We start from the raw sequence: 144,179 nt of genomic DNA, 5'->3' as shown, positions 1-144,179 counted from the left end.
CCCCCTTGATGAGGAGGCCTTGTGGAAAGGCATTATCCATGCCTTGCTCCATGTGATATATTACGTGCCTTGGTCCATGTTAACCATTTGTTTGACGTAATTTTGTGAAGCAAATCTACATCAACCTAAGCGGTCTGGAGTTGAGGGATCCAAGAAACCTATAGGCCATGGCAAGAAAGGTGTAACCAGGGCAGGCAGTGGTGGGGAAGCATTGCCTACAAATCTCGCAAAAGATGCAAGTGGGCGAGGCAAAGGTGCAACTAATCGTGGCACCAAAAAAATGGGTGGCAAGTCAAATGTGGAGAGAGTTGGTCCCCAAAAAGGAAAAAAGTCACAAAGAAAAGAAAGGTTGTAAGCGAAGATGAGGAGGATGATGATGATTCACAGGAGGACGATCACATGGAAGATGAGGCGCTCGAGGAGGATGAAGAAAATGACACTAGTAGTTTAGATAGTCTTGCAAGTAGTAATGGTCACTGACCTTCTTTTTCAAACTGCTCTAATCGTTTCCTCTTTAAAGCATGTGTTTAATTGTGCAACCATGTTTTGTTTTTTTATACACAAGTGTTTTGAAATATATCACCAAGGCACATGGCTATTTTGGGAACCATCACTGATATCGCCGATAATATAATTTGGAGAAACATCTCACAGTAAGTGCATGAAAACCCCAACTTGTATTTTAAACATAACTATTTCTAGTTCCAATAGGGTTCTAATATTAACTTGGCTCCTAGGCGCATTACAATAGGCTAGCAAAGTTTGTTGGGGGATTGCACAAGTCCGAAAATATAGGAAGCTAGCCCTAATATTTGGGAGGATGTTCAATGGTTTGGGTAGATTTTCCAATAGGGTTGCCTATAGATAAGGACACTCTATTAGTCCCTCTACTACAACATTTGGAAGAAAGAGCTTGTTGAGGATGCATGTGTTCTCATGAGTTCTTAAGGGAGTATGGAACCTTTGTAACCACTTGCATCGGTATGATCGTTTTGGTGAAGTAGTGGAGATAGCCAGAGTGCATGATCTGTGTCTACAATGCACTTTATATCTTAAGTTGCAAGAGAGCTACCATTGAGATAGATTTTGAAGAGTTATGAACCACCACTTTACACTCTTCTAGTATTGGGAAATTAAAAGAAAAATATGAATCATTATTCAAACAAACGAGGTGTATGTCATGAGTTTGTAGGTAATAATGTTGATTGTTGGGGTGTTTGTTTGACACCCACCAAGCGCCTAACCTCCAACATATATGAGATTGAACAGTAAGGATGCATCTGATCTATATGACCTCTAGGTTTCCACACTACACTGACCTTCTGAGTGAGTCACTTTGCCTAAAAGGAAGGCATGCCACTCATATTAGGGAGATAGATAATCAACCACTATGGGGTGCAGCTGAGCGAACCATTGAGGATGTAAGGTATAGAATAAACACTAGCTGCGCTTTTTAATTGTAGTGATTCGATATAATGCAAGACATTGAAAAAGTGTTATGCAAGACATTCGATATAATGCAAGACATTGAAAAAGTGTTATGCAAAGGCACTATAAAAGTTGTACATTATGAGATACTGGCCACCCAAGGCCTTAGTTTTAGTATGTTTTGGGTGCCCAAGTATGAATAAGGGCCAGTTGTATATAAGGTAATTTCTCATAATGGAAAGACACAATCCCCCTTTGTGCTATGAGAGCTCTTGTACTTTGTAGAGAGAGAGAGAGAGTGCTCTAGTACGTGTGCCTCTTTCATGCATGCATTTGTATGAGGGAGTGAGAGGTTGGTTGCCTTGCTTACATGGTTTGAGCGACTTTGCGGTGATAGTGTGGAGGTGGTGTTCGGAAGAGTGGAACTTCCAAAGCACGCTTGGGGAGCCTCAAGGGACATGAGTTCAAAGCATTGGTAATTACCCAACGATTGTTGTGTCTATTGCTTCTCCCATTGATGATTGTGTGGAGTTCCTTATTGAGAGGTGTGGTATCCCATAGCACCTTCCACTTGGGATGGATTGCCTTGATCCTAAGCATCATGATGAGAGAGGATTATGTGTGTGTGTATGTGTAGCTCTCTTTAATATCTCACTAAAAATAAACTCTAAATAAAAGGTAGAATAGAGTTTAATCTCAAGAATAGAAAACTTTATGTAGTTACAATTAATAATTTACCAATGAAAACATAGCATAATGGTTTTGATGTTTGAGTCTATTGTGAAGTGTGTGGAGCTCTATGCTTATTACATCTAAGAAGCATCATCTTTTTTTAAAAAAAGATTTTTGATAATGGTTAACATCAATGGTTAGTGCATTTCATTCGATACACAAACTAGCTAACTATAGCCAGCTTTTAAAAAAACCGTGATATGGTTATTTTAGAGAGAGATAAGAAGCTTGGTTAAGGAAAAAAGTAAAAAAGTGTGAGAGACAAATAACTTGAATAAAACACACATCTTATCATATTTGGCAAAATCATCAATTCCACTGCCACACAACCTAATGTTGTAACTACAAGCATAAATTAATTGCTAAAATTAAAATCTCTAGTAGATTTAGTGGACAAAACATATCAACAATATTAATAGTCATAAATAGGGAATATATCACTGGCAAAAAACACTCAGATCGTATTTTTAGAAGTCAAATGAATAAAACCTAGAAAAAGCTAAGTGACTCAGGTTCCTATGAAGATAGTGAAAACATCATCATCAAGACCAATACTTCCACCCAAGAGAGAGACACAAGCCTAGAGCACAGAGTTGGGCATCAAGTGAACCCTGCTTCTCTCACAACCATGAAAAGTTGAATCTTTCGTAAAAAAGTTTCACCTGAGGACTAGATCACATGGATTTTCGATAAGATTTGGACCTCTTACACACTTAAAGCACACACAACACCTACCAAAAAGTAGAGTAAGAGAAAACATGATAGAAGAGATAATGTTATATTAATCAAGGAGCTCAAAAATTAAAAGGGAAATACTGGAGCTTGAAGTGTGTACCCAAAAAAAAGGAAAGCTACTATAGAGAAGAGCTTGATAGAGTGATAGAAGAAGCATAGCTTCTCTAGTTGAGATTAGTTAAACTAACCTACAAAGAGATTATAATCTTATATATAAGAACCTAACTAAGGTATTTGTCCACACCTAGATGGCCAAAAGGAATGGGAAGTCCTTGCACCATAGAAAGAGTGCAGGAACTAATCAAGGTCGTGGGGCTTTGCCCAACTACACTTGAGAGCATAAAACAACTCAATTGAGAAGATAATATTTCATAAACTATCTCTAAATTGCATGGGTAAGGTGTGTTACTCACCTCATAAATGCTTGTGATAGTATTCCTATAGGAGACAATGTTACCACCACGCAGCCACACTCCAAAGCTCCAGTCCACCAGCACTGTTGTCGCCACACTCTAAAGGAAGCTTGACCCTTCTCTCACTCAATCTCCCTCTCTCATATGCACTCACACATACAAAATGATCATATAATAGCTCTAATTGAATTAGGTAAGCAAGCAAGACACAAAAGAGAGCAAGAGAGTAGAGAAGAAGAGCACTCTATTAGTTGCATAAGAGTGAATGGTGAGAATACAAATTGACCGTTATCTTAGCTCCCTAGCCTTCACACCTTGGCTAGACATACTTAAAATATAGGTCTATGGCTTTCCAAGGCCGCCTAGGCTTGTGGAAACACTTAATCTAAGCATGCAATCTCCATAATTAATCCCATGGCACGCCTTTCATAGACAAGGCACGGTGATCGAAAAACACTGTTATGGACAAAATAGGTAATATTTCCTAAAAACGAGAAACATTTGGCATCTTTCAAAGACTCCATAAAAAATGTTTTTTCACCTCTTTTTAAAAAGTGGTCTATGCATGCATAAAACAGTGCCAAAAATGATAATATTTTGGGCACTTTACACATTTCTTACAAAAATTGACATGAAAAAAAAGACTTTGTTTTGTTTACTTTTTGAGATTATAATTGAAAATCTAACAATAAGTTTTCAAAAAACATGCCAAAATAGAGACAATGTTTATTATTTCCATCTTCAATCTAGGAAAAAATGATACAACTCTAAAAAGAAGCTATTTTCTAAACATATAGCTTATGGCATAGTTATGGTTCCTCATAATCATTACTATCTATACCAAAACCATCACTAGTTGATGTGCCTTTCCCTGAGAAGATAGACGAGGCATCCTCTTCTTCACGATCCATAAATACTATTTTTTCTTCTATGTGTACACTCGAAGCTTAAGCTTAGACTCCGCAGGTCATCTCCCATGTTAGCATGATTGAGGATGTGTTACAAAGTGCAACTATAAAAAACTATTTATATGAGTATATTACAAAAGTGTTATCTTGATACAGTTATTATCTTAATTTTATAAAACCCAATTTTGGCTCTTGACGAGAGTAGTATTAAAATCCATTTTAAAGCTCTTGAGTATCGCAATTTCTTAATTGATAATATATAATTTTTTTTAAAGAGTTTGTTACGTACATATAAATTTTAAAATATCATGAATAAGCTATTTAAAAGTTATCTAATTTTGAAAAATAATTACACACTCATTTTTAAATAAGATGTATCCTTGATGTGACAAAAAGGGTTAAAATGATAATTCTAGTTATTAAATGAGTTTAGAAAGCATGGAAAAGCTCACTTTAAGAAAGAAACAAAAGTTTATACTTTTCAAAATATTTTTTTGTAAAATACTAGGCTGGGACTTGGGTTCGAATCCTACTGGTTACTACACATGGTAAAGATGTTTTAGCTACAACATTTGCGGCCAGCGTAATGGTGAGTAAGAACTTCTCAGCTAAGAGCTGACATTTTTCATCAACTTGATAACAAAACATCAATTATGAAAATTTGATATTTTGCATCAAGTTGACGTAAAACATCAACTTTATATGCAAAACATCAACTTTTTACGTAAAAGATCTGTTGCCATATATATAGGTAGTGATGTGTGTGAACACACTTAGGACCGCCGGGGCATTTTTTCCCTCTTTAGGAGGTTTTTTCCCCCAGCTTGTATATACGCCTATCATTCTAGGGCTAACTTATCTTTTGTACATTGACACAATCTAATACATTGTGTGTTGTGTGCATTCTTGCTTCTTCTTCTCCAAGTTTTGTGTGCTTTTCTACAACCCTAATTCCAACAAGATCAATGTTTTTACAAAACTTGATGTTTTGCATCAACGTTATACAAAACATCAACTTTCTCACAAAACTTGATATTTACTTTGATGCAAAACATTAAGTTTTGTGGAAAAGTTGATGTTTTGCATCAACTCGATGTAAAACATCAACTTTTTCATAAAACTTGATGTTTTGCATCAGCTTTGATGCAAAACATCAAGTTTTTTGGAAAAGTTGATGTTTTGCATCAACTCGATGCAAAACATCAACTTTTAGGCTTAAAGTTGATGTTTTGCACAAGTTGATGCAAAACGTCAACTTTTCCACACAACTTGATGTTTTACATCAAAGTTGATACAAAACATTAATTCTACCACAAAACTTGATGTTTTGCATCAAATTTTAGATGCTCCAGAAAAGAAAGTTAGAGGATCGGAAGTCGATTTTCACAAACGGCCTGTTTTAGCAATTTTGTTCAAGTGAGCATGCTCAAACAACCTATTCCACAAATTGTGAGTACCAACACAACTATGTTTTGATGTGATATGAAGATGTCATAGAGTTTGTTCTTACCAAGCATTTCTTAGGGTAGTTTGTTTTTGTGCTATATCCAAGCATTTCTACATCATTCATTTCTCCTTGTTTTTCAATATCCCCTAGAAATGCTATAGATTGGACACCACAATCATCAGTACTAGACTTTCCAAAATCCTCAATTCCTACTTGTGCATGCAGATAGAAAAGGAAGGACACATGATGTTGAAGGATCTTGCATTTTTTATAATGTAGCTTGCACTGCTCCTCCACAGTGATTTTCACAACCTCAAGAAGTATATCATACTTCTTTTGCAACATTCCCTTTTCTAATAATGTCTTTGTCAAACTACTAAGATGGTCAAACTTGATACCTTCCAACACCATCATCTACCAAGGCAAGGAAATCTTGCATTTCTTCTTCGTAGTATTTCTTCAAATGATTAATGACTTCCCTTAAGTCAAAACTTACATTAAAGCATTCCCTCTAGGACTTAAACATTTCCTATGCACCTGCCAACTACAAGAAGTCAAATAGCTTTTCAGCAGGTGTTTCCTCTATCACAGAAACACCTTCATCACTTAAACCCATCTCAGTTCATCAAGCTCTAGATACAACCCATAACACCTTCTGTAAATCAGAAACAAAGATACTTTGTAGGCACTGGAAGGACCACACGATAATGTGATTCCAAGAAGGTCTACTGGCTAAATTTGTGTCGTTATTCCACCCAAATGATAACTATTGTAACTGCTTTAAATCCTAGAATACAATAAATTCCTATGCTAATACCATTAATACGATTATTTGACATAGACTAGCAATACAATGTGAATATGAGTCCTCAAGGTCCTACGATAACTTTTTCTCGCGTTGTTTTTCTATTAAAGCCTATAATCACGGCATCTTTCTATGATAGGAGTAGCTTAGGAGGAAGCTCTGAGGTGGCAAAAACCAAAAACATGCTCGACCTATTTATAGGGCCATGATACCACGTGGCATCCTGCGAACAACACGTGGCTATGACACGTGTACTAACACATGTGACACACGTGGAACATGACGCTTGCATGTGTGAAAGGACGGCCATCGTGACACATGTACTAACACATGTGAGATTCACACGTCATGTACGCTCACATGTGTGAATCCACGTGTCATGTACGTGTGCCTCGTGCTTACCACGTGTGGTTGTATGGATATCGTTATCCGTACTGCCAGGTGTCCTGAGCCACGCTCCCTATAAATAAGTGGGGTGTTTTTTTTCATTTTTTGCCATACATGGAAAGATGAGGGGATATCATTTTCAGCTTTCTCTTTGGAACTCTCACCTACACAAGTAGTCTTTGCATTTTTTTACCTACACCAGCTCTTGTTCCTCCTTCAAATTTAGTTTTTTATCATACAACCAGTAGATATACGGTGCTATATCTATTAATCTTGCCTATCGGAACGTCCTTACTACGTCATCCTTCGATCAATCAGGTACTCTTTCCATGTCAATGGTTATTCGGGATATTTAACTCTTGCCATGTTCTCTCTAAATTATCAAAAGTGTGTACTAAATAATCTAATACTATTGTTCAAAAGTGTGTTCTTTAAAATGCTCAAAAGTTCCATCTCATACTACTAATATGAATCTAATATAAGCATTAGAAAGACGGTGCGATAGAAATGATGGAGGCTCATTAGATCATCCTATTCACACCGTCTTTCCATAAGGCAACATAATGTCCACACGTGTGCTCTTTTTCTCTTTGTTGTATGTATATTGATTTCACACTCGTGAATAATCCAATAGAGATAGGCCATTCTCCACTATTTCAAATCATTTTGAAGTAGCTAAATAGGCATTTGGAGAACAAGAATTGGGCACAGTGCAAAGGGAGAAATTGTAAGCCATTTTTTAACCTTTGGGGAAAGAGTAACAAGATTATTGCATTTTCCATGTTTTTCAACAACATGAGTTATATTAGACCATAATTGCAAGGGAGATATGTGTAAATTCACACACAAAAGCTATGGAAAGATGACACGACAGAAATGATTGGCAGCTATTGGATTGTCATAATTGCACCATCTTTCCATTAGTCAAGAAAAATGTGCACAGACGTGTCTAGTATATGTTGGTTCTCTTACTCTTTTTTTGTGGTGTGCATGTGCATGTCTTGAAAAATTTATCAGCTTTCTTGGATTTTTGGTTATGTAGTTTGAGTTTTTTAGTTCTTTTTATGTTTGATTCAATGGTTAGAACAAAGAAAACAGCAAGGATGGTTGGCCTAAGTCCAGGTTTAGCATACAAATAAGCAAAGCAAAACAATCTAGTAAAGGAGAAGTTGAAAAAAAGGATCAACCAGAACATGAATGCCCTGAGAGAGAGATAAGGAGGGCACAAAAACATGTTGAGTTACTCATACCCAAGCTTACATTCATGAGAATTGTGAGACAGATTTGTGGAGTGGAAGCTTGGGGATGGGATGGGTTGGCAATGTAGAATGTGCCCTTCAAGAGGCTGTAAAAGATTTCATTATAGATTTTTTATTGATAGTTACATTTGTTCTACCCACATTGCGCATAGGTTCACTCTTATGGACAAGGACATGCACACTTGCAAGCTTATAAGATATAGATTTGAAAAGCTATTGCATCCTATACCATTGAGTGACTCTAGGGAATTTAATATCCTAAATATGCCACCAGCTAGAAAACCCAAAAACGTAGGTATCAAGATTAAAGACATTACGCATGATAGGGACACTAGGATTGCAGATCAACCAAAGACTGAGAAGGGCAAAGAACAGATGTCTTCTAAGGAAGAAAGGAGAATTGATGAAGAAATAATAATGGGAGATGAGCCGATTGACCTTGAGGAAAAGAATCTTCAAGATTTAAAGAAGGTACCTAGAAAACTTGTTGTTTAGGTGAAAGATTTTGCTAATGGTTCAAAGTATCCTAATATAGCACCTTTAGATACATATATGCTGATAAAGAGAAATTGAGAACTAAATGATGTTATGATCTTAATATCTCTCAAGTATGTAAGCTATCTTTTTTAAAAATTTATCCTTTAATTTATTTTTTATCCTTTGATAAATGCCTAAATTATACTCGGATTTATTTTTGTAGGCTTCTTTTGGCCACCCTACCCCTAGAGGCCTACTATCCTCTTTTTGTTAGACCCTATAGTCTCTCTTTATGTAAGGGAAACAAGCACCAATTTTAGTAGGCTACAAGAATGGTTAAGGAGATGCAAATTTGAAAAGGTACAATATGTAGTTGTGCCTTATAATGAGAAGTAAGTATTTTATTTTAAATATGTTTTATTTTGTTTTATGTCTTTTTATACATCTCTACAATGTTTTTTTTCTATTCTGTAGGAGTCATTGGAGTGTATTTATAACTGATATCAAGAAAAGAAAGACATGTTTCTTGAATTCCATGCTTGGTATGCATGGATCGAGAAGCCAAATTGTAAGTTTTTAATTTTAATAGAGATTGTGTTTAAGATTCAATTTATATTACATTGAATAATTTATGTGGTTTGTTATTTTTCAGCCACAACAGTTTTTCATTTGGCTCGTATATTATCATAATATCAATGATAACTTTAAAGTTTGTAATAAAGCTTTAGTTAAAATTCTGAACATGAAGTATCATTGCTATAGGTTCCATTACAAACTAATGGGAGCTCATGTGGATCGGAGAGTGGTCGCAAACACATGGAGATACATGCAATCAAAATTTATAGTACACATATTATCAAAAAGAGTAGATGTGAGTACATATCTTGTGAAAATTTTATACATTTTCCTTTAACTTTCATATCCTACTAATATATACTAAGGTTTTTGTCATAATATATAGTAATATCTCGGGGGGGTCACTCTATGTAGAATATCCCTATCGCGTGCGTTCAAGGCCTATATTTTAAATCCCTTATCTGTGAATTTTTTAATCCATATAATATCCCCTTTTCTTTATGAATCTGTAAATTTTTTTGAAAAAATTTTAAATCATACCCTTATGTAAATATATTTCTATAAGTTTCATAAATTAAAAATATGCTTCTGTTGAACTCACGTGATATTCACATTTTTTTGTGAGCGACCCCCCCGAGAGTAATATATACTAAGGTTTCCTTAAACTTTCACAACTTCATGTTATACACACACATATATTTGGCGGGTGGTGATAGCAAAGGGAATTAGATTAATGCTTGATATCAACGGCTGTGCCTCTTGATGGGGAAAAAAGCATTGATCCCAATGATCCAAGTGCAAGTTTCTTCCTTGATATGACCGAGTATCTTTATAGGTGCAGTCGGATCAGTTTGATCACTAATGGTCTTGACTACGTTAGAGTAAAAAGTTATCCTGGAGGAATCGCCCGTGCTTTCCGGATAAGGGAAGTTTTTCCGGGTTTGGTTTGGAAAAACCGACGGAGTAGAGGGACTTGGATGCAATTAGATTTAGAGGAAAAATTTATGTAGTATGACCTAACAATCAAATTGAGTGATGATGACAGTAGAGTCATCCCTATAAATGCAAAATGGACATTGAGGGATGTGGGCACATACTTGGAATTTCTATTAGATGCCATACCATCAGACTAAAAATTCAAGGTAGATGGTATTACGGTGGGAAAAAGATTCGAAAATGCTTCCCTATAAATGCAAAATGGACATTGAGGGATGTGGGCACATACTTGGAATTTCTATTAGATGCCATACCATCAGACTAAAAATTCAAGGTAGATGGTATTACGGTGGGAAAAAGATTCGAAAATGCTTTTACTTGTACGAAATTTTTGTCCTCTATAATCTTGACGTTTTCGTAATACAATATAATTTTGCACCCATCTATCTTGTCTTGTGGATTCATTTTGTAAAATAGTTATTCAAGATTATTAAGACAAGATTACCAGTGTTAAATGATGAGAAACTAAACTCAGTATTAATTTCATATATATATATTTATTACAATGGTATCTATACAAGTTGGTTGGTTACAATGTATGAAAATAAAACAACTATCTACTTTGGCTAGTTGGTGTCCATAGAAGCTTTGGCCTCTTTGCCTTCCTTGGTTGGCTTAGACTCCAATTTCTTGGATGTTTCCTTTGACTTGGGGTCTTTTTCCTTAGACTATTTCCATTTTTGAGAAGCCTTTTCCTTCTCCGTGTCTTTTGTTCTCTTCTTTGAAGATGACCCAAAATTTAATGGAGACACTGTGGGAAGTCCTTTCTTTTTCAATGGCTGCTTTGCCATCATATGTGGGATTGATGGTGGTGGTGAATCTGGATCTACGAGAAGATCCACATGATCCTATCCATAGAACAATTACTATCCGGGATTTACTTTATCTATCGTAGTAACAGAAATTGAGTCTCGATTTGCGGATCCATCAGTCCAGCCTAACCCCATCCGATCCCATGGGTTAGCCAACCGCCCAACCACTGTAGTGATGGGATCCAATTTGGAATTTGGTTAGGTTTTGTCCCGGGTACCAAGGAAAAGAGTTCCAAGGCCCCCTAGCCGGAAGTTCATGCAAACATAAAACTAGCCACACCACTTACACACCCAATATGAAATTGCCTTTTTCTTAGCATCAGCTAACTTTAAAACAATCCTTTAATGAAACCATAGTACCACTGATCACAATCTTCCAATTTATCCAGTTGATTCATAATTTCCCATCATTCCTTCATCAGAGTATCTATGGCATCATTGGCAACTAGAACGCTCAACACCTGTCCACACAGGGGCCTTTTCAATAGTTCCTAGCCCATAATACTCGGTAATATAATCACTTATAAAAATCAAGATGGACTCTCGTTGAAGATCAGCAAGATCAACCAACAGATCCATATAAAGAGCCGTGGACTCATCCATTGAAGACCAGCAAGGTCAATCAACCAAATCCATGCCCGGTTTCACAAAACAACTCTTACTCCTTGTTCCAATATCTTCCTCGATGCACGCCTGGGTATCCTGGGCGACCCAGAGCCCGAGCACCGTATGGTCAGCACCCTCGAGGATCCTTCGCACACAGGTGACCTAGCGCTTCACTCATAGGCCGCTTTCTTGGTCCCTCATCCACCGTACCGGAAGCTCACCATTTTAATCGAACCGAGGCTGGTCAAGACCTCGGCCGACCTTGCTACGCGAGACGTCCTCCATTGACTCTTCGTCTCAGCAGTTGCAACTTTATCAGTTAGGTCTCCACGACCTTAATCACAAGATGGTCAAAATGCTTTCCCATCATTCTTGACATAAAACAGCCATTTACAAACAACATTTACAAACAGTTTACAAATACAATTTCTATATTAACTCGCATCTTTCCACATTATCCCTCATTAATCCACATTACTTATTCCACATTCCATTTATATGTGTACTCATCCAATCACATCATTTTCCATCTCTTCACTTCAGATTCCTTCACATCACATATCATATATTCACATCCATATCCACATCCATACATCCACATCCACATCCACATTCACATCCATACATCCACATCTACATGCTTACCTCCATTTTCACATCCTCATTTATACATCCACATCCCATATCCACATTCATACATACACATCCACATTCATACATACACATCCATATCCACATCCATACATCCACATCCACTATCACGTCCTCATTCATACATCCACATCCACATACATACATACATCCACATCTACATCCACATTCACATACATCCACATCCACATTCCCATTCATCTCTATACATCCACATCTACATCCACATACATACATACATCCACATCCACATTCCACATTCACATCTATACAGCCACATCTACATCCACATTCACATCTATGCATATACATCTTCATGCATACATCCATTTTCACATTCATACATCCACACTCCCATCTCCACATCCACACATCCACAAACATACATCCATTTTCACATTCCCATTCATATAACCCCATATGCCTTCACATCTAATCTTTTACATCACATCCATTCTCGCCCTATCACAACCCATATACAGCTTATCCTATCACATACACTTCTTACCTCATCCCATACACATCTTATCACATCTTAATTCATCTTATCACCTCCTAACTTATTTCATAAGCATCTTATCACCTCTTATCACATCTTATACACCTCTTATCACATCCTATCACATCTCATATCTATTTATAGAATACAAGAGAATTCTTATATTTGATATAAGATTTCTTTACACATTATTTATGCATAAATTCTATTTAAGGAGATTAATACTTTCGAAGTAAAATCAATCTTTTATGCATCTTCCTATGCATAAATTCATTTTAAATATAAATGACACTTTTGAATTAAATTTCAATCTTTTATGCATTTTCCTATGCATAAATTCAATTTAGATGAGAATGACACTTTTGAATTAGAAATCAATCTTTATGCATCTTCTTATGCATAAATTCAATTTGGTAGGAATTACACTTTTAGAATAAACGAATTTCTCTTATGCATCTAAGTTATGCATAAAATCCATTTATGATGAAAAATCACACTTTTAGTATAAAAAGAATATCTTTTATGCATACCTCTATGCATGAAATCCAATATGATAAAAGTAACACTTTTACAATAAAATAATCAACTTTTATGCTTACCTCTATGCATGAAATCCAAATATGATAAAAGTAACATTTTTATAATAAAATAATCATCTTTTATGCATACCTCTATGCATGAAATTCAATTATGATAAAAGTAACACTTTTATAATAAAATAATAATCTTTTATGCATACCTCTATGCATGAAATCTAATTATGATAATCTAAAAATCAATTTCTCTAGGATTACAATGAATATCTTTTAATTAATCTAGGATGATAATTCCTAGAATATGGTAGGAAGTCCTCTTTTCATGCTTTGAATGAAATTATTTTATGCGTAATTTTTATAAAAATTTTGCCATATCTCTGCTGCTATGGACTGATAAATCTCAATTTGTCTAAGGGATAAAGCTTATCATTAAGGAAATAATTAGAATGATCCCTAATTGGATCATTAATCCATAATGGATTGAATCATCAATATACATAAACTAAAAGTATAGAGAAAAGCCATTAATTTTGCCTCAAGCATAGATTAATCTTGGATTAAGGAAAAGCTTTATGAAAAGCTTCATTTGGATTGAGAATGGGTCATGAGTATGACCATTTCTTGAGTGAGAGAGATAATTTACATAAAAACCATTTGAATTAAGCATAAATAAAAATTTATGTAATTCTTAACTATCATTATTAATAAACTTCAATAGCATTCATCAAATTATGTAACTCTTCACTACCATTCATCAATTAACTTCAATAGCATTCAAAAACCATTCCAATTAAGCTTCTCAAGCTTGAGAGGGGTTGAGAAGAGAGAAGCATTGAGAAATTATAGAAAAGATCAAAATTCACCATTTACCTTACAATTTGCTTGATTCTTTGTTCACGGTAGAGGCCCCCAACCAATCAATTGATTAAGTATGTTGATGGAGCCACCAATGGGGATTGAAGAAAGAGGGAAGCTCCAATTTCTTCAATTTGGAGAGAATTTTAGAGAATAGTAGAAATTAGCATTATTTCAGCATAACTCTAGTATATTAAAATTCTTCTATATTTTTTTCAAAGGACTCATGTTCTATTTATAGGAGAGGGAAGCTCTAACCAAAGCTAACTGAATTCTAGAATTTTCCAAATTCAGTTTGGTTGAATTTGGACTAGATTTGGACCTAGTTTGGTTACTTTTTGATTCGGTTTGGTTCCATTTTGATTTGGTTTGGTTCAAGAGAGAGGAGAGATAAAAATATCACATTATTTTTGAGTTTAAAACTCATTCAAGCATGTGAAATATGCACCTCCTTTAAAGAACTCCCCTTCTTTACATATGTGTCAAAATGGAATCATTATACCCAAAATATCTCATATTTTTAATATTGCTCATAGTTTTTTTACTAATAAACCTTGTACATTTTCAACTCTTCATCTTGTGTGAGAATTTACTCATTTTTGGATACCCAGAATATCTCATATTTTTAATATTGCTCATAGTTTTTTACTAATAAACCTTGTACATTTTCAACTCTTCATCTTATGTGAGCATTTACTCCTTTTTGGATATCCAAAATATCTCATATTTTTAATATTGCTCATAGTTTTTTACTAATAAACCTTGTACATTTTCAACTCTTCATCTTATGTGAGCATTTACTCATTTTTGGATACCCAAAATATCTCATATTTTTAATATTGCTCATAGTTTTTTACTAATAAACCTTGTACATTTTCAACTCTTCATCTTATGTGAGCATTTACTCATTTTTGGGTATCTTCTTTTACAAATTGGATTTATCTCCTCCCTACACATAGATTGATGCTATTGGCCCATAGGAACCTTAATTGGACCATAATCCAAAAATTTCTGAAAATCTAGACCCTTAGGCTAAGGTCCTTTATACCCATTTCCAATTAATTCCACTTGCACATTGGAAAGTTCTTTTTTAAGGTACAAAGTGCGAATCTCATATGAGTTTATATGTAAAAGATATTAGCATTTTATGGAATCACTTCAAATTTGGGACAGGGTGTATACATTGACTTTGTACCTAAGAAAATGAGGACTTTTGACTATCTAATGCTTAATCAAATTATGCAACTATATTTCCAACTTTGAATATGATGTTCCAACAAAAGAACTTGAAACAAAATTCCTTCATTTACTAGGAGAGATTAGCCACTAAAGGTAAACAAATGCCTGTTTTTTTACTGTTTACAGGGTGCTTGAGTGGACAAAACTGGGCACCCTGATCTTGCAACCACCCTGTTACCCTAGTTATGTCTTGATAGGTCTGCCATTTGGTCTGAGCTACAGAAGTTCCCAAGTGAGGGAAAAGTGAGCGCTCATACAGTTCTATAAAATACTTCTTCATAGACTCGCTTGCATCTTGAAGGTGAGAAATCAGCATGGATAAAACTAATTCCTGTTGCCAAGCCATGAAGGAGATTAAGAAAGAAAGGCGATTGATGGAAGTAAGATTACTGTGAGCGACAAGTAAAAGTTACGACTTATATAAAGAAAGGAGCTAGAGTAACTTAGAAGCCAACAGTATCTTGTCACTGAAGTTTTACCGTCTTTCCATGATTTGGGTTTGGCACATATTTCTATAGAAGGTTCATATGAAATACATTATGAACTTTGAGATGATGAGGTAAAAAAAAGCTCGTAGGCTAAGTCACCTACTTTCATTGAAATCCGATATGGCCCACAATATCTGGGGGATAAATTCTTATACTTCCTAAGAGATAAAGAACTTCTTTTGGGCCGTACTCGAATGAAGACCATATCTGCTTCTTTGAATTCTCTGACTGCCCTCTTTTTATCTGCATACTGCTTCTGTCGATCCTGGGCAGTCTTTTAATTGATGACCAAAACCTTGGCATCCAAAACACCGATTCTCACTTCTGAACTCATCGTTCATAATCCTTAAAACAGGTGGGACTTTTGAGAAGAATTCTGGGGAAAGGGTCTTCCTTTTTTAAACAGAATCTTTCTTTTATTTAGAGAGGGAATAATTATAAGATCAGAAAGGGAGGTTCTTACTCCTGCATACCTCGAAGGCTGGGGAGGAATCTTACATTCTACCCCACTTAAAAAGTGCGAGATGTCCTCATCTCGTAAAGTAGAGGACAACTCTTTTTCTTAAGATCCAATTTATTCTGGGTTCCTTATATTCTGGTCAACCCAACAGAATATGAGAATAAATATCCCTCATATAGAACTCATCATTAAATAACAATTCATTCAGATCATATCATTCATATCTTTAACATGATAATGGTCCATTAGACCGAAAAATTCTCTTTTGAACATTCCTCCACGGGAATTTCAGTCAAGCAAGTTCTCAATTTGTCATCCCTTAATTTGATCTACCATGACAAGTGTTAACAGTAGCAATTTGACAGCACAATCCACTAATCTCATAGTGATTTGCTGAAATCATTATCATCATTCTAGTTATGAGTATCATCACAAGACTCGTCCCATTCATCCTCATTGAGGTTTCACTCAGCTTATTACATTTCAACCAAATTTCAGGGATCATCATTTTTCAATCAGAATCAATTCATCAATTCTCAAACAGAATTAAAAATCATATCAACCATATTCGAAATCATCCTCTGGATAGCATTAACGCTTATAATTTCAAGTCTTAGATTTACTCGTATATACTGTCAGTAAAGAGCTGCAGTATACTCTCGGTATATACGGGTAGTCATGGCCCTTGGAATTATAAGGTAAATACCATCATGTCTAGGCCTCAAGCAAGTCAGGGATTCTATATAATTGCGGTACTTCCATCTGAAGACCCAATTACCAAATTACGAATTTCAATTTGAATATCAAATTGTATGAATTATATCACACAATTACAACCTTTTTGTGCTTCTTGATAAATTTTTGACATATTTGGCTTCTCAGTTGATCTTTATTAACCAACCTGGCTCTGATAACAACTGTGAGATCCCTGTTCCCACTGCGCAATGGATTTGGGGTACTAGCAGCAGAAGTAGCACTTCATGCGCGAGGCAGGGTCCCACACTCGTCGGGGCCTCGTCCACGGATATCTGGACAAAAGACTAATCCGTCGGTTTTTTCAAACCAAACCTAGAAAAACTTCCCTTATCCGGAAAGCACGGGCGATTCCTCCAGGATAGCTTTTTACTCTAACGTAGTCAAGACCATTAGTGATCAAACTGATCCGACTGCACCTATAAAGATACTCGGTCAGATCAAGGAAGAAACTTGCACTTGGATCATTGGGATCAATGCTTTTTTCCCCATCAAGAGGCACAGCCGTTGATTCCTATCCATAGAACAATTACTATCCGGGATTTACTTTATCTATCGTAGTAACAGAAATTGAGTCTCGATTTGCAGATCCATCAGTCCAGCCTAACCCCATCCGATCCCATGGGTTAGCCAACCGCCCAACCACTGTAGTGATGGGATCCAATTTGGAATTTGGTTAGGTTTTGTCCCGGGTACCAAGGAAAAGAGTTCCAAGGCCCCCTAGCCGGAAGTTCATGCAAACATAAAACTAGCCACACCACTTACACACCCAATATGAAATTGCCTTTTTCTTAGCATCAGCTAACTTTAAAACAATCCTTTAATGAAACCATAGTACCACTGATCACAATCTTCCAATTTATCCGGTTGATTCAAAATTTTCCATCATTCCTTCATCAGAGTATCTATGGCATCATTGGCAACTAGAACGCTCACCACCTGTCCACACAGGGGCCTTTTCAATAGTTCCTAGCCCATAATACTCGGCAATATAATCACTTATAAAAATCAAGATGGACTCTCGTTGAAGATCAGCAAGATCAACCAACAGATCCATATAAAGAGCCATGGACTCATCCATTGAAGACCAGCAAGGTCAATCAACCAGATCCATGCCCGAATTCACAAAACAACTCTTACTCCTTGTTCCAATATCTTCCTCGATGCACGCCTGGGTATCCTGGGCGACGCAGAGCCCGAGCACCATATGGTCAGCACCCTTTAGGATCCTTCGCACAGGTGACCTAGCGCTTCACTCATAGGCCGCTTCCTTGGTCCCTCATCCACCGTACTGGAAGCTCACCATTTTAATCGAACCGAGGCTGGTCAAGACCTCGGCCGACCTTGCTACACGAGACGTCCTCCATTGACTCTCCGTCTCAGCAGTTGCAACTTTATCAGTTAGGTCTCCACGACCTTAATCACAAGACGGTCAAAATGCTTTCCCATCATTCTTGACATAAAACAGCCATTTACAAACAGCTTACCTCTATGCATGAAATCCAAATATGATAAAAGTAACATTTTTATAATAAAATAATCATCTTTTATGCATACCTCTATGCATGAAATTCAATTATGATAAAAGTAACACTTTTATAATAAAATAATAATCTTTTATGCATACCTCTATGCATGAAATCTAATTATGATAATATAAAAATCAATTTCTCTAGGATTACAATGAATATCTTTCAATTAATCTAGGATGATAATTCCTAGAATATGGTAGGAAGTCCTCTTTTCATGCTTTGAATGAAATTATTTTATGCGTAATTTTTATAAAAATTTTGCCATATCTCCGCTGCTATGACTGATAAATCTCAATTTGTCTAAGGGATAAAGCTTATCATTAAGGAAATAATTAGAATGATCCCTAATTGGATCATTAATCCATAATGGATTGAATCATCAATATACATAAACTAAAAGTATAGAGAAAAGCCATTAATTTTGCCTCAAGCATAGATTAATCTTGGATTAAGGAAAAGCTTTATGAAAAGCTTCATTTGGATTGAGAATGGGTAATGAGTATGACCATTTCTTGAGTGAGAGAGATAATTTACATAAAAACCATTTGAATTAAGCATAAATTAAAATTTATGTAATTCTTAACTATCATTAATCAATTAACTTCAATAGCATTCATCAAATTATGTAACTCTTCACTACCATTCATCAATTAACTTCAATAGCATTCAAAAACCATTCCAATTAAGCTTCTCAAGCTTGAGAGGGGTTGAGAAGAGAGAAGCATTGAGAAATTATAGAAAAGATCAAAATTCACCATTTACCTTACAATTTGCTTGATTCTTTGTTCACGGTAGAGGCCCCCAACCAATCAATTGATTAAGTATGTTGATGGAGCCACCAATGGGGATTGAAGAAAGAGGGAAGCTCCAATTTCTTCAATTTGGAGAGAATTTTAGAGAATAGTAGAAATTAGCATTATTTCAGCATAACTCTAGTATATTAAAATTCTTCTATATTTTTTTCAAAGGACTCATGTTCTATTTATAGGAGAGGGAAGCTCTAACCAAAGCTAACTGAATTCTAGAATTTTCTAAATTCAGTTTGGTTGAATTTGGACTAGATTTGGACCTAGTTTGGTTACTTTTTGATTCGGTTTGGTTCTATTTTGATTTGGTTTGGTTCAAGAGAGAGGAGAGATAAAAATATCACATTATTTTTGAGTTTAAAACTCATTCAAGCATGTGAAATATGCACCTCCTTTAAAGAACTCCCCTTCTTTACATATGTGTCAAAATGGAATCATTATACCCAAAATATCTCATATTTTTAATATTGCTCATAGTTTTTTTACTAATAAACCTTGTACATTTTCAACTCTTCATCTTGTGTGAGAATTTACTCATTTTTGGATACCCAAAATATCTCATATTTTTAATATTGCTCATAGTTTTTTACTAATAAACCTTGTACATTTTCAACTCTTCATCTTATGTGAGCATTTACTCCTTTTTGGATATCCAAAATATCTCATATTTTTAATATTGCTCATAGTTTTTTACTAATAAACCTTGTACATTTTCAACTCTTCATCTTATGTGAGCATTTACTCATTTTTGGATACCCAAAATATCTCATATTTTTAATATTGCTCATAGTTTTTTACTAATAAACCTTGTACATTTTCAACTCTTCATCTTATGTGAGCATTTACTCATTTTTGGGTATCTTCTTTTACAAATTGGATTTATCTCCTCCCTACACATAGATTGATGCTATTGGCCCATAGGAACCTTAATTGGACCATAATCCAAAAATTTCTGAAAATCTAGACCCTTAGGCTAAGGTCCTTTATACCCATTTCCAATTAATTCCAATTGCACATTGGAAAGTTCTTTTTGAATTTCTGTTTCAGGGGAACTTATTTTAATAAGATGAGATAATTTTCTATCCAAAAATATTAAAAATCTGAATATTCTCTCTCTAGAATATTTTCTCTCTCTAGGTTAAAACAGTTAGAAACAAGGTCTTTTATATTTGTGAAGAGGGATTGATTACAGGGGAAGATGCTGGATATTTTGAGAGGCTAGGGAGGAATCTTACATTCTCTCCCACTTGAAAAACGCGAGATGCCCTCATCTCACAAATTGGGGGTAATTTCGCAAGGTGCACAATTATGAGACTGAGAGAAAATTTTTAATTAAGATTAACCACCAAGAAAAGTCTCAAAGAGAGCAAGACTCAAGACAAGAAGAAAGATTTCAACTTTATTCATTCTCGGAACATATACAGTAAGATAGAAGAACTTTTTACACTTCCATAAGCCCGTCCATCATATGGTCACAAAAGCAGCACTCACAAGCTGCGCACGTATAAGGTAACTCATCTATGGGAACAATTCGGCTGGTTATTGCCGCACCTACCTCAGTGGTATGAGGTGATCTAACAAAAGGACCTCTGAGAGGCAAGCCAAAAACGGGGTAAAGGCATATCTTCTGATGAGGAAGAAAACACGCCAGTAAGAAGACCCGCTCAGAAAACCCAATATGCCTTGATCTCATCACGCAATAGTATCGGGGACCCAAACCCAAAGCTTCAATAACCATAGCCAAGCGGACATTGTTGCGAAAGTGCTACTGACCCCATGGTGTTACCCTAGTTATGTCTTGATAGGTCTGCCATTTGGTCTGAGCTACAGAAGTTCCCAAGTGAGGGAAAAGTGAGCGCTCATACAGTTCTATAAAATCCTTCTTCATAGACTCGCTTGCGTCTTGAAGGTGAGAAATCATCATGGATAAAACTAATTCCTGTTGCCAAGCCATGAAGGAGATTAAGAAAGAAAGGCGATTGATGGAAGTAAGATTACTGTGAGCGACAAGTAAAAGTTACGACTTATATAAAGGAAGGAGCTAGCGTAACTTAGAAGCCAACGGTATCTTGTCACTGAAGTTTTACCATCTTTCCATGATTTGGGTTTGGCACATATTTCTATTGAAGGTTCATATGAAATACATTATGAACTTTGAGATGATGAGGTAAAAAAAAGCTCGTAGGCTAAGTCACCTACTTTCATTGAAATCCGATATGGCCCACAATATCTGGGGGATAAATTCTTATACTTCCTAAGAGATAAAGAACTTCTTTTGGGCCGTACTCGAATGAAGACCATATCTGCTTCTTTGAATTCTCTGACTACCCTCTTTTTATCTGCATACTGCTTCTGTCGATCCTGGGCAGTCTTTTAATTGATGACCAAAACCTTGGCATCCAAAACACCGATTCTCACTTCTGAACTCATCGTTCATAATCCTTAAAACAGGTGGGACTTTTGAGAAGAATTCTGGGGAAAGGGTCTTCCTTTTTTAAACAGAATCTTTCTTTTATTTAGAGAGGGAATAATTATAAGATCAGAAAGGGAGGTTCTTACTCCTGCATACCTCGAAGGCTGGGGAGGAATCTTACATTCTACCCCACTTAAAAAGTGCGAGATGTCCTCATCTCGTAAAGTAGAGGACAACTCTTTTTCTTAAGATCCAATTTATTCTGGGTTCCTTATATTCTGGTCAACCCAACAGAATACACGAATAAATATCCCTCATATAGAACTCATCATTAAATAACAATTCATTCAGATCATATCATTCATATCTTTAACATGATAATGGTCCATTAGACCGAAAAATTCTCTTTTGAACATTCCTCCACGGGAATTTCAGTCAAGCAAGTTCTCAATTTGTCATCCCTTAATTTGATCTACCTTGACAAGTGTTAACAGTAGCAATTTGACAGCACAATCCACTAATCTCATAGTGATTTGCTGAAATCATTATCATCATTCTAGTTATGAGTATCATCACAAGACTCATCCCATTCATCCTCATTGAGGTTTCACTCAGCTTATTACATTTCAACCAAATTTCAGGGATCATCATTTTTCAATCAGAATCCAAATCAATTCATCAATTCTCAAACAGAATTGAAAATCATATCAACCACATTCAAAATCATCCTCTGGATAGCATTAATGCTTATAATTTCAAGTCTTAGATTTACTCGTATATACTGTCAGTAAAGAGCTGCAGTATACTCTCGGTATATACGGGTAGTCATGGCCCTTGGAATTATAAGGTAAGTACCATCATGTCTAGGCCTCAAGCAAGTCAGGGATTCTATATAATTGCGGTACTTCCATCTGAAGACCCAATTACTAAATTACGAATTTCAGTTTGAATATCAAATTGTATGAATTATATCACACAATTACAACCTTTTTGTGCTTCTTGATAAATTTTTGACATATTTGGCTTCTCAGTTGATCTTTATTAACCAACCTGGCTCTGATACCAACTGTGAGATCCCTGTTCCCACCGCGCAATGGATTTGGGGTACTAGCAGCTGAAGTAGCACTTCATGCGCGAGGCAGGGTCCCACACTCGGGGCCTCGTCCACGGATATCCGGACAAAAGACTAATTCGTCGGTTTTTCCAAACCAAACCCGAAAAAACTTCCCTTATCCGGAAAGCATGGGCGATTCCTCCAGGATAACTTTTTAATCTAACGTAGTCAAGACCATTAGTGATCAAACTGATCCGACTGCACCTATAAAGATACTCGGTCAGATCAAGGAAGAAACTTGCACTTGGATCATTGGGATCAACGCTTTTTTCCCCATCAAGAGGCACAGCCGTTGATTCCTATCCATAGAACAATTACTATCCGAGATTTACTTTATCTATCGTAGTAACAGAAATTGAGTCTCGATTTGCGGATCCATCAGTCCAGCCTAACCCCATCCGATCCCATGGGTTAGCCAACCGCCCAACCACTGTAGTGATGGGATCCAATTTGGAATTTGGTTAGGTGTTGTCCTGGGTACCAAGGAAAAGAGTTCCAAGGCCCCCTAGCCGGAAGTTCATGCAAACATAAAACTAGCCACACCACTTACACACCCAATATGAAATTGCCTTTTTCTTAGCATCAGCTAACTTTAAAACAATCCTTTAATGAAACCATAGTACCACTGATCACAATCTTCCAATTTATCTGGTTGATTCATAATTTCCCATCATTCCTTCATCAGAGTATCTATGGCATCATTGGCAACTAGAACGCTCACCACTTGTCCACACAAGGGCCTTTTCAATAGTTCCTAGCCCATAATACTCGGCAATATAATCACTTATAAAAATCAAGATGGACTCTCGTTGAAGATCAGCAAGATCAACCAACAGATCCATATAAAGAGCCATGGACTCATCCATTGAAGACCAGCAAGGTCAATCAACCAGATCCATGCCCGGTTTCACAAAACAACTCTTACTCCTTGTTCCAATATCTTCCTCGATGCACGCCTGGGTATCCTGGGCGACCCAGAGCCCGAGCACCGTATGGTCAGCACCCTCTAGGATCCTTCGCAGGTGACCTAGCGCTTCACTCATAGGCCGCTTCCTTGATCCCTCATCCACCGTACCGGAAGCTCACCATTTTAATGGAACCGAGGCTGGTCAAGACCTCGGCCGACCTTGCTACGCGAGACGTCCTCCATTGACTCTCCGTCTCAGCAGTTGCAACTTTATCAGTTAGGTCTCCACCACGACCTTAATCACAAGACGGTCAAAATGCTTTCCCAGCATTCTTGACATAAAACAGCCATTTACAAACAGCATTTACAAACAGTTTACAAATACAATTTCTATATTAACTCTCATCTTTCCACATTATCCCTCATTAATCCACATTACTTATTCCACATTCCATTTATATGTGTACTCATCCAATCACATCATTTTCCATCTCTTCACTTCAGATTCCTTCACATCACATATCATATATTCACATCCATATCCATATCCACATCCATACATCCACATCCACATCCACATTCACATCCATACATCCACATCTACATGCTTACCTCCATTTTCACATCCTCATTTATACATCCACATCCCATATCCACATTCATACATACACATCCATATCCACATCCACATCCATACATCCACATCCACATGCATACATCCACTATCACGTCCTCATTCATACATCCACATCCACATACATACATACATCCACATCTACATCCACATTCACATACATCCACATCCACATTCCCATTCATCTCTATACATCCACATCTACATCCACATACATACATACATCCACATCCACATTCCACATTCACATCTATACAGCCACATCTACATCCACATTCACATCTATGCATATACATCTTCACGCATACATCCATTTTCACATTCATACATCCACACTCCCATCCACATCCACACATCCACCACAAACATACATCCATTTCCACATTCCCATTCATATAACCCCATATGCCTTCACATCTAATCTTTTACATCACATCCATTCTCGCCCTATCACAACCCATATACATCTTATCCTATCACATACACTTCTTACCTCATCCCACACACATCTTATCACATCTTAATTCATCTTATCACCTCTTAACTTATTTCATAAGCATCTTATCACCTCTTATCACATCTTATACACCTCTTATCACATCCTATCACATCTCATATCTATTTATAGAATACAAGAGAATTCGTATATTTGATATAAGATTTCTTTACACATTATTTATGCATAAATTCTATTTAAGGAGATTAATACTTTCGAAGTAAAATCAATCTTTTATGCATCTTCCTATGCATAAATTCATTTTAAATGAAAATGATACTTTTGAATTAAATTTCAATCTTTTATGCATTTTCCTATGCATAAATTCAATTTAGATGAGAATGACACTTTTGAATTAGAAATCAATCTTTATGCATCTTCTTATGCATAGATTCAATTTGGTAGGAATTACACTTTTAGAATAAAAGAATTTCTCTTATGCATCTAAGTTATGCATAAACTAGATTAACAACTAGGAGTTGACATGTATCCTCAATATATGGACCGGATGTTTCCACTTGCTCAAGTGCATCCTAACTCACTCTCAACTTTGAAACTATTCTTGCATATCATTACATGCATTCATACAACTAAAAGACCTTATGATTGGGTAAAATTTTCTTTCTCAGTGCCACTTACAGAAACTTTAAGGCCACGTTCTTTCTTAGATTTAGTAATGTTCCTACTTACCCATGACTAACCTTAAATTATGCCGATGGAGTATGTGAAGTACTCCCAATCAAATTTTAGTGACCTTTAGCTCAGTTGTAGGTGAAGAAAATAAACACAAAAAGAAGAAGAAGAAACCAATTTTTAAAAAACACATAAAAAGACCAAGAAGATAACTATCGCTTTAGGATCTTGATAGGACTTTAGGCTAAGTTAGTGATGCTACCTTAAGACCAATGCCTTGATTCTTATGAGGTAGGACCTTGTGTTGTAAAAAACTAATAAAAGAGAGGCTAACCATTGCCGTCTGAGGAGATTCTTGGTGGTCCTATGATACCCTTGGTCAAGGTCTTTTGACCATTGCCTTGGTCTCCATGGGTTGGTGCCTTATCCCTTATAATATAATTACTACACCAAAAAAAAAACCTTTAGACTTAGCATTGTTCACTAAAGTCTGTGTCACTTGAGAGGAGCGAACCATAATCTTAGGCATATGACTAAGACTAGTTTAGGTATAGATAGTATTATTGCTAACCTCAAGTTAAATTGGCCTTACCTTCTCTCTTCGTCGCAGCACAACTTGAAGTTTACCCAGTCATTAAAAAGAAAAAACAAACAACATGCATGCATAACCATGTTTCATCTTTTTATTTTTCAAACAACATCACTTTAGTGGGTTCCAACTTCAAGAGGTATACAATACACCGAGCGAACAAAACCGAGAAAGCCCCAAACTCGAGTGACGTAAAAACCCTATTATGCTCCAGTTCATTTAAGTCTTCTCATTTTAGTCTTCGTAATATATTTTAAAATCATTTTAGTCTTCTCAAGTCAACATGCAGCCGTAAATGGCAAATCACGCAACATACTCAGAGCACAAAAATAGAGTCAATGCAAGACGAAGCAATCAATGCTTTCTCACCCTACAAGCATGTGTTTTTCAAGCGCAAACTCATATTGACAATCTACCAATACATATGAGAACCATGAGCCAAATAAAAACCAAATGGAAATCAAAGTGTATATGTCATAACATCAAAGACAACAAACACATCATTCGAGAGGATGGTTGTTAGCACACTATCTAACCCTCCTCACACTCATCACAGCTATGAACCAGATAAAAAACAAATGGAAATCAATGTGTACATGTCATGACATCAAAGACAGCAAATGTATCATTCAAGAGGATGGCTGTTAGCACACTATCTGACCCTCCTCACACTAATCACAACTATGACCCAAATAAAAAACAAATCTAAATCAAAGTGTACATGTCATGACATCAAAGACAGCAAATGCATCATTCGAGAGGATGATTGTTAGCACACTATCTAACCCTCCTCACAATCATCATAGCCATGAACCAAATAAAAACCAAATGGAATTCAAATTGTAAATGTCATGGCATCAAAGAAATCAAATACATCATTTGAGAGAGGATGGTTGTTAGCACACTATCTAACAACCCTCACACTCATCATTTCCATGAACCAAATAAAAACTAAATGGAATTCAAAGTTTACATGTCATGACCTCAAAGACAACAAACACATCATTAGAGAGGATGGAGAGGATTTTTGCTAGCACACTATCTAACCCTTCTCACACTCATCATCCACATAAACGCGCGATGCTTGATGACATGCTCATAATATCGTTTCATACTTCTTTCTTTGGCTGCAGCCTCCGCATAAGAGGGCAATGCACTACAATGACAAAAAAAGCACACATGTCAATAATAGCCTGCATTGAATCCCAAAAGATTAAGGATATATTTGTTAATTCCATTTCAACTCATCAACCAAAAAGAGCGTGATAGAAAGGACATGGTGAATTCAAATATGAAATTAAGTGCCGGTGGCCAAACTGCTTGTGCCAAGGACAAGTCAAATACCCAAAACATCAAGATAAAAATAGTTATCCATTGCTTTATATAGTGAATAAGGAACACTCCATACAATAGAGATAAAGGCACAAAGAGGAACAATGGATGTCAGTGTAGTAGAAAAGCTCCACACCAAATGTAGCAAAAAGGAGAAAAAGAAGTCAAAAAAGGACTATCAAAGCTCACTAGTCATCATAGGGGTTAAACCCCACACAAGCATCAATATCATCCTCTAAGTCCTCATCCTTAAAGAAGAGCCTGCACTAGTATAGCTACGCAAGTACATGTCCATGTAGCTAGAGATGATGGCATCATCTACGTCCAATGAAACACATGATCTCTCTGAACAAAGGCATGCCTTTAGAGAGGGTGATGTGCCACACCCTAACTCCAAGACAATACCTCGTGGATGACAAAGAAGCTCCAGGAAGCATGACAAAAATGTATGGCTCGCCACCTTGAAGCTCCAATTCTCCACTACTGATAGTGCGCTCACTCACTGTGGTAGGTAATGCATAACACATGAGTCCATGGCTCCCATTCACAAAGCCTCAAACAATGGTATGCTCACTGTGGATGCAAACATCCCTCTTTTGCAAACCAAGTATATCATGGAAGTCCAAAACTGCGTTTTCATTCAAGAAACACGTATAAACGCAACCATGCAATATAATCCAGTTACATAACACCATAGAAATGATGACGCAACTGATATAGGGCATCAAAGAGAAAGTCACATTACCTCTATCATGTTGCCCTCTTGTTCAATGTAACTGTATGCCGAGTGATGGAAGACCACAATCCGTTGCCAAATCTCCAAGTCATATACTCATGAGGAGCGTGCTCAATCCATCCCATGCTATCTCCTTCACAAAACTCTTGACTAAGTTGGATCCTACAAACAAATAATTGGCGAACAGAAATTTGATTTCAAAGAAACCTCTAGCTTGCCATGTAGGACACCACCACCAACCAACCACTATCAGAAAGATTAGTAGCCCCAAAGATAGACTGTATGGACATGGTCCTCTATAAACATCCCATGGAGGCCTCTGTGCACTGCCATGGAGACTCCCTCCAAATGGGAGGTCCAACAAAACAAAGTCTGCTGCCCATGGGACCTTCTTACCTTTCCTAGTGTGCACACAACTCATGGGGTTCTTCTTCAATGTGAAGAACTCATGGATGCAAGTGTACACGGGATCTCTCTCACCACTAGTAAAAGCCTTGCTAATCACAATATAGTCCCCACGAACAGCCATGCACGGAGAGACACGATCAAAACGTGTAGTGTGCTCCCTCAAAAAATCAAACAAAATGGGAAGATTCAAAGTAGATGTAGATGACGACAAAGGGTCTGCACTAGAGCACAAAACAAAGAAAAACCATCACACAAACACCAGGATGCAATGTTCACTAGATTTACTAAAGGAGGAAGCCACCCACTCACCAGTACAAGCCAACTCATCCTCTTTGGCAAGTAAGTCATCATCAATATGGTCCAAATGCATCTCAACAACACTGGCTCCCCGCTTTCTTTTTATTTCACCTACAAGCCCACAAACAAGCTTAGGAAGAACAAATAACATACTTCATATTAAGTTTTCACAAATTTCCCAACTTACCTTGTGCTGACAATGGGGGATCATCCAATGTATTCTTTCTCTTCATAGAATGCGTCTTCTTGAATGCCTCTTTCTCTCGTTCGAGGATGCGGCCTTTATCCATGTCCAACCACCGTGGACAATTCCAACTTCCAACGGTTGAGGAAATGGAAATTTTTGGGGGTACATGGTGGTTTCCACATTAGCCACATAGAGATCCACTAACTTCGCTAGATATGCAAACCACCTAAAAGCTGGCTCTCCTTCAAATAGAGTAAATATCTATTGAAAAACAATGCACATTCATGTTGCTTGCAAAACTCAACCAAATCACAACCAATATACAAATCCATGGAAAGCGGGTTTCAAAGTGAAGAGGCTAGGTTGTATGTACATGAACACTAGACGCTATGCAACCATCTGCACCATATCCACTTTCTTCAGAGCTTGCACCTCTTTGTCTCTTGAATGGACCTTAGTCTTTCTCACCAACGGAAACATGTATCTCCTTTCTTATATCTTCATTTCCTCATAGTAATCTTGGAGTGTATAATTGGATGGCAACACAATGCCCTCCGAGATGGACACATAGCGCATGTTTCTGGATTTTGTCCAGAACAAGTTCCCTTGGGAGCCACTTGAGGACACCACACCAAAACACATGAAACCAATATGTAACAACAAATCATAAAAAGAAACCATCCATAGAGCCATTGAAGTTGGAAGATCACATTCTATACTCATGGTTGCCTTTGAGAAGAGCAAACATAGCTTTTGTAGTCTTGTTTGCTTCAAAAAGTGAAAGCCATCGCAACCTCACATCCATGCTCACATCACACAAAGCAAGTAAATTAAGGTTCTCCAACGAAACAAAACTATCTTCACTCCATTTCAAAGAGAACACTGCCTTCTTCCATTCATCACCCAACTTTGGATCCAAAATATTCAGGATCTGTGAAAGCCAAAACAATCTTCAACTCTAGGGTGGTAATGACACATTGCAAGGTTGAAGACAATGAATACACCAATGAGATCCCTTGCGTGTTTTGTCTAAATACTTTCGAGTAAAGTTTTAAATTTCTTTCTTCTCTAACTTAGAAAACTCCTCATTGGACACTTAACCTTGGAGAGGACCAAGCCTCTTCTCTAGTGCATTTTGAAATTGCACCTACATAGACCACATTATATACACTTAAAAAAAGGCACAACACTACATTAGCTATCCAACATGTGCATGGAAACCTATATTACAAACAAGCTTTCCAAGGTATCCCCATGTCAAGGGGAACCATGGCTTGACTCCCTTGGTGTTTCTCCGACGGATGGCATCTATCATCTTCACATCCGAATCAAGAAGATCTCTCAAAAACTCTTGAGAGTTAGGCGAGCAAATATTTGTAGTGTTGACAATGTCATCTCTGAGTGAGGGCACCACAAGGGCATGCATCACGAGACTACATATAAAAACAAGAAAGGAAGGTAAAATTTTGACAAGCATCCCGAAATAGATCACACTCTAAAAATATTTCAAAACAAAAAACATATTACGTCGAGAGACACACCACACTCAAAATATTATATAACAAAAAAATATTACATCGACAAACTTACATATTAATTCTTTGAAGTCCCATCAATAAAGCACTCTCACATGTCGACTCTTTATGTGAGAGAACTTATCTGTTATGATTGATGACCATGCCGCTATCCTATGATTTCCCTCCCATACACAAAACATTTTTCTGAATAAGACTTTCAGCTCGTCACTATTCATGATGTCATTTTCAAACTCTATATTGACAGCCCTCCAGTGCTCATCCCAACTCTACTCGATGTCATTAGTGATGCTCTCCTCCCCAAGTGATGTACACAAGGACACTATAAAAACCCCCTTCTCCTCCATGTAACCCTCATGTTGAAAAGCTTCCTTTAGAGAAGAAACATCATCTCGCAATCTACGGACTTTGGCATGTGGATTGAAGCGACATAAAGGAATAGGTGGACAGACTGCAAAGCTCATAATCTTTGTCCTCCTTGTGATGTCCTCACCACAAATCATTGTCATGTCACCTTCCTCACTGGCCCCTAGCTCATTCTCAGAGGTGGATACATATGGCACAATTTGAAGGGAAGCCTCCACATTTCAATTTGAGTCTCATCAACTTTCTCTTCCTCCACCCCCCCCCCCCCCGCCGGTGGCTTCATCCATCCCACTGCCATCTCTAGAAGCCACTTTCAACTCATCAATAGTCGAAGGACTAACTTTCTCCATTATTTTTTTTGTTGGATTTCATTGAGCAACACTCAATTGCTCTTTCTTCTTGCTGTTTGTTTTTGTTTCCTACCAGTTTTGTTCTCCATCGTGTGAACACAAAACAAAAACACCACTCAATCACGCATGGAGAATATGTATCTTAACTTCTAAATCCAAACAACTACAACATAAGAACTTCAAAATGACTCCATACATAAAAACAAGTCATGACAAAAAAATTCACACTATTGGCCATCACTTGACCATGGCTTGGTCATAGAAGTGAACGTAAGCATATTAAAGATTAACATCATATACTCGTAGAAGTGATTAACATTCAAAGAAGTGATTGTGACTCGGCCTTGGCATTCACCTTGGTGGACCTAAAAAAATCATATGAGCAAGCAACATTAGAAAACCACATATGAGCAATTAACACAATGCCCTCCTCCAACTCATTGTGCAACCAACTCTATGTGCTCACCATACATGAGCAAGCTTTACAATTACCTCCAAGCAATGCCAATAGTGCTGGGAAGAAGAAGCCCGCGTATACTTGTGCTTGTAAAGTTAGGAATACTTTGTTGGAGGGAAAAAGCTCCTTCTATAATACTTGTGCTTGGAGGTAATAGTTTGGACAACATGAAAACTAAAGAATAGAAAAAAATTGAACTCTTTCTGCATCATTGTCCCTGCCCAATAGCCACATACATATAGGATAAAATGAAATAAGCTTCAAAACAATCTGGATACATTTTTAAAACATTATTCGTAGCACGTTTCCCTTGTTTTAATTCGAACTGGCTACTATAAACACCAAGTAACATCAACATCCCAATCGTAGTGGCCATGGCTATGGTCACTACCATTGGGAAGTAGCCCGTGTCGATGTGGGATGCTTCCCAACAATAGTGGCCTTGGCCAACACATGTCTTGGTTACCCACATATATACATGCACTAATGCTACGTGTTTGTTTTACTCTTGTATTAGCAGTGGCAAGGTCCATGACTTGTCACATCATCATTGCCAGAAATCATTGGTACTGGTTAGTTTGTTTTATTGTTGTCTCTCAGCCAAGTCCCCACGACTACTACCACATCATCATTGCTACATGATAGTGTCTTATGGCACTTGTGTCTACTCACAAGCCTCTACATGCTTTCTTCTATGAACCACATGCTAATAATATCACACTTCTCAATGATTACTAGAGAGAGGGATGATGATGAGTATGAGAAGATTATAATTCATGATTTAGTGGCTAGATGCTATGAGGTGCACTATCAACGGAGGCCAAGTGTTGAAGTAATTATTCTCTTCATACATGGACAACATATGTCTTGGCCATGGACACTACCGTTGGGAAGTAGCCCACATTGACACGGGCTTCTTCCCAATGGTGGTGGCCATGGCCAAGCCCAATATGCCATGCTTGTCATCATCTGGCCCAAAAGGAAAACTTCCTTGATTGCTTGCAATGGTGAGTTTATGGGAGCTTTAGACATACTTCAAGCAAAGCTTAGCTAGGGAGTTAATGTTGAAGCTCAAAATCTGTTCAAGGGCTTGTTAGATTTTTTGCATGCAAATCTCCAGAAACTTCATGATTTACCATGATTTGCAGACATATGGCACCATACTATTGACATAACCTCACAACCATAACAAAAAAAAGGGGGCTCGAAGCACCCCGCGCCAATGTGGGCCGCTTCTAGCCCCCTTTTAAATTTTTTTTTGAAGTCCAACAAAGCTATTTAGCCATGGCAAAGAAGTAAAGCCAAACATTCAATTCAGCCATGGCAAAGTAGTAAGGTGTCAAGGGGAGCAATAGGCAATTGTAAATGAAAAAGAATTTGTAGGAAATACCTTTTTTGAGAGATTGAATGTCTTCTTTGGAGGAGAGAGTGCCAAGCCGCTTCAATATTTGGAGGAGAGAGTTGCCTAAGAAGGGAATACAATAATACTAAGAGGAAGATGAAGTGAGAAAGAGATAGGAAATGTAGGGTCATCTCATAACTCTTGGGTGACCAGGTAGGGTCATCTCATAACTCTTGGGTCGGTAGTGTCAACATAATGTTTCGGTGGCGTAGGAAGCCATCACACTCATTCTTGGGATTTTAGAGCGTTATTGCTTGCCAGATTATATATATTGGGGCCATGTTCTCTTTATAGTAATTGAATCATTCTCAAGATACTACAAAAAAAAAATGCCAGCTTGATAAAGTTATTTAAAAATTTTAAATTTGAATATGATTATATTTAAGATTTGAATATTTTTCCATTGTGTTTTTATAATTTAATTATACATAAATAATATAAAAGCATAAATGTATAAATATAATTACACATATATATTGAGTATATTAATTTAATTTAATTATGTAAATACATATTTATAAGGTTTATATATTGAAAAAACTTAATACCTATTAATTGAATATATAAATAAATAATACATTGATATTATATTTTTAAATATCTAATAGAAATTGTTATCTAATATATAATATTATCTTTATTGATGACAATTGTCATAATAAATACTTTATTGTCACATGCGTTAAAAATCAAGAATTGATTACACTAAAATAGTGTATCTTGTGAGCTTAGGTATACACATTGTATATTGGTTTACATGAATTTTCTTGCTCACATATACACATCATTTGGCCATTTTCTTTCCTATTCTTGGTTTCGCCCCTGCTCTTTTGACATCTGCAATGGCTAGGTGTGTGACCATCTATTGTCCAAAGGTGGGAACAAAGCTTGTTATACATTCAAGCCAAAGATATAATGTGATATCTTTAGAAATATAAGAACACTTTGCGCTCTCTAGCAAGAGGTTTAGACTCTGCACCCAATAACTTTGGCTGCAAAAAGTATTAAGATCAAAGATCAAACAGTTGTTGATGGGACCAAGGGATATGTGTTGGATGCAGATGTTCAAGAATTTTATAAGTTTAGGTTACATACTGTCAACTTGGTAGTGCTTGATGAAGAGGAAACTGTGAAGAAAGATAACGTGGTGGATCAGTCATCCTCTTTGCATTGCTTGAGTGTTTTTTATGTTATTAGTGTTTAGCCTAGAGGGAGCAGTATACATGCTGCCTTTGAAAGTGTGCATCAAATAGTATGTATTGTGATGAACTTCCTATGTCCTACATTATGTTGGATATATTGTTCTTGAGATCCCTCTTTTTGGGTAGAATTCTTCAATGCTGGGAATGGAGCATAAACATGATGAGGGTCATGTATGGGCAGACTATGTATATTGTAGTAGTGATTGCTGTACAGGTCCTATGCAATTGAGTAGGTGTGATGGTCACCTATGTTGCTACAATCTAGAGTGCCCGCACATTGTGGCTGCTTTAGTTGTGAATGAGACTCACTGGATTGGGAGAGTGCAGAAGGTGCCTCAAGTTGGGAGATTGGGAGAAGAGATTGGAACTCTTGTATGTAGTCATTGTAGACTTCCAACCTAAGTGTGTGAAGCAGTGTCCCACCATCATATATTATTACAGTGTTCCAAAATATTAGGAGAATTATACTAGATGTGAAATGAATTTGGGTTACCAACCATGACCATCCACGTGCAGAGGGTATTAGTAGGTTTAAAAAGAGAATAATTGAAGATAAATTATACTCGCATGCAAAGGGGAATCCGCATGCAGCACCTAAGCAAGTCTAAGTGCGTGTGGTCCAAGAGATGATCCTTGACATTTTGATTAAAGAACGTGAGGGGAAAGAAGGAGATTTTGGTGATGACAAGGAGCTGAATGATCTACTTAAGGTTGTCACTCCGTTGTCAGATAAGAAGAGAATTCAAAGTAATATTCAAGAAGCTAAAGGGAGCAATGTGTGTGGCCAAAAAGAACTCAAAGCCATTTTGGATTTGAAAGGCAAGATTGGTTACCTGTTTTTGCATAGTGCTCTTTTCCCAAGGCAGTTAGGTTTGAACATCCAACCACATGTTTTTAAAATGTCAACTGTCGGTCCTGGGAGTGGAGTAGATTTGGTAAACAAAATGAGACTAGGTGGTAACTTGCAGGAGATGTTATTGAGAATACACATTGCTGGCATGTGGACACCAAGTGGATGATTGCACCACCTAGAACCGCTCCAAGTGTTTGGCTAGTTCTAGAAGGTACAAACCTTACAGTAAAGGAGGTGGCCAATCTCGAGATACCAAGGTTTCTATTGGAGACAAGTAGCACCATCCCACACAATCCAACATCGATACTAGGGTCAGGCCTACCACCAATAGTTGCAAGCTCATGCAGGTCTAAGTACCAGGCTAGTAAGGTTGTCCGTTGGTGAAAGAGGCTCACTAAAGAACTCCAAGTGAATGTACAGAAAGGTCATTTGATTTTAGCTTACATTGTTTGAGAAGACATTGTTGTCTGTAATGAATTGCACATGTTTTATGTGAGCACAGAGGGGTCGCATGTTGTTGGAGTGAATTGTGTGGTGAATGTGTCTGAGTACCCAAGCTGCTCTTGTTCAGATTTCCAAAAGAGAGAAGCAAAGCATGAGATATATACCTCCCATGCAAACATATGTATTATGTTTTTTTGCAAGTGCTGAATCTTGATGCGCTTGTGCATGAGTTTTGCACTAGCAAGCTTTGAAAAAAGTGGAGTTGTTTCAAGCATTGTCTGGTCGTTCGCTACCATGCAAATGTTGTAGAGCCATAGGGCATTGTTGGATGTCCGAATATGCATTGACAAATTTTGGGATGCTAACTACAAACGCATGGCAAATGTTTTTGGTCACTCAGTTTTTGGTCTTGGGAGGAGAATATGCGTAGCATTAACTATTTTTTGGGTTTCTTGGTTTAAGGTTTCTTGTTGTTGTCAGACTATTTTCTTCAATAGAAGTTAAGATTCACCATTTGAGGTTTCTTGTTTTGTGGTAGAGCTTTTCTTCCCTATAATAAAAATAAAATTTGTGGTTGGACGATCATACGGTGATATATTCATGAAAAAAATACAATAGGTGTCTTCATGTTCATTACAAATCATTGCCCCTCCACTCAGAATGCACTCTTGCTCGTTCCCTCTCCCTCGTGAAATGGCCATCCTCCAACTTCAAGGGCCTATCCCCACGTACCAACTGTTAGAACTTCAAAAAATAAAAATTTAAAATTAAGGTACCCCCCAAAATGAGTAAATGCATATGAAACTCCATAATCTGCCGTGATTGCACCTCCTTCTAGTTGTCTTTTTGCATCATACTCTCCGCATTCATCATCTAACAATGTCAAGACAACAGTCTAACCTGAGGCACACTCCTAATGCCATTTCATCATACATCCTTCATAATGTCAAAGATGATCAGGGTGTGTGGAAAGGTATAAACTTTAAATTAAACGATTGGGTGACTATGAAACCATCATGCAAAGGTCCTCATAGGATAAAAAGGCCATTAGGTAAAATATGGACTCTCATTTTTGCCCCTTAAGGATTTCCACACCTCCTCTCTCTAGAAAAATGGGCTCATGGTGAAATTTTTGCAAATCAACTCAAAAGTGAGCGGAGTTTGGACATTTGGAATCTACTCTTTGAGACCTTTCCAATGATATATAGCACATGACAAGCAATTTTGAATATTCAAGAAGTCCCCAAATTGGTGATGATGTGGCAACATGTAACATACCACGTCATCACCAATTTGGGGACTTCTTGAATAATCAAAATTTTCCATCATACTATATATCATTGGAAATGAGTAGATTCCAAATGTGCAATCTCTGCCAACTTTTAATTTGACTTGCAAAAATCTCACCAGGAGACCATTTCTCTAGAGAGAGGAGGTGTGGAAATCCTTAAGGGAAAAAAATGAGAGTCCATATTTCACCTAATGAAAGAAGAGGCTTAGTACAATACCATTGGAAGGGACATATCTTGGATTTCAAGATAGCAAAATATGGGTGGAAGGCAAAGGTGCAATATGTGTACACGACAAGAGACACACATTCATCCTTCTACTCCAGCATCTGCATTACAAGCTCATTATAAGATGTTTTTTGTAATTTTATTTATGTTCTTTATGATTCTATGGTTTATTCACATGTGTTGTATATGTGATAGATGTTTATCCATCAACAAGCATTGAGTGATAACCTATGGAGTCAGTCACCACCATCAAAAATTTTGAAGCCATGCATGCTGATCTTGCAAAAGTATTATTTTCTGATCAACCATCTACTTTTTTCATTAATAAATAGAAATTTATATATAATACTATAAGCATATTGTCTCTACAAGACCAGAAGCTTATGGAAGACCGGAGAGTTTGGCTATACCAACCCTAAATTCATTAGATTGGGACTTTCCAAACAAAGGTACTCTATTAGCATTTAAATCCAAGATTGTCTTGGATATTCAGAAGTCTATGAAAGCAAGAAGGATTTTTAAGAGGATTAGGCTACCATGGTTTATACCTCTCCCTGTATTTATGGCATGTTTTGGAGAAGCAAACATGAAGAGGAAAAAATCAATGTGGTTATCTACACATATATCTAAGTTTGACTTCCAAGCATAATGCAGTTAGAGCTAAATGGAAAGTGAGTGAAGCAATCCATAGGGGTGATTTTATAAAATTTAATGCTTGCATTGATTCTGTGGTGATGGCATACAACATGTCTCAATAAACCTTGTACATTAGCTTAGAGTATTCATGGTTAAGCCCATGGATGAATCTATCCAACAATTGCGTTCATGCGGAAGGCAACGAGAGTTCAAATGCTTGAGACAGCTAATGAAATATCTAACCAACTCCTCTTCTTCCCTCTCATCTTTGTGTAGATGTGAAGCTACACCCCATAGGAATCCTTCATGCATAAATTGCTTCAAGAAAATTCTCCTAAGAGGGATGAAATTCAAGCCTTCCTCGACCCTAAAAGTTTTATACCAATCCCTAACCTTATCTCCTAGGATCACCATCTCTAATAAATTTATGAGTTAGCTTGGCTATCTAGGCAGCCTTTCCATGGCTCTATCGACCATCTCTCACAAAAGGTGCTATTCTTTCCGCTACCGCTGTTCCCAGGGCCTATGCAAAAGTAACTGGGTCTACGGGTAGAGTTGGTGTTGGCATAACATGAGCAATGATAGGAGTACATGGAGGTGCAACACGTGGCACTACATGAGGATGCATTGATCTAAACCCGTGTGGAGGTAGATGTGCTACACAAGGTATGTGTCCTACTAGTGCCCCAATAGGTGCTTTAGTCATGTGGGCATTAGGTGCAGCCGGTCTTGTAGCATGAGTTGGTAGCAAACTCACTCTAGGGAAGGGATGTTTCATGGGTGCACTAGAATGAGATGTGACCCCTCTATGAATGGTAATACTACAGATATGAGTTGGTAGCAAACTCACTCTAGGGAAGGGATGTTTCATGGGTGCACTAGAATGAGATGTGACCCCTCTATGAATGGTAATACTCACTCTATGGGAAGGGATGTTTCATGGGTGCACTAGAATGAGATGTGACCCCTCTATGAATGGTAATACTACAGATATGCTAGGCGTAGGGGCTCCATGTGTGAAGTGGTGTTGGCTACCATGGTAACCGTGGGCATGTGGCTCAAAGGTAATTCTACGTCAGTCATATGTGCCATAGTTGTTGGTGGTGTGGCTCTTGCTTAGAGATAAGCTAGTGTACTAGTATTGTCTCGAATGGGGACAACTCTAGGATCTAAGAAGGTGAAGCTCATACTAGTATGCTCTTGAGCCCTTGTAGCATGGCCTTATGGTTTAGAAGATGTGGGTTGGTCCATGGTATAGTCGGGTGATACTAAAAAAGTAGGATTCATTCGGCTCACAAGAGGTGTTACCATTTTGCGCATTGTGGGAATTCTTGCTTTGGATGTCCCAACTTGCAACATATGTCTTTGTATCCTTTCATGTTCAATGACCCTATATATGCACTTGCAGATACCCTACAATAGTTCCTCCTCTATTGTGGCCCCATATATTAATTGAACAATCCCTTCCCAACTAACACCATAAGCTTGGGCTGTAGCAAAATCCACAAGAGTCTTTGATGATGCGTCATACTCCCAATCATTTTTAAAGAAGACATTGATCCATGATTTGTAAGCCTAGCTCTTTCCCCGAGATAGACACAATGCTATTGCTTATGTTAAGGCTATTGGGCACTACCTGTGCATTCCTAGCTTTGGACTTGTTTTGGGCATATATGACTATTTGGGCTGTTAATCGTTGTTGTGTCACTTGCAAAGTCTCTTCTTCCTTTTCTCTGGCAGCCTGGATTAGTTCCTCTACTGCATTCAATTCTTCTTATGTTCTACCATCCGGCATAAGAACTTGTGTAAGGGGTGGTTTGATGTTCACAACTGCATGCAACACTAGGAGCTGTATGGATAGGGATATCAACATGAACGCTCCCTTCTTGCACCGATGAGAGTACACCAAGTTTCTCTCTAGGGTTTACCTTAACTCCTTCATCATATGGTCTATATGTAGTAAGATTTAGTTTAGAGTTAGAGGTTGAGGGCTGAACCTCTGAGATAGCTAGCTACACGGTCAAAAAGACTGTTTAACTAGCTTGACTGTTGACGCCTGGTTAGGGTTCTCATTTCTTGGGACTAGGGATCCTTCCATTAACTCAAAATATGACGAAGTATCACTAGCCCCTAGTATAGGTCCTTGTACAATGCTAAAATGGGTTCTGAACAAAGGTCCTAAGCCCAGTGTAGACTAGTACGCACGTAGCTTGATAGATGCACTATTGTCTATATCGGCCTCTAATACATGCCCAAATCATAGGTGCATGCCAAATCTGGGGTGTTAGATCCTACAGATGCCCCAAATAAGTTTGGAAATTTTTATTTTTATTTTTATTTTTTGTTAAAATTTTATTTTCTTTTGGAAAAAAATTAGATTGTCCAAAGTTTTTCCGAAACACGTCTTTTGTGTTTCTTAACCCATATGGCACTAGAAAAAGTGTATTTTCTCCATGTCAATCAAGTGCTACGGGCGCTTGCTCCCATAGTTAATGAAGCTCCTTAACTATGTAAAATTGTAAATTTTTCAATTGTCACACAAGTTGTGTTAACATTGTGAGACCCCCGCCCCCTCCGCCACGATGCTCCCTCCAAGAGCGCTGGCGGCAGAAGTAATGTCAGTCTCTCGCGCGGGGCAAGGGATCCACACTCGGGGCCTCACGGACGGATGTCCGGACAAGAGACTAGCCCGGTGGTTCCTCCGAAAAAAACCGGGCCCGAAAAAACTTCCCTCGCCCGGAAGGCATGGGTGATTCTACCAAGAAAATCTTTTAACGAGAGAATTGATCTAATGAGTCAAAGTCTTAACTAAAAATAATAAAAGTAACACTTTTGATATAAAAATTTATCCATTATGCATACTTCTATGCATAAAAATAAAAATGATAAAAGTAACACTTTTGATATAAAAATTTATCCATTATGCATACTTCTATGCATAAAAATAAAAATGATAAAAGTAACACTTTTGATATAAAAAATTATCCATTATGCATACTTCTATGCATAAAAATAAAAATAATAGAAGTAATACTTTTGATATAAAAATTTATCTGTTATGCATAATATAAAAATTCAATTTTTCCATGATTACAATGAAATTCTTTCAATTAATCTAGGATGATAATTCTTAGAATATGGTAGGAAATCCTCTTTTCATGCTTTGAATGAAATTATTTTATGTGTAAATTTTTATAAAATTTTACCATAGCTCCGCTACTATTACTGATAAATCTCAATTATTTTAAAAGATAAGGCTTATCTTTAAGGGAATGATTAGAATGATCCCTAATTGGATCATTAATCCTTAATGGATTAAATAAAAAATAATCATAAACTAAAAGCATAGATTAAAAAAACTATTAATTTGTTCTCAAGCATAGATTAATCTTGGATTAAGGAAAAGCTTCATTTGGATTGAGAATGGGTCATGAGTATGACCATTTCTTAAGTGAGAGAGAGAAAAAAAACCATTAGAATTAAACATAAATGGAAATTTATATAATTCTTTACTATCATTAATCAATTAACTTCAATAGCAATTAAAAACCATACCAATTAAGCTTCTCAAGCTTGAGAGGGGTTGAGAAGAGAGAAACATTGAGAAATTATAGAAAAAATAAAAATTCACCATTTACCTTACAATTTGCTTGATTCTTTGTTCACAGTAGAGGCCCCCAACCAATCAATTGGTTTAGTATGTTGATGGAGTCACCAATGGGGATTAAAGAAAGAGGGAAGTGTCAAAAACTAGTGAATTATTAAAGAATTCACAGTTCTTGGCTTAGGTGGAGTAGAGTAACAATGCATAAGACACTATATTTTTTTCAATAAGGGGAGGCTTCTATTTATAGGAAAAATTGAGCTCCTAACCAAACAAACTGATTCTAGAATTTTCCAAGTCAGTTTGGTCACTTTTTGACCATTTTTAGGTCAGTTAAGCTAACTTTTTGGAACTAGACTTGAATGAGGAGAGAGGAGAGATGAAATATCTTAATTTTTATGAGTTTAAAACTCATTCAAGCATGTGATTTAGGCGCCTCATTGAAGGCCCTCCTTTTCCTTACTGATGTGTCAAAAATGGAATCCTTACACTCAAAATATCTCATATTTTTATATTACTCATAGTTTTTTACTATTAAACCTTGTACATTTTTAACTCTTCATCTTATGTGAGCATTGAAGGGACTCCCCTTCCTTACATATGTGTCAAAATAAAATCATTATACCCAAAATATCTCATATTTTTAATATTGCTCATAGTTCTTTACTAATAAACCTTGTACATTTTCAACTCTTCACCTTATGTGAGCATTTACTCATTTTTGGGTATCTTCTTTTAAAAAATTAGATTTATCTCCTCCCTACACATGGATTGATCCTATTGGCCCCTAGGAACCTTAATTGGACCATAATCCAAAGATTTCTGAAAATCTAGACCCTTAGACTAAGGTTCTTTATACCTATTTCCAATTAATTCCAATTGCACATTGGATAATTCTTTTTGAATTTCTGTTTCAGGGGAATTCATCTTAATTATATGAGATATTTTTCTATCCAAAAATATTCAAAATCTAAATATTCTCTCTCTAGAATATTTTCTCTCTCTAGGTTAAAAGAGTTAGAAACAAGGCCTTTATATTTCTGAAGAGGGATTGATTACAGGAAAATATGCTGGACATTTTGTGAGGCTGGGGAGGAATCTTACATTCTCTCCCACTTGAAAAACGCGAGATGTCCTCATCTCGCAAACTGGGGTAATTTTGCAAGATGCACAAATATGAGACTTAGAGAAAAATTTTAATCAAGATTAACCACCAAGAAAAATCTCAAAGAGAGCAAGATTCAAGATAAGAACAAGATTTAAACTTTATTCATTCTCGAAACTTATACAAAAAAGATAGAAGAACTCTTTACACTTCCATAAGCCCGTCCATCATATGGTCACAAAAGCAGCACTCACAAGCTGCGCACATATAAGGTAACTCATCTATGGGAATAATTCTGTTGGTTATTGCCGCACCTATCTCAGTGGTATGAGGTGATCTAACCAAAGGACCTCTGAGAGGCAAGCCAAAAACGGGGTAAAGGCATATCTTCTGATGAGGAAGAAAACACGCCAGTAAGAAGACTCGCTCAGAAAACCCAAGATGTCTTGATCTCATGACGTAGTAGTATCGGGGACCCAAACCCAAAGCTTCAATAACCATGGCCAAGCGGACATTGTTACGAAAGTGCTGCTGACCCCTGGGTGTTAACCTAGTTATGTCTTGATAGGTCCGCCATTTGGTCTGAGCTACAGAACTTCCCAAGTGAGGGAAAAGTGAGCGCTCATACTGTTCTATAAAATCCTTCTTCACAGACTCGCTTGCGTCTTGAAGGTGAGAAATCATCATGCATAAAACTAATTCTTGTTGCCAAGCCATGAAGGAGATTAAGAAAGAAAGGAGATTGATGGGAGTAAGATTACTGTGAGCGACAAGTAAAAGTTACGACTTATATAAAGGAAGGAGCTAGCGTAACCTAGAAGCCAACGGTAACTTGCCACTGAAGTTTTACCGTCTTTCCATAATTTGGGTTTGGCACATTTTTCTATAGAAGGCATTAACAATTTTGAGATGAGGAGATAAAAGAAGTTCGTAAGCTAAATCACCTACTTTCTTTGGTCCACAATATCTAGGAGATAACTTCTTATACTTCCCAAGAGATAAAGAACTTCTTTTGGCCCGTACTCGAATGAAGACCAAAACCTTGATATCCAAAACATCGATTCTCACTTCTGAACTCATTGTTCTGAATCCTTAAAACAGGTGGGACTCTTGAGAAGTATTCAGGGGAAAGGTTCTTCCTTTTTTAAACAGAATCTTTCTTTTATTTTAGAGAGAGAATAATTATAAGATCACAAAGGGAGATTCTTACTCCTGTATACCTCGAAGGCTGGGGGAGAATTCTTACATTCTACCCCACTTAAAAAGTGCGAGATGTCCTCATCTCGCAAAGTAGAGGACAACTCTTTTTCTTAAGATCCAATTTATTCTCGGGTTCCTTATATTCTAGTCAACCCAACAGAATACGGGGATAATTATCCCTTAAATAGAACTCATCATTAAATAACAATTCATTCAAATCATATCATTCATATCTTTAACACGATAATGGTCCATTAGACCAAAAGAATTCCCTTCTGAAGATTCCTCCACGGAAATTTCAGTTAAGCAAGTTCTCAATTTGTCATCCCTTAACTTGATCTACCGAGTCAAGTGTTAACAGTAGCAATCTGACAGCACAATCCACTAATCTCATAGTGATTTGCTGAAATCATTATCATCATTCCAGTTATGAATATCATCACTGGGACTCGTCCCATTCATCCTCATTGTGGTTTCGCTCAGCTTATTACATTACAACTAAATTTCAGGAATCATCATTTTTCAATCAGAATCCAAATCAATTCATCAATTCTCAAACAGAATTAAAAATCATATCAATCACATTCGAATTCATCATTTGGATAGCATTAACGCTTATAATTTCAAGTCTTAGATTTACTCGTATATGCTGTCTCAGTAAAGAGCTGCAGTTGTACTCTCGGTATATACGGGTAGTCACGGTCCTTGGAATTATAAGGTAAATACCATCATGTCTAGGCCTCAAGCAAGTCAGGGATTCTATATAATTGCGGTATTTCCATCTGAAGACCCAATTACCAATTTACGAATTTCAGTTTGAATATCAAATTGTATAGATTATATCACACAATTACAACCTTTTTGTGTTTCTTGATAAATTTTTGACATAATTGGCTTCTCAGTTGATCTTTATTAGCCAAAGGCTCTGATACCAACTGTGAGATCCCTGTTCCCACCGAGCAACTGATTCAGGGCACTGGCAGCAGAAGTAGCACTTCTCGCGCGGGACAGGGGTCCCACACTCGGGGCCTCACCCACGGATATCCGGATAAGAGACTAATCCGTCGGTTGTTTTCCAAAACCGAACCCGAAAAAACTTCCTTTACCGGAGCGCACGGGCGATTCCACCAGGATAACTTTTTACTCTAATGTAGTCAAGATCATTTCTGATCGAGCTGATCCAATTGCATCTATAAGATACTTGGTCAGATCAAGGAAGAAACTTGCACTTGGATCATTGGGATCAACGCTTCTTTCCCCATTCAAGAGGCACAGCCGTTCCATAGAACAATTACTGTCCGGGATTTACTTTATCTATCGTAATAACAAAAGTTGAGTCTCGATTTACGGATCCATCAGCCTAGCCTAACCCCATCCAATCCCATGGGTTAGCCAACCACCCAACCACTGTAGTGATGGGATCCAATTAGGAATTTGGTTAGGTTTTGTCCCGGGTACCAGGGAAAAGAGTTCCAAGGCCCCCTAGCCGGAAGTTCATGCAAATATAAAACTAGTCACACCACTTACACACCCAATATGAAATTGCCTTTTTCTCAGCATCAGCTAACTTTAAAACAATCCTTTAATGAAAACCATTATGTCATTCGTGACAATCTTCCAATTTATCCGGTTGATTCAAATTCCCATCATTCCTTCATCAGAGTATCTATGGCATCATTGGCAAACAACTGGAACGCTCACCACCTGTCAGCTCAGGGGCCTTTTCAATAGTTCCTAGCCCATAATACTCTCACTTATCAAGATGGACTCTCGTTGAAGATCAGCAAGATCAACCAACAGATCCATATAAAGAGCCATGGACTCATCCATTGAAGACCAGCAAGGTCAATCAACCAGATCCATGCCCGGTTTCAGAAAACAACTCTTACTCCTTGTTCCAATATCTTCCTCGACGCACGCGTGGGTATCCTGGGCGACCCAGAGCCCGAGCACCGTATGGTCAGCACCCTCTAGGATCCTTCGCAGGTGACCTAGCGCTTCACTCATAGGCCGCTTCCTTGGCCCCTCATCCACCGTACCAGAAGCTCACCATTTTAATCGAACCGAGGCTGGTCAAGACCTCGGCCGACCTTGCTACGCGAGACGTCATCCATTGACTCTCCGTCCCAGCAGTTGCGACTTTATCAGTTAGGTCACCATGACCTCAATCCATAAGATGGTCAAAATGCTTCCCCAGCATTCTTGACATAAAACAGTCATTTACAAACAGTCACAAAATACAGTTTCTATATCGAACTCCGTCTTTTCATATTATCCCTCCTCAATCCATATTACTTATTCCACATTCCCTTCATATGTACTCATTCTCATCCATTCATTCATATCAATGACACATTATTTCCCATACACATTCACCTTCATTATTCTTCATACACATCCATGCATACATCCATTTTCACATCCTTATTCATACATCCACATCCACATACATCCATACATACACATCCACATGCATACATCCACATCTATATGCATACATCCATACATACACATCCATATGCATACATCCGCATCCTCATTCGTACATCTATATCTACATGCACATTCATGCATCTTCATCCATACATCCACATTTACATGCACATTCACATCCATACTCCACATACATACATCTATTTTTTTCCTTCCCATTCATATATACTCATACACCTTCACATCTATTCTTTTACATCACATCCATTCTCGCGTTATGACAACCCATATACATCTTATCTCATCACATACACTTCTTATCTCATCCCATACACATCTTATCACATCTTAACTCATCTTATCACATCCTAACTCATCTCATATACATCTTATCTCATCTTATCACATCTCATACACCTCTTATCACATCTTAACTCATCTTATCACATCCTAACTTATCTCATATGCATCTTATCTCATCTTATCACATCCTAACTCATCTCATATACATCTTATCTTATCTTATCACATCTCATACACCTCTTATCATATCTCATACACCTCTTATCACATCTTAACTCATCTTATCACATCCTAACTTATCTCATATGCATCTTATCTCATCTTATCACATCCTCACTCATCTCATATACATCTTATCTCATCTTATCACATCTCATACACCTCTTATCACATCTCATACACCTCTTATCACATCTTAACTCATCTTATCACATCCTAACTTATCTCATATGCATCTTATCTCATCTTATCACATCTCATACACCTCTTATCACATCTCATACACTTCTTATCACATCCTAACTCCTCTTATCACATCCTAACTTATCCTTTATGCATACCTCTATGCAAGAATTTCAATTGTGATAAAAGTAACACTTTTACAATAAAATAATCATTTTTTTGGGTAATATTTTTATAATAAAATAATAATTTATTTATTTTTTTCATTTCTATGCACGAAATTTAATATGATGAAAATAACATTTTTATAATAAAATAATCATTTTTTTTCTTTATAGTTTTATAATAAAATAATAAAATATTCATCTTTTGAGCGTATCTCTATGTATGAAATTCAATTATGCTAAAAGTATCACTTTTGATATAAAAATTTATCCATTATGCATACTTCTATGCATAAAAATAAAAATGATAAAAGTAACACTTTTGATATAAAAATTTATCCATTATGCATACTTCTATGCATAAAAATAAAAATGATAAAAGTAACACTTTTCATATAAAAATTTATCCATTATGCATACTTCTATGCATAAAAATAAAAATAATAGAAGTAATACTTTTGATATAAAAATTTATCTTTTATGCATAATATAAAAATTTAATTTTTTCATGATTACAATGAAATTCTTTCAATTAATCTACGATGATAATTCTTAGAATATGGTAGGAAACCCTCTTTTCATGCTTTGAATGAAATTATTTTATATGTAAATTTTTATAAAATTTTGCCATAGCTCCGCTACTATAACTGATAAATCTCAATTATTTTAAAAGATAAGGCTTATCTTTAAGGGAATGATTAGAATGATCCGTAATTGGATCATTAACCCTTAATGGATTAAATAAAAAATAATCATAAACTAAAAGCATAGATAAAAAAAACTATTAATTTGTTCTCAAGCATAGATTAATCTTGGATTAAGGAAAAGCTTCATTTGGATTGAGAGTGGGTCATGAGTATGACCATTTCTTAAGTGAGAGAGAGAAAAAAAACCATTAGAATTAAACATAAATGGAAATTTATGTAATTCTTTACTATCATTAATCAAGTAACTTCAATAGCATTCAAAAACCATACCAATTAAGCTTCTCAAGCTTGAGAGGGGTTGAGAAGAGAGAAACATTGAGAAATTATAGAAAAAATCAAAATTCACCATTTACCTTACAATTTGCTTGATTTTTTGTTCCCGGTAGAGGCCCCCAACCAATCAATTGGTTTAGTATGTTGATGGAGTCACCAATGGGGATTAAAGAAAGAGGGAAGTGTCAAAAACTAGTGAATTATTAAAGAATTCACAGTTCTTGGCTTAGGTGGAGTAGAGTAACAATGCATAAGACACTATATTTTTTTCAACAAGGGGAGGCTTCTATTGAAGGGACTCCCCTTCCTTACATATGTGTCAAAATAAAATCATTATACCCAAAATATCTCATATTTTTAATATTGCTCATAGTTTTTTACTAATAAACCTTGTACATTTTCAACTCTTCACCTTATGTGAGCATTTACTCATTTTTGGGTATCTTCTTTTACAAAATTGGATTTATCTTCTCCCTACACATGGATTGATCCTATTGGCCCCTAGGAACCTTAATTGGACCATATTCCAAAGATTTCTGAAAATCTAGACCCTTAGACTAAGGTTCTTTATACCTATTTCCAATTAATTCCAATTACACATTGGATAATTCTTTTTGAATTTCTGTTTCAGGGGAATTCATCTTAATTATATGAGATATTTTTTTTATCCAAAATTATTCAAAATCTAAATATTCTCTCTCTAGAATATTTTCTCTCTCTAGGTTAAAACAGTTAGAAACAAGGTCTTTATATTTCTGAAGAGGGATTGATTACAGGAAAATATGCTGGACATTTTGTGAGGCTGGGGAGGAATCTTACATTCTCTCCCACTTGAAAAACGCGAGATGTCCTCATCTCGCAAACTGGGGTAATTTCGCAAGATGCACGAATATGAGACTTAGAGAAAAATTTTAATCAAGATTAACCACCAAGAAAAATCTCAAAGAGAGCAAGATTCAAGATAAGAATAAGATTTAAACTTTATTCATTCTCGATACTTATACAGTAAAGATAGAAGAACTCTTTACACGTCCATAAGCCCGTCCATCATATGGTCACAAAAGCAGCACTCACAAGCTGCGCACATATAAGGTAACTCATCTATGGGAATAATTCTGTTGGTTATTGCCGCACCTATCTCAGTGGTATGAGGTGATCTAACAAAAGGACCTCTGAGAGGCAAGCCAAAAACGGGGTAAAGGCATATCTTCTGATGAGGAAGAAAACACGCCAGTAAGAAGACTCGCTCAGAAAACCCAAGATGTCTTGATATCATGACGCAGTAGTATCGGGGACCCAAACCCAAACCTTCAATAACCATGGCCAAGCGGACATTGTTACGAAAGTGTTGCTGACCCCTGTGTTAACCTAGTTATGTCTTGATAGGTCCGCCATTTGGTCTGAGCTACAGGAGTTCCCAAGTGAGGGAAAAGTGAGCGCTCATACTGTTCTATAAAATCCTTCTTCACAGACTCGCTTGCGTCTTGAAGGTGAGAAATCATCATGGATAAAACTAATTCTTGTTGCCAAGCCATGAAGGAGATTAAGAAAGAAAGGAGATTGATGGGAGTAAGATTACTGTGAGCGACAAGTAAAAGTTACGACTTATATAAAGGAAGGAGCTAGCGTAACCTAGAAGCCAACGGTAACTTGCCACTGAAGTTTTACCGTCTTTCCATGATTTGGGTTTGGCACATTTTTCTATAGAAGGCATTAACAATTTTGAGATGAGGAGAGAGGAGCGATGAAATATCTCAATTTTATGAGTTTAAAACTCATTCAAGCATGTGATTTAGGCGCCTCATTGAAGGCCCTCCTTTTCCTTACTGGTGTGTCAAAAATGGAATCCTTACACTCAAAATATCTCATATTTTTATATTATAGGAAAAATTGAGCTCCTAACCAAACAAACTGATTCTAGAATTTTCCAAGTCAGTTTGGTCACTTTTTGACCATTTTTAGGTCGGTTAAGCTAACTTTTTGGAACTAGACTTGAATGAGGAGAGAGGAGAGATGAAATATCTCAATTTTTATGAGTTTAAAACTCATTCAAGCATGTGATTTAGGCGCCTCATTGAAGGCCCTCCTTTTCCTTACTGATGTGTCAAAAATGGAATCCTTACACTCAAAATATCTCATATTTTTATATTACTCATAGTTTTTTACTATTAAACCTTGTACATTTTTAACTCTTCATCTTATGTGAGCATTGAAGGGACTCCCCTTCCTTACATATGTGTCAAAATGAAATCATTATACCCAAAATATATCATATTTTTAATATTGCTCATAGTTTTTTACTAATAAACCTTGTACATTTTCAACTCTTCACCTTATGTGAACATTTACTCATTTTTGGGTATCTTCTTTTACAAAATTGGATTTATCTCCTCCCTACACATGGATTGATCCTATTGGCCCCTAGGAACCTTAATTGGACCATAATCCAAAGATTTCTGAAAATCTAGACCCTTAGACTAAGGTTCTTTATATCTATTTTCCAATTAATTCCAATTGCACATTGGAAAATTCTTTTTGAATTTTTGTTTCAGGGGAATTCATCTTAAGTATATGAGATATTTTTTTATCCAAAAATATTCAAAATCTAAATATTCTCTCTCTAGAATATTTTCTCTCTCTAGGTTAAAACAGTTAGAAACAAGGTCTATATATTTCTGAAGAGGGATTGATTACAGGAAAATATGCTGGACATTTTGTGAGGCTGGGGAGGAATCTTACATTCTCTTCTACTTGAAAAACGCGAGATGTCCTCATCTCGCAAACTGGGGTAATTTCGCAAGATGCACGAATATGAGACTTAGAGAAAAACTTTAATCAAGATTAACCACCAAGAAAAATCTCAAAGAGAGCAAGATTCAAGATAAGAACAAGATTTAAACTTTATTCATTCTCGAAACTTATACAGTAAAGATAGAAGAACTCTTTACACGTCCATAAGCCCGTCCATCATATGGTCACAAAAGCAGCACTCACAAGCTGCGCACATATAAGGTAACTCATCTATGGGAATAATTCTGTTGGTTATTGCCGCACCTATCTCCGTGGTATGAGGTGATCTAACAAAAGGACCTCTGAGAGGCAAGCCAAAAACGGGGTAAAGGCATATCTTCTGATGAGGAAGAAAACACGCCAGTAAGAAGACTCGCTCAGAAAACCCAAGATGTCTTGATCTCATGACGCAGTAGTATCGGGGACCCAAACCCAAAGCTTCAATAACCATGGCCAAGCGGACATTGTTACGAAAGTGCTGCTGGCCCCTGGGTGTTAACCTAGTTATGTCTTGATAGGTCCGCCATTTGGTCTGAGCTACAGAAGTTCCCAAGTGAGGGAAAAGCGAGCGCTCATACTGTTCTATAAAATCCTTCTTCACAGACTCGCTTGCGTCTTGAAGGTGAGAAATCATCATGGATAAAACTAATTCTTGTTGCCAAGCCATGAAGGAGATTAAGAAAGAAAGGAGATTGATGGGAGTAAGATTACTGTGAGCGACAAGTAAAAGTTACGACTTATATAAAGGAAGGAGCTAGCGTAACCTAGAAGCCAACGGTAACTTGCCACTGAAGTTTTACCGTCTTTCCATGATTTGGGTTTGGCACATTTTTCTATAGAAGGCATTAAGAATTTTGAGATGAGGAAATAAAAGAAGTTCGTAAGCTAAATCACCTACTTTCTTTGGTCCACAATATCTGGGAGATAACTTCTTATACTTCCCAAGAGATAAAGAACTTCTTTTGGCCCGTACTCGAATGAAGACCAAAACCTTGATATCCAAAACATCGATTCTCACTTCTGAACTCATTGTTCTGAATCCTTAAAACAGGTGGGACTCTTGAGAAGTATTCAGGGGAAAGGTTCTTCCTTTTTTAAACAGAATCTTTCTTTTATTTTAGAGAGAGAATAATTATAAGATCAGAAAGGGAGATTCTTACTCCTGTATACCTCAAAGGCTGGGGGAGAATTCTTACATTCTACCCCACTTAAAAAGTGCGAGATGTCCTCATCTCGCAAAGTAGAGGACAACTCTTTTTCTTAAGATCCAATTTATTCTGGGGTTCCTTATATTCTGGTCAACCCAACAGAATACGGGGATAATTATCCCTTAAATAGAACTCATCATTAAATAACAATTCATTCAAATCATATCATTCATATCTTTAACACGATAATGGTCCATTAGACCAAAAAAATTCCCTTCTGAAGATTCCTCCACGGAAATTTCAGTTAAGCAAGTTCTCAATTTGTCATCCCTTAACTTGATCTACCGAGTCAAGTGTTAACAGTAGCAATCTGACAGCACAATCCACTAATCTCATAGTGATTTGCTGAAATCATTATCATCATTCCAGTTATGAATATCATCACTGGGACTCGTCCCATTCATCCTCATTGTGGTTTCGCTCAGCTTATTACATTACAACTAAATTTCAGAAATCATCATTTTTCAATCAGAATCCAAATCAATTCATCAATTCTCAAACAGAATTAAAAATCATATCAATCACATTTGAATTCATCATCTGGATAGCATTAATGCTTATAATTTCAAGTCTTAGATTTACTCGTATATGCTGTCAGTAAAGAGCTGCAGTTGTACTCTCGGTATATACGGGTAGTCATGGTCCTTGGAATTATAAGGTAAATACCATCATGTCTAGGCCTCAAGCAAGTCAGGGATTCTATATAATTGCGGTATTTCCATCTGAAGACCCAATTACCAATTTACGAATTTCAGTTTGAATATCAAATTGTATAAATTATATCACACAATTACAACCTTTTTGTGTTTCTTGATAAATTTTTGACATAATTGGCTTCTCAGTTGATCTTTATTAGCCAAAGGCTCTGATACCAACTGTGAGATCCCTGTTCCCACCGAGCAACTGATTAAGGGACTGGCAGCGGAAGTAGCACTTCTCGCGCGGGACAGGGGTCCCACACTCGGGGCCTCACCCACGGATATCCGGATAAGAGACTAATCCGTACGGTTGTTTTCCAAAACCGAAACCGAAAAAACTTCCTTTACCGAAAAGCACGGGCGATTCCACTAGGATAACTTTTTACTCTAACGTAGTCAAGATCATTTCTGATCGAGCTGATCCAATTGCATCTATAAGATACTTGGTCAGATCAAGGAAGAAACATGCACTTGGATCATTGGGATCAACGCTTTTTTCCCCATTCAAGAGGCACAGCCGTTGATTCCTATCCATAGAACAATAACTGTCCGGGATTTACTTTATCTATCGTAATAACAAAAGTTGAGTCTCGATTTACGGATCCATCAGCCCAGCCTAACCCCATCCAATCCCATGGGTTAGCCAACCACCCAACCACTGTAGTGATGGGATCCAATTAGGAATTTGGTTAGGTTTTGTCCCGGGTACCAAGGAAAAGAGTTCCAAGGCCCCCTAGCCGGAAGTTCATGCAAATATAAAACTAGTCACACCACTTACACACCCAATATGAAATTGCCTTTTTCTCAGCATCAGCTAACTTTAAAACAATCCTTTAATGAAAACCATTATGTCACTGGTGACAATCTTCCAATTTATCCGGTTGATTCAAATTCCCATCATTCCTTCATCAGAGTATCTATGGCATCATTGGCAACTAGAACGCTCACCACCTGTCCACTCAGGGGCCTTTTCAATAGTTCCTAGGCCATAATACTCGGCAATATAATCACTTATCAAGATGGACTCTCGTTGAAGATCAGCAAGATCAACCAACAGATCCATATAAAGAGCCATGGACTCATCCATTGAAGACCAGCAAGGTCAATCAACCAGATCCATGCCCGGTTTCAGAAAAAAACTCTTACTCCTTGTTCCAATATCTTCCTCGACGCACGCGTGGGTATCCTGGGCGACCCAGAGCCCGAGCACCGTATGGTCAGCACCCTCTAGGATCCTTTGCAGGTTACCTAGCGCTTCACTCATAGGCCGCTTCCTTGGCCCCTCATCCACCATACCGGAAGCTCACCATTTTAATCGAACCGAGGCTGGTCAAGACCTCGGCCGACCTTGCTACGCGAGACGTCATCCATTGACTCTCCGTTCAGCAGTTGCGACTTTATCAGTTAGGTCACCATGACCTCAATCCATAAGATGGTCAAAATGCTTCCCCAGCATTCTTGACATAAAACAGTCATTTACAAACAGTCACAAAATACAGTTTCTATATCGAACTCCGTCTTTCCACATTATCCCTCCTCAATCCATATTACTTATTCCACATTCCCTTCATATGTACTCATTCTCACCCATTCATTCATATCAATGACACATTATTTCCCATACACATTCACCTTCATTATTCTTCATACACATCCATGCATACATCCATTTTCACATCCTTATTCATACATCCACATCCACATACATCCATACATACACATCCACATGCATACATCCACATCTATATGCATACATCCATACATACACATCCATATGCATACATCCACATCCTCATTCGTACATCTATATCTACATGCACATTATACATCTTCATCCATACATCCACATTTACATGCACATTCACATCCATACCCCACATACATACATCTATTTTTTTCCTTCCCATTCATATATACTCATACACCTTCACATCTATTCTTTTACATCACATCCATTCTCGCCTTATGACAACCCATATACATCTTATCTCATCACATACACTTCTTATCTCATCCCATACACATCTTATCACATCTTAACTCATCTTATCACATCCTAACTCATCTCATATACATCTTATCTCATCTTATCACATCTCATACATCTCTTATCACATCTTAACTCATCTTATCACATCCTAACTTATCTCATATGCATCTTATCTTATCTTATCACATCCTAACTTATCTCATATACATCTTATCTCATCTTATCACATCTCATACACCTCTTATCACATCTCATACACCTCTTATCACATCTTAACTCATCTTATCACATCCTAACTTATCTCATATGCATCTTATCTCATCTTATCACATCCTAACTCATCTCGTATACATCTTATCTCATCTTATCACATCTCATACACCTCTTATCACATCTCATACACCTCTTATCACATCTTAACTCATCTTATCACATCCTAATGTTATTTTCATCATATTGAATTTCGAGCATAGAAATGAGAAAAATAAATAAATTATTATTTTATTATAAAAATATTACCCAAAAAATGATTATTTTATTGTAAAAGTGTTACTTTTATCACAATTGAAATTCTTGCATAGAGGTATGCATAAAGGATAATTTAGGATGTGATAAGAGGAGTTAGGATGTGATAAGAAGTGTATGAGATGTGATAAGAGGTGTATGAGATGTGATAAGATGAGATAAGATGCATATGTTTTTATAATAAAATAATCATTTTTTTTCTTTATAGTTTTATAATAAAATAATAAAATATTCATCTTTTGAGCGTATCTCTATGTATGAAATTCAATTATGGTAAAAGTATCACTTTTGATATAAGAATTTTTCCATTATGCATACTTCTATGCATAAAAATAAAAATGATAAAAGTAACACTTTTGATATAAAAATTTATCCATTATGCATACTTCTATGCATAAAAATAATAATGATAAAAGTAACACTTTTGATATAAAAATTTATCCATTATGCATACTTCTATGCATAAAAATAAAAATAATAGAAGTAATACTTTTGATATAAAAATTTATCTTTTATGCATAATATAAAAATTTAATTTTTCCATGATTACAATGAAATTCTTTCAATTAATCTAGGATGATAATTCTTAGAATATGGTAGGAAATCCTCTTTTCATGCTTTGAATGAAATTATTTTATGTGTAAATTTTTATAAAATTTTGCCATAGCTCCACTACTATAACTGATAAATCTCAATTATTTTAAAAGATAAGGCTTATCTTTAAGGGAATGATTAGAATGATCCCTAATTGGATCATTAACCCTTAATGGATTAAATAAAAAATAATCATAAACTAAAAGCATAGATAAAAAAAAACTATTAATTTGTTCTCAAGCATAGATTAATCTTGGATTAAGGAAAAGCTTCATTTGGATTGAGAATGGGTCATGAGTATGACCATTTCTTAAGTGAGAGAGAGAAAAAAAACCATTAGAATTAAACATAAATGGAAATTTATGTAATTCTTTACTATCATTAATCAATTAACTTCAATAGCATTCAAAAACCATACCAATTAAGCTTCTCAAGCTTGAGAGGGGTTGAGAAGAGAGAAACATTGAGAAATTATAGAAAAAATCAAAATTCACCATTTACCTTACAATTTGCTTGATCTTTGTTCACGGTAGAGGCCCCCAACCAATCAATTGGTTTAGTATGTTGATGGAGTCACCAATGGGGATTAAAGAAAGAGGGAAGTGTCAAAAACTAGTGAATTATTAAAGAATTCACAGTTCTTGGCTTAGGTGGAGTAGAGTAACAATGCATAAGACACTATATTTTTTTCAACAAGGGGAGGCTTCTATTTATAGGAAAAATTGAGCTCCTAACCAAACAAACTGATTCTAGAATTTTCCAAGTCAGTTTGGTCACTTTTTGACCATTTTTAGGTCAGTTAAGCTAACTTTTTGGAACTAGACTTGAATGAGGAGAGAGGAGAGATGAAATATCTCAATTTTTATGAGTTTAAAACTCATTCAAGCATGTGATTTAGGCGCCTCATTGAAGGCCCTCCTTTTCCTTACTGATGTGTCAAAAATGGAATCCTTACACTCAAAATATCTCATATTTTTATATTACTCATAGTTTTTTACTATTAAACCTTATACATTTTTAACTCTTCATCTTATGTGAGCATTGAAGGAACTCCCCTTCCTTACATATGTGTAAAAATGAAATCACTATACCCAAAATATCTCATATTTTTAATATTGCTCATAGCTTTTTACTAATAAACCTTGTACATTTTCAACTCTTCACCTTATGTGAGCATTTACTCAGTTTTGGGTATCTGCTTTTACAAAATTGGATTTATCTCCTCCCTACACATGGATTGATCCTATTGGCCCCTAGGAATCTTAATTGGACCATAATCCAAAGAAATCTGAAAATCTAGACCCTTAGACTAAGGTTCTTTATACCTATTTCCAATTAATTCCAATTGCACATTGGAAAATTCTTTTTGAATTTCTGTTTCAGGCGAATGAGATATTTTTCTATCCAAAAATATTCAAAATCTAAATATTCTCTCTCTAGAATATTTTCTCTCTCTAGGTTAAAACAGTTAGAAACAAGGTCTTTATATTTCTGAAGAGGGATTAATACAGGAAAATATGCTGGACATTTTGTGAGGCTGGGGAGGAATCTTACATTCTCTCCCACTTGAAAAACGCGAGATGTCCTCATCTCGCAAACTGGGGTAATTTCGCAAGATGCACGAATATGAGACTTAGAGAAAAATTTTAATCAAGATTAACCACCAAGAAAAATCTCAAAGAGAGCAAGATTCAAGATAAGAACAAGATTTAAACTTTATTCATTCTCGGAACTTATACAGTAAAGATAGAAGAACTCTTTACACTTCCATAAGCCCGTCCATCATATAGTCACAAAAGACAGCACTCACAAGCTGCGCACATATAAGGTAACTCATCTATGGGAATAATTCTGTTGGTTATTGCCGCACCTATCTCAGTGGTATGAGGTGATCTAACAAAAGGACCTCTGAGAGGCAAGCCAAAAACGGGGTAAAGGTATATCTTCTGATGAGGAAGAAAACACGCCAGTAAGAAGACTCGCTCAGAAAACCCAAGATGTCTTGATCTCATGACGCAGTAGTATCGGGGACCCAAACCCAAAGCTTCAATAACCATGGCCAAGCGGACATTGTTACGAAAGTGCTGCTGACCCCTGGGTGTTAACCTAGTTATGTCTTGATAGGTCCGCCATTTGGTCTGAGCTACAGAAGTTCCCAAGTGAGGGAAAAGTGAGCGCTCATACTGTTCTATAAAATCCTTCTTCACAAACTTGCTTGCGTCTTGAAGGTGAGAAATCATCATGGATAAAACTAATTCTTGTTGCCAAGCCATGAAGGAGATTAAGAAAGAAAGGAGATTGATGGGAGTAAGATTACTGTGAGCGACAAGTAAAAGTTACGACTTATATAAAGGAAGGAGCTAGCGTAACCTAGAAGCCAACGGTAACTTGCCACTGAAGTTTTACCGTCTTTCCATGATTTGGGTTTGGCACATTTTTCTATAGAAGGCATTAAGAATTTTGAGATGAGGAGATAAAAGAAGTTTGTAAGCTAAATCACCTACTTTCTTTGGTCCACAACATCTGGGAGATAACTTCTTATACTTCCCAAGAGATAAAGAACTTCTTTTGGCCCGTACTCGAATGAAGACCAAAACCTTGATATCCAAAACATCGATTCTCACTTCTGAACTCATTGTTCTGAATCCTTAAAACAGGTGGGACTCTTGAGAAGTATTCAGGGGAAAGGTTCTTCCTTTTTTAAACAGAATCTTTCTTTTATTTTAGAGAGAGAATAATTATAAGATCAGAAAGGGAGATTCTTACTCCTGTATACCTCGAAGGCTGGGGGAGAATTCTTACATTCTACTCCACTTAAAAAGTGCGAGATGTCCTCATCTCGCAAAGTAGAGGACAACTCTTTTTCTTAAGATCCAATTTATTCTGGGGTTCCTTATATTCTGGTCAACCCAACAGAATACCACGGATATCCGGATAAGAGACTAATCCGTCGGTTGTTTTCCAAAATCGAACCCGAAAAAACTTCCTTTACCAGAAAGCACGGGTGATTCCACCAGGATAACTTTTTACTCTAACGTAGTCAAGATCATTTCTGATCGAGCTGATCCAATTGCATCTATAAGATACTTGGTCAGATCAAGGAAGAAACTTGCACTTGGATCATTGGGATCAACGCTTTTTTCCCCAATCAAGAGGCACAGCTATCTCATATGCATCTTATCTCATCTTATCACATCCTAACTCATCTCATATACATCTTATCTCATCTTACACATCTCATACACCTCTTATCACATCTTAACTCATCTTATCACATCCTAACTTATCTCATATGCATCTTATCTCATCTTATCACATCCGAACTCATCTCATATACATCTTATCTCATCTTATCACATCTCATACACCTCTTATCACATCTCATACACCTCTTATCACATCTTAACTTATTTTATCACATCCTAACTTATCTCATATGCATCTTATCTCATCTTATCACATCTCATACACCTCTTATCACATCTCATACACTTCTTATCACATCCTAACTCCTCTTATCACATCCTAACTTATCCTTTATGCATACCTCTATGCAAGAATTTCAATTGTGATAAAAGTAACACTTTTATAATAAAATAATCATTTTTTGGGTAATATTTTTATAATAAAATAATAATTTATTTATTTTTTTCATTTCTATGCACAAAATTCAATATGATGAAAATAACATTTTTATAATAAAATAATCATTTTTTTCTTTATAGTTTTATAATAAAATAATATCTCTTTTTTTTCTTTATAGTTTTTCTTTTGAGCGTATCTCTATGTATGAAATTCAATTATGCTAAAAGTATCACTTTTGATATAAAAATTTATCCATTATGCATACTTCTATGCATAAAAATAAAAATGATAAAAGTAACACTTTTGATATAAAAATTTATCCATTATGCATACTTCTATGCATAAAAATAAAAATGATAAAAGTAACACTTTTGATATAAAAATTTATCCATTATGTATACTTCTATGCATAAAAATAAAAATAATAGAAGTAATACTTTTGATATAAAAATTTATCTTTTATGCATAATATAAAAATTCAATTTTCCCATGATTACAATGAAATTCTTTCAATTAATCTAGGATGATAATTCTTAGAATATGGTAGGAAATCCTCTTTTCATGCTTTGAATGAAATTATTTTATATGTAAATTTTTATAAAATTTTGCCATAGCTCCACTACTATAACTGATAAATCTCAATTATTTTAAAAGATAAGGCTTATCTTTAAGGGAATGATTAGAATGATCTCTAATTGGATCATTAACCCTTAATGGATTAAATAAAAAATAATCATAAACTAAAAGCATAGATAAAAAAAAACTATTAATTTGTTCTCAAGCATAGATTAATCTTGGATTAAGGAAAAGCTTCATTTGGATTGAGAATGGGTCATGAGTATGACCATTTCTTAAGTGAGAGAGAGAAAAAAAACCATTAGAATTAAACATAAATGGAAATTTATGTAATTCTTTACTATCATTAATCAATTAACTTCAATAGCATTCAAAAACCATACCAATTAAGCTTCTCAAGCTTGAGAGGGGTTGAGAAGAGAGAAACATTGAGAAATTATAGAAAAAATCAAAATTCACCATTTACCTTACAATTTGCTTGATTCTTTGTTCACGGTAGAGGCCCCCAACCAATCAATTGGTTTAGTATGTTGATGGAGTCACCAATGGGGATTAAAGAAAGAGGGAAGTGTCAAAAACTAGTGAATTATTAAAGAATTCACAGTTCTTGGCTTAGGCGGAGTAGAGTAACAATGCATAAGACACTATATTTTTTTCAACAAGGGGAGGCTTCTATTTATAGGAAAAATTGAGCTCCTAACTAAACAAACTGATTCTAGAATTTTCCAAGTCAGTTTGGTCACTTTTTGACCATTTTTAGGTCAGTTAAGCTAACTTTTTGGAACTAGACTTGAATGAGGAGAGAGGAGAGATGAAATATCTCAATTTTTATGAGTTTAAAACTCATTCAAGCATGTGATTTAGGCGCCTCATTGAAGGCCCTCCTTTTCCTTACTGATGTGTCAAAAATGGAATCCTTACACTCAAAATATCTCATATTTTTATATTACTCATAGTTTTTTACTATTAAACCTTGTACATTTTTAACTCTTCATCTTATGTGAGCATTGAAGGGACTCCCCTTCCTTACATATGTGTCAAAATGAAATCATTATACCCAAAATATCTCATATTTTTAATATTACTCATAGTTTTTTACTAATAAACCTTGTACATTTTCAACTCTTCACCTTATGTGAGCATTTACTCATTTTTGGGTATCTTCTTTTACAAAATTGGATTTATCTCCTCCCTACACATGGATTGATCCTATTGGCCCCTAGGAACCTTAATTGGACCATAATCCAAAGATTTCTAAAAATCTAGACCCTTAGACTAAGGTTCTTTATACCTATTTCCAATTAATTCCAATTGCACATTGGAAAATTCTTTTTGAATTTCTGTTTCAGGAGAATTCATCTTAATTATATGAGATATTTTTCTATCCAAAAATATTCAAAATCTAAATATTCTCTCTCTAGAATATTTTCTCTCTCTAGGTTAAAACAGTTAGAAACAAGGTCTTTATATTTCTGAAGAGGGATTGATTACAGGAAAATATGCTGGACATTTTGTGAGGCTGGGGAGGAATCTTACATTCTCTCCCACTTGAAAAACCCGAGATGTTCTCATCTCGCAAACTAGGGTAACTTCGCAAGATGCACGAATATGAGACTTAGAGAAAAATTTTAATCAAGATTAACCACCAAGAAAAATCTCAAAGAGAGCAAGATTCAAGATAAGAACAAGATTTAAACTTTATTCATTCTCGGAACTTATACAGTAAAGATAGAAGAACTCTTTACACTTCCATAAGCCCGTCCATCATATGGTCACAAAAGCAGCACTCACAAGCTGCGCACATATAAGGTAACTCATCTATGGGAATAATTCTGTTGGTTATTGCCGCACCTATCTCAGTGGTATGAGGTGATCTAACAAAAGGACCTCTTAGAGGCAAGCCAAAAACGGGGTAAAGGCATATCTTCTGATGAGGAAGAAAACACGCCAGTAAGAAGACTCGCTCAGAAAACCCAAGATGTCTTGATCTCATGATGCAGTAGTATCGGGGACCCAAACCCAAAGCTTCAATAACCATGGCCAAGCAGACATTGTTACGAAAGTGCTGCTGACCCCTGGGTGTTAACCTAGTTATGTCTTGATAGGTCCGCCATTTGGTCTGAGCTACAGAAGCTCCCAAGTGAGGGAAAAGTGAGCGCTCATACTGTTCTTTAAAATCCTTCTTCACAGACTCGCTTGCGTCTTGAAGGTGAGAAATCATCATGGATAAAACTAATTCTTGTTGCCAAGCCATGAAGGAGATTAAGAAAGAAAGGAGATTGATGGGAGTAAGATTACTGTGAGCGACAAGTAAAAGTTACGACTTATATAAAGGAAGGAGCTAGCGTAACCTAGAAGCCAACGGTAACTTGCCACTGAAGTTTTACCGTCTTTCCATGATTTGGGATTGGCACATTTTTCTATAGAAGGCATTAAGAATTTTGAGATGAGGAGATAAAAGAAGTTCGTAAGCTAAATCACCTACTTTCTTTGGTCCACAATATCTGGGAGATAACTTCTTATACTTCCCAAGAGATAAAGAACTTCTTTTGGCCCGTACTCGAATGAAGACCAAAACCTTGATATCCAAAACATCGATTCTCACTTCTGAACTCATTGTTCTGAATCCTTAAAACAGGTGGGACTCTTGAGAAGTATTCAAGGGAAAGGTTCTTCCTTTTTTAAACAGAATCTTTCTTTTATTTTAGAGAGAGAATAATTATAAGATCAGTAAGGGAGATTCTTACTCCTGTATACCTCGAAGGCTGGGGGAGAATTCTTACATTCTACCCCACTTAAAAAGTGCGAGATGTCCTCATCTCGAAAAGTAGAGGACTACTCTTTTTCTTAAGATCCAATTTATTCTGGGGTTCCTTATATTCTGGTCAACCCAACAGAATACGGGGATAATTATCCCTTAAATAGAACTCATCATTAAATAACAATTCATTCAAATCATATCATTCATATCTTTAACACGATAATAGTCCATTAGACCAAAAAAATTCCCTTGTGAAGATTCCTCCACGGAAATTTCAGTTAAGCAAGTTCTCAATTTGTCATCCCTTATTAACTTGATCTACCGAGTCAAGTGTTAACAATAGCAATCTGACAGCACAATCCACTAATCTCATAGTGATTTGCTGAAATCATTATCATCATTCCAGTTATGAATATCATCACTGGGACTCGTCCCATTCATCCTTATTGTGGTTTTGCTCAGCTTATTACATTACAACTAAATTTCACAAATCATCATTTTTCAATCAGAATCCAAATCAATTCATCAATTCTCAAACAGAATTAAAAATCATATCAATCACATTCGAATTCATCATCTGGATAGCATTAACGCTTATAATTTCAAGTCTTAGATTTACTCGTATATGCTGTCAGTAAAGAGCTGCAGTTGTACTCTCGGTATATACGGGTAGTCACGGTCCTTGGAATTATAAGGTAAATACCATCATGTCTAGGCCTCAAGCAAGTCAGGGATTCTATATAATTGCGGTATTTCCATCTAAAGACCCAATTACCAATTTACGAATTTCAGTTTGAATATCAAATTGTATAAATTATATCACACAATTACAACCTTTTTGTGTTTCTTGATAAATTTTTGACATAATTGGCTTCTCAGTTGATCTTTATTAGCCAAAGGCTCTGATACCAACTGTGAGATCCCTGTTCCCACCGAGCAACTGATTCAGGGTACTGGCAGCGAAAGTAGCACTTCTCGCGCAGGACAGGGGTCCCACACTCAGGGCCTCACCCACGGATATCCGGATAAGAGGCTAATCCGTCGGTTGTTTTCCAAAACCGAACCCGAAAAAACTTCCTTTATCGGAAAGCACGGGCGATTCCACTAGGATAACTTTTTACTCTAACGTAGTCAAGATCATTTCTGATCGAGCTGATCCAATTGCATCTATAAGATACTTGGTCAGATCAAGGAAGAAACTTGCACTTGGATCATTGGGATCAACGCTTTTTTCCCCATTCAAGAGGCACAGCCGTTGATTCCTATCCATAGAACAATTACTGTCCGGGATTCACTTTATCTATCGTAATAACAAAAGTTGAGTCTCGATTTACGGATCCATCAGCCCAGCCTAACCCCATCCAATCCCATGGGTTAGCCAACCACCCAACCACTGTAGTGATGGGATCCAATTAGGAATTTGGTTAGGTTTTGTCCCGGGTACCAGGGAAAAGAGTTCCAAGGCCCCCTAGCCGGAAGTTCATGCAAATATAAAACTAGTCACACCACTTACACACCCAATATGAAATTGCCTTTTTCTCAGCATCAGCTAACTTTAAAACAATCCTTTAATGAAAACCATTATGTCACTGGTGACAATCTTCCAATTTATCCGGTTGATTCAAATTCCCATCATTTCTTCATCAGAGTATCTATGGCATCATTGGCAACTAGAACGCTTACCACCTGTCCACTCAGGGGCCTTTTCAATAGTTCCTAGCCCATAATACTGGGCAATATATTCACTTATCAAGATGGACTCTCGTTGAAGATCAGCAAGATCAACCAACAGATCCATATAAAGAGCCATGGACTCATCCATTGAAGACCAGCAAGGTCAATCAACCAGATCCATGCCCGGTTTCAGAAAATAACTCTTACTCCTTGTTCCAATATCTTCCTCGACGCACGCGTGGGTATCCTGGGCGACCCAGAGCCCGAGCACCGTATGGTCAGCACCCTCTAGGATCCTTCGCAGGTGACCTAGCGCTTCACTCATAGGCCGCTTCCTTGGCCCCTCATCCACCGTACCGGAAGCTCACCATTTTAATCAAATCGAGGCTGGTCAAGACCTCGACCGACCTTGCTACGCGAGACGTCGTCCATTGACTCTCCGTCAGCAGTTGCAACTTTATCAGTTAGGTCACCACCATGACCTCAATCCATAAGATGGTCAAAATGCTTCCCCAGCATTCTTGACATAAAACAGTCATTTACAAACAGTCACAAAATACAGTTTCTATATTGAACTCCGTCTTTCCACATTATCCCTCCTCAATCCATATTACTTATTCCACATTCCCTTCATATGTACTCATTCTCATCCATTCATTCATATCAATGACACATTATTTCCCATACACATTCACCTTCATTATTCTTCATACACATCCATGCATACATCCATTTTCACATCCTTAGTCATACATCCACATCCACATACATCCATACATACACATCCACATGCATACATCCACATCTATATGCATACATCCATACATACACATCCATATGCATACATCCACATCCTCATTCGTACATCTATATCTACATGCACATTCATGCATCTTCATCCATACATCTATATCTACATGCACATTCATGCATCTTCATCCATACATCTACATTTACATGCACATTCACATCCATACTCCACATACATACATCTATTTTTTTCCTTCCCATTCATATATACTCATACACCTTCACATCTATTCTTTTACATCACATCCATTCTCGCCTTATGACAAGCCATATACATCTTATCTCATCACATACACTTCTTATCTCATCCCATACACATCTTATCACATCTTAACTCATCTTATCACATCCTAACTCATCTCATATACATCTTATCTCATCTTATCACATCTCATACACCTCTTATCACATCTTAACTCATCTTATCACATCCTAACTTATCTCATATGCATCTTATCTCATATGCATCTTATCTCATATGCATCTTATCTCATCTTATCACATCCTAACTCATCTCATATACATCTTATCTCATCTTATCACATCTCATACACCTCTTATCACATCTTAACTCATCTTATCACATCCTAACTTATCTCATATGCATCTTATCTCATCTTATCACATCCTAACTCATCTCATATACATCTTATCTCATCTTATCACATCTCATACACCTCTTATCACATCTCATACACCTCTTATCACATCTTAACTCATCTTATCACATCCTAACTTATCTCATATGCATCTTATCTCATCTTATCACATCTCATACACCTCTTATCACATCTCATACACTTCTTATCACATCCTAACTCCTCTTATCACATCCTAACTTATCTTTTATGCATACCTCTATGCAAGAATTTTAATTGTGATAAAAGTAACACTTTTATAATAAAATAATTATTTTTTGGATAATATTTTTACAGTAAAATAATAATTTATTTATTTTTTTCATTTCTATGCACGATATTCAATATGATGAAAATAACATTTTTATAATAAAATAATCATTTTTTTTCTTTATAGTTTTATAATAAAATAATAAAATATTCATCTTTTGAGCGTATCTCTATGTATGAAATTCAATTATGCTAAAAGTATCACTTTTGATATAAAAATTTATCCATTATGCATACTTCTATGCATAAAAATAAAAATGATAAAAGTAACACTTTTGATATAAAAATTTATCCATTATGGATACTTCTATGCATAAAAATAAAATTGATAAAAGTAACACTTTTGATATAAAAATTTATCCATTATGTATACTTCTATGCATAAAAATAAAAATAATAGAAGTAATACTTTTGAGATAAAAATTTATCTTTTATGCATAATATAAAAATTCAATTTTCCCATGATTACAATGAAATTCTTTCAATTAATCTAGGATGATAATTCTTAGAATATGGTAGGAAATCCTCTTTTCATGCTTTGAATGAAATTATTTTATGTGTAAATTTTTATAAAATTTTGCCATAGCTCCGCTACTATTACCCTTAATGGATTAAATAAAAAATAATCATAAACTAAAAGCATAGATAAAAAAAACTATTAATTTGTTCTCAAGCATAGATTAATCTTGGATTAAGGAAAAGCTTTATGAAAAGCTTCATTTGGATTGAGAATGGGTCATGAGTATGACCATTTCTTAAGTGAGAGAGAGAAAAAAAACCATTAGAATTAAACATAAATGGAAATTTATGTAATTCTTTACTATCATTAATCAATTAACTTCAATAGCATTCAAAAACCATACCAATTAAGCTTCTCAAGCTTGAGAGGGGTTGAGAAGAGAGAAACATTGAGAAATTATAGAAAAAATCAAAATTCACCATTTACCTTACAATTTGCTTGATTCTATGTTCACGGTAGAGGCCCCCAACCAATCAATTGGTTTAGTATGTTGATGGAGTCACCAATAGGGATTAAAGAAAGAGGGAAGTGTCAAAAACTAGTAAATTATTAAAGAATTCACAGTTCTTGGCTTAGGTGGAGTAGAGTAACAATGCATAAGACACTATATTTTTTTCAACAAGGGAAGGCTTCTATTTATAGGAAAAATTGAGCTCCTAACCAAACAAACTGATTCTAGAATTTTCCAAGTCAGTTTGGTCACTTTTTGACCATTTTTAAGTCAGTTAAGCTAACTTTTTGGAACTAGACTTGAATAAGGAGAGAGGAGAGATGAAATATCTCAATTTTTATGAGTTTAAAACTCATTCAAGCATGTGATTTAGGCGCCTCATTGAAGGCCCTCCTTTTCCTTACTGATGTGTCAAAAATGGAATCCTTACACTCAAAATATCTCATATTTTTATATTACTCATAGTTTTTTACTATTAAACCTTGTACATTTTTAACTCTTCATCTTATGTGAGCATTGAAGGGACTCCCCTTCCTTATATATGTGTCAAAATGAAATCATTATACCCAAAATATCTCATAATTTAATATTGCTCATAGTTTTTTACTAATAAACCTTGTACATTTTCAACTCTTCACATTATGTGAGCATTTACTCATTTTTGGGTATCTTCTTTTACAAAATTGGATTTATCTCCTCCCTACACATGGATTGATCCTATTGGCCCCTAGGAACCTTAATTGGACCATAATCCAAAGATTTCTGAAAATCTAGACCCTTAGACTAAGATTCTTTATACCTATTTCCAATTAATTCCAATTGCACATTGGAAAATTCTTTTTGAATTTCTGTTTCAGGGTAATTCATCTTAATTATATGAGATATTTTTCTATCCAAAAATATTCAAAATCTAAATATTCTCTCTCTAGAATATTTTCTCTTTCTAGGTTAAAACAATTAGAAACAAGGTCTTTATATTTCTGAAGAGGGATTGATTACACGAAAATATGCTGGACATTTTGTGAGGCTGGGGAGGAATCTTACATTCTCTCCCACTTGAAAAATGCGAGATGTCCTCATCTCGCAAACTGGGGTAACTTCGCAAGATGCACGAATATGAGACTTAGAGAAAAATTTTAATCAAGATTAACCACCAAGAAAAATCTCAAAGAGAGCAAGATTCAAGATAAGAACAAGATTTAAACTTTATTCATTCTCGGAACTTATACAGTAAAGATAGAAGAACTCTTTACAATTCCATAAGCCCGTCCATCATATGGTCACAAAAGCAGCACTCACAAGCTGCGCACATATAAGGTAACTCATCTATGGGAATAATTCTGTTGGTTATTGCCGCACCTATCTCAGTGGTATGAGGTGATCTAACAAAAGGACCTCTGAGAGGCAAGCCAAAAACGGGGTAAAGGCATATCTTTTGATGAGGAAGAAAACACGCCAGTAAGAAGACTCGCTTAGAAAACCCAAGATGTCTTGATCTCATGACGCAGTAGTATCGGGGACCCAAACCCAAAGCTTCAATAACCATGGCCAAGCGGACATTGTTACGAAAGTGCTGCTGACCCCTGGGTGTTAACCTAGTTATGTCTTGATAGGTTCGCCATTTGGTCTGAGCTACAGAAGTTCCCAAGTGAGGGAAAAGTGAGCGCTCATACTGTTCTTTAAAATCCTTCTTCACAGACTCGCTTGCGTCTTGAAGGTGAGAAATCATCATGGATAAAACTAATTCTTGTTGCCAAGCCATGAAGGAGATTAAGAAAGAAAGGAGATTGATGGGAGTAAGATTACTGTGAGCGACAAGTAAAAGTTATGACTTATATAAAGGAAGGAGCTAGCGTAACCTAGAAGCCAACGGTAACTTGCCACTGAAGTTTTACCGTCTTTCCATGATTTGGGTTTGGCATATTTTTGTATAGAAGGCATTAAGAATTTTGAGATGAGGAGATAAAAGAAGTTCGTAAGCTAAATCACCTACTTTCTTTGGTCCACAATATCTGGGAGATAACTTCTTATACTTCCCAAGAGATAAAGAACTTTTTTTGGCCCGTACTCGAATGAAGACCAAAACCTTGATATCCAAAACATCGATTCTCACTTCTGAACTCATTGTTCTGAATCCTTAAAACAGGTGGGACTCTTGAGAAGTATTCAGAGGAAAGGTTCTTCCTTTTTTAAACAGAATCTTTCTTTTATTTTAGAGAGAGAATAATTATAAGATCACAAAGGGAGATTCTTACTCCTGTATACCTCGAAGGCTGGGGGAGAATTCTTACATTTTACCCCACTTCAAAAGTGCGAGATGTCCTCATCTCGCAAAGTAGAGGACAACTCTTTTTCTTAAGATCCAATTTATTCTGGGGTTCCTTATATTCTGGTCAACCCAACAGAATACGGGGATAATTATCCCTTAAATAGAACTCATCATTAAATAACTATTCATTCAAATCATATCATTCATATCTTTAACACGATAATGGTCCATTAGACCAAAAAAATTCCCTTTTGAAGATTCCTCCACAAAAATTTCAGTTAAGCAAGTTCTCAATTTGTCATCCCTTAACTTGATCTACCGAGTCAAGTGTTAACAGTAGCAATCTAACAGCACAGTCCACTAATCTCATAGTGATTTGCTGAAATCATTATCATCATTCCAGTTATGAATATCATCACTGGGACTCGTCTCATTCATCCTCATTGTGGTTTCGCTCACCTTATTACATTACAACTAAATTTCAGAAATCATCATTTTTCAATTAGAATCCAAATCAATTCATCAATTCTCAAACAGAATTAAAAATCATATCAATCACATTCGAATTCATCATCTGGATAGCATTAACGCTTATAATTTCAAGTCTTAGATTTACTCGTATATGCTGTCAGTAAAGAGCTGCAGTTGTACTCTCGGTATGTACGGGTAGTCACGGTCCTTGGAATTGTAAGGTAAATACCATCATGTCTAGGCCTCAAGCAAGTCAGGGATTCTATATAATTGCGGTATTTTCATCTAAAGACCCAATTACCAATTTACGAATTTCAGTTTGAATATCAAATTGTATAAATTATATCACACAATTACAACCTTTTTGTGTTTCTTGATAAATTTTTGACATAATTGGCTTCTCAGTTGATCTTTATTAGCCAAAGGCTCTGATACCAACTGTGAGATCCCTGTTCCCACCGAGTAACTGATTCAGGGTACTGGCAGCGGAAGTAGCACTTCTCGCGCGGGACAGGGGTCCCACACTCGGGGCCTCACCCACGGATATCCGGATAAGAGACTAATCCGTCGGTTGTTTTCCAAAACCGAACCCGAAAAAACTTCCTTTATCGGAAAGCACGGGCAATTCCACCAGGATAACTTTTTACTCTAACGTAGTCAAGATCATTTCTGATCGAGCTGATCCAATTGCATCTATAAGATACTTGGTCAGATCAAGGAAGAAACTTGCACTTGGATCATTGGGATCAACGCTTTTTTCCCCATTCAAGAGGCACAGCCGTTGATTCCTATCCATAGAACAATTACTGTTCGGGATTTACTTTATCTATCGTAATAACAAAAGTTGAGTCTCGATTTACGGATCCATCAGCCCAGCCTAACCCCATCCAATCCCATGGGTTAGCCAACCACCCAACCACTGTAGTGATGGGATCCAATTAGGAATTTGGTTAGGTTTTGTCCCGGGTACCAGGGAAAAGAGTTCCAAGGCCCCCTAGCCGGAAGTTCATGCAAATATAAAACTAGTCACACCACTTACACACCCAATATGAAATTGCCTTTTTCTCAGCATCAGCTAACTTTAAAACAATCCTTTAATGAAAACCATTATGTCACTGGTGACAATCTTCCAATTTATCCGGTTGATTCAAATTCCCATCATTCCTTCATCAGAGTATCTATGGCATCATTGGCAACTAGAACGCTCACCACCTGTCCACTCAGGGGCCTTTTCAATAGTTCCTAGCCCATAATACTGGGCAATATAGTCACTTATCAAGATGGACTCTCGTTGAAGATCAGCAAGATCAACCAACAGATCCATATAAAGAGCCATGGACTCATCCATTGAAGACCAGCAAGGTCAATCAACCAGATCCATGCCCGGTTTCAGAAAATAACTCTTACTCCTTGTTCCAATATCTTCCTCGACGCACGCGTGGGTATCCTGGGCGACCCAGAGCCCGAGCACCGTATGGTCAACACCCTCTAGGATCCTTCGCAGGTGACCTAGCGCTTCACTCATAGGCCGCTTCCTTGGCCCCTCATCCACCGTACCGGAAGCTCACCATTTTAATCGAATCGAGGCTGGTCAAGACCTCGACCGACCTTGCTACGCGAGACGTCGTCCATTGACTCTCCGTTCAGCAGTTGCAACTTTATCAGTTAGGTCACCACCATGACCTCAATCCATAAGATGGTCAAAATGCTTCCCCAGCATTCTTGACATAAAACAGTCATTTACAAACAGTCACAAAATACAGTTTCTATATTGAACTCCGTCTTTCCACATTATCCCTCCTCAATCCATATTACTTATTCCACATTCCCTTCATATGTACTCATTCTCATCCATTCATTCATATCAATGACACATTATTTCCCATACACATTCACCTTCATTATTCTTCATACACATCCATGCATACATCCATTTTCACATCCTTATTCATACATCCACATCCACATACATCCATACATACACATCCACATGCATACATCCACATCTATATGCATACATCCATACATACACATCCATATGCATACATCCACATCCTCATTCGTACATCTATATCTACATGCACATTCATGCATCTTCATCCATACATCTACATTTACATGCACATTCACATCCATACTCCACATACATACATCTATTTTTTTCCTTCCCATTCATATATACTCATACACCTTCACATCTATTCTTTTACATCACATCCATTCTCGCCTTATGACAACCCATATACATCTTATCTCATCACATACACTTCTTATCTCATCCCATACACATCTTATCACATCTTAACTCATCTTATCACATCCTAACTCATCTCATATACATCTTATCTCATCTTATCACATCTCATACACCTCTTATCACATCTCATACACCTCTTATCACATCTTAACTCATCTTATCACATCCTAACTTATCTCATATGCATCTTATCTCATCTTATCACATCCTAACTCATCTCATATACATCTTATCTCATCTTATCACATCTCATACACCTCTTATCACATCTTAACTCATCTTATCACATCCTAACTTATCTCATATGCATCTTATCTCATCTTATCACATCCTAACTCATCTCATATACATCTTATCTCATCTTATCACATCTCATACACCTCTTATCACATCTCATACACCTCTTATCACATCTTAACTCATCTTATCACATCCTAACTTATCTCATATGCATCTTATCTCATCTTATCACATCTCATACACCTCTTATCACATCTCATACACTTCTTATCACATCCTAACTCCTCTTATCACATCTTAACTTATCCTTTATGCATACCTCTATGCAAGAATTTTAATTGTGATAAAAGTAACACTTTTATAATAAAATAATTATTTTTTGGATAATATTTTTACAGTAAAATAATAATTTATTTATTTTTTTCATTTCTATAAGATTAATCTATGCTTGAGAACAAATTAATAGTTTCTTTTATCTATGCTTTTAGTTTATGATTATTTTTTATTTAATCCATTAAGGGTTAATGATCCAATTACGGATCATTCTAATCATTCCCTTAAAGATAAGCCTTATCTTTTAAAATAATTGAGATTTATCAGTTATAGTAGCGGAGCTATGGCAAAATTTTATAAAAATTTACACATAAAATAATTTCATTCAAAGCATGAAAAGAGGATTTCCTACCATATTCTAAGAATTATCATCCTAGATTAATTGAAAGAATTTTATTGTAATCATGGAAAAATTGAATTTTTATATTATGCATAAAAGATAATTTTTTATCTCAAAAGTATTACTTCTATTATTTTTATTTTTATGCATAGAAGTATACATAATGGATAAATTTTTATATCAAAAGTGTTACTTTTATCAATTTTATTTTTATGCATAGAAGTATGCATAATGGATAAATTTTTATATCAAAAGTGTTACTTTTATCATTTTTATTTTTATGCATAGAAGTATGCATAATGGATAAATTTTTATATCAAAAGTGATACTTTTAGCATAATTGAATTTCATACATAGAGATACGCTCAAAAGATGAATATTTTATTATTTTATTATAAAACTATAAAGAAAAAAAATGATTATTTTATTATAAAAATGTTATTTTCATCATATTGAATTTCTGTTTCAGGGAAACTTATTTTAATAAGATGAGATAATTTTCTATCCAAAAATATTAAAAATCTGAATATTCTCTCTCTAGAATATTTTCTCTCTCTAGGTTAAAACAGTTAGAAACAAGGTCTTTTATATTTCTGAAGAGGGATTGATTACAGGGGAAGATGCTGGATATTTTGAGAGGCTAGGGAGGAATCTTACATTCTCTCCCACTTGAAAAACGCGAGATGCCCTCATCTCACAAATTGGGGGTAATTTCGCAAGATGCAGAATTATGAGACCGAGAGAAAATTTTTAATTAAGATTAACCACCAAGAAAAGTCTCAAAGAGAGCAAGACTCAAGACAAGAAGAAAGATTTCAACTTTATTCATTCTTGGAACATATACAGTAAGATAGAAGAACTTTTTACACTTCCATAAGCCCGTCCATCACATGGTCACAAAAGCAGCACTCACAAGCTGCGCACGTATAAGGTAACTCATCTATGGGAATAATTCGGCTGGTTATTGCCGCACCTACCTCAGTGGTATGAGGTGATCTAACAAAAGGACCTCTGAGAGGCAAGCCAAAAACGGGGTAAAGGCATATCTTCTGATGAGGAAGAAAACACGCCAGCAAGAAGACCCGCTCAGAAAACCCAATATGCCTTGATCTCATCACGCAATAGTATCGGGGACCCAAACCCAAAGCTTCAATAACCATAGCCAAGCGGACATTGTTGCCAAAGTGCTGCTGACCCCACGGTGTTGGGTTGTTGCAAGATCAGGGTGTCCAGTTTTATCTAGTTTATGCTGGACTGGGACAATGCTTGGAGAGCAAATTTTCGAGAGCAAGGTACTTAAAATGAGATCAAGCAAGCAATAGAAAATACGCTTGCCCTTAAATAAACCCAATATAACTTAAATTAATATAAATTAGTCTAATTAATCAAAATTAATCAAAAATATGATGAAATGATAAACAAATGATCTTTCCATACTTAGAGTGATCCAATTTATTTTTCCATAGATGCACCATTACAAGTACACTAGTCCCTATAGGTTTTAGATGATTCACATCAAAAATGTAATTTTATTAATTAGATTATTAATATTTGTAGACCTTCTGATAGTCTGGAAGAATTTTGAAAAAGAGATCATTAAAAATCCAACCATTGGATTTGCAATTTTTACTAACCACCACATTCTACTAATGTCTCAGTATCTACCCACTCTTTTGATCTACAAGATTGAGGATTTTAAGTGGTAGCTATTGTGGGTACAAAAAGTGGCGTATATTATAACACTTTAAAGACATTGAAATGGAAAAAGCTTTATGAAAAGCTTCATTTGGATTGAGAATGGGTCATGAGTATGACCATTTCTTAAGTGAGAGAGAGAGAAAAAACCATTAGAATTAAACATAAATGGAAATTTATGTAATTCTTTACTATCATTAATCAATTAACTTCAATAGCATTCAAAAACCATACCAATTAAGCTTCTCAAGCTTGAGAGGGGTTGAGAAGAGAGAAACATTGAGAAATTATAGAAAAAATCAAAATTCACCATTTACCTTACAATTTGCTTGATTCTATGTTCACGGTAGAGGCCTCCAACCAATCAATTGGTTTAGTATGTTGATGGAGTCACCAATAGGGATTAAAGAAAGAGGGAAGTGTCAAAAACTAGTGAATTATTAAAGAATTCACAGTTCTTGGCTTAGGTGGAGTAGAGTAACAATGCATAAGACACTATATTTTTTTCAACAAGGGAAGGCTTCTATTTATAGGAAAAATTGAGCTCCTAACCAAACAAACTGATTCTAGAATTTTCCAAGTCAGTTTGGTCACTTTTTGACCATTTTCAAGTCAGTTAAGCTAACTTTTTGGAACTAGACTTGAATAAGGAGAGAGGAGAGATGAAATATCTTAATTTTTATGAGTTTAAAACTCATTCAAGCATGTGATTTAGGCGCCTCATTGAAGGCCCTCCTTTTCCTTACTGATGTGTCAAAAATGGAATCCTTACACTCAAAATATCTCATATTTTTATATTACTCATAGTTTTTTACTATTAAACCTTGTACATTTTTAACTCTTCATCTTATGTGAGCATTGAAGGGACTCCCCTTCCTTACATATGTGTCAAAATGAAATCATTATACCCAAAATATCTCATAATTTAATATTGCTCATAGTTTTTTACTAATAAACCTTGTACATTTTCAACTCTTCACATTATGTGAGCATTTACTCATTTTTGGGTATCTTCTTTTACAAAATTGGATTTATCTCCTCCCTACACATGGATTGATCCTATTGGCCCCTAGGAACCTTAATTGGACCATAATCCAAAGATTTTTGAAAATCTAGACCCTTAGACTAAGATTCTTTATACCTATTTCCAATTAATTCCAATTGTACATTGAAAAATTCTTTTTGAATTTCTGTTTCAGGGGAATTCATCTTAATTATATGAGATATTTTTCTATCCAAAAATATTCAAAATCTAAATATTCTCTCTCTAGAATATTTTCTCTCTCTAGGTTAAAACAGTTAGAAACAAGGTCTTTATATTTCTGAAGAGGGATTGATTATAGGAAAATATGCTGGACATTTTGTGAGGCTGGGGAGGAATCTTACATTCTCTCCCACTTGAAAAATGCGAGATGTCCTCATCTCGCAAACTGGGGTAATTTCGCAAGATGCACGAATATGAGACTTAGAGAAAAATTTTAATCAAGATTAACCACCAAGAAAAATCTCAAAGAGAGCAAGATTCAAGATAAGAACAAGATTTAAACTTTATTCATTCTCAAAACTTATACAGTAAAGATAGAAGAACTCTTTACAATTCCATAAGCCCGTCCATCATATGGTCACAAAAGCAGCACTCACAAGCTGCGCACATATAAGGTAACTCATCTATGGGAATAATTCTGTTGGTTATTGCCGCACCTATCTCAGTGGTATGAGGTGATCTAACAAAAGGACCTCTGAGAGGCAAGCCAAAAACGGGGTAAAGGCATATCTTTTGATGAGGAAGAAAACACGCCAATAAGAAGACTCGCTTAGAAAACCCAAGATGTCTTGATCTCATGACGCAGTAGTATCGGGGACCCAAACCCAAAGCTTCAATAACCATGGCCAAGCGGACATTGTTACGAAAGTGCTGCTGACCCCTGGGTGTTAACCTAGTTATGTCTTGATAGGTTCGCCATTTGGTCTGAGCTACAGAAGTTCCCAAGTGAGGGAAAAGTGAGCGCTCATACTGTTCTATAAAATCCTTCTTCACAGACTCGCTTGCGTCTTGAAGGTGAGAAATCATCATGGATAAAACTAATTCTTGTTGCCAAGCCATGAAGGAGATTAAGAAAGAAAGGAGATTGATGGGAGTAAGATTACTGTGAGCGACAAGTAAAAGTTATGACTTATATAAAGGAAGGAGCTAGCGTAACCTAGAAGCCAACGGTAACTTGCCACTGAAGTTTTACCGTCTTTCCATGATTTGGGTTTGGCATATTTTTGTATAGAAGGCATTAAGAATTTTGAGATGAGGAGATAAAAGAAGTTCGTAAGCTAAATCACCTACTTTCTTTGGTCCACAATATCTGGGAGATAACTTCTTATACTTCCCAAGAGATAAAGAACTTTTTTTGGCCCGTACTCGAATGAAGACCAAAACCTTGATATCCAAAACATCGATTCTCACTTCTGAACTCATTGTTCTGAATCCTTAAAACAGGTGGGACTCTTGAGAAGTATTCAGAGGAAAGGTTCTTCCTTTTTTAAACAGAATCTTTCTTTTATTTTAGAGAGAGAATAATTATAAGATCACAAAGGGAGATTCTTACTCATGTATACCTCGAAGGCTGGGGGAGAATTCTTACATTCTACCCCACTTAAAAAGTGCGAGATGTCCTCATCTCGCAAAGTAGAGGACAACTCTTTTTCTTAAGATCTAATTTATTCTGGGGTTCCTTATATTCTGGTCAACCCAACAGAATACGGGGATAATTATCCCTTAAATAGAACTCATCATTAAATAACTATTCATTCAAATCATATCATTCATATCTTTAACACGATAATGGTCCATTAGACCAAAAAAATTCCCTTTTGAAGATTCCTCCACAAAAACTTCAGTTAAGCAAGTTCTCAATTTGTCATCCCTTAACTTGATCTACCGAGTCAAGTGTTAACAGTAGCAATCTGACAGCACAATCCACTAATCTCATAGTGATTTGCTGAAATCATTATCATCATTCCAGTTATGAATATCATCACTGGGACTCGTCTCATTCATCCTCATTGTGGTTTCGCTCACCTTATTACATTACAACTAAATTTCAGAAATCATCATTTTTCAATTAGAATCCAAATCAATTCATCAATTCTCAAACAGAATTAAAAATCATATCAATCACATTCGAATTCATATCTGGATAGCATTAACGCTTATAATTTCAAGTCTTAGATTTACTCGTATATGCTGTCAGTAAAGAGCTGCAGTTGTACTCTCGGTATGTACGGGTAGTCACGGTCCTTGGAATTGTAAGGTAAATACCATCATGTCTAGGCCTCAAGCAAGTCAGGGATTCTATATAATTGCGGTATTTTCATCTAAAGACCCAATTACCAATTTACGAATTTCAGTTTGAATATCAAATTGTATAAATTATATCATACAATTACAACCTTTTTGTGTTTCTTGATAAATTTTTGACATAATTGGCTTCTCAGTTGATCTTTATTAGCCAAAGGCTCTGATACCAACTGTGAGATCCCTGTTCCCACCGAGTAACTGATTCAGGGTACTGGCAGCGGAAGTAGCACTTCTCGTGCGGGACAGGGGTCCCACACTCGGGGCCTCACCCACGGATATCCGGATAAGAGACTAATCCGTCGGTTGTTTTCCAAAACCGAACCCGAAAAAACTTCCTTTATCGGAAAGCACGCGCAATTCCACCAGGATAACTTTTTACTCTAACGTAGTCAAGATCATTTCTGATCGAGCTGATCCAATTGCATCTATAAGATACTTGGTCAGATCAAGGAAGAAACTTGCACTTGGATCATTGGGATCAACGCTTTTTTTCCCATTCAAGAGGCACATCCGTTGATTCCTATCCATAGAACAATTACTGTCCGGGATTTACTTTATCTATCGTAGTAACAAAAGTTGAGTCTCGATTTATGGATCCATCAGCCCAGCCTAACCCCATCCAATCCCATGGGTTAGCCAACCACCCAACCACTGTAGTGATGGGATCCAATTAGGAATTTGGTTAGGTTTTGTCCCGGGTACCAGGGAAAAGAGTTCCAAGGCCCCCTAGCTGGAAGTTCATGCAAATATAAAACTAGTCACACCACTTACACACCCCATATGAAATTGCCTTTTTCTCAGCATCAGCTAACTTTAAAACAATCCTTTAATGAAAACCATTATGTCACTGGTGACAATCTTCCAATTTATCCGGTTGATTCAAATTCCCATCATTCCTTCATCAGAATATCTATGGCATCATTGGCAACTAGAACGCTCACCACCTGTCCACTCAGGGGCCTTTTCAATAGTTCCTAGCCCATAATACTGGGCAATATAGTCACTTATCAAGATGGACTCTCGTTGAAGATCAGCAAGATCAACCAACAGATCCATATAAAGAGCCATGGACTCATCCATTGAAGACCAGCAAGGTCAACCAACCAGATCCATGCCCGGTTTCAGAAAACAACTCTTACTCCTTGTTCCAATATCTTCCTCGACGTACGCGTGGGTATCCTGGGCGACCCAGAGCCCGAGCACCGTATGGTCAGCACCCTCTAGGATCCTTCGCAGGTGACCTAGCGCTTCACTCGAGGCCGCTTCCTTGGCCCCTCATCCACCGTACCGGAAGCTCAACATTTGAATCGAACCGAGGCTGGTCAAGACCTCGGCCGACCTTGCTACGCGAGACGTCATCCATTGACTCTCCGTCAGCAGTTGCAACTTTATTAGTTAGGTCACCACCATGACCTCAATCCATAAGATGGTCAAAATGCTTCCCCAGCATTCTTGACATAAAACAGTCATTTACAAACACTCACAAAATACAGTTTCCATATCGAACTCCGTCTTTCCACATTATCCCTTCTCAATCCATATTACTTATTCCACATTCCCTTCATATGTACTCATTCTCATCCATTCATTCATATCAATGACACATTATTTCCCATACACATTCACCTTCATTATTCTTCATACACATCCATGCATACATCCATTTTCACATCCTTATTCATACATCCACATCCACATCCACATACACATCCACTGCATACATCCATACATACACATCCATATGCATACATCCGCATCCTCATTCGTACATCTATATCTACATGCACATTCATGCATCTTCATCCATACATCCACATTTACATGCACATTCACATCCATACTCCACACACATACATCTATTTTTTTCCTTCCCATTTATATATACTCATACACCTTCACATCTATTCTTTTACATCACATCCATTCTCGCCTTATGACAACCCATATACATCTTATCTCATCACATACACTTCTTATCTCATCCCATACACATCTTATCACATCTTAACTCATCTTATCACATCCTAACTCATCTCATATACATCTTATCTCATCTTATCACATCTCATACACCTCTTATCACATCTCATACACCTCTTATCACATCTTAACTCATCTTATCACATCCTAACTTATCTCATATGCAACTTATCTCATCTTATCACATCCTAACTCATCTCATATACATCGTATCTCATCTTATCACATCTCATACACCTCTTATCACATCTTAACTCATCTTATCACATCCTAACTTATCTCATATGCATCTTATCTCATCTTATCACATCCTAACTCATCTCATATACATCTTATCTCATCTTATCACATCTCATACACCTCTTATCACATCTCATACACCTCTTATCACATCTTAACTCATCTTATCACATCCTAACTTATCTCATATGCATCTTATCTCATCTTATCACATCTCATACACCTCTTATCACATCCTAACTCCTCTTATCACATCCTAACTTATCCTTTATGCATACCTCTATGCAAGAATTTCAATTGTGATAAAAGTAACACTTTTATAATAAAATAATCATTCTTTTGGGTAATATTTTTACAATAAAATAATAATTTATTTATTTTTTTCATTTCTATGCACAAAATTCAATATGATGAAAATAACATTTTTATAATAAAATAATCATTATTTTTTCTTTATAGTTTTATAATAAAATAATAAAATATTTATCTTTTGAGCGTATCTCTATGTATGAAATTCAATTATGCTAAAAGTATCACTTTTGATATAAAAATTTATCCATTATGCATACTTCTATGCATAAAAATAAAAATGATAAAAGTAACACTTTTGATATAAAAATTTATCCATTATGCATACTTCTATGCATAAAAATTAAAATGATAAAAGTAACACTTTTGATATAAAAATTTATCCATTATGCATACTTCTATGCATAAAAATAAAAATAATAGAAGTAATACTTTTGATATAAAAATTTATCTTTTATGCATAATATAAAAATTTAAATTTTCCATGATTACAATGAAATGCTTTCAATTAATCCAGGATGATAATTCTTAGAATATGGTAGGAAATCCTCTTTTCATGCTTTGAATGAAATTATTTTATGTGTAAATTTTTATAAAATTTTACCATAGCTCCGCTACTATAACTGATAAATCTCAATTATTTTAAAAGATAAGGCTTATCTTTAAGGGAATGATTAGAATGATCCCTAATTGGATCATTAACCCTTAATGGATTAAATAAAAAATAATCATAAACTAAAAGCATAGATAAAAAAACTATTAATTTGTTCTCAAGTATAGATTAATCTTGGATTAAGGAAAAGCTTTATGAAAAGCTTCATTTGGATTGAGAATGGGTCATGAGTATGACCATTTCTTAAGTGAGAGAGAGAAAAAAAACCATTAGAATTAAACATAAATGTAAATTTATGTAATTCTTTACTATCATTAATCAATTAACTTCAATAGCATTCAAAAACCATACCAATTAAGCTTCTCAAGCTTGAGAGGGGTTGAGAAGAGAGAAACATTGAGAAATTATAGAAAAAATCAAAATTTACCATTTACCTTACAATTTGCTTGATTCTTTGTTCACGGTAGAGGCCCCCAACCAATCAATTGGTTTAGTATGTTGATGGAGTCACCAATGGGGATTAAAGAAAGAGGGAAGTGTCAAAAACTAGTGAATTATTAAAGAATTCACAGTTCTTGGCTTAGGTGGAGTAGAGTAACAATGCATAAGACACTATATTTTTTTCAACAAGGGGAGGCTTCTATTTATAGGAAAAATTGAGCTCCTAACCAAACAAACTAATTCTAGAATTTTCCAAGTCAGTTTGGTCACTTTTTGACCATTTTTAGGTCAGTTAAGCTAACTTTTTGGAACTAGACTTGAATGAGGAGAGAGGAGAGATGAAATATCTCAATTTTTATGAGTTTAAAACTCATTCAAGCATGTGATTTAGGCGCCTCATTGAAGGCCCTCCTCTTCCTTACTGATGTGTCAAAAATGGAATCCTTACACTCAAAATATCTTATATTTGTATATTACTCATAGTTTTTTACTATTAAACCTTGTACATTTTTAACTCTTCATCTTATGTGAGCATTGAAGGGACTCCCCTTCCTTACATATGTGTCAAAATGAAATCATTATACCCAAAATATCTCATATTTTTAATATTGCTCATAGTTTTTTACTAATAAACCTTGTACATTTTCAACTCTTCATCTTATGTGAGCATTTACTCATTTTTGGGTATCTTCTTTTACAAAATTGGATTTATCTCCTCCCTACACATGGATTGATCCTATTGGCCCCTAGGAACCTTAATTGGACCATAATCCAAAGATTTCTGAAAATCTAGACCCTTAGACTAAGGTTCTTTATACCTATTTCCAATTAATTCCAATTGCACATTGAAAAATTCTTTTTGAATTTCTGTTTCAGGGGAATTCATCTTAATTATATGAGATATTTTTCTATCCAAAAATATTCAAAATCTAAATATTCTCTCTCTAGAATATTTTCTCTCTCTAGGTTAAAACAGTTAGAAACAAGGTCTTTATATTTCTGAAGAGGGATTGATTATAGGAAAATATGCTGGACATTTTGTGAGGCTGGGGAGGAATCTTACATTCTCTCCCACTTGAAAAATGCGAGATGTCCTCATCTCGCAAACTGGGGTAATTTCGCAAGATGCACGAATATGAGACTTAGAGAAAAATTTTAATCAAGATTAACCACCAAGAAAAATCTCAAAGAGAGCAAGATTCAAGATAAGAACAAGATTTAAACTTTATTCATTCTCGGAACTTATACAGTAAAGATAGAAGAACTCTTTACACTTCCATAAGCCCGTCCATCATATGGTCACAAAAGCAGCACTTACAAGCTGCGCACATATAAGGTAACTCATCTATGGGAATAATTCTGTTGGTTATTGCCGCACCTATCTCAGTGGTATGAGGTGATCTAATAAAAGGACCTCTGAGAGGCAAGCCAAAAACGGGGTAAAGGCATATCTTCTGATGAGGAAGAAAACACGCCAGTAAGAAGACTCGCTCAGAAAACCCAAGATGTCTTGATCTCATGACGCAGTAGTATCGGGGACCCAAACCCAAAGCTTCAATAACCATGGCCAAGCGGACATTGTTACAAAAGTGTTGCTGACCCCTGGGTGTTAACCTAGTTATGTCTTGATAGGTCCGCCATTTGGTCTGAGCTACAGAAGTTCCCAAGTGAGGGAAAAGTGAGTGCTCATACTGTTCTATAAAATCCTTCTTCATAGACTCGCTTGCGTCTTGAAGATGAGAAATCATCATGGATAAAACTAATTCTTGTTGCCAAGCCATGAAGGAGATTAAGAAAGAAAGGAGATTGATGGGAGTAAGATTACTGTGAGTGACAAGTAAAAGTTACGACTTATATAAAGGAAGGAGCTAGCGTAAACTAGAAGTCAACGGTAACTTGCCACTGAAGTTTTACCGTCTTTCCATGATTTGGGTTTGGCACATTTTTCTATAGAAGGCATTAAGAATTTTGAGATGAGGAGATAAAAGAAGTTCGTAAGCTAAATCACCTACTTTCTTTGGTCCACAATATCTGGGAGATAACTTCTTATACTTCCCAAGAGATAAAGAACTTCTTTTGGCCCGTACTCGAATGAAGACCAAAACCTTGATATCCAAAACATCGATTCTCACTTCTAAACTCATTGTTCTGAATCCTTAAAACAGGTGGGACTCTTGAGAAGTATTCAGGGGAAAGGTTCTTCCTTTTTTAAACAGAATCTTTCTTTTATTTTAGAGAGAGAATAATTATAAGATCAGAAAGGGAGATTCTTACTCCTGTATACCTCGAAGGCTGGGGGAGAATTCTTACATTCTACCCCACTTAAAAAGTGCGAGATGTCCTCATCTCGCAAAGTAGAGGACAACTCTTTTTCTTAAGATCCAATTTATTCTGGGGTTCCTTATATTCTAGTCAACCCAACAGAATACGAGGATATTTATCCCTTAAATAGAACTCATCATTAAATAACAATTCATTCAAATCATATCATTCATATCTTTAACACGATAATGGTCCATTAGACCAAAAAAAATCCCTTCTGAAGATTCCTCTACGGAAATTTCAGTTAAGCAAGTTCTCAATTTGTCATCCCTTAACTTGATCTACCGAGTCAAGTGTTAACAGTAGCAATCTGACAGCACAATCCACTAATCTCATAGTGATTTGCTGAAATCATTATCATCATTCCAGTTATGAATATCATCACTGGGACTCGTCCCATTCATCCTCATTGTGGTTTCGCTCAGCTTAATACATTACAACTTCAGAAATCATTATTTTTCAATCAGAATCCAAATCAATTCATCAATTCTCAAACAGAATTTAAAATCATATCAATCACATTCGAATTCATCATCTAGATAGCATTAACGCTTATAATTTCAAGTCTTAGATTTACTCGTATATGCTGTCAGTAAAGAGCTGCAGTTGTACTCTTGGTATATACGGGTAGTCACGGTCCTTAAAATTATAAGGTAAATACCATCATGTCTAGGCCTCAAGCAAGTCACGGATTCTATATAATTGCGATATTTCCATCTGAAGACCCAATTACCAATTTACGAATTTCAGTTTGAATATCAAATTGTATAAATTATATCACACAATTACAACCTTTTTGTGTTTCTTGATAAATTTTTGACATAATTGGCTTCTCAGTTGATCTTTATTAGCCAAAGGCTCTGATACCAACTGTGAGATCCCTGTTCCCACCGAGCAACTGATTCAGGGTACTAGCAGCGGAAGTAGCACTTCTCGCGCGGGACAGGGGTCCCACACTCGGGGCCTCACCCACCGGATAAGAGACTAATCCGTCGGTTGTTCCAAACCGAACCCGAAAAAACTTCCTTTACCGGAAAGCACGGGCGATTCCACAAGGATAACTTTTTACTTTAACGTAGTCAAGATCATTTCTGATCAAGCTGATCCAATTGCATCTATAAGATACTTGGTCAGATCAAGGAAGAAACTTGCACTTGGATCATTGGGATCAACGCTTTTTTCCCCATTCAAGAGGCACAGCTGTTGATTCCTATCCATAGAACAATTATTGTCCGGGATTTACTTTATCTATCGTAATAACAAAAGTTGAGTCTCGATTTACGGATCCATCAGCCCAGCCTAACCCCATCCAATCCCATGGGTTAGCAAACCACCCAACCACTGTAGTGATGGGATCCAATTAGGAATTTGGTTAGGTTTTGTCCCGAGTACCAGGGAAAAGAGTTCCAAGGCCCCCTAGCTGGAAGTTCATGCAAATATAAAACTAGTCACACCACTTACACACCCAATATGAAATTGCCTTTTTCTCAGCATCAGCTAACTTTAAAACAATCCTTTAATGAAAACCATTATGTCACTGGTGACAATCTTCCAATTTATCCGGTTGATTCAAATTCCCATCATTCCCTCATCAGAGTATCTATGGCATCATTGGCAACTAGAACGCTCACCACTTGTCCACTCAGGGGCCTTTTCATAAGTTCCTAGCCCATAATACTCGGCAATATAATCACTTATCAAGATGGACTCTCGTCGAAGATCAGCAAGATCAACCAACAGATCCATATAAAGAGCCATGGACTCATCCATTGAAGACCAGCAAGGTCAATCAACCAGATCCATGCCCGGTTTCAGAAAACAACTCTTACTCCTTGTTCCAATATCTTCCTCGACGCACGCGTGGGTATCCTGGGCGACCCAGAGCCCGAGCACCGTATCGTCAGCACCCTCTAGGATCCTTCGCAGGTGACCTAGCGCTTCACTCATAGGCCGCTTCCTTGGCCCCTCATCCACCGTACCGGAAGCTCACCATTTTAATCGAGCCGAGGCTGGTCAAGACCTCGGCCGACCTTGCTATGCGAGACGTCATCCATTGACTCTCCGTCAGCAGTTGCAACTTAATCAATTGGGTCACCACCATGATCTCAATCCATAAGATGGTCAAAATGCTTCCCCAGCATTCTTGACATAAAACAGTCACAAAATACAGTTTCTATATCGAACTTCGTCTTTCCACATTATCCCTCCTCAATCCATATTACTTATTCCACATTCCCTTCATATGTACTCATTCTCATCCATTCATTCATATCAATGACACATTATTTTCCATACACATTCACCTTCATTATTCTTCATACACATCCATGCATACATCCATTTTCACATCCTTATTCATACATCCACATCCACATACATCCATACATACACATCCACATCTATATGCATACATCCATACATACACATCCATATGCATACATCCACATCCTCATTCGTACATCTATATCTACATGCACATTCATGCATCTTCATCCATACATCCACATTTACATACACATTCACATCCATACTCCACAAACATACATCTATTTTTTTCCTTCCCATTCATATATACTCATACACCTTCACATCTATTCTTTTACATCACAACCATTCTCGCCTTATGACAACCCATATACATCTTATCTCATCACATACACTTCTTATCTCATCCCATACACATCTTATCACATCTTAACTCATCTTATCACATCCTAACTCATCTCATATACATCTTATCTCATCTTATCACATCTCATACACCTCTTATCACATCCTAACTTATCTCATATGCATCTTATCTCATCTTATTACATCCTAACTCATCTCATATACATCTTATCTCATCTTATCACATCTCATACACCTCTTATCACATCTTAACTCATCTTATCACATCCTAACTTATCTCATATGCATCTTATCTCATCTTATCACATCCTAACTCATCTCATATACATCTTATCTCATCTTATCACATCTCATACACCTCTTATCACATCTTAACTCATCTTATCACATCCTAACTTATCTCATATGCATCTTATCTCATCTTATCACATCTCATACACCTCTTATCACATCTCATACACTTCTTATCACATCCTAACTCCTCTTATCACATCCTAACTTATCCTTTATGCATACCTCTATGCAAGAATTTCAATTGTGATAAAAGTAACACTTTTACAATAAAATAATTATTTTTTTGGATAATATTTTTACAATAAAATAATAATTTATTTATTTTTTTCATTTCTATGCACGAAATTTAATATGATGAAAATAACATTTTTATAATAAAATAATCATTTTTTTTCTTTATAGTTTTATAATAAAATAATAAAATATTCATCTTTTGACGTATCTCTATGTATGAAATTCAATTATGCTAAAAGTATCACTTTTGATATAAAAATTTATCCTTCTATGCATAAAAATAAAAATGATAAAAGTTACACTTTTGATATAAAAAATTATCCATTATGTATACTTCTATGCATAAAAATAAAAATGATAAAAGTAACACTTTTGATATAAAAATTTATCCATTATGCATACTTCTATGCATAAAAATAAAAATAATAGAAGGAATACTTTTGATATAAAAATTTATCTTTTATGCATAATATAAAAATTTAATTTTTTCATAATTGAAATGAAATTCTTTCAATTAATCTAGGATGATAATTCTTAGAATATGGTAGGAAATCCTCTTTTCATGCTTTGAATGAAATTATTTTATGTGTAAATTTTTATAAAATTTTACCATAGCTCCGCTACTATAATTGATAAATCTCAATTATTTTAAAAGATAAGGCTTATCTTTAAGGGAATGATTAGAATGATCCCTAATTGGATCATTAATCCTTAATGGATTAAATAAAAAATAATCATAAATTAAAAGCATAGATAAAAAAAACTATTAATTTATTCTCAAGCATAGATTAATCTTGGATTAAGGAAAAGCTTTATGAAAAGCTTCATTTGGATTGAGAATGGGTCATGAGTATGACCATTTCTTAAGTGAGAGAGAGAAAAAAAACCATTAGAATTAAACAAAAATAAAAATTTATGTAATTCTTTACTATCATTAATCAATTAACTTCAATAGCATTCAAAAACCATACCAATTAAGCTTCTCAAGCTTGAGAGGGGTTGAGAAGAGAGAAACATTGAGAAATTATAGAAAAAATCAAAATTCACCATTTACCTTACAATTTGCTTGATTCTTTGTTCACGGTAGAGGCCCCAACCAATCAATTGGTTTAGTATGTTGATGGAGTCACCAATGGGGATTAAAGAAAGAGGGAAGTGTCAAAAACTAGTGAATTATTAAAGAATTCACAGTTCTTGGCTTAGGTGGAGTAGAGTAACAATGCATAAGACACTATATTTTTTTCAACAAGGGGAGGCTTCTATTTATAGGAAAAATTGAGCTCCTAACCAAACAAACTGATTCTAGAATTTTCCAAGTCAGTTTGGTCACTTTTTGACCATTTTTAGGTCAGTTAAGCTAACTTTTTGGAACTAGACTTGAATGAGGAGAGAGGAGAGATGAAATATCTCAATTTTTATGAGTTTAAAACTCATTCAAGCATGTGATTTAGGCGCCTCATTGAAGGCCCTCCTTTTCCTTACTGATGTATCAAAAATGGAATCCTTACACTCAAAATATCTCATATTTTTATATTACTCATAGTTTTTTACTATTAAACCTTGTACATTTTTAACTCTTCATCTTATGTGAGCATTGAAGGGACTCCCCTTCTAGATTTTAAGTATATTTAAAAAATGAATATTTGTATTTAATTTAAAAGAAGAATTTTTATGATATTTTAAGTAGAGAAAGGTTTTAATTAAATTTTGGTGTGACAAAAGAGGAATTTTCACCATAACTCCACCTAGAAACTTAGGATTAATAATTAAATTGGTAAAAAGAATATTCTTAGATATTTTAGGTGGATAAATCACCAAATTGATTCAGATTAAAATTAGATTAATGGAAGAAGAGTATTTTTATAAAAATCCGATATTCTCATATAGAACCAATTCTTAATCTATTATGGAATGAAATTCATAAAGTTGAAATTTTTCTTAAGATTAGAAGTTTATTAAATTTTTATCTGAAGAAAATCCTTAAGAATAAAAGTTAGAAGTAAACCGAATAATTTTGGTTAGACCACAAATGCGAGAGGAGTGGCCAGTAAACTACTTGCCCATCTCTTGAATCTGAATCAACCAAAAACCTCATGACCAATTCCAATTCTTGACATAAAGAATAGACTACCGTTGAATTAGCATAGTTTTTCCTTAACCAAAATCACCAAGAATCTAGTTGGTAATTCAGTCAAATGATGGATATCCTGATGAAAGATCAGTGATTCTCATTAAGAAAATCTAGATTAAGGGAAAAGGGTTTTGTGGAGCCAATCTCGAACCGGGAATTCTACTTGCATAGAACCATGTTTTCTTTTAAAGGACTGTTTTACGTCAGAATGCTGGAGAAAGCATTTGGTATGTGTTTAACTAAGGAGAGACTCGTTGCAACAGCTGGCGAGGAGTCGTCGAGGGACGTCGCTCGCGGCGGCAAAACCTGCCGCGAGGCCTTGACCAGCCTCAGTATGGTTAAAATGGTGCACTTGCAATACGACGGGCGAGGATCGACGAAGCGGTTTGTAAGATTCCTCCCCAGCCTCACAAAATATCCAGCATATTCCCCTGTAATCAATCCCTCTTCAGAAATATAAAGACCTTGTTTCTAACTGTTTTAACCTAGAGAGAGAAAATATTCTAGAGAGAGAATATTCAGATTTTGAATATTTTTGGATAGAAAAATATCTCATATAATTAAGATGAATTCCCTTGAAATAGAAATTCAAAAAGAATTTTCCAATGTGCAATTGGAATTAATTGAAAATAGGTATAAAGAACCTTAGTCTAAGGGTCTAGATTTTGAGAAATCTTTGGATTATGGTCCAATTAAGGTTCCTAGGGGCCAATAGGAGCAATCCATATGTAGGGAGGAGATAAATCCAATTTTGTAAAAGAAGATACCCAAAAATGAGTAAATGCTCACATAAGGTGAAGAGTTGAAAATGTACAAGGTTTATTAGTAAAAAACTATGAGCAATATTAAAAATATGAGATATTTTGGGTATAATGATTTCATTTTGACACATATGTCTTTTTGCATTTAAATGATTGAATTCCAAATGTCATGGGAATTCCTCTTTTATCATTTAAAAATTTCTTATGCATAAAATAAATTTATCTAAAATTTCTCTTTTTTAAATTAAATAAAAATATCTATTATTTTAAATATGCTAAAAAATCTTCTTTTACTATTTAATTACTTGGATCTCAATTATTGTGGGAATTCCTCTTTTTGCATAAAAATAAATTTACCAAAAATTTCACTTTTCTTTTATATAAATATTTATGCATAAATACTAAAAATTTATTTTCCATGAATATGATGAAAATCATTCTTTTTACATAGGATGTCCAATCCTAGAATATGGTAGGAATTCCTGTCTTAGCAGTATGTATAAAAATAAGATATGTATTATTTTTTGAAAATTTTACCATAACTTCGTTGCTATTACTGATAATTTTTAATTTTGTTAAAAGAATAAAACCTTGTAATAAAAATATGATAAAAATTTTATTCTTAAGCTTAAATCTAAACTATGAATTTAAATCATAACTTTAACTATAATCATAAACTTAATTATGATTATTCCACTAGATTAAGCTATTTCCATTTTTCCTCTTTTCCCAAATTGATAGGATGATCTCTTTCTCATTTAGAATCAATTAAAGTAGTTTTTTACTACTTATAAATAATCTAAAAGAATTAATTAACCATTATTTTGTTAGCATAAAATTACCATTTTCTTATTCTCTAGCTTAACAAGCTTAGACTTTGGTTTTGAATTAAGAATTTATCAATGAGAAACATTCTTTTTCTAAAGAATTAGCCATAGGAATGACTATTCTTTTTGAGAGAGAGATATACATAAGAAAGCATTCTAAATAAGCATAAAGATTAACTTTTTCTTGATTACACATTAAAATTCTTAGGAAAAGCTTGATTTGAATTTAAAACAATCAATTAGAAAACTTCTCAAGCTTGAGAGGGGTTGAGAAGAGAAGTCATTTGAGAAAATTTAATAAAAAACCATAAAATTTATTCTTATCTCAAAGGATTAGCTTGCTTCTTTTTCTAGAAGTGAAGCCCCCAACCAATCAATTGGTTTAACAAGTGGAGAAGAGAGCTCCAAGAGTTGTTGAAGAGAGAGAGAAGCTCCAAGCTCCCCAAAAGTAGAGGATTTTTAAGGGATAATAGAAAATATGATTATTTTAATGTAATACTGGCATGGTATAGCTCACGGGTGAGAATACAAAAGAATGAGGGTCTATTTATAGGTGAGAGAGGCCACTAACTGAGTCCAACTGGGTTCTAAAATTTTCCAGCTTCAGCTTGACTTAATTTTTTTCTATCTAAAAATATCTCAATATTGAATTACCTCTCTCTAGAAATTTTCTTCTCTCTAGGCAAAAACAAGGAAAAATAATATTTTTCTTGCATTCTAAAATAGGGAATGATTACAGGGGATTGAGGTAAAAGCTTATTCATTACTCAGGCTGAGGAGGAATCTTACATCCTCTCCCACTTGAAAAACGGAAGATGTCCTCATCTCGCAAAGTGGGGGTAATCTTTTTCCATCTCTTCTTCTTTCTCTTAGGTGGTGTCTTCTAGAGGGAAGAACTTCCACTTGACTAAAAATTCTCTGAGGACTCTGCTCTTGAGAACCTTCTCCCGAATGTCAAGTATTTCTTCAGGTTGGAGTACCATCTAGCCTTGAGTTGGAGAAATCAATTGTTCATCATCAAGCACGTGACTCAGGTTGGTTACATATTTCTTAAGCAAACTGACGTGGAATACATTATGTACCTTGAGATGGGGAGGCAGAAGAAGTTTATAAGTTAGATCACCTACTTTCTTCATAACTGCATATGGTCCACAGTATCTGGGAGAGAGCTTCTTGTACTTCCCTAAAGATAAAGAGCTTCTTTTTTGTTGTACTCGAATGAAGTCCATATCTAATTCTTCAAACTCTCTCTCTAATCTCTTTTTATCTGCATACTGCTTTTACCGATCTTGGGCTGCCTTAATAGCTTTACGGATTGATTGCATTTGCTGGTCTATGTCATCAAGCATTTGTTTGGACATTTTGACTCTGATTAATGGATCGGACCAAGTCAATGGTGTAAGGCAATCTTGTCCATACAGAGCTTTGAAAGGGCTTATCCCAATGCTTCGATGATAAGAAGCATTGTAAGCAAATTCAACCAGATGCAAATGGCTTAATTACTTCTTGGGTTCCCTGCCCACAGCATGACCGAAGAATATTTTCTATTACCTGATTCACTCTTCAGTCTGGCCATCTATTTCGGGGTGATAGGTTGTACTGAGATCCAAGAAAGTTTCTACTGCTTCAAAGAATGCAGTCCAGAATTTCGATGTGAACTTGGAATCTCTATCACTTACTATCCTCCTGGGTAAGCCATGCAATCTCAAGATCTCTTTAAGGAAAACTCTGGCAAAATCCATTGCAGTGTATGTCTCTTTCATTGGAATCAGATGGGCAACTTTGGTTAGTCTGTCAACTACCACAAAAATGGAGTTGTAACTTGATTGTACTGAAGGTAATCCAGTGACAAAGTCCATACTGATACATTCCCACTTTATCTATGGAATTTCTAGAGGCTGCAGTTTTCTTGACATCTTGACTCTCTGTCTTGATTCTCTGACACATTAAGCATTGCCGCACATGATCAAGTACATCTTTTTTTGAGTCCTAGCCAGAAGAAGATTTTCCTCATAGACATATAGGTTTTTATAAACCCTGGATGTCCAGCTATCAGGCTATCATGAGGGCTTCTCTCATAATCCTTCCCTTTATTCCCTCATCATTGGGAATGCATAACCGATTATTATAGTACATGCATCCTTCATCCAATTTTTACTACCCAAGAACTCGACTCATTTCCTGAGGAGTCTTGTTTCCTGAGGAGTCTTGCTTTCCTACATCAAAAGGGTAGCAATAGGGGCAAAGAATTTGTCCTGCATGATTCTCTCCCTTACTTCACTGATCAATGGATTTGACACCACTGTAATTGCAAGCAAGGAGGCTTTTCTGCTCCTGCTGAGCGCATCTTCCACCACATTTTCTTTCCCTGGCCGATACTTGATTTCAAAATCGAATTCTTGCGGGGTCTGCATCCATCTCCTTTGACGCATGTTGAGATCCCTTTGGGTAAAGATCCACTTTAGACTTTGATGATCTGTCAAGGTGAACCTCTATCCCAAAAGATAATGTCTGCATAACTTCAGAGCATAAACTAGTGAGAGTAACTCCAAGTCATGGATGGCATAATTTCTCTCATGTGTTTTGAGTTTTCTAGATTCATAGGCCACTGCATGACCTTCCTACATAAGAGCACCACCTCTAAGGCAAACCCAGTGGCATCAGTAACTACTTCAAAAGGTTTGGTGAAATCTGGCAATTTAAGGACAGGGTTGGTTTTACTAAGGCTGTCTTCAGCTTATCAAAGGCACTCTGACACATAGCAGACCACTAAAATAGGGTACTCTTCTTGAGAAGGTTAGTTAAAGGGGATGCTATTTGAGTATACCTAGGTATAAAGATCCTATACCATCCGGTTAATCCTAGGAATCCTCTGACTTTCTTTACCATCTTGGGTTCCGGCCAATCTACAACTGCTTGGATCTTTGCGGGGTTAGGAGAAATCCCATCTTTAGACACTATGAATCCCAAATATTCCACCTGGTCAACAGAGAAAGAACACTTGCTCTTTTTTGTAGAGTTGGTGCTTCCTTAGGATTTCCAGGACCTTGCACACATGATCTTCATGATCTGCAGCATTCTTTGAGTATACCAAGATATCATCGAAGAAGACAAGAACAAAATCATCCAAGTATTCTCTTAGAATATCCTGCATAAGACGATTAAACGTCGTTGGAGCATTAGTCAATCCAAACGGCATGACTGTGAACTCATAATGCCCATAGCAAGTATTGAATGCTGTCTTCGGGATATTTCAAATTGGACTACCCAGTCTGCTTTGCTAGTCGCCAATTGAATGATGAAGAGGTGAATTATACTACCACAGAGCAAGAAGGGTTGGCCATGGTTTATGCAGTCAAGAAGTATCGACATTACCTATTGGCCAAAAAATTTGTATTCTTCGTGGACCATCAGGCCTTATTATATTTGGTGAACAAGACTTGCACCATGGGAAGAATCACACGTTGGTTGCTATTACTATTGGAATTTGACTTTCTCACGGTTACGTTGAGAAAGGGGACACAACATGTGTTGGCCGATCATATGTTGAGAATTCCAAATGGGGAACCGGCAACTGGTGTTGATTGATGACCTCCCTGATGCTTGGTTGTTCAAACTGGACATGGTGCCTGAATTCTTGAGATGTCAAGCTCAACATGAGTTGACACTCACGAGGCACCTACATGACCGTTTGACATTTACATCACTGGTGGGTTTGGTAGTTGGCATAAACATATCTTTGCCAGAGATTCTACAGATAGACTACATCGACTCCTCTTAGCGTGTTCACATTATGGACCACTTGTATATACTCTATTATGTGTGTCAGTCACTTTATCTTCTTTGCAAACCTCTTTTGTTGTGTGAAGAAGAAGAAGAATTTTCATCCTCTTACCTTGTGTGTTCTCTTATAGGGTTTGTGTGAGTGTGTATGTTCTTGCAAGAGCTCAAGCTCTCTCTTCCCCTACATATTTTTATGGTATCAGATCTTGGTTCATGCTAAGGGCTGAGCGACAAGCAAGAGAAGCACATGAAGTGGTACGAGGGTAAGAGCTTCATCTACTCTTTCCCCTTTGTGTTGGCCACTACACCCTTGTCAGGAGCTCTTCGGGAGGCACCGGAAAATGAACTCTAATTGAGGAGCTTTATTCACAGGAGGAGAGCTACAAGGCAACTATCTTGTCCATTGGTGGGAAAAGGTTACTAGGACTACATTAAAGGTGAAGGAAAAATGTTACTGGGACTACATTATAAAGGTGAAGGGAAAATGTTACTGGGACTACATTAAAGGTGAACATGTGGAGGCACCGGAGATACCAGAGATTAATCCAACTACTGCAGATGTAAAAGAGTTCAAGGATTGGAATCAAGGAGCAAGGAAAGTCATGTATTGGCTTTCTATTAATATACAAGACACCATGATTAGGCATATACAAGATGCCAAGTCATCTAAGGAGGCATGGGACACCTTGGTGAAGCTATATAAAACTAACACCAAGGCATGAAAGATTCAATTGAAGAATGAGCTTCAGTATGTCTGTGAATGATTATGCCTTGAATATCAAGGGTATTGTGGAATCCCTTGCATCAATTGATGTTTCTATTGATGATGAGTGATGATAAGGTAGAAGTGTGTCTACGTGGTCTCGGGCCACAATACAAGGCGTTCAAGACGTCTATTCAAAATCAGAAGAACATTCCCAACTTCATATATTTGGTGTTAATGCTAATCATTGAAGAGAAGAACTTGGGTGAAGATCAACAATCTTCACAAAACAAAAATAGTTTAGAGTAGCAGGCCTTATATACAAGTGCAGGTAGAGGACGAGGTAGAGGTCGTGGACGTGGCCAAGGTGGTGGTTGAACAAGTAATCAGAATTATGATCAGCAGAGGCAGCAATAGTCCTAGGATTCACAACAATAACACATAGGTGGAAGAGGCTAGTTTAGAGGTAGGGGGAGTCAAAGAGGTTGTGGTAGTTGGCAAAGGCAACATAATGATACACGAGGGTGTTTTTACTGTGGTGGTAAGCCTAAATATGTGCAGGCAGATTGCTATAAGAAGCAAAGTGACACGCAAAATGAAAAAGTGCAGCAAAACACAACTATGCATCCTCTAGTAGAAATAATGAGAGGATAATGAGAGGTTGCTTGTTATGCAACATGTAGTTAATGTTGTGTCTGGAAATGATGTAGCAGCATGTAAGGATAATGTATAGTATGTTGATTCAGGTGCTTCTAACAACATGAAAAGTCATGGTGAGTGGTTCAAGGAAGTGAAGAGTCTTGAAAGACCAGTTTTTGTTGAAACAGGGGATGGCACTACTCATCCAATTTCCCATGTTGGGGTGTGCCATTGTCCATGTAGGATGGTAAAGTGAAGTACCTTGTAGATGTACTTCATATTTCAAACATTACAAAGAATTTGATTTCTGTTGTGGCAAGATGATTGAGCAGGGTTTGTAGGTCCGGTTTAACCCTGATGGTGGCTGCTATGTAGAAGACTTTATATATAAGTGCAGGGTGGCTACAAACGGAAACAAAGTGGGTAGAATGTCAACATTGAATGTGAATATGCCTAAAGTGAGTGTTGCAATGTTTGCAAATGGTTCAGGAGTTATTGCAGATACAGACATTTGGCATAAGAGAATTGGGCATGTAAATGTGCAAAGAATGAAGTCTATGCAGACTAAACAAATTTTGACAGGGCTGCCTAAGTTTAAAGTTGAAGGCATGGAGAAAGTTTGTGAAGCATGTCAATTTGGAAAGCAAAAAAAACATGTATTTCCACATGACAAAAATGTGATTAGGAATGTACTAGATGTTGTGCATTCATTACAAAGACTGTGTAAATGGGTGGTTGCAGGTACTACGTAACATTCATTGATGTGACAACATGAGAAAAGTGTGGGTGTATTTCATGAAGGAGAAGAGTGAAGTGATTACTCATTTTTAGAATTTCAGAGTTATGGTTGAAAAATAAATAGGAAATCATGTGAACTTTCCACCACGTTCATTTGACATTTGACATCCAAAACATACACAAAGAAGCGACGAAAGTCAAGCCTAAATATGTCTTGGATTATGCCACAATAATCATCCATTTTTCCATTAGCTCCCTCAAAGCTACTAATGACACCGCAATCTTGTGTATTCCTCTTTTCATCAATTCTTTGTGTTCGAAAATGCTTGCCTTCACACCATATAGCATTGAACATAGTGCACTGGACCAAAATAGAAGCAATATTTGTGTAAGCAATGTGAATAAATATTAAAAGCAAATCACTTACAACTAATGCAAAACATTAGTTCTATGTATCTTTAACATGCATCCTCGTGCATACTCCCATTCTTCCGCCGTGATATGCAGCCCCTCGTCGCTCTCTGCTCTCTCCATTTCCTCATGCAACCAATCAACATGGATATCATTCGGAAGTGTTGCTAGATGCTTAGGGTACGCCTTATGAGAGCCATGTTGCCCCCGAAAGAGAGCTCTTTCTGCTTGCCTTTTTGTCTTTGCATCCTCATATCTTGTAACCCATCTGCTCATCACATCACTATTAAGGATGCAAGTGAAATTGAGATCATCAATCAATGTTCTGTCAATTACTTTACTCTGTCCTTTTCCTTGAGGCACAATAGAGGTCATCCTCAAGTCCTCTTCATTGCTCCATAGTCGTGGCAGAGCTGTCCACCTGACCAAGAAATTATGAAATATATACAAGAGACTCTTGTATTAACCAACCCTCGGCCATGCTTCCTTCGGGCCTTGCACTTTGCCTCACAAAGTCTTTTAAGGTCTTCATGAAGCGCTCTAGGAAGAACATCCAACGTGCATGCACAGTGCCACATAAAGCAATTTCATCCACTAAATGCACAATGAGATGTAGTTGACTTGTGAGAATAGTTCGCGGAAAAGTCTCCTCTACCAAACAAACCACCTCCACTGCCATAGCACACGCATCATCCAACGTGGCTGGATCAATTGCTTTGGAACTAACATATCTGAAAAATAAATGAATAGTACGTTATACCTCATGCACGTTCATTTTGCAAGGTATAATGAAGGGTGATCTGACATGGGTTTTACATACCTCACAAGCTCGCCCATCTTATAAATACATTTTTTCAAACTCTTATGTGCACAATGGTTGATGCTAGTAGGTAGTATGAACTGCGCACATAAGAGCACATGTATGTATGGTTTATGGCATTACAAAATTTAATTTCAACGTACAAGACTTGGAAAACACTTACTTGGAGCATCTTGTGCCAATCGTGGGACTTCAACCCATATAGTTGCTCAACGCCTCTTTTCTTAGTGGTTGTAAAGGCTCCCTTCAATGATCTCATGCATCCAGTGGGAGTACGCAAAGTGGTGATGGCCTGCTTTACCTGCTTCTCCTCTTTCTTTGATATAATCCATGGTGCAGGCGGAAGACGAACATGCCCACCCTCCTCTCGTGGCCAAGCTTGACGCATACGTCCTGCGACCCGCAAGTCCTCCCGTACGCTAACATTGTCTCGTTTACCAATAACATGTTCCCAAATACCAGATCCCACATTCTTGAAGATATGCATGGGATCAAGAAGATGGTTGATCTTAAGATGGGTCCAATATGGTAGCCGAAAAAAAATGGAGTACCTACACAAGGGATTGCTCTATGTGATCTTTAATCCAATTAGAGACTACACAAAACAAGATTCAAAAACATTACTATACCTGTTCATGCCATCTGGAGGAAGAATGTTTGTAGACTCCCAAATACGCTTCCAATCTTTTGCATGAAGTGTTTGTGGACGAATGTTACTCTTACTAGCAACATATTTAGGATGATCTGATGGGAGAAATCGATGATGATTATCGAATATGGTCTTACACAAACTGTCAGCATACTCATGTACTAACAAAGGGCCACAAACAGGACATGTATGTTTACTCGATGTTTTCAAACCTGTTAAAATATAAATATAAGTTAGAATAAGAAAGTCAATAGTTATAATTAATATAGCCAACAGTATTAGAGTAGGGAGGTAATTAGAATTCTTACCAGAACAATCGCTGTATCCTGGAAAGTCATGCATTGTCCACATCAACACTGCTTTTAAGTTGAAGTGTCGAGAGGAGGGAGGCCTCCTAATGTCCACCACCGCAACACCTCTCCATAGTTCCTCCAACTCATCAATCAACGGTTCGAGATAAACATCCATATGCTTGACTTTATGTTTCCCTCGAATTAGAAGGGATAACATAAGATGTCCCTTCTTGATTGCCATTGATGGTGGAAGGTTGTAATTCACCAACACAACTGGCCACACCCTGTATGCGGTGCTTTTGAAACCAAATGGATTCACTCCATCCATACCTAGGCCAAGTCTCAAGTTTTTGGGCTCTGTTTTAAAGCTGGGCCACTCATATTCAATATGCTTCCAAACAGGAGTGTCTGCGGGAATTCTCCGCATGCCATCATCCGATCGATGTGAGGAATGCCATGACATGAGCTCTGCTATGGATTTGCACTTGAATATGTGTTTGATGCAAAGAATTATAGGAAAGTGTCGCAAGACTTTATGAGGTACATCAAAACTCTTCACATCTGTTCTATACCTTGCTTCACCACAAGTGGGACAATGTCGAGCCTCCTTATGCGTCCCACGAAAGAGAATAATCATTGACGCATGCATGTATGCGATCATAATCCAATCCTCCAAGAGATGTCACATAGCGCCTCGCTATGTCTCTTGAGGTGGGTAGTCTATTTCCCTTTGAAAGCATGTTTGATAATAGCCTGCATCCAATATCATCAATTAGTACCCTAAACCCTAAACCACTAATTCAAATTTGCAAGTTAGAATGCTTACTTCAATAATGCGTCAAGACTTGCATTGCTCCATCCATAAACTGTTTGTATATTGAGTAGTTCAAGTGAAGCACGTAAAATAGAGAATGTGCACCCTTCAAAAACCGGTGTCGATGAAGCCTTGTAAAGATGCTCTTGTTCCATATCATCGTCGTCCATACCTTTGGGATCATCCCTAAAAAGATACCGCACCATATCATTAAACACTTCCTCTTCCACAACTTCGTGGGGTGCAGGGCTATTGTCATCCCTTTCCCACTCATCTCTGACAATAGATCCCGAAGCTCCAGCATTATCTCATCGACGCTTTGCATGCTCTCGCTGCGTGTAGGACACCATGTTAGGGTGTGGTACTGCATCCTGCTTCAATTAGAGTATATATATTATAAATCCATTAATTTAATTTGGATACCATGAGTCATTTGAATACTATCAATTTACATCTACTCACCTCTAAACCTGTTTGATTCCATTCTCCATACATGGAGATGTGATTCAAGGTAATTCGACACGCTCGTACAATGCATCCTTGACATCGATTACACATACACTTGATCATTTGTCCCAACCACATATCGCGATTACGATGACGCATTGTCTCATCCTCACCAGAACTGCTTGAGGAGGTTGCTGACATCCTATGTACATCCTATGTACAAAAGAGTAAACACAAAATCATAATCAGTTTTTAATGAAAGTATAAAAATCACGTGTATAAATGCGGCTATATCCTGAAAATCACGTGTATAAACGCGGCTACATCTTAAAAATGGCGTGTATAAATGCGGCTAAATCCTAAAAATCGCATGTATAAATGCGGCTATATCCTGAAAATTGCGTGTATAACCGTGGCTACATCCTAAAAATCATGTGTATAAATGCGGTTGATTATTATAAAGGCAAAAATACACGCGCGGTTACACGCGACGACCTTACACGCGACGACTTGTCCATACCTAAAAATAACCCGCCTTCTCCAAATAAACATTTTCAAACTAAAGATTTGCTCTCCTTCGTCGCCGCCTCTTCCAACAGAGCACTAAACCTAAGTGCAAGGAGCACACAAGGAGCACACACGGGTGAAGGAAACCAGCCAAAAAGAAGACTCACTTTTTTAGAGGTGAGTCAGTTTGTCCTTTGTCCTGTCTCTTTCCTTCCATTTGTTTATGCTATTGTCTCTTTCCTCTATGCGTTTGTCTCCGTTCTCCTTCTCTGGTGCCATTTGGTGAACGATTGTGAAAGTGGGTGACAGTGGGCTTTTTATAAGGACGATTTGTCGGAGGTCGGTCGCTTTCAAAAAAAATTTTGCAGGCCGCATGTAGGAACGTGTGTATGTCTGCGTGTATCGTGTCTGCATAGACATTCACACGCATATACACGCATTTTTGGACGGGTGTATACACGCGACTGTGTTTCACCCATGCTTGCGATCCAGGGTTCTTCAGAGAGATGATCCCATCTGCATATTGCTTTCCTTCACAAAATCATATGTGCTAGCTTGCATTTGTGCTTTGATGCAATCATGTATATACTTTTATTTTTGCAGATTCTTTATGGATCCAGGTTCTTCATCCGATCCATTTGCGTACGGCACTTGGATGATGGAGATGCTAAATCATTTTGGGCGCCATCCTGGTCCAGTTGAGTTTACAGAGTACATGTATGCCCATTCCCCTCCTGGATTGCCTGGTATCTATACCCCGCCCCCGAGTATCCAGGTCACTCCACTGCCGTCTATGCCCTGCGAGTTCGACGAGACGGCATGCAGCTTCTCCTCTTCCATGCCCATCGAGGAGACATACCCCGTCCCAGACACACTCACGCACACCCTCCCAGGCACCGTCACGTCAGGGCTCACAGCCACCATCACGTACTCCCTCAGAGCCACCGTCACGTCAGGGCTCACAGCCACCGTCACGTAGACAATCCCCCAGTCGTGACTCCACCCGCAGCAGTAGGAAGAGTGGGAGTGGAGGATGCGGCGGGTGCTTTGGTGGGGGAGGTAGTAGGGCACGCGGTGAGAGAGGAGATAGAGGGAGAAGAGTTAGAGGAGACAGTGAGGATGAGGAGTAATGGAGTACATGCGTGGGGTAGTATCAAACTTGTATAGAAATTGTTTTATTAGATTTAAAGATCAAAATAGCGGATTAGTTGGGGAGGTGATAGATGTACATAGTTGGTACCCCAATCCTCCACATGCGACATTCTTGGATGTATGGGGAAGGACGCGAATAAGGGAGATCTTAAGTAATAAAAGATCTCACCTTAAGAAACTCGCGTACGATGATGGGCTAAATGTAGCTGCGGGTGGCTATCCTGCCGAGAAACCTGCCCCACTGCACACAAACGCGAGTGGAAGGAGGCAAAGAAATGAGCAGAGGAGGGTGGCGTGAAGAGCAGGCAGCATGTGGAGGCACAACGGATCCAGATGGAGACCATTGGATCTTCGCATTTCAGATCTGGCGGTGTCGAGTCATGGGAGGCAGAGTTCGTAAGTATCTTGCCACTTTATTTGATTGTTTACTTAATTCATTGATCCTATGATTGTTTTAATCTTACAAATTATGTTGATTATGATACAGCGACGGGTTACGGGGAGGAAGCCCACAGCCCACATTACTGGGTATGCTCGTCGGCATAGCAGACGTGACACGTGTGCCCTCTTCAGAGCCAAGGGACGTATTACGGACGCGCAGTTTGAGATGGCCATGAGACCATACGGTCGACAGGTACTTGAAAACTCTAAACAAATGATTTTGGTTTATTGAATTATATATATATATACTTATATACTATATATTACTTGAACAGGCACAAGCTGCTGCTGCACTTGCTGATGATCCACCCGCCGCCACTGTAGAGGGTGGATGTGAGCACAACTCATCGGACATTCCGACTGATGTGAGCTCATCTGATCATGGAGGGAGCAGCGAGTCATCATCTGGGTCTGAGTAGTACTCAGACTTATAGTATCACATTCCATATTGAGGATGTGGTTGTATATATATTTTTGTAACTGAAGCCATGGGCTACTTCGACATATGGACTCCCTTGTATATATGTGTACACATAAAATTTTGATAGTAATATTGAATCGTGAATCGATAGTATTACATTCATGTCTGTCTTGAATCGTGTATTGACAATGGATGCATTCATGTCGTTCTTGTCTTAAATCTTCCTCGTGGATGGTGCAATGCACCCAAAAAAAAATCTAGAGAGTGTTATTGGGTGCTGGAATGCTGGAACAGCATTCAGGTACCAAATAGCACTCTCTGGATTTTTTTTTTTGCTCTCTGTTCGCGTGTATAGACGCGTCAACTCTGCAAAAAGTCGCGTGTATATACGCGGATAATCTGTGAAATGCGTGTGTATAGACGCGTCAAATCTGGAAAAGTCGCGTGTATATACGCGGATACTCTGTGAAATACGTGTGTATAAGCGCAGCTAAACTGACAAAACGGGTGTATACACCCTCCTATCAGCGCGTCTAAGCGCAGTTAAACTGACAAAACGCGTGTATACGCCCGTGTATCAGCGCGTCTGATTATTTCTATACACGCGCTTTTACACGCATGTCTCTGGCCGCGATGATACACGCGCTGATACACGGGCCCGTTACTTTTTTTCCACAAGTCATTTTTAGCGGCTAGGAGTGCGGGTATGAGCCCGATCCCTTGTAGTGAATTGGATGAGATTGAGCATGTGAAAAGTCTTCTCAAAAGGAAGTTTGAGATCAAGGATTTGGGAGATCTGCGCTACTTTTTTGGAATTGAGGTCATTCGCACACCTGAGGATATTTGGCTGTAATAGAGAGAGTATGCATTGGACATGTTATCCAAGTATGGGATGGCTGATTGTAAGCCAATCTCAGTGCCATTAGATCAAAATGGCAAGCTTAGTAAACGGATGCAAGTTATGTGTTGGAGGATCCTACTATGTACAGGAATATTGTGGGGAGTTTGATCTATGTCACAAATCAAAAGGCCAGATTTGAGCTACACCTTTGGCTTAGAGAGCCAGTTTATGCAGGTTCTGCACATAAACCACATCTTGACAGTGCGTGATGCATGCTTCACTATTTGAGAGCCATTGTTGATTATGCATTGTTTTATGAAGCAGGTGTACCATTGGAGCTATATGGGTACACAAACGCAGATTGGGCAGGTAGCATCTTAGAGACAAGAGATCTACCAATGGATTTATGTTTTCATTGTTGGGAAGTGATGCTGTGACATGGAGTAGCAAGAAGAAGCCCACAGTTGCCCTCTCAAGTACAGAGGTAGAGTGCAGAGGAGCTACGGTGGCAGCATGTGAGGTAGCTTGGTTACGAAAGCTACTTGGCTGATTTGGGGTTGCATGTGGAGAGAAAGGTTGTCATATATTGTGAAAATCTTAGCAGTACACAATTGGTCAGGAACCTTGTTTTTCATGTGCGGACAAAATACATTGAGGTACATTACCACTTCATCAGGGAGAGAGTCTTGGCAGGCGACATCGACTTGGCCTACGTCAGCACACATGATCAAGTTGTTGAAAGCCAAAAGGTTTCGGGAAAACGGAAAGCCAAAGGTTTTCCAGAAGATGAAAAGCCAAAAAGTTTCAAGAAGAAATTTTCAGAGAATTTTTATCTCAAATTTCACATTTTTTGGCTTTTTTTCCAATTTTTTTGAAATATTTTCCAAAGCTTTTTTAATAAAAAAAACTCATTTTTTAAAAAAATAAAAATAAATAAATAAAGCTTTTATTAAGCTTTGAGGGATTTGATTTTTTTAAGGGGGGACGATTTTTCACTGGCTGGCTGCAGCGTACCCCCCCGGTCTGCGTGCAAGGAAGGAGAGAGGGAGGGAGTTAAAAAAAACTCCCTCCTCTCCTTCTTCTCCCCTCTTTCCTCTCCTTCTTCTCCCTTCCATTCTCTTTCCTCCCCTCTCTGTTAACACAGGTTAAAAAAATATCTTATCATTAAGGTTTTTAATTAAACCCCTCATCATAATTAACATTAATTATGATTAATGTTTAATTTAAAAAATTCCTTTTTAAGAGAAATTTCATGGAAAAAAGAAGGAAAAATCAGAATTGAGAGGCGGAGAGGACCCCACGCACATGGGAGAGCATTTCATGCATCAACATGCTGTCCCATACTACATTTCAGCAGAAAATCGACAAAAATTTGATCGCATATCCGTGGAAAAATCGGTAAAAATGTATAAAAAATACATTTTAAATTCAAAAAAAAGGTCAAAAAATTTCTTTAAAATTAGGGAAAAAATCCTAAAAATTCTAGAAATTTAGGGAATCCATTCTACCAAAAATATCCACAATAAAATATGTGGTATTTTTGTAAAAAAATCTATTAATGCTTATTTTAAATCATAAAAAATAGAAAAAAATAGCATTAAACTCACGGAATTCTCCCGCAACGTCGATTCGTCCATTGAATTGTAGTAACACGCATTCCAATCACCATATCGACGATCCATGTGAAATTCATCAACACAAATCAATAAAATAACATTTTTATTAGTAAATATTAAAATTTACTTAAAAAAATCAACAACAATTAAATAGAGATTACTCTGATACCACTGTTAAAACCCTAAGATCTCTTTAGATAATTGTTATGCATAAACATGCATAAATCAGGCATAAACTCAACCACCCAACCACCCCCGAGCCCAAGGGATGCACACATGAATCATAAATGAAATACATCATACCTCTACCTTGATGTCCCATACCATCAAGAGGTATAACACAATCCAATAGCATGTAGCTATAGTGTGAAATACATCATACCTCTACCTTGATGTCCCATACCATCAAGAGGTATAACACAATCCAATAGCATGCAGCTATAGTGTGAAATGGTAGGTGAGTAGATATGGACCTCTACACAAGAGACCATAGCATAAGCCTCCAAGCCTCCAAGCCTCCCTTGAGTGTGCCCCATGCCCCTATTATATAGGAGGGCCCTCAAGTGACTCTTGACTTTCCATTTCCCATGTGTGACCCTTGGATGCTTGACCCTAACCTTAACCCTTAAGGTTAGTCCTAAGCTCCACTAGAGCTTGTTCCCATGCTCCCATGCTCACAAGCCTAATGTGGGTTAGCCTCCTAGTATATGCACACATAATGTGCATAATGTTCCCATGCTCCCATGCTCACAAGCCTAATGTGGGTTAGCCTCCTAGTATATGCACACATAATGTGCATATAACACATAGGCTGACACTCACGAGGCGCCTGCATGACGGTTTGACATTTACACCATTGTGACGGGTTTGGTAGCTGGCACCGACATATCTTTGCCACACCAGAGATTCTACAGCTAGATTACACCGACTAGTCCACCTCTTAGCGTGTTCACAATATGAACCGCTTATATATACTCTATTATGTGTGTTAGTCACTTTATCTTCTTTGTAGAACTCTTTTGTTGTGTGAAGAAGAAGAAGATTTTTTAGTCTCTCACCTTGTGTGTTCTCTTCTAGGGTTTGTGTGAGTGTGTGTGTGCTTGCAAGAGCTCAAGATCTCTCCTCCCCTGTATCTTTTCAATGAATGGAGCGAGGAAATATCCGATTATCTAGCTTATGGTTTTCTGTGCAAGAATGACCCTTGAACAAAGATAAAAATGCGGCGCCTTGTTAAGCTTTCTTCACCTTATCAATTAATTGTGGGAGAACTATGCAAGCTAGGTAAGGAGAATTTCCTAAGGGAGATGTGTGAGGGAAGATGAGTTCCTCTCATGATATTGGAGGAAGCACATTTAGGGGTATATAGAGGACATTTTGCTGGAGAGATTACAGCTCACAAGGTGCTTCAAGAAAGACTATGGTGGTCTACATTGTTAAAAGTACTAATGGGGATGCCGTAGAGTTTGTCAAAAGTTACGAAGAATGTCCGTGATTTGCTATCCCACAATAAAAGGATAGGATGCCACTTACCCCTATTATTGTGTAAGAAAACCTTTTGAGAAATGGGGAATTGATTTTGTTGGACCTATTAGTCCAGCTGCGCATCCATCACAAGCTCAATATGTAATCATGGTAATAGACTATTTCACGAAATGGGCAGAAGCCAGAGCCTCTAAGGCGAGCTTATGCAAGAACGACAGCAAAGTTCCTATATGAACAAATCATCTCGAGATTCGGCTACCCATTAGAGTTAGCCAGTGATTGTGTTCACATTTCATTAATGAGGTGATTGATTACTTACTTACTGGATTCCTTGTAGTCCATCGAAAGTCATCACCTTATTATCCACAGCCTAATGGTCAAACAGAGAGTACAAACAAGATTTTGTGTACAATCTTGACAAAAACATTGGAAGCAAGTCGAACGGATTGGGGACATAAGCTAACAGCAACCTTATGGGGCATATCGAACATCGTATAAGGTAGCGACGAGATATACTCCCTTTCGTCTAGCTTATGGTGTTGAGGTAGTAATGCCTATGGAATAATTGGTTCCAAGCTTGAGAATTGCAGTGCAAGAACGTTTGATGGATAATGCATTAGCTTAAAGGCTAATCGATTTAGAGAAGCTTAATGAAACCATACTAATTGCATCACATGGACTTATGGTCGAAAAACTACAAAGAAAACATTGGTTTGACAATAACTTAAAATAAAAAGAACTAGAAATGGGGGACCTTGTTCTCATGTATGGTGTAGGGAGCACCGAAAAAAGAAACTCAAGTACAGAGGTCTAGGACCTTTCCGAGTTTCTGAGATCACACCTCAGGGGTTGGTTAGAATTGAGACAATTGATGAGGGCGTACAAATGGAGGGTTAAGTCAATGGAGGCAAACTTAAAAAATATTTTGGACCACTGACCTAAGAGATGCTCTTGCAAGAACATCTTTTAAAAAAATGGAAGGAGCTCGCAAAAGAAAAAATCCAGCAAGCTCAAGAAGAGGCTAAGGCAAGGGAGGCCAAGGCCAAAAAGATCCTCCAGAAGAATGTTGCATGTAAACATGGCGTCACTAACTCTCCTTGACGAAGATGAACTAAACATTGAGCCAGAACACGGCTCAGGGTGGGAATCTCTATGGCTAAATGTTATGCAGCGAGCATTTCATTAATAGATATGGGATCAAGTCACAACTTGATGTCATATATGAGACATGGGTAGATTTAGATAAACCGTGCCACCTTGAAACCACCAATACTACACAAGTATGCAGTGTGCACTTGACAACTACAAAAACTGAGGGATTTCTAAGTGTTAATGTTTCCATCAGAAATAATTCCTTGGTTGGAAAGGTTTTTGTCATGCCTATAAGTTCGATAGAGGAGGAAATGGACGATCTTGGATTTGTGCCAGAACTGTAATATCCAATGGGAGAAGATTACATCATTGCTGAACGAGGGAAACAATGTCATTTCCGTACCCTTATGGAGCCCGATAAACACAAGGAAGCAGGCCATGATTGAGGATATAAAAACACCAAGCATAGTGACATCAACTCATGTAGTAGAAAAGGCATCAATTCCCTAATCCCTACACAAAAAGCAACCCAAGTCACAGGGTACACAACAGTGGGTGCCTAAGGGTCAACTTGGAAACCAGCTATACAAAGATGAGAAGGGCGTCAATAAGGAATCGAGAAGAAAGGTTCAAAGAGGAGACAAGGGATAGAAATGGTCTTCACAAAACAAGTAAGCTGGCGGTGCTCCAAACAAAACAGCACTCCACAAATCCTTCGTAAGCAATGGGTTCAAAAGGACTTGCTAATGGCACAAGGTTATTACTAGGGCAATACAACAGTATGGGTGCCCAAACTCCACCCTATGGTCACTATTTGCAAATACCTCCAAATACAAAGAAAAGGGTAGTAAAGGCATTCATAACTAACTCCTGACTAAAACAAATGCTAGGAGTGCACAAACACTAGTGTGGAGAAATAAGCCAATCCAACAGGATGGGCCAAATATAACAAAACCAATACCTGTCACCACCACGATCAAGGAGCTTGACAAGGTCATTGAAAAGAAGAAAAAGAACGTGCAACAAGTAGACACCAATACAAACCCCAATCCACAAGACCCAATAGAAACACTCTTTAGTTGGGTGGAGGGAAGAATCAAGCACTCTCACAAGGAGTTAAAACACCTGCCCAGAAGTACCAAAGTACTACCTTAGTTTCCATGGCAATAAAAAGATGAAGGTATCCATTACTAAAAAATGGATATAGGGTAACACTTGGTACAAAACAGTTCACGTCGTGAACTGATACAAAACAGTTCACGACGCTGTGAACTGATATACAGAACAATTCACATCGTGAAACATTATAAGCAATTCATGCCGTGAACTGGTCCTAAAGGGTTCATGCCGTGAACTGGTCCTCAAGGGTTCACGTCGTGAAAAGGTTACTTTTTCTCGACCCATCATAGGAAGACACGTGGCATTCTTCATTAAGGCAGCGGCCCAGCCCGACGGCTGTGCCATAAAATCAAAATTCCTTCCTTTTTCGTCATTTTGCATTCGGCATTCATCGTGTGCAAAATGCAACCATCAAGCTTTGCTCTCCTCGATTTCCTCCTTTCTTCATCGAGTGCTAAATCAACATATACAGGTAGATGGCACCCCCAAATACTGGTGGAGATAGATCTTAATCAAGGCCTAACCAAAAATATCATCATTCATGTTAGGGGAGGAAACACTATTCACTAAAGGGTGCTACGCAAACAGCTTCCCAATGCTTGCTTCCATTGTGGCTTGAAGGGCCATTTTATCAAAGATTTCCATTATAAGGCTCCACCTCAGACCCCTGCTGAGGATAATAAGCAAGATAATGGCTTTAAAACAGTGTAGAGAAAAGCGAGAAACACTTGCAAGCCTAAACTTGTCAAACCAGAGATCAGATCGAAAAATGGCAATCGCTTCACTGCACTCCTTGCAGATGTGAACGACCCCTCTCAAGACATGCTTCAACGTCCAGCCATGGAGGACTCAGAAAATGATGATGAAGAGGGATTTATTATGGACACCCAGCTACAAACCCTGCCAGGGCCCCAAACCCTCTAATTGAAGTCAACAATTTGGAGATTCAGCTTTACAACCATATGGAAAACATAGAAATGGCTGATACCCATTTAACCCAAGCTGAGGAAGAGAGACTCCCCCTCCCTTCACCACCTAAGACTGACCCAAAGGAAAGAAGAAGGCCTGCCAACATGGCTCTGTACCAACCATGCCCAAGGATCAGGCGGTACAGTGATAGGGATTTCCCCCAATCTGTCACCATTGGTCTCAAAAACCTTCACTGACCCTAATAATAAATGGGTGGCTGTAGAGATAGGAGGCCCGGACCCCTTGACATGTGTTAGCATTTATGCCTCTGGACCATCAAGTTCTAGACCAGAACTATGGAATTCCCTCTATAGCCTCCCCCCCTCCTATGGCGCTAGTTGGAGATTTCAACATGGTGGAATCCCCAGATGATAGATACCAATGTCAAGGAATCACAATTTCAGGAAGGGAAAAGAGGGCGTGGGAGAATATTACAGGGCTGCAAGACCTAATGGACATAGACCAAAAAAAGGAATTCACCTAGAGCAATAATAGACAGGGGAACCTTCTCAGAAATGCAAGACTGGACCGGTGCTACCTGGCCTCCAACCTCTACAACAAATACCTAAAGGCCAAAGTAACTTTAGCCTCCGACATAGCCCTCTCAGACCACCAACCTATTTTAGTATAGCTGGAAAAAAGTGACTCCAAAATTGGATCAGGGTGGTTTCACACTGATCCAACTTTATTTGAATTTCCTTCTCTCAAAGCAGGGGTGGAAGAAATTTGAGGCACTTTCAAGGTTAAGATCTTCCAGCCAGGAGATGGTCACTAGAGCTGTAAAAGAAACTCAGGGATTCCTCACCCATATAAGAAAGGCAGTGGCTGAGGTCAGGACACGAGAGGAGAAATGCTAAATACAAGAGAGTGATCCAGCTGGAAGAACATGAGGTTAACAATGGCAACCTCTCCCTTCAACCCTCTGTGTTGTAAGCCAAAGCAGAACTCAGAAGAGGAGAGGAGATTCAATGCCACCATTTAAGACTATATTTCAGAGAGTGGTGGGCTGGAAAATGGGAGCGACCTATGAAAGCCATGTTCACAGCCCTTAAGAGAAAGCAAGCAAAAGACTTCCTACCCATGATGGTAGGTCCTGGTGGAAGGAAATATCAAAAAGTGGAAGAAAACATTAAGCTTATCTCAGACCACTTTGCTAATATTTTCAGCCCCCCCAAGGAGGAAGATGAAGAAAAGACCAGGTGCAAAAAAATAATAGCAAAAGCCAGGAAAAAGGTAGCCCCTACTTCTCTGGCTGCCCACTTGTTGCTCCCTTCAGAATCTAAAGAAGCCATTAACTCCCTCCCAAATCACAAAAGCCCGGGCCTGGTCTCCCAGCAGAGTTCTTTAAAAAGTTCAAACATGCCCTCCTGAAACCTTTAGCCCTGGTGTGGGATGAAGCCACAAGGTATGGTGCACTTCTATTTAGCATCAACGATGGAGTCATCAGAGAAACACGCCCCTACTTTTGGAGGGAAGAGGGAAGTGAGGGGGGGTAACTTTTTGAAACTTTTCCTTTAAAAAAATATATAAAAAAAGATATTGAAGATTTTCTTTGCTGGCAGATCTGAAAAAGGTAAGATTCTACCTTTGACCACAAGATTTAGGTTCTTAATCAACCCAACGTTTTTGTACACATGTATTTTTCCTATTGGCCTTCACACTAATCATCTCCTTAATCTCATGGCAGCTTAAAGGGCCCCCATAGACCTCAACCTTCCCCTATCACAGAGGAGGAGCTACGCAACAAGTACAGAATCAATCCAGCTAGCTCAGAACTCCTACAAACTAGCCCTCTCTCCCATCCGGGAACGTAGAGGAAGCCAGTGGTGCCCAGTGGCCTCCTCTCTCTCCCATGCACGAATGTCACTAGTTTAAATTTAAATGGTTGTATGAGCGTGCACAAAGTCAGTTTATTAGTTCTGTAGAGTCGGCAGCAATACGTCATTAGTTTTTGCTCACCCACGTAATCAATCCACGAATAATTGTCAATGGTAATTTCCAGAACTGTAGACTCCTCTCTCTCTCTCTCTCTCTCTCTCTCATTTCCAGGTGTCCAATGGTAATTTCTAGAGAAAGGTCTGCTTTTCTCTAGACTCTCCCCTCTTTTCTCTCTCTCTTTTGATCTCTCACGCTGAGTGGGGGGTTCTGAGGTGTGGGGAAGAGGGTGCCATCGTCGTTGAGGGCATTGCCGACATGGCCTTTATTCTAAAATGCCACGTATGAGCACTTTCAACAGGTTTACTACTCGAAAGGAGCAGGTCGTTACGTATGCGAAAGTTCGTCACTGAGAAGGTCACGCAGCTGCAAGCGAGGCCACGTCATAGCATCTCCACACCCTCCATTACTATTTTACGCTCGATCGCTCTCTGCACCTTTAAACACCTGCCTCGGGCCCTCCCCTCTCCCTCTCTCTCAACTCACGGGCACGCTTTCGAATATGCAGCCACACTTCCTCCTCCTCCCCTATACGGAGCAGGGCCACATCAACCCCATGCTAAGCTTAGCTTCTCAGCTTGCTGCCTTGAACTGTGAAGTCACTTTTGTGAAGCCAGAAAAGCAAGCAGCAGGTGCCAATAAAGAAAATGAAGAAACCGTGGGGGCGAGCTCTACTGGTAGCTTGACATACAAGCAGGTAATGTCAAGGGACGATGATAATAGGCGAGAGACGATACGGTTCGTGACGCTGTCATTGGCGCCAAAGCAAGAGCCTGATGATTCAATGGATCAGAGCATGAGCTCGCGTCACTTGGTTTTTAAGAAGAAGTTGGTCGGCCTGGAAGAGGGACAAGCCCTTGTTGAGAAGATTGTGCAGGAGTCCAAGGCTTCGACCCACCCTATTTCCTGCATCATCTGTGACTTCGTTCTTTCGAAATGGGTCAAAAATCTCGCTAACGAGCAAGCCTTGCCGTTAGCAGTGCTGGTAACATTCAGTGCACTACAATTCTACGCGTGCTATCTAGATTACATTGGCCAAGGTGATTGTCTCTTTCTAGCTAGCTAGAGAAGTTTTAAACATTATTCACATATTGAATTCCCACTTTCCGGCCGGATTAGGACATCATCATCATGAGCTCTTTTTGCAAGGGGAGCGACCGAATATCTAGCGTGCACAGGGTAGGCCAGCGATCCCACCTCCAACGTGTGCAGGCTAGAGGTGCCTCCCATGCACGAGCTCATGATGCTGAATACTGTAAGGGAAAAAAGAATGCAAAGGCGGCATCTTTCCCACAAGGCGGAAAATGTCAAAACTCTCTCTCTCTCTCTCTCTCAGGCCGTATCCTTCGAGGACGATAATCAAACTCTATCTATCTCTCTTTAATGTCCCTAATAGCGCCTTCATGTTTTTTTCTGCAGACCGAGAGCACGAAGAGCTGCTTGTATCGCGCTTCGGCATGCCCATCAAGGATGACATACTGCACTATGGTTTGGCAAGCATGAAAGATGCCCCTAAGGTAAGGATGCAGAAGCTCAAATTCATTCGCGGCCTGTTTGAGGGCTGTGCACACTCGGAAGCTCACATTTTATTTAACTCTTTCAAGGAGCTGGAAGCCCCCTTGTTACCATCTCTAGAGACGTCAGGCCTTAATGTGAGATTCATAGGGCCTTGTCTTCCTGCATGGAACGCAAATGATGTAGGCATGGGTAACAAAATGGCAAAGGAAGCAGGAATTGCTTTTGAACAGGATGAAGCGTGCCTACCATGGCTTGACAGACAAGAGAAGGGCTCTATATTGTTTGTATCGTTTGGGAGCGAGGGGGTTCTAGAGGCAGAGCAGGTGGAAGAGATAGCAATGGGGATAGAGGAGAGTGGGCACAAGTTTCTGTGGGTTGTCCGGCCGGACGCGCCGGCGAGCAGTCGGCCGAGCGAGGCGTTTCGGGAACGAAGCAGGATGAGGGGGAGAGGGATATTTATGGCGTGGGTGCCTCAGAGGAAAGTGTTGAAGCATTCTGCGGTGGGAGGATTTTTGACACACAGCGGGTGGAACTCGACTCTAGAGAGCGTGAGCTGTGGCGTGCCCATGCTGTGCTTACCTCTCATTGCAGACCAGCCCTTCAACGCCAACCTTGTCCACAGGCATTGGCGTGTAGGCCTGCGTTTGGCCAGCAGTAGCCAAGATACACTAGCAACTCCAGCTTTGGTTGTCCGGGCGGAGGTGAAGAGGGGCGTCCAAGCTCTCATGCAAGGCCTCTTCTCCCGACAGGCTTCGCAACTCCAGCAGGCCGCTCAATTGGCCGTCGTGGACTCCCATCACACGCTTGCATCTTTTGTGCAAGACATCAAGTCAAGTGTGTGTTGATGTAAGTTCCTTTGCCTCTCCGTTCTTCCTCCTCAAGTATTCTAAAGGTCATCTACTTATAGTAAAAGTGGAGTGGTATTTATTATTCCTCCGAATTGCACATTAGGGCTGTATATATAAAGCCTTAAAAAGCTCTCAAGCTTATATATAAGTAAAAGTGGTTTAAAAAAAAATTCATGGGAAATTGCACATTAGGGTTGTATATATAAAGCCTTATGGAATGGTGACTAATCCTTGGGTTTAAGTGCATTATGTAAGTATGACATTTTCCTTCTCTTCTTGTGTGAAACATGACATTGTTATTAGTCTTCACACGTTACAACCATTGTTGCATCATCAATCTTATTTTTCTCATATTTGCAAAAGCATCCGAATAGCATGTGTGGTTATGTGCGCAGAAAAACATGTTTCTTCGGTCCAATGTTAGTGATTTGTAAAAGGGCATTTTAGGTTGTTTAAATTATAATGATAATTCGTGTACTTTTTACTTGTATTGATACTTTAGATTGTTTAAATAATCATATTGTGAGAATGATAATAAAGGATGGTAAAGCCTTCTCTTTTACGTACATGCACATCCTTATCCTTTATTGATACTTTTTACTTATATTGATACTTTAGATTGTTTAAATAATCATATTGTGAGAATGATAATAAAGGATGGTAAAGCCTTCTCTTTTACGTACATGCACATCCTTATCCTTTCTCATATTTGCAAAAGCATCCGAATAGCATGTGGGGTTATGTGCGCCGAAAAACATGTTTCTTCGGTCCAATGTTAGTGATTTGTAAAAGGGCATTTTAGGTTGTTTAAATTATAATGATAATTCGTGTACTTTTTACTTGTATTGATACTTTAGATTGTTTAAATAATCATATTGTGAGAATGATAATAAAGGATGGTAAAGCCTTCTCTTTTACGTACATGCACATCCTTATCCTTTATTGTGTATGTGCTTAATTCGTTCATCGAATTTAGTTCAAAGGGTTTGCTACTTGATCCACCCCTAATCACTTGGAACTATTGATTATAGTCCTTTTTTTAATAGGCATTTATGAGCCATATATGTTCCATCTATTTTCTGAAAAACAATTTTGAATAAGCTCCATCATTACTTAAAATACATGTGCAAGAAATGCAAATTAGCATCTATTTAGAGCCTTCTAATGAAAAATCATACCATTCTTTCTTGATTGCTTGTGCTAGCTTACAGCATGCAAGCTTCTTTGCAAATCATGGCAAATAATGAAAGAGGGCTAACAAGACATGAGAATTCTAAGGATGACTTAAAATCCTTCATTAAGATATAATTATTAAATGACTTATTGAAATTTATTTACAATGGCATGAAAGGGATAACAGTTATTACTGCAAAAGGTTTGTACATAAAAAAATGGATTGTTTGAAACCATTACATAAAAAAATAAGTCGTTTAAGCATCACCTTCTTGAATAAACGGAGCATCAATAAAATGCAAAAATGATAGTACACTTCAACAAACGAAGAGCATAGCTACGTGAAGAACTGCCAAAATTTAAAAGAATCTATATATGGAAAAAAACATTCATGCAGCTATGCACAATGCGGCTACATCCACGCATATAATCATGTGAATAACCATGTGAACAACATGTATAGTCACGGACATAATGGCCCCTGTAGTTGCATATATAGTTGTAGACACAGCAAAAAAAAAAAACGGAGACATAATGGGGGAGGGATGTGGGGAATGTGTCTCCACATCTCTCGTCCATTTTGTTTTTGTTTGTTTTTTAAATCACATTACTTAAACTTTTTTGTAAGAACACTAGTTAATCACATTTTTTTAAAACACTTAAAAAATAATCACAATACAATAATGTCATAGATTATATTGCAAATTACATAAGGTGTTCATGTCCAAAAATGAATAAAGATGAAGACATCAAAAAATAATTAAATTAATGCATTATCTTTGTCTTCATGTTTATCTTCGGTCGCATCTTCACCATGTGCACCACCACCTTCGTCATCACCGTCACTTTCAACATTGTCGTCTTCCGACGTTAAATAGTGATACAATGCAAACGAGTTAGCCACCATAAGCAAAATAAGTTGGGTGATAATTAAAATTCAAGTTTAGAATCTCACTAAGTTACCCTACCGAGATCGTTGGATATCCATTTCAGTGACCACACCTTGGTGTTTAAGCCACTCCTCAGTGTGTTAGCTTGGTTGTGATTCTTGTGGTATTTATTCTCCCCAAACATTGGGGAGTGACTTGCTACCTTTCCTACAACAAATTAAAACATACATTAATTATAAAAATCCTGATGACGCATGAAATAAACTTAGTGAAAAATGATAAAGAGAAAACTTACAAATCGTGTGAGCCAATCTGCCTTTCCTCTGGATCCATACTTTGTCGCACCGTACGCTGCCTTTTTGTTGAGGGTGTTAAGTACTCTCCCTAGCTTCCTTCTTCGCCTTCTTCCAATCCTTAATGGTGCAATTTTGGCAAGAATTCGTTTTTCTCTTTCGCACACCTCCTTGTGTAAGACCTCCTATTATTGAGGATCTTTATAATGTGATTCCTCGCCCACTCATCAAAATAATGCATGTGGTGGATTTGGGAACCACTCATGCATATATTGCACCACATACATATAGTCTTTGTCTTTCTATTCTCCCCATGGATTGAAGGTATCCATATAGGTTTGGTTGACTAAATGATGGAAGATATGATAAGCCCTTTATATTGTGTCGTCCATATATAAGGTCCTCCCTCGTCATGAATGGTATAGTAAACCATACCCTCTTTCTTGGACACATTATCTGTTGCCATGAGAAAAGGTGATCGTGCACCTCCCCCAAAGCATCTGCCACACCCACCTCCCCCACTACTAGATTGTTGATGGCTCCGAGAAGCCGTCGAGCTATCACCACCTGAGTGGCATGCCACATGCTGGGGAGATGGCACCGTGGATGGGATAGGAGTGCACTGAGCATTAGGAGGAGCTGAAGGGCGAGGAGTAAGGAAAATGGAAGTGTGAAGGGTAGGCAAAGTAAAAATGGGACGGGTAGGGAAGGCGGAGGGTTGCATAGACATGGGAGACTGTGGGATAGATAACGTGTCAGGCACATAAAAGGTGGAGATAAGCCCGAGTGACTCAGTTGCTTAGTCCTGTACCTAGAATTCAGGTATAGGAGCTGCAATAGAGGATACCCCTTATATAATGCATCTTGGTCCATTGGTGGGGCGAACCCCATGATGGCCACATCTATATGCAAAAAACCATTACCTAAAAACATAGCTCACATATGCATACAAAGGTTACATAGAGCATGTGTATGCTCTATGCATTAAGCTTGAGACATTATGCATAATATAATAAGCTTGAGACATTATGCATTAAGTATTATTATGCATATTGCATTATGCTTATGCATTAAGAATTAATTCATTACACATAAAGCTTATGAATACATAGGCATAATTCATAATGCATTAATGCATAATGCAATAATCTCAATGCGTTATACTTATGCATTAAGCATTAATGCATAAGCTTAAAACATAGTCATAATGCATAAGCATTAATGCATAGCCATAATGCATAAGCATTAATGCATAGGCATAATGCAATAAGCTCAATGCATTATACTTATCCATTAAGCATCAATGCATAAGCTTAATGCATTAAGCTTAATGCACACATAATGTATTAATGCTTAATGCACAATGAAATAAGCTTAATGCATAGGCATAATGCATTAATGCTTAATGCACAATGCATAAGCTCAATGCATAGGCATAATGCATTAATGAATTAATGCTTAATGCACAATGCAGTACGTTTAATGTATTATGATTATGCATTAAGAATTAATTCATAGGCTAATGCATTAAGCTATTAAGCTTAATGTGCATAAACATTAAGCTATCAAGCATAAAGCTTAATGCATTAAGCATTAATGCATAGGCTTAATGCATTAAGCTATTAAGCATAATGCATTAAACTTTAGAATTGTACATAAAGAGAATGAGGTGAAGAGGGAGAGATTAAGTTCATTGTTGCAAGAAAACACACACACACAAGAGAGTGCAAGATCCAATAGGGAGATGGATGGCTGATTTTTCTTCTATCTTCTTCTCTTCTCTACAACCATATAACTAAAAGATAAGAGTATATACATAAAGGGAAATTACGCTTTTACAATAACATAAAATGGTTGATCTATAGTGTGAACACGACTGTATGAGTTGGCGCTATAACTATGGTAGCTGGCGCTATAACTATGGGTCATTAATGTTTGTCGTAGCACTAGTTGAATTTGATATCTCAACACCCTCCCTCGAGCACAACTCCACACACTGCACTCCAAGTAAGCTCCTAAACCTGTGGAGCTTCTTTGTTCTTAATGCCTTCATGAAGATGTCAGCCACCTAATCCTCTATGCTAACATATACTAGATCTATATCACCTGCTGAACCTTCTCCCTCACAAAGTGATAATGCACCTTAATGTGCTTCGTTCTAGAATGATATAATGGGTTACTGGCCAACGGTACGCTACTCATGTTGTCACAATAAATGATAATTGCCCTATCAACGGGCTCACCCATATCACCAAGTAGCTTTTGAAACTAAGCTACCTCACAAGATGTTATAGCAGCACCCCTGTACTCTACCTCTGTACTTGACAAGGCAACTGTTGGCTTCTTCTTATTTACTACTCCAACTCACAACAACACTCCCAAACGAGAACATGGTAGATCTCCTATTTGCAACACTACTAGTCCAATCAACATCTCTATACCCATGTATCTGTATCTCTATACCAATCAACATCTCTGTACCCATGTAGTTGTGTCTCTCATAGAAAAGTCCATAATTAATTGGAAAATTTATGTACTCGAGAATCCATCTAGCTGCATCCAAGTGTGGCCTCCTAGGAGCCTGTATAAACTGATTCACAAGTCCAATAGCATAGCTCAAGTTTGGCCTAGTAATGGTCATGTAGATCAAGCTACCCACTATGTGCCTGTACATAGTGGGGTCCTCCAGAAACTCCCTCTTGTATCTATGGAAAACTTTGTGTTCTGCTCCAATGGCACTGAAATAGACTTATAGCTTGTCATACCATACTTGGACAACATGTCCAAGCCATACTACCTCAACAATAATAAAATGCCATGAGGTGATCTCACCACCTGTATGTCCAAGAAATACCGTAGCTCACCAAAATCCTTCATCTCAAACTCCTACCTCAAAAGCCTCATGACATCATGTATGTTAGCATCACTATCACCAGTGATAATGAAGTCATCTACATAGATAGCATGATCCCTCTATCTGTCTTTTTTACATAAAGTGAAAAATCTGTAGTGGATATCTAAAATCCAATGGTAACAAGATACTCCCCAATCTTATGTCACCATGCTTTGGGTACTTGCTTCAAGCCATACAAGACTTTATGTAACCTGCACATAAAATCTAGGTGTGTATCACTCTCATAACCTGGTGGTTGCATCATGTACACTTCTTCTTGCAAATCACCATACAATAAGGCATTCTTTACACCCATTTGATGTAAAGACCAATTCTTTCTTACAACCATATCAATGACAGCTCTCATGATTGTCATTCTTGCAAACTGGGCTAAATGTCTCCTCATAGTCAATGCCATAAGTCCACGCATAGCCCTTAGAAACCAATCTTGCCTTATACCTACTCATTGAACCATCAGTGTTATGCTTGAATTTATATGCCCACTTGTATCCAATTGCCTTTTTTTCCTTAGGCAAAGGCAATAGCTCCCATGTTGTATGTGCATCCAATGCTACCATCTCCTCATTCATGGCATCTTCCCATTTCTTATTTCCAAGTGCTTGCTCAAAACAAAGGGGCTCCAACTCTTGTATTTCTTTAACCATGTAAGCATCATGATGGGCTATATGTCCATCATATCTTAACTAGTCAATGGGGTACCTAACCCTCATAGACTTACATACACATGGATCCTACTTAGTGTCCTCAAAACAGCCCTTGTTCTCGTTACACTAGGAGTAACCACAAATGGAATGCCAAGCTCCTCAAAACAACCCTGGTCCTCCTTACACTAGGAGTAACCACAAATGGAATGCCAAGCTCCTCCTCATATCATAAAGGACCTGCTCAGGAGCCGCTAGAGTCACCATCCACATATGAGTGACATGCTGACATATCAGGCACAAAAGTTTGATCTGCCTTTTCCTTCCCTTTGCATGATACATGTGTACCTACATTTGTCCTCAACTTGCCTGCCCATGGACTAACATTGGATACACTGCTAAAGGACTCTCCAAGTCCACTAAGCATGTTCTACATGTGGTGCAGCATCATCACTTCTTACATCATCTGCATCTTATGTTGCCTTCACCACCACTGGTGCATACCATCTACTCATCTCGTCAAAGACAACATCTCTACTGACTCGCATCTCCCGAGTGGTAGGGTTATAACATCTCTAACCTTTTCTTCTCCATAGCATAACCAATAAAGATGCATTTCTTTGACTTTGGATCCAACTTTGTTCTTACTTCATCAGGAACATGCACATATGAAATACACCCAAACAGTTTCAAGTGAGTATTTCTATAAACTTCTGTTTAGGCATCATACCATGAGTAGCTGCAGTGGGTGGTGTCATGTTTATAATGCTACTGCTTCTACCCAAAAATAATGTGGCATATCCGTTTCAGCCACAATCAAGGCACATGCCACTTTTGCAATGTGCCTCTTTTTTCTTTCTGCAACACCATTGTGTGCGAAGTGTACCTACATGTAAACTGTCTCTTAATTCCTTGCTTTCTTAGAAAATTGGTGCTCATTAGAGAAATATTCTCCCCCACCATCTGATCTCAAACATTTTATTTGCATGCCTTTTTACTTCTCTACCAAGGTTTTAAATCTCCGAAAGTGAGAAAACACCTCACTTTTCTCCTTCATGAAGTAAGCCTACACTTTCCTAGTATGGTCATCAACAATGAATGTAACATAATACCTGCAACCTGTAATTGTTGCAGTCTTGGGTGGTCCCCATACATCTGAACGTATAACATCTAATGGCCTTGTACTCACATGCTTTTCATGTGGAAAAGCATGTTTGGCCTATTTAACAAGCTGGCATACTTTACATACTTTATGCATACCATTAATCTTAAACTTTGGTAAACCTTGGGCTTGCATAGACTTCAGTTGTTGTATATTCACATGACCAATGCGCTCGTGCCATATGTCAATATTTGCAATGACACTTGTTCCATGCACAAACATGGCTGCCTTTACCTCGGGCATGTTCACATCCAAAGTAAACATCTTGCTATTTCTGTTACCCTTTGCAACCAAGCGACACTGATTTTTGAATTATTTCACAAAACATCCTTGAGAGGATTAAACCTCACTTGCAAACCTTGCTCAACCATCTATTCAACACTATTCAACATAAATCAGGTTCTTTGTAAATATTTAGAAAATGAAGTACATCTACCAAGTACTTTATTTTTCCATCCTGCATAGACAATGGTACTTTTCCAACACATAAGGAAGAAAATAGACTATAAAATGGGTCCTTTACTAAAAAACAAAATAGTGCTAATCAAGATATTCACCAATGGGAAGGAGGGGGGCGTGCACATTCTATCCACTAGCTTTAGCTATAAAATATAGGGTACTTATTACATTTCTTAGCCTTGTCCCCCTATCTTTCACCTCTCTCTAGAGGTCACACCAAAGTTCAAGGCAAGGGTCAAATCTCCTTTTTGAAATGACATGGGCCAACATTTTTAAATAAAAAAAGTGTAGCTCGGCCAAAAAAAAACCTTTAAATTTTTTTTTTTGGTTTTCCTTCCAAAAAGGTGTTTTTACCTCAAAAAAGGCTACCTAATCATATTCTATGGTGGGAAACCCATTTTTCAAGATCATTTCAACTCTTTAAGCTCTTAATCTCTCTCTAATCCTCTTTCACAAGCTTCTTTAATCTTCTATTATTGCATAATCATCTCTAAAGCTACTGTACCCTCCCTAATCTCATCTTTCCATACCAAACTTTAATCTTCTATTTCTTCATAATCTTCTATTTCTTTAATCATTTCTTAAGCTATTGTTCCCTCTCTTTTCCTCACTCTTCTTCACCCATACATCTCATTATGCCTACCTCTAGTCAGAGACCAAGTGATTCCATCTTTGAATACCTTCTCTACAACACTACAAATGATGAAGGTGAGTGGATCGGGTATCCATTTAGGGTGAAAGATTGGGTTTATATGTAACCAAGTACCACAGGGCCACATCGAGTTCTTAACCGTGGTGTTTTGGAACACCCTTCCAGCATGGACCTAAACATGGCATACGAGAGGTTTCTCGAGTTCTTTGAGGCCCTGAACTGTCAAGCTACCATAGGAGGATAGTGGTTGGGTGCCATGCGATCTCCTATGATATATCAACAAGAATGATATGAATGCCCTTAGGAGGTTAAAAAAAGTCCAAGATATTGTGCTCCTTGATGGTCACTACAAGCAGATCACGAAGGAGGAGATGCTTGCACTTCAGCAGGGGAAGATTGACCTTGATTTCCTCTCTTGGGTTGCCACCTTCATATACCTTTGTGGTGGTGAGCAAGACTCTGATGAAGAGGTAGAGGTGGAGGATGTCTCAATTGGAGGCATGGTACAAGGCAAGGAGGACGATCCTAAACTTGAGGTCCTCAACCAGCTTGTTGAGGCCATTATGGCCAAAGATCTCCTCCTCCAAATTGAGGTACCTCTATCTAGTGAAACATTCTCATCAAAGGCATTGGTGCCATACTCTGGAGAGGCAAGTGCCTCAGCCACAGCAGAGGGTGGAGAAGAGGTGGGGGAGGGTCCTATAGAGGGTACCCTAGATGTACCAGATGTAGTGGGCAAGGGAAAGGAGGTTACACATGAGATGCCTGAGCTTGAGCTTATTAAGCTCAGCTCTCTGGGTGATTGAAGGGATTCCTCTTTTTACATGACCTAGAAAAGGTCTACAAGCTCAACCAAGCTGAGTGCCTCTCCTTGTTAGCTGTGAATGATGAATTTCCCATCGACAACAAGGGCGCTGAGGCTTTGCAACAAGAGGTTGTTCCGGTGCAGGGTGGTGTGCATGAGTTGGTGATGGTCCTGAAATCAGCAATTGCATAGGCTGATCAAAGTCTTGTGACTCTAAGGAGAAGTTTAGAAAAACTCAGGAACAGTTGCTGCCGACCAGAGAGTTTGAGGATGCTACGTTAGTGTCGATGGAGGAACACAAGTCCTCCATTGACATTTTCAAGCCTGAGGTGGTTTGCTCTGATTTCAAACACATGGTAAGATAAATTATGTATGAATCTAATAAATATATTTGATAATACTACTAGAATTCCACTAATCCTCTTTCTTGTGTGCGGCATATAGTCTATGTAGAATCTCCTTTAGAAAGCTGCCATGCCATTATGTTGTTTCCTCCTGGGACATGAGGAGGAGGGTTTCTGGCGGGTGGTCGAGGAGGACGTGCATGAGCACTCCAATCTCATGCACGTTTACGCTGAGAGGATGATGGAGCTTCTTCAACTGCTACTGCTTCTATTGCTACTGCTTCCGTTGCTGCTGCTGCCACCTCTTCTCGTGTTGGCAATGAACCCATGGCTTGATGCAAGCTCTTTCCCCTAGTTGTGGAATGTATTGGGGGGATAGGAATATCACCCCATGGCACTCGATCAAGGTCAACATCACTCCTTGTCTCTCGAGCGATCAGGGTCAGTGGTGTCCACATGAGGGGGAGAGGGAGGTGGAGGTGGTGGTGGAGGGCGATGAGGTGATGGTGGATGCTTACATGTAATGTATTTTGTGCGAGCCATGGAAAAAAGTGATATAAAAATATAGAAATGAGAATGAATGAGACTATTAAACTTTTATATAAAGTCATTTATAATGTGTTCAGATAGTCTGAAACTGGCCAAAAATTACAAAACCACCAAATTAGACATGTTTAACCCCGCGTCTACCATGTCTTGCCATTGTGGCACGCCATGCGACATGACCTGCTCTTGAACTTCCATTCCACTTCTCTATGTTTGCCTCCTTCCTTTTGAGTCGTGCGGCTTTAGCAATTGCTGACATTCGAGCCTTTTCCCTAGTAACATTTCTTGCAAGATTGTTTTGCGATAGAACCAATTAAACATCTCCACAAGATAATTGCTACGTGTCTTCCCTCCACCATGTTGAGTATCCTTAAAGTACACTCCTTTGGCTGCGTAATGTGGTTTTTCCATGCCTTGGGTACTGAACATATCCAAGGACCGGTATTTTTGTAGAAAATACGATCCATGTGCATATACAATGTGCTAGGAAAAAATATCCTTGGAAGTAAGAAATTATAAAGCTAAATGTTTAATTTATGGAATTCTAGTAAGAAATTGCAATGGTAATTAATGAACGACGATAATTAAGATGAGAATATCTTACCATGTAATATGTAATGGAGATATCTCCCCAACTCTCACTAACAATCTTGATGAATTCTGTCACATCTATTTTGAACACACTTTGTTCTTCGTGAGTTGTTGTGCTCTTTAACATAGTTGTCCACAACCTTGTCAAAGTAAGCCCACACCTTCTTTCTCTTGTTTTGTAGAGTTGGATCCTTGTCGAGATTTGTGGTGCACTTGCAAAAGATCCTTCCAATGCTCCCATCGCAGGCTCCTCCCTCGATCGTTCATAGGATGAAAGAATCGCCTTGCCTTTGCACCGCTCATTGACACTTGTTGAGTAACAATATGATGTGCCCCAGCCTTCTTAAGATCTTTCACAATCTTTACATTCCTGCCGTGCACTCCCAAAGAGTTGAGGAGCTCCTCCACTTGCTTTATTGCTTGGGCTGAGCGTGAGGCTGGCTACATAGTGAATGCATAGTCAATGTGAAGCTTAAGCAACCTATCAAAAATCCTTATCATGGCGTGCAATGTGCAAAAGTGTATACTTTCCATTGGGAAAGGAATAATTGGTGCACAATTTGGATCCTTTGTGTCCCTATTGGGTGTTGCATCTAAATTGGAAGACAAGATCCCCTCCACCCATCGGAGCTCATCCTCGCTCTTTGGCTTGAGAATTGACCACTTCATGCACAATGGACACAAATGGAGGCATTGTACACTATTGTCACAATTACACACTTACATTTTATGGTCTTCAAATCACCACCTAGATGCCAATCCACACGAAAGGACCATCCACTTCAAGCTCCTCCCCATTCATCTGTTGTTTGATGACTTCTAGAATTTGAGGGCATCGTTGAAGCATCCAATTCAACACCTCAGTGTTCTCCTTTGGAACCTCAAAGGCTCCAAGCCACCAATTATCCTTCTCAGATGATTAAACACTGAAAGAAGGGATTTTATCCTTGTCTTTTGCATATGCCATTGCTTCATTCATATATGTGACTCCCATTCGCTCCAATCTTTTCCCTTTTACTAGTTGAGCCTCATCCAACTTCAGTATTGACTGGTCATGTGGTTAGAGGTGCTAGAATCTACATAATATATCTCTTGATATCTTGACACATCTCTTGTTATGGAGCTGAGCATGTGCTACATCACAAATAGGTGCTTACTTCTGTCGTCATCACCATGTTACTAGATGATGCATAGTTTCCTTCTTATAACTTTTCACTTTTAATGTCATTCTAATTTTTATAGCAGTCCTTTGCCATGTTCCCTAGTTTGCCAAAATAATAGTACTCTATGCTATTTGCACTCTAATTTCTTTGCCAACCGCCTTGGCTTCTTTTTCTCCCCCTGCCTCTAGAGTGGCCTTTTCCACCTGTATATGATTGTTGTGAATCATTGGACTATTGTTGTCTAGAATTATGGTTTCCTTGTCAACCACCACCTTGGCCTTGACCACGACCTCTACCTCTGCCTCTACCTGAATTAGAGTAGAAGTCTTGTTTTGATGTGTTCTTGCTTTGTAAAGTAGATTCCTCACCTAGAGACTTTTCATCTATGATCATCATTGACACCAAGTCCCGAAAGTTGGGAATATTCTCCCTAACTGCAATGGAGGTCTTGAATGGCTTGTACTCTTTGCCAAGCCCATTCAAATTAGACACTCGCCAAATCATCATCTTCCACCAATACATTGATAGATCCAAGGGATTCAACATTTCCCTTGATATTTAAAGTATACTCATTGATAGACATGCATTTCTTTTCCAGAGTATGCATCTCTTGTTTTAGTATTATCAATTATATTTATTAGATTCATACATAATTTATCTTACCGTGTGTTTGAAATCAGAGCCAACCACCTTAGGGCTTGAAAATGTCAATGGAGGACTTGTGTTCCCCCAACGACACTAATGTAGCATCCTCAGACTCTCTGGTCGGCAGCAATTATTCCTGAGCTTTTCTAAACTTCTCCTTAGTCACAAGGCTTTGATCAGCCTCTGCAATTGCTAATTTCAGGACCATCACCAACTCATGCACACCACCTTGCACCGGAACAAGCTCTTGTTGCAAAGCCTCAGCGCCCTTGTTGATGGAAAATTCATCATTCATAGCTAACAACAAGGAGAGGCACTCAGCTTGGTTGAGCTTGTAGACCTTTTCTAGGTCATGTAAAAAGAGGAATTCCTCCCCTTCAATCACCCAAAGCTGAGCTTAATAAGCTCAAGCTCAGGCATCTCATGTGTAACCTCCTTTCCCTTGCCCACTACATCTGGTACATCTAGGGTACCCTCTATATAGGACCCTCCCCCACCTCTTCGCCACCCTCTATTGTGGCTGAGGCACTTGCCTCTCTAGAGTATGGCACCATTGCCTTTGACGAGAATGTTTCACTAGATTGAGGTGCCTCAATTTGGAGGAGGAGATCTTTGGCCATAACGGCCTCAACAAGCTGGTTGAGGATCTCAAGTTTAGGATCCTCCTCCTTGCCTTGTACCATGCCTCCAATTGAGACAACCTCCACCTCTACCTCTTCATCAGAGTCTTGCTCACCACAAAGGTATATGAAGGTGGCAACCCAAGAGAGGAAATCAAGGCCAATCTTCCCCCTCTGAAGTGCAAACATCTCCTCCTTGGTGATCTATTTGTAGTGACCATCAAGGAGCACAATATCTTGGAATTTTTGTAACCTCCTAAGGGCATTCATGTCATTCTTCTTGATATATCATAGGAGATTGCATGGCACCCAATCACTATCCTCCTATGGTAGCTTGACAGTCCAGGGCCTCACGAGAACTGGAGAAACCTCTCGTATGCCATGTTTAGGTCCATGCTAGAAGGGAGTGACGAATGTTAGAAATGGAGTGATGAGTACTGAAAGAGAGAGGAACTTCAAGACAAAGTGTTAGAAAATGAGAGAGGTCCTATATTTATAGATTGCAAAATTAAACATTAGGCATTTTAGACTATAACATAAGTGACCAGTAAATAATCCCAAATTTATATAAAGATATAAATTAAATCGACAAGACATAACACAAGTGGTCATTCACAAAAGGAACCATCATTTTATAATAGGTTTGATACAAAACCATCTTAATTACAAAAAAAATACAAATAGCCCCTCGATAACTTGCGACACTAATTCTAAAGTTGAAATTTACATCCACCGTTAGTCTTTGCAAACCTTTAAGCTCTTCTCCAAATGTCTTCCAATATAAACAAGGAAACACAAATGTAATAAATAAAACAACATATTCAAAAAACACAAAGCAACGCAAATTTACAAATATCAAAGCTAACCTTTCGTCGGCCAATCTTGATGCTTGCTTCTTGGACATCTTAAAATCCCAGAATGAGCAAATGCTCCCAAACATCTCCTAAGCTCCATTCATTGCTTGCATTTACCACCTCAATTGAACCATCAGGAAGAGTCATAGATAAATCTATGGGTGTATCCACACCCTCACTTGATTGCAAGGAAACCCATTCCCCATTCTTTTTCATCCATTGTTCATAGAAGAATCAAATGGATAAGCTCTAATGAGTCTTCAAGTATCGAAAGGTCACACTTGAAGGCACCAATTTACATGAGTAGGTGTCACCTTTGTGTAACCCCTCCACAATATTCCATCCAAAACCCAAGACATTGTCAATTTGTTCAATTTATAATTTCTTTTGCAAATGAGAATTGTTGGGGTGGGTTGTGGAGAAAGCTTAGAGAACATAAATAAAAATAGATGAATTGGGGAAAACCATCCAAGCCCAACATACTTAGAGGCCTTAGAGAATTTTGAGGAGTGTATGTCAGAATACATCTTGTTTTTTAAAGCATTAACACTCCACCTATTCAGAACTGGCCACTCTACACTATGTAAAGAGTCCACATGGATCTCCTCAAGGCTACCATATTCTGTAGGCCGAGACAGGACTTTGTAAGAGTGTGTGTAAAAGAATATATTTTTGTTGAAGAGGGCTCTATGATTCTCACCTGGAAACATTAGCTCAAGCTTCTCAAAGGTTCTTCAATATAGCTTGATGGAAAAATGTCTGCAACCCACATACCATAATTCGTAAAACAAAACAAGACATTTCCAAATAAAATTACAACCACATACTTACAATTGCAAGGGAGCCTATTCCTCTCCATGGAAGGAGGAAGATGCATGTCTACAGCAATGTAGACATGTTGTATTATTGCCTTGATTTCTCCATTCTTATCCTTCTTGAAATGAAGAATCCTTCCCTTCCAATGGTGTTCCAAAACACCACAATTAAGAACTCGATGTTGCCCTGTGGTACTTGGTTACATATAAACCCAATCTTTCACCCTAAATGGATACCCGATCCACTTACCTTCATCATTTGTAGTGTTGTAGAGAAGGTATTCAAAGATTGAATCACTTGGTCTCTTACTAAAGGTAGGCATAATGAGATGTATGGGTGAAGAAGAGTGAGGAAAAGAGAGGGCACAACAGCTTAAGAAATTATTAAAGAAATAGAAGATTATGAAGAAATAGAAGATTAAAGTTTGGTATGGAAAGATGAGATTAGGGAGGGTACAGTAGCTTTAGAGATGATTATGCAATAATAGAAGATTAAAGAAGCTTGTGAAAGAGGATTAGAGAGACATTAGGGCCAAAAACGGCTAGAAAAGGGCTGTTTGTTAATCCAAGGATTAAGAAATTGTTCAATTGTGAATTGACACGTATACAAAAGTATGGCATTCTTGTCTCCTCCAAATGTCTTCTTAACGGTTCTATTTTAGTGGCGAACGGCTAAAACGGCTAAATTTAGACGTTTACGATGGCTAACATTAAAGTTTGGGTCCAAAATAGTGACAGCTTGTTCCAATTTTTATTTCAAAAAATCAAGCATTAAGATACGAAATCCTCTTTTCAGGCCTTGAAAACAACGCTATTAATGACAAAACATCATACGTCTACTTTCCGCCATCCTTTCATTTTGGCATATGGTTTATTCTTTCTTCTTTGCACTTTCAAAAGATTCACTATTCAAAAGATTCACTATTCAAAAGATTCACTATTTTTCTCTTGTCTGTGAGCTTCTATGGCGTCCTCACGTCGTCCTTCTCATAATATTACTTCTTGTGATTTTCATAACACGAGAGAAGATGGTGTTTGGAAACCCATGTCTTTTCGTGTGAATGATTGGGTAACAATGCTTCCCTCTTGCAAAGGTGCCCACAGGGTGAAAAGAACCAAGCGGAATGAAGTGAAATCCCATTGGAAAGGTCGTGTTCTTGCATTCAAAGTGACCGACAATGGCTGGCTTGCAAAAGTTCAACATGTCTACATGGCCAAAGATATGGTGTTGAACTTGGATGAACATCCAATTCTCCATTCTTACTGTAATTCAACAAACCTTTATCTATTTGACACAACACAATATTTCTCTTTCTGATATATTTGTTGTTTGTTTCATTTCAGTTATCTTTCCGTCAACAGCTGTGGAGTGGCAGCCTGTTGAGAGCTTAAGTGGCACATTCAAGGCAATTCACAAGGGGATTGCAGATGTCATGTACACAGACAAACCACCTTCATTTTACAAATCAGTGGATTTATTTGTGTATTTTGCAGAATACAGGGTTCCATCAAGAGAAGGTGTTCATGGAGAATTGTATGACATACCTATTCCCACAATAATGTCACTAGAATGGGAAGTTCCTGATCCAAATACCATAACAAGCTTCAAATCCAAAATCAAAGATGATATTCTTAAAGAAATGTCTCCTGGAAGGATTTCAAGAAGGATTAAACTTCAATGGTTCTTGCCTATACATGTCTTTGTGGCATGTTTCAAAACAATGGAATTGGAGAGGACAAGAACGATGTGGCTTAATAGAAGACTATCTCTGACTGATCTGGACACTGTACTTGGAGAAGGATGGAGTACCAAGGAAACTTTTCATATGGGGGACAATATCAGTTGTAGAGTAAGCCCAAATTCTTTGTCCATCTCATACCAACTGTGTCGCCAATCCTTAGTTTTGGGCTATGACTATAGGAGATGGAAAAGCAAGCTTGGTAGTTGGGTCCCTTTGGACTCTGAAGAGAATTGTCCAGAGTTTGAATTTAACATCATAGTCCATCCATTCATAGATCCAAGGAAACTCATAGTAACATCAAACTGGCGACTACAACATGTTAGAGAGTCGCTTGAGTTTCTGGATGAAATATCACCCGAATATAGATTCAAAGTAGATGATATTGTTATCCGTACAAGGATGGAGAGTGTAACCTCATGCATCACATGTCTCCCCCCAAAGAAAGTTGTATTTGAGCCACTTGCAAGGGCAAGTTTGTATAGTTGAAAATGATAATGTAATCAATATATTCTGCTAGATTTCGTCTCGTCTTCTTCACAAAATTGGTTAACAAATTGTTCGCGACACAAAATAAGGTTTAACAGATTGATATCAAATTATTGATACAGAATTTTACAGAAAAGTAACCCAAAAAATTGTGTTCATATGGACAAAATGAACAAAACAAAATCCAATATGTGGAATCACTCTGCAAAATCAACTTTCCTTTTGGCATGAGATGACCCTGCATCTTTAGAGAATCTTTCTCTCTTCTGTTTGCTTCGATCAAATTTTGCTGATTGAGGTTCAAGTTCTGGAGTTTTCAGAACTTGAGGTGTTGGAGAGGAAGACTTTAGAGTGGATTCCCCTAATGGTGGTAAGTTGGGCTCCTCTTTGAGACCTTCACGTGTTGGCGAGGGAGATTTGGCAGTGGGGTCTGGTTTTGGAGAAGATTCTTTGGAGGTTGGCCTTGGAGACTTGGCAGTCTTCTTGGGGAACTTGAACAAGAAATTAAATGGAGAGCCAACATTTGCCTTCTTACTACCTTTGTTGGACAAACGACGCTTCTGAATTTTAAATTTCACTGGTGAGTGAAAAGGAAGACCTTTAGCAGCACTCCTCTCTTTGACAGGGGTCTTCTCTTTGATAGGTGTCTTCTCTTTGATAGGAGGACTAGGGATCTTCTCTTTGATTGGTGTCTTCCCTTGAGCTGGTGAAGAGCTCATCTCTTTGGCAGGAGGGCTGGGGGTCTTCTCTTTAGCAAGAGGGCTAGGGCTCTTCTCTTTAACAGGAGGGATAGGGATCTTCTCTGTAGCCTGAGGGATCTTTAATTTAGAATGGCTCTTTTTCCCCTTGGAAGACTTGCTCTTAGAAGGGCTCTTCTTTCTCTTCTTCTTCTCTTTGGCAGAGGTCTTTTCCTTCTTGAATGAGTCATCCTTGTCTTTGCTTTCCTTCTTCTCCCTTTTCCTTTTCTTTGAAGTTGTAGCCTTGGCTCCAGGTGGAAAGGGAGAATCAGGATCATATGGATTGATGGATCTGCTCAAAACCATGGACACTGCCTTCTCCCTTACCCAACTTACCCAAGAATCTGAATACTCATGCAACTAAGACAAAAGAAAATAAAAAAGTAAGAAAAAAGGTCACTCAATGTATTCACTAAATCAATCAATGGCTTTTATTCATGAACTTACAGGAAGTGTTGTCATTCTGAATCTTGACTCAAGAAATCTCCAAGCATTGGCAAGAACCATCCATCCACAAGATGTTGAGTCTTTTTGCAAGGGAACTTCCTGATTGAAGTACTTAAAATCTTCAAGTTTGTAGTCTACATAGGTAGAGGCTAGAAAACTCAAGATAAGTTTGACAGCACTGCAAACAAAAAATTTTGAGGGTCAACCAAATAATTGAAATCATGCAAGAAATTTGAGGGTCAACACATGGCAAAATTTGAGGGTCTTACATTTTACTTCTCCCATGGATGGATGCCAAAGAGTTCATAAAGATCACATCTCTATCCAATAGATTGATAATAATAAGACTCCAATGGCCTCTGTGATAATATGAGTACTAAAATTAGTAATGAATACTGTCATGTCTATAATAGGCAAAAGGTATTAAATTGAGAATGAGTCTTACACTTCAACATAAGGGTACACAATGTAATTGCAGGTAAGCATATCAAAGTTTTTGAGAAAACTTGCAAGATCCCCTTGCCTATTGAAAAGGCACTGTGTAACAAGGGGATCAAGAATTGTCACTTGCACAGCCATTGATTCATGCAGATCCCTCATAAGACATCTGGATACACAAACAAAACATGTCAACAAAATATGGTTCCTGGGAAATTCATCAAGAAAACAAAAGCAAATCCCTACAAACCTCAGGCAGATGAAGAGGACTGTGTCAGATATCTCAATATTAGGATTTACAAGCATGCTTGTGTCCTCAGGGGCAATGTCACAATACACCTCATCCTCTCCAGGCATGGACACATCTACTATCATCTGACCTGTCACATTCTTATAAAGCTCTGAATTGGATGAATGGAGAATCTCAGCTTGCTGAGAAAGAATTGCATCTTCTGAAATTTTCTCTTGCTCTCTCTCTTTTTCAACTTCTTCTTTGATATCCTGAGCTTTTCTTGTATCATAAGGATGAGAAATATCTTCAATAACAACAGACTGCTTGGGTTGCCTTGCTGGAGGGATATTAAGAATTTCAAAAGCTCTCAGATCTTGACTTGGAATAGGCTCCAAAGCTTTGTCAAACTTATATCTAAGTCTGGACACCAGCACAAAATCTTTGCTCATAAGAGTGATCCTATGAGCAAATGCAGCAGCAATGTAGCCATCATTCATAAAGTCGATTAAAAAATCTTCAGCAGCCTCTTGAAGACACATGAGGGCCTGGGTTTCCCATCGAACTTTCTGAAGATATGTGTTTCTCATTTTACCAACCAATCTTTCTGATATGTCCCTGACAACCCGTGTAAATGGCAGTCGAGGGATGAGGAGACTTGTAGATTTCTGTGCTGCTCTTATCTCCCTTAAGGACTTCACCTGATAATTCAATCTCTTTCTTGCTGTCGCCCTCGCACGAGGCTTTGGAAGGGGCTTTTCCTGTTCGGAAGGACCTCGCTTGTCTTCAGCTTTTTCAGTCTGCAATGGTGGGTAAACTTTCCTTGCAGTCTGCTTCGTCCTTGCCATTAAAGCTAGAAAAGGAGACCAGATCAAGCAATTTGTATTATAGGACAAAAAAATGAAGTAGCCCGAACGAAGCGATAAAGGGATTCCAAAGCTTATGAAAGGTGACAATCGCTTGATTCGGGCACGAGGTAAAAATAAGAAGAATCCCGAACGAAGCGATGATGACAATCCGGGAGGTTCGGATGTAGTTTATCGCTTGATGCAGGATGCAGACCTGAACAAAGCGATGATGACAATCCGGGAGGTTCGGATGTAGTTTATCGCTTGATGCAGGATGCAGACCTGAACGAAGCGATGAGGGAAATCCTAGTGAATCGGATGTGTGTAATCGCTTGATTCGGGCAGAAACGAAGCGATGCGGAGAATGCAAAGATCTCGGATGTCAGTTATCGCTTAATCCGGGTAGGGATTTGAAAATGCTTGATATGGAAAAAGTGGGGTTGAGAAACAAAAGGTGTTTGAGACAGTGACGGAGAAAAAAATGAATATTTTTAACATAATTTAGTATTTATACCTAAGATATGTCGTACAAAGTACCGTTGAGTACACGTGGTATATAATCATTATTGCCACGTGGCTTTAACGGTCACTATTTAATGTCTTTTAGTCACGCGCTTTTAAAATTTTTCCCCACTCATTTGCGTCAGATCAAGTTGTGCACCGTTTTCTCTTCCAAACCCTGTTTTGCAAAAATCAAAATTAATTTGGAGACCTTGGAATTGTCAAATCCCGCACCAAGCGATAGAGTCAATCCATTCTTTTTGGACCTTTCATTTTCGCTTGGTTCTGGCACATCAGAATTTTTCAGTCATTTTTGTCAAATATCTCAATGAGTAAAGGTGTTGCGGGTCGACATGAGCTTGTTGAAGAAAGCCCAAGTGAGAAGCTCTTGAATGCTATTTTGCAAGATGGTCATGATATGAAGGTATACTTTGATGCAGTGGAGATTTTCAATCCAAGGTTTTCTCTTTCAGATGTTTTGTTGAAGCTCAAGGACATTCTTGAAGATGAGTACAACCAATTTGAAATGTCAATTCAAGCTCATTGTTTTCGTGTCGGAGACCATGATTTTTGTCACCTTACAGATTTTACACAGCTATCTGTGGAGAAAGCTAAAGTAACAAAGAGGTTCAGTAGATTTTCAAATAGAACTTCTTTCACATGCCCTTCATCCATTTCTTGTCCTATCCATAAAAAACATTGCAACCTTGTCCCCAAGGATGTCTCCTTTCTTTTCTTCCTATTTTTGAAAGCAGAGATACAGGATAAAGAGCAACAACCAGAAATTGATGCAGAGAATGAGGAAGAAAACTTAATTGTCACCACAGTTTCAAAGTTAGAGAAATGTGAAATTTTAGAAGAGGAAGAAATTGATGTTCAAGCTGAGGAGAGAGAAAGTGCAAATCTTGATGTTGCAGAATTTAGGGCTTCCACTATTACTGAAGAGCCTTCAGAGGTAGCAAGTATATCTGAATCCTCTGTTACTCTTCCAAACCTTCCTTTCTTTTATATCAATGAAAAAGATTTTATTCCCCTTTCCTATCTTCAATGTCTCTTTAATATCAGAGAAGACTACTGTATTGCAGCAATTTCAGAAGCTTGTGAAGTGGCCAAAGACTTTATTGATACAGAAGTAGAGCCAAAGGAAGAGTTTTTGGCACTTGATTTGCAAACATCTGACAACTCATTTATCCCTGCTACTGATGCACTTGCCTTGTGCCTTAACAAAATGGAAGAGGGGAAACCTTCCTTGAGTGATGAGGATTTTGAGGACAGGCTAATTGAGTTAGGTATTGAGTCTTTTGGCAGAGATTTCAAGCTTCAGCCAGATTCTGATAAAGTGGAAAGGGTTGGCTCTTGCAACTTGATGAAAGACAAAGTTGTAATTGAGGATGAGTTGCAGAAGGTAGCTTCCATTTAATCCTTTGTTAAATGTCATTGTGATTGTATTTTTTTTTAATTGAGTTTTTTGTCTTGCAGATTGAATTGCTTGATAAGGATGATTTTCTGGGAAGAGCTAGAGGCACCAGAGTGAAATCTACAGAAACAAGGTCAAGAAGGCCTTCATCTGCTCTCATGCACTATTTGCCTACATTGGATAAGGCTGTGTTCTGTGCATTCCACATGAACTTCTCTGAAGATGCTGAGTTGCCAATATTTGCCTTCAAGGTGTTGTCAAGGTTTATGGGATATACTCCCCTTCAAATAAATGCTAACAAGGTTTTGCTTCTAGAGAGAGCTGCTGCTCTTAGAATCTTTGGATATGCTGCAGGTTTCAATGCCTCAAGAGCAGGATACTTTCTTTGCTACTCTAGTTATGCAGCTGCAGCTGAGGTGTCAGATATCAATCTCCTTGGAGGTTATAGAAGGAGAAAATTTTTGAGATACAGAGGTGACATGCCAAGAAGTCCCAAGAGAATCAAGTACTAATGTACACAATATTTTGCAAGGACCAACTTTATTTCAGCAAAACTTTTTGTTAGAGGTACAAATGTGTTAGTAATCATTAGTCTCTTTCTTGAGGTGTTGGTGTAGTTTCAGATTGCTGGGTCTTTGATCTCATCCTTTGTAATTGCCTCCTGTAGAACCAATTGAATAATTCGTTAAGTGCATTGCTTCTTCTTTGTCCACCTCCTCCTCTTCGGGTACATCTAAAAAAGGAAGTTCTCGCTTGATAATGAGACTTTTCCAATCCTTGTGTATTCCATGTTGCAAGTGGTCCTTCTGTAGCAAAATATGGTCCATGCAAGTAAAGAATATGCTATAAAGAAAATTTTTGTTAGTACATTTAAGAAATTTCAAGTAATAGGTCTGGACACACCAATTTATAACTGTTTTGATAAGTCTGAATACTCACCAAGTAATAAGTTATGTCTTTTTCTCCCCAGGCATCTGTGATAGCTTTGATCAAAAGCTTTATTGCGTTTTTGAAATCATCTGCATAAGTATTTGAACCAACTTGTCGTCTAAGGACTTTGAAAAAATTGTCGAGTTTTTTCCAAACTTCCATACGTTTGTTGGCTACATCTGGTCTACTTTTGACATTTGTGGTGATGACACACAGCTGTTTCCAACAGTTCCACATTGCGTTGACTTGTTTGGTGTCATGGTTGCTCAAAAATCTTCTCGCTTTTGCTCCTCCCATTGAAACATCTTGCAGAACATCACCTGTACCTCCAGAAAGAACAGGATCTTTTTTAAGATGCACTTCCCCACCATGAAAACCCATTTGAGAGAGCAAGGCTTCGCACTTTTCTATGCACTCATCTGCAAGTTTAGTCGGCTTAATAGAATATGCATAGTCCAGATGAAGTCTGAGCAATTTGTCCAAGATTCTTATCTCTGCATGCAGTGTGCATATATGCACATTCTTCAAATGTATTGGTAGAATTGGATCCCATATTTTAACAGAAGTTGGATAATCGACAATATTCACATTATTTCTGGATGGTGGTTTTCCAATCTCATTTTCTGCAAGCCATTCTTTTGTCCCTGTGCTTGCCATGCAATAAAGACATGGATATTTGGTATTTGCTCCTCCACATACACCAAACATACACTTCAACGCCTTGAGGTCGGCACTCAAATGCCATTCCACAATGAAATCACCTACGTCATCAACATGAAGGTGTTCACCTGTATTCTGGCTCTGAATAACTGAAGGAATGTCTGTTTTTGAGAAGAGCCACTTTAATGTTTCATGACTCTCTACTGGTACCTGAGCTGATCCAATCCACCATAGCTCCATTTCTGATTGAGTTTTGTGGTGTGGAGAATCAAGCTTACCCTGACTATAGTCCAATGCTTTATTCATTAGGGATATAGATATTCTTTCCATTTTTTGACACTTTTGGATTTGAGCTTCATCTAATTTTAAAACAAATACAAGTTTTCCTTCACAATCTATTTCTCTTATGTTGTAATATCTCACCATAAAAGATTGGACTTTTCTAATGTTCATCCAAATATTATTATAAACGTTGTATTCAAAAGATGATTTTTTTTTTTGTCTCTCATATGGCATTGTTCCCTCAATATGGAAATACTCTCCGAAATGTTTAGAAATTTCCTCATTTAACATAGTTCTATATTTTCCAACATTGTGAGGTCTAGGCAACCCAAAAGCTTTGATTTTGTAATACTTAAGGACCCTGAACCAGGTTTTAGAGATGGCTCTGTATCCCTTTCTACTCACTCCCACTGTGTCACAAACTTCTTGCATTTGGGAAGGCTGGACTAATAAGTCCATATCTTTTAATAGATGTTGAAAGACCAGTTTTTTTTGAGTTTGATTTTCAGGAAGTTCTAAAAGTTTCAAGATATCCGACCTATTCATAAGCTCATTCAAAAATCTCACCCTTTCCTGAGCATTAGACATGTCAAATCCTAGAAGGTTAGTAACATGATCTCTTACAAGTTTTAACCTTTTTTTTCTTTGTCCAGATCTCTCTGTTAAGTTAACTACATCCCGCATTCGTTTTACTCGTGCTCTTAATCCTATTGGAGTTTCTTTTAAGGATTTCAATTGATCATTTTCTTGTTTCAAAGACACTATTTCGTTTTCAAGTTCTAAAATTTTTTTTGCATTCAAAGATGAAGTATTTTGAAGATATGTAGTATATTCTGCATAATTAATATGTGATTGAGATAGTCTTGAACTATAACCAAGTAAGCCATCCTCCCCATCACCAACAAATCTAATCAAATCATGTGGTGTGTGAAAAGAAGGATACCTTCCTGTTTTGGGATCCGGTGGATATAGACTTCCATCTGTCCATAGGTCAATATGCTTCTTTCCTTCGTTGCGAAGATGTTGAGCTTCATTTGCACATGATAGGGATCTTTGGTAGACACTCCGTGTAGTTGCATACTCTTGGTTGAGCTTGATGTTCAAATGAAACTTTCGATTAGATGTATCACTCATTACTAACCGAGCAAAAAGTATAAGCAGAGCTATTAGATCATGAGAGACACAGAAGAATGAGAATGAGATGTAGCTTGTGAAATTTTTAGAGAAGCAGAGGAGTGAAATTTTTTTGGAGAATGGATAAGAGCGCGTTTGGAGAGAATGGTCATTTTGCCACGTAGTCACTAAAAGAGGACAAATTTCGAGACGAGCCATTAAAGAGTAGCATGAAAACGATCTATTTTTTAAGATTTTAAAATATGCACTTAGATACGTATTCAGTCAGATAGATACGCTTTAAATACCCAAAACGGCTAAATTTGGAGCCGTTTTGACCGTCAACATTCTACTAATTAGCAAGTTAGCGAAATTCCTTACACAGCCCATTTTGAGACGTTTTTGGCCCTAATGAGATTAAGAGCTTAAAGAGCTGAAATGAGCTTGAAAAATGGGTTTCCCACCATAGAATATAATTAGGTAGCCTTTTTTGAGGTAAAAACACCTTTTTGGAAGGAAAACCAAAATTTTAAATTTTTTGGTTTTTTTGGCCGAGCTGCACTTTTTTATTTAAAAATGTTGGCCCATGTCATTTAAAAAAGGAGATTTGACCCTTGCCTTGAACTTTGGTGTGACCTCTAGAGAGAGGTGGAAGATAGGGGGACAAGGCTAAGAAACATAATAAGTACCCTATATTTTATAGCTAAAGCTAGTGGATAGAATGTGCACCCCCCCCTTCCCATTGGTGGATATCTTGATTAGCACTATTTTTTTTTAGTAAAGGTCCCATTTTATAGTCTATTTTCTCCCTAATGTGTTGGAAAAGTACCATTGTCTATGCAGGATGGAAAAATGTACTTGGCAGATGTACTTCATTTTTCAAATATTTACAAAGAACCTGATTTATGTTGAATAGTGTTGAATAGATGGTTGAGCAAGGTTTGCAAGTGAGGTTTAATCCTCAAGGATGTTTTGTGGAAGAATTCAAAAATCAGTGTTGCTTGGTTGCAAAGGGTAACAGAAATAGCAGGATGTTTACTTTGGATGTGAACATGCCTGAGATAAAGGCGGCTGCCATGTTTGTGCATGGAACAAGTGTCATTGCAAATATTGACATATGGCACAAGCACATTGGTCATGTGAGTATACAACAACTGAAGTCTATGCAAGCCCAAGGTTTACCAAAGTTTAAGATTAATGGTATGCGTAAAGTATGTAAAGTATGCCAGCTTGGTCAGTAGGCCACACATGCTTTTCCACATGAAAAGCATGTCAATACAAGGCCATTAGATGTTATACATTCAGATGTATGGGGACCAGCCAAGACTGCAACACTTGCAGGTTGCAGGTATTATGTTACATTCATTATTAATGACCATACTAGGAAAGTGTGGGCTTACTTCATGAAGGAGAAAAGTGAGGTGTTTTCTCACTTTTGGAGATTTAAAGCCTTGGTAGAGAAGTAAAAAGGCATGCAAATAAAATGTTTGAGATCAGAGGGTAGAGAAGTAAAAAGGCATGCAAATAAAATGTTTGAGATCAGATGGTGGGGGAGAATATTTCTCCAATGAGTTCACCAATTTTCTAAGAAAGCAAGGAATTAAGAGACAGTTTACATGTAGGTACACTTCGCCAACAAAATGGTGTTGCACAAAGAAAAAAGAGGCACATTGCAAAAGTGGCATGTGCCTTGATTGTGGCTGAAAAGGATATGCCACATTATTTTTGGGCAGAAGCAGTAGCATTATAAACACGACACCCACTGCAGCTACTCATGGTATGACGCCTAAATAGAAGTTTATAGAAATACTCACTTGAAACTGTTTGGGTGTATTTCATATGTGCATGTTCCTGATGAAGTAAGAACAAAATTGGATCCAAAGTCAAAGAAATGCATCTTTATTGGTTATGCTATGGAGAAAAAGGGTTAGAGATGTTATAACCCTACCACTCGGGAGATGCGAGTCAGTAGAGATGTTGTCTTTGATGAGATAAGTAGATGGTATGCAGCACCAGTGGGGTAAAGGCAACATATGATGTTATAACCCTACCACTCGGGAGATGCGAGTCAGTAGAGATGTTGTCTTTGATGAGATGAGTAGATGGTATGCAGCACTAGTGGGGTAAAGGCAACATATGATGCAGATGATGTAAGAAGTGATGATGTTGCACCACATGTAGAACATGCTTAGTGGACTTGGAGAGTCCTTTAGCAGTGGATCCAATGTTAGTCCATGGTCAGGCAAGTTGAGGACAGATGTAGGTACACATGTATCATGCAAAGGGAAGGAAAAGGCAGATTAAACTTTTGTGCCTAATCTGTCAGCATGTCACTCATATGTGGATGGTGACTCTAGCGGCTCCTAAGCAGGTCCTTTATGAGGAGCTTGGCATTCCATTTGTGGTTACTCCTAGTGTAAGGAGGACCAGGGCTATTTTGAGGAGCTTGGCATTCCATTTGTGGTTACTCCTAGTGTAACGAGAACTAGGGCTGTTTTGAGGACACTAAGTAGGATCCATGTGTACGCAAGTCTATGAGGGTTAGGTACCCCATTGACTAGTTAAGATATGATGGACATATAGCCCATCATTATGCTTACATGGTTAAAGAAATACAAGAGTTGGAGCCCCTTTGTTTTGAGCAAGCACTTGGAAATAAGAAATGGGAAGATGCCATGAATGAGGAGATGGCAGCATTGGATGCACATACAACATGGGAGCTATTGCCTTTGCCTAAGAAAAAAAAGGCAATTGGATATAAGTGGACATATAAATTCAAGCATAACACTGATGGTTCAGTGAGTAGGTATAAGGCAAGATTGGTTTCTAAGGGCTATGCGTGGACTTATGGCATTGACTATGAGGAGACATTTATCCCAGTTGCAAGAATGACAATCGTGAGAGCTATCATTGATATTGCTGTAAGAAAGGATTGGTCTTTACATCAAATGAGTGTAAAGAATGCCTTATTATATGGTGATTTGCAAGAAGAAGTATACATGATGCAACCACCAGGTTATGAGAGTGCAGGTTACGTAAAGTCTTGTAGCAAGCACCGAAAGCATGGTCACATAAGATTGGGGAGTATCTTGTTACCATTGGATTTTAGATATCCACTACAGATTTTTCACTTTATGTAAAAAAGACAGATAGAGGGATCATGCTATTAGTCATCTATGTGGATGACTTGATTATCACTAGTGATAGTGATGCTAACATACATGATGTCATGAGGCTTTTGAGGTAGGAGTTCGGGATGAAGGATTTTGGTGAGCTACGGTATTTCTTGGGCATACAGGTGGTGAGATCACCTCATGGTTTTTTATTATTGTTGAGGTAGTATGGCTTGGACATGTTGTCCAAGTATGGTATGATAGGCTATAAGCCTATTTCAGTGCCATTGGAGCATAACACAAAGTTTTCCATAGATACAAGGGAGTTTCTGGAGGACCCCACTTTGTACAGGTACATAGTGGGTAGCTTGATCTACATGACCATTACTAGGCCAAACTTGATCTATGCTATTGGACTTGTTGGAGAGACGAAAAACTCTCTCACTTGTAGCAAGAGTAGCATGATCCACGTGTAGCTCATTCCAATGGGATTTGCATCCCTTTCGGAGCTAGGGATTCAACCCGTACCGGCGCACAAAAGCTTATCCACAAATGGAGAGAATGCTTATGGCTACCATCACATGACACTAGACTAAGCACACACACAAGCTCAACTTGCCCTCATTCCTACACACCCATTCATTCACAAATACAAGCAAGAGGAACACAATCACTATGCACACAAGCAAAGAGAAAGACCTCACTCCACTCCTATCTTCCTACAAGCATGCACACACTCAAGCATCAAGCTTCCATGAAAGCTTCAAATCAGTCCACATACATAAAAACGAAATACTAAAAGCATGCATAAGAGTAAAATGATTAGAGAAGAGGATGAGAAAGACTCATGACATTGCTATTGATTCAATGAAGAGATTTATCTCATACAAAGATGTAGATGGGGTGAGAGAAGAGTCTTCACCTCTATGGAGAAGAGGGAGAGTAGCTCTCTCAAAGGAGCTCTTGCATGAACTTAGCCCAAAGTGTACCTAAGCTCTCAAATTAGCCACTTTTTATACTAAAACTCCTAAAACTCCCAAAACTTTCCATGTGGGATTATTCTTAAGCCCACTCCCACACTCATCTACAACTTGGAACTCTTTATAAGAGCCCTAAATAAGAATGTCACTTGTTTTCCTGCTTGCATCTTTTTGTTACATCCTTGCATTGATCACCACTCGTCACGCAACACTCCCCCCTTCCTATTTTGCGCACGTCCTCGAGCGCGGTAGAAGCAAAAGCTACAAAAAACAATGGATACAAGTAAAGTCTTTTATTGAAAAAAAAAACAGCAATGACAATCTCACACGTGAGCATACAAGTGAAAGGCTGATTAGAGTTTTAAAGAGTGCTAAAAGAGGTGAGTAAAGACTAGTCAAAGTGAGACTAAGTGGTAGATAGTGCTATGCAAAGGCAAGTGTGCTTGCACACCACAAGTTATGACCGCAGTCTCAATGTCCTACAAGTATTTAAGTTATTCCTAAGTGGTAAACCTACTCCTAAATATGAGCAATGGTGATTGGACCTCTTCTTCTTCTTCTTCTTCTTCTTTTTTGGTGTGTGTGTAAAAGATGATAAAGAGGAAGGTTCCATCCTAATGAGACCCAAGCAATGGCCAAGAGACCTCCGCCAAGAGAATCTAAAGACTGCTAAGTATCTCAAGGGCGACAGACCCTTTTCTTTCTTTTTGACATAAGGAGTATCCCTTGAAGATGAGGGCATCGGTCTCGAGGGCCCATAATGTACCCCAGAGTCCTACCACAGATAGGTGGTTGCAAGTCATTTATGCATGTATCCCTCCATTGTTGTGCTTGAACCTCCTCAGGTTATCTACGTTGATTTGCTCCTCTCTCTGGTACTCTCACATTAAGAAGGTTATGGCGTAGGGGTGTAATTCCCACAATTTGTTTCATTAATCCCGTGCCATATCGTCGAAAGTAAGAGCGGCATAGCCAACAAATGTGTGAAACTTCTCCTAATACGAGTCGTGCACACTCTTGACAATGTGGAAATGGGTGATGCTGTTGATAGAATAAAGTGACAAAGTGATTCCCACAGCAATTTTCACCTAAGGGAGCATAAAAGTACCTAGAATGAGTTTGAAAAGGAGGAGCACTATAACCCCCACGATGTTCAGGTTGAGTACTATCAGGGTCAATGCATGGTGGACATGTATCTCGCCAAGTATCCATCAGAAGGTATCTGGGCGTAGAATAATGAAATTTAGAAACTTCAAACTTTATACACTCATATCCATCATTACAATCCCAATCAAAAACATTGTAGATAAGATCATCTCAAAAAGAACACTATCCTCTAAAGGCATAAGGAACCACATTAGTAAATGTGAGACTATTCAAACACTGATCTACCAAAGAGCTTCAATTGTAGTGTTAATGCCTTACCTTTGGTTTTGGGTATGTCCTTAAGAGGTTTGAAGGTTAGCAATTGTCGAGGAATTTGAGAAAGATAAGATGATTTAGGCATTGAAGTGCTAGAATCTAT

The 144,179-nt window shown here is 37.6% G+C and overlaps 1 protein-coding gene across 2 annotated transcripts; it reads left to right on the top strand.

The window, feature by feature from the left end:
• Positions 1-111,983: 111,983 nt before the first annotated feature.
• On the top strand, positions 111,984-114,483 carry LOC147629865 (7-deoxyloganetic acid glucosyltransferase-like). Of its 2 annotated transcripts, XM_086810875.1 has the most exons (3): positions 111,984-112,838; positions 113,218-113,315; positions 113,403-114,483. In XM_086810875.1, the coding sequence occupies exons 1-3, from the start codon at positions 112,301-112,303 to the stop codon at positions 114,159-114,161; spliced, it is 1,395 nt and encodes a 464-aa protein (XP_086667001.1). In that variant the 5' UTR covers positions 111,984-112,300; the 3' UTR covers positions 114,162-114,483. The 2 variants fall into 2 exon arrangements, with proteins under 2 accessions (XP_086667001.1, XP_086667000.1); XM_086810874.1 differs by having other exon boundaries at positions 111,986-112,838; positions 113,218-114,482.
• Positions 114,484-144,179: the final 29,696 nt, after the last annotated feature.

The sequence above is a fragment of the Cibotium barometz genome, chromosome 17 (assembly GCF_041138505.1).
Source record: "Cibotium barometz isolate CiBa-2024 chromosome 17, ASM4113850v1, whole genome shotgun sequence".
Classification (NCBI taxonomy): domain Eukaryota; kingdom Viridiplantae; phylum Streptophyta; class Polypodiopsida; order Cyatheales; family Cibotiaceae; genus Cibotium; species Cibotium barometz.
The sequence above is the reverse complement of the archived record's forward strand: the minus strand, read 5'-3'. Positions and strand labels throughout refer to the sequence as shown.

Excerpts from the sequence above, each read along its gene's own strand:
- LOC147629865 (XM_086810874.1), top strand. The coding sequence starts at position 112,301 with ATGCAGCCACACTTCCTCCTCCTCCCCTATACGGAGCAGGGCCACATC. Across the intron at positions 112,839-113,217 it reads TCTAGATTACATTGGCCAAG|ACCGAGAGCACGAAGAGCTG; the intron begins GTGATTGTCTCT and ends TTTTTTCTGCAG.